Here is a 135,982-nt window from a genome sequence, read left to right as displayed (position 1 = left end):
GCTGTCTCCAGAAATTCACTCTGACTCCCCAGCTCTCCCTCTTCCCCAGCAAAACACTCCGGGCTGGCCAATGCCACGGGCAGTGGTGCCCTTGGTGCTGTGCCAGGCTGATGGGCATCTGTGCCACGTGCCATTCCATCCATTTCCACCTTATTAAAATGCTGATGAGCCCATGGGAAGAAAAAAGGGGCGAGAGGATGCCTGTGAAACACCCCCAAGGTGCTCCAAAGGTTTTGTGCTCAAGCACTCCTGCTTTAGGCAGGGTGGATAAATCCCTGCTCAGAGCCTCCCTGTGCCTGTGCACACCCAGGATGCTGAAGGATCAGGATGGAACACCCAACCTTCCCCTCCCAGGGTGGTTCCTGGGGGTGTGGGCGCCCAGGGAGCCACGGTGGGAGCTGTGCCAGTGCCAGGGGAGCAGTGACGCTGCGGCTCTATGGCCACGCAGAACTCGCTTCTTCCTTGCTCCCTAATGAGACAAAATAAATTTACGTGGTGCTGCATCCCCCCCCTCCCTCCCCTCGCTGAGGCAAAGGCATCTGATGGTGCTTTAGACAACCCTGGCTCTCGCCTGAGCCGCCACGCTCCGAGCTGCCTGCATTTTTATGAGCTGACTTGTTATATGGGGTGGAAGTATGCAAAATATGTCAAGCCCAAGCAGAGATTTGAATCAAAATGACTCTAATTACTTGTAATAATTTTTTGCATTCCAACAGAAAACAATGTTAAGAAAAAAAAAATCCATTACAATAGTTAAAAGACAAATCATTTAGTGAGTCCCTCACTTTATCGCTTTATTAGACAATTTCCTTTGCCACATTTGGAACATGTGGCTGGGTGATTGCCCAGGGCTATTCCAGTGCAGGCAGCACCGACAGAGAGTTCATCCTGTCATTAGTCAAACACCATCACTGCAGGACCAACGGCCTTGTCAAATTAGACACCATCTCCAGGCGTCAGCGTGGCACCAAATTGGGAGGAAAATTGGGTTCTGTCCCTTCTCTCCTTCCTTTCTTCATCTCTAAAATAAGCCAGTTTGATTCTTCCTTTGGGTGAGCCCCAGCGTGGGACGTGTGAGCAGGGATGGACCCAATTTGCTGTCGCTGGTGTGATCCCTGGGGATTCTGTGCAGCTGGGAGCTGACGTGGGCGAGAGGAAGAAATTCTCCTCTAAGAAGAAGAAGAAATTCTTCACCTTTCACTGGATCAATTTACTCCAAGCCTGGCTTTGGGCACTTCCAGGGATGGGGCAGCCACAGCCTCTCTGGGCACCCTGTGCCCTCACTGCCCTCTGAACTCCTTCCCAACACCAAATCTAAATCTCACCTCTTTTACTTTAAAACCATTCCCTCTTTTCCTATCACTACCTGCCCATGCCACTCTCCAGCTCTTCTAGAAGCTCCTGGAATGTCTGGAAAACCACAGGGACTCTGTGCCAGAGCCAGGCACCATGCCCCCACCCTGCCCACCCCACACCAGCAGCACTTTTTGGGGTCAGGCACCCACCCTGCGCCCCAGGGGCTGCTCAGGGGGTGCGACCCCGACCTGACTGAAAGAGGCACTTGTTTAGCATATTACCATGAAAATCAGTCAATTCGCACATTAACGATTGTCAGGGAAGCCGGCAGAGGGAAAGAAGGGAAATAACTGCGGATTAAAGCAGCAAGGATCCCCCAAGCAGCAGCGGGAGGGGGCGGCGGCTGCTGCCCTCCAGCCCAGCACACCCTGAGCATCACCTGCTGCTCTTCCTCCCCTCGTCCACCCCATGGCTCTTGTGACCAAATATCCGCTGGTGTCCCCATCCCTCTGCAGGGCTGGGGGTCTTCAAGCTGGATGTGATCCTGATTTTAAGGTTTTTTTCTGGAATTTGCAGCCCCTCCAGGCTATTCCTGCAAACAGGCAGGTCCTGCCCTCCTGCACAGCCTCAAGGTGCTCAAACCACCTTTGGATACAGGTCCTGTTGATAACTGGGGCCTCATTTCTGCATCAGGGTGTGCTGGGCTGGAGGGCAGCACCTGCTGCTGTTGTGCCCCTCATCCACCCCCTGGCTCCTGTGCCCAAATATCCCCTGGTGTCCCCATCCCTCTGCAGGGCTGGGGGTCCTCTAGCTGGATGTGATCCTGCTTTTAAGGGTTTTTTTCTGGAATCTGCAGCCCCTCCAGGCAGGTCCTGCCCTCCTGCACAGCCTCAAGGTGCTCAAAGCACCTCTGGATATGGGTCCTGCTGCGAACTGGGGCCTCATTTCTGCAGGTGTCAGGCTCCAGGAGAGCAGGTTTGGTGGAATTCAGCTCCCTCCAAGCTGGAGGAGGATCTGGAGCTGCCTCCCAGCTCCAGATGTGGCTGTGGAAGGTGCCGGGCAGGACGGCGGGGACAGAAGGGCTGTCCCGAGGTGACCGAGGGCGCCGGAGCGTGTCAGCGCTGCCACCCCGGCCGTGGCTTTGGGCAGATGAAGCCACTCGCTCATTGCCTGTGACATAATTTAGATGAATGGGGAGGGTAATCCATCAGGCAGCAGCCGAGGGGGGGGATCCCATTACCTTACACGTGTTAACAGCCCAACTCCTTTGTACCAACAACAAAGTGGCGCTCCTGAAAAGCCCCGGTTTGCCCTCATTGTGCGCGGGAGGAGCGGCGGCTCCGCCGGCCGTGATGGATGGCGGCGCTGGCGGGGCCGTGCCGCGGGGGAAGAGGGACACCGTGTGGGGACACGCCGCGACACCGGCGCCACACCTGGGCCAGGCGGAGCCCCGGGGGTGCCGAGGGCGGCCGCGACCCCGAGAGCGGGATGGAGCGTGTCGGCACGCTTCACGGAGAGAAGCAAGGCGCGATTTTTGCCAGGAACGCTTCTGGGTTTCACGTTCTCTGAACCTCAAAGAAAGGGAAGACACGATTCTTATCGCTCGCTGTGCCTGTCTTGTGCCAAAGCGGAGTGAATGCGGTATGGATATGGTTTATCCAAAGTCAGGATGTTTTGTTTCCTTGGCCTATCAGGGCCAAGAGTGCGTGTGTGTGTCAGGTGACAGTCACGAGATTTGGGCAGTGTGAGCAGGTGTGCGCAGAGTGAGTGCTTGGCAGACTCAGTTTTAGATGAAATGTATATAGTATAGTATAATAAAATATATTATAATTATAGTATATAATATATAGTATATAGTATATAGTATATATACTATATATACTATATATAGTATATATACTATATAATATATAATATATAAAGTATATATATAATTATAGTATATATATTTAAGTATATATTCTTTTACATTACGTTATATATTATATTATATTATATTATATTATATTATATTATATTATATTATATTATATTATATTATATTATTATTACATTATATTACATTATATTATATTACATTACATTTAAATTTTAATATATAATATAAATTTATAAATTTCTAATTTTATAAATTTGTAAATTTATACATTTCTAATTTTATAAATGTGTAAATTTAAATATATAATTATATAATTAAAGTATATATCATTATAGTACGATTAGCCTTCTGATATCCATGGAGTCCTCCTCACCATTCTCTGCCCTTGGTCAGAGTTGCCTTTGATTTACAGAGGAGCCAGGTGAGGATTGCTGGGAATAGGGAAAGAACAGGATGAGGCTGGGGAAAAGGGGGGACAGCACTCTCTGGGACAAACAGCCTTGCTCAGGCTCCTGGAGGTGAGCACAGGAGGAGGAATTGGGTTGAGAGGCAGCATGGACTCTAGGGGGGAGAACATTTTGCTCTCTACAACTCCCTGGGAAGAAGCTGGGGCCACGCTGGGGTCAGGCTCTTCTCCCAAGCAACAAACAGGAGAAGAGGAAAGAGCCTCAGGAAGAATTTCTTCATGGAAAAGGCGGTCAGGCATTGGAAGGGGGTGGTGGTGCCCCCATCCCTGGAGTGTTCAGAAAACGTGTTGGATGTGGTCACCTTGTTGAGTGGTGAGTCTGGGCTGATGGTTGGGTTTGATGATCTTAGTGACCTTTCCTGGGCACCCCAGTGTGGTGGTGCTCACAGGGGGCTCAGGAAGAGGGAAGAGATGAGAATCTTGACTCCGTGTTTCAGAAGGCTTGATTTATTATTTTATTATATATATTATATTATATTAAAACTATACTAATAGAATAGAAGAAAGGATTTCATCAGAAAGCTTGCAAGCAAAGGAAAGAGTGGAATGATAATAAAATCTTGTGACTGACCAGAGAGTCTGAGCCAGCTGGGCTGTGATTGGCCATTAATTAGAAACAACCAACATGGGCCAATCCCAGATGCACCTGTTGCATTCCACAGCAGCAGATAACCATTGTTTACTTTTTGTTCCTGAGGCCTCTCAGCTTCTCAGGAGAAAAAAATCCCAAGGAAAGGATTTTTCATAGTCTGTGACACCCCAGCTCACAGGGACCTCCAGAGTGGCAGCCCTGGGCACCTCTGCTCGTGGAAACACCCCCAGACATCCCATCTCCAACATCTCTCAGGCCTCCCTGGGGTCTTGGGGCAATGTGATGCTTCCCTGTGCCAAGCCTTCATCCTGTGAAAGGTCATCTCCATCAGGAGAGCCCTTAAAACCAGCCTAAAAAGCCATTTCTTGCACCTCAGCTCCCCACCAGGAGCATTATCCCTTAATTGCTGCATTTATCCAGACTTATTCTGTATATCTCCCAATAATGAGTATTTTAGAGATGTAATTATTGCTGTCATAAATGTAATAGTGACAAAACAAGAATTGAAATAGTGGCAATGAGAATAATTCACCATTGCAATTAATACTGCCCCGCTTAGTTAATATGTCACCGCTTCCAATAAATGCTGTCATTATCCCATTACTAATTCTGTGGTATAATAATTATTGAGGTCATAATTAAGTGTCTGCAGTCGTTGTGGGGTTGGGATGGGCACAAGGATGCAGGGAATTCACAGGATCTTTGCTTTCCTGGGATGCCCAGGGGGCAGCTGGGCATTCCAGGAAAACATGAACCATGGGATAAGAGTTTGGGAATTGCTGGGTCAGGCTGGATTAATTCTCAGCTTGACTGGTTCCTCCCAATGGATCTTTAAAGCACCTGGTGCTGCCAACATCATCAATTCTTCCATTTTTTAGACTTTTTTTGGTTGCTCCCAATGAATCTTTAAAGCACTTGGTGCTTCCAACATCATCAATTCTTCCATTTTTTAACTTATTTTGGTATGGAAACACCAATATGATCCCTGTTGCTGCTCTACCCCCTTTCCCACCCTTTTCTCCCATCCCTCAACCAAGTGCATTTCCTACCCAATGCAGGTACTTCACGTTAACTCAACTTTTACTGGAGTTCAACTCAATTTTCCTCAGATTAAATAAAATTTCCAAGTGTCACTCAGCAGCAAACGATCAGTGGGAAGGGGGTGGATTTTTCTAACCCTACCTCTGGTCCAATTACAATTTTTAATCTATATGTAGATAATGGTGAAGAAAACCCCTGTAGAAATGTCAGGAGTGAGGAGGTTATTAGCTGAGTTTTAATTACTGTCTATCATTCAGAGAAAACCACGGTGCCCTGAGAAACTGGGTGACAGCTCTGGCTGCAGGAATCCAGGTGGGTTTCAGAGGCAGGTGGGTTTCAGCAGAGGTGTTTGGGGGGGGGGTTGTCCTTCCAGGTGGGCAGCACCAATGGCAGCAGGTTTTTTTTTTAGGGTTTTTTAGGGTTTTTTAATGGGTTTTTTAGGGGTTTGTGGGGGGTTTTTTAGGGTTTTTTTAAGGTTTTTTTATGTTTTTTCACCTCTCCACCCCTGGGGCATGCACCAGTCCCACGCACAGCCCTCATGGCTGGGAAATCCTGCAATGGCCTGGGCTGGAAAGGCCCTTAAAGGAAAGGCCACTGTCATCCAGTGCCACCCCCTGCCATGGGCAGGGACACCTTCCACTGTTCCAGGTTGTTCCAAATCCCATCCAACCTGGCCTTGGGCACTTCCAGGGATCCAGGGGCAGCCCCAGCTGCTCTGGGCACCCTGTGCCAGGGCCTCACCCCCTTGCTCAAAGGGAATTTTTTCCTGATATCTGGAGCTGGAAGGGACCCACAAGGATCATCAATCCAGCTGCTGGCCCTGCTCAGGACACTCTCAGGAATCCCACTGGCAGCACAAACAGAGCAGGACTGACACAGAGCATTCACACACAGCACCAGAGGGGAAAACCCCAGCAGAGCCCAATGTCTTCCAGGTTTTATTTAACCAAATTAAGGGTTAATCCAGCTCTGGGGGTGCAGAGACCTGGCTGGGGCAGGAGCCCATTGCCAGGAGCACGTGGGAGCTGTGCCCAGACCTGTAACCATGAATTTTCACTCTCTGTACCCATCTCTGGGTGTCCCCTCAGAGCACTGGGTGAGTGTGGAGCCCCTGCTCCTCCCTCTCCCAGGAGCTCTGGTGTAAATAACCAAGGGTTCTGCCACCAGCTCTGCTCATCTGCCTCCTGCTGGGAATAATCCCTGTGTTAGAGCCAACCTCAGTGCCAGCAGAGGTAATTCTGCTCATTGGCTGAATGATGGGTACAGCCCTGCCAGGAAGGGTGATCCCCACAGTCCCTGCCTGGGGACAGGAGCTGGAGCATCCCCTGATACCCCTCAGCAGCATGGCAGAAGTGGAGTGAGAGGGGATCCAGGATCCCTTCCAGCCCAGAGCAGCCTGGGATTCCACAGTTGTGTGGTTTGTGAAAAGCATCCCAAGGCCCAGCGGCCACTGGCGCCTGGAGCAGCCAGCACAGGTGGCTCAGCTGGTGCTCAGGAAATCAAGAGCCCTCCAGGAATTCCCCAGCCACAGCCTTCAAGGCATTAAGTCCCATTTTTCTCCAAATCCACCACAAATGGCCGTGTGCACGCTGCCCTGCTGCTCCCTTCAGCCCCTGGGGACAGCAAGTGCCCAGAGGGGTCAGGGACCTGCTGCCACCTGGCCACCTGCCATTGTCATGGAAATCCTGGCGCCCTTCTGTGCTTCCTGAAATTAAAATGTGCCTCTGCTATAAGTTGTTATCAAAAATAGAAGCATTTTATCTATCTTTAGTGCAGAACACAGATTGCATGGAGACATTCAATTTGGAGTCAATTTAAATTTCAATTGTCTGTGAAATCTAAATCAATAGGCTATAGTTCAATGGTGCTTTAATAAAACAGGACATAACGGAGGAATCATTAGGGATTACATATGATAAGAGATGGAAAACAGAGTCTGTGTAATGGTGGAGGAGCCATTAGAGAATTACCTCAAGCATTTGCAAGTAAACCAACAGCCTCCCTCTCCTCCTGAGACTAACGAGAAGACTTAATTGTGCTGCAGCAGCTAAAAATACATCTCTGTCAGCCCTGGGATTGGTGGCTGGGTTACAGAGGAGTACAAACACCAGGATGTTCCATGGCTCCCTGGAGTGGGTCAGACACCTCCAGCCACTTTCTGTCCCCCTTGTCCCCCTGCCCACCTCTCTGAGCTGTCCCCAGGCTGTGACAGAGCTGTGGCCCCCCTGCACGTCCCCCAGGGTGCCACCACTGTCCCCATTAGCAGGGAGGTAACGAGGGTCTGGGTAGCTCTGGACACCTGAGCAGGAGTTCCAGTGATGTGTTTCCCCCTGATTGATGTGGATGGTCCATCACGGAGCAGCTCCCAAGCAGCTTTATTTCACTTTTATTCGCATTTAATAATAATAATTATTCCCTCTTGCTTAGCTCATGGTGAATTATCCTGATCAGACTGAAGAGGAGATTGGATTTCATCAGCATCATCTTCCTGATTGAGGGAATCACCTGCGCAGAAATGGCATTTAGAGGTGTGCAAGGAGTGAACCACCACGCAACATCCATCCCTGCAAACCCCATCCCTCCAATCCCCATCCCTGTAATCCCCATCCCTGCAATCCCCAACCCTCAATCCCCATCCCTCAATCCCCATCTCTGGAATCTACATCCCTGAAATTCCCATCCCTGTAATCCCCATCCCTCAATCCCCATCCCTCCAATCCCCATCCCTCAATCCCCATGCCTGCAATCCCCATCCCTCAATCCCCATCCCTCAATCTCCAGCCCTGCAATCCCCATCCCTGTAATTCCCATCCCTCAATCCCCATCCCTGAAATCTCCATCCCTGAAATTCCCATCCCTCAATCCCCATCCCTCAATCCCCATCCCTGCAATCCCCATCCCTGCAATCCCCATCCCTCAACCCCCATCCCTCAATCCCCATCCCTGGAATCTCCCTCCCTCCCAGACAATGTGGAGCAGCTCCACAGCCCCAGGAAGGATCCAAGCTCCAGGGTCAGAGCACTCTGCAAGGCAGGGAAGGGCCAGATTTCCCTGTTTTACCCCAACCTGATAAAGAAAAACCCCTCAATCCAAGATGAGCAATTTCAATAACAAACCACGCAAAGTTAAAGGATGTTTAAAAAGTGTTTTTACAACCCTTGGTTAACCTGCAGTAACAGCTGGTGGAGTGTGGATAAATAAAACTATTCTGTGGAGGAGACAGGAAAAATTGGTTTGATTTTAAAGGACAGTGCCTGGCTCCTGCAGAGCTGTGGCATCCCAGGAAATATTGCGTGGTGGTGGCTGCACGTCGTGTTTAATACTCAGGGATGCAGCCATGAGAGCAATACATCTGCTGGCTCCTGACAGCTGCAAAGCTGGGCTGGGTTTTAACAGCAGCTTTTCTCTTGGAAGGAAAATTCTGGGAGGGATGGTGGAAAAAACAACCCCTTTGGAATAGCCAGGATGTGTGCTGGTGGGCAGGGATGGAGGGGTTTGGGTTTTGAGGGCACAGAGGGAGCTCAGGGAGCTGCCACACTCGGCCCTTCCAGCCATCCCATCCTTCCTCCACCCTCTGGCACTGCCACCCACAACAGCCCCAGGAAATGCATCCGCTGGTAAAAACGCTGTAAAATGTAAATTAATCCCCATCACCTCTTTGGTAAGAAAAGCTCCTGGCCCCGGCTTGGAGCCAGAGGGATTCTTTTCTCCACCTGAAAAGAAAATCCAAGTGGCTTGGAGCCAGAGGAATTCTTTTCTCCACATGAAAATCCAAATGTCTCACTGCTCAGCACTTCCAGCCTGCTGGGGAGGAACCCAGGAGCCCACTAAAGAGGAGGCTTTAAGCCTCAACATTAAGAATTCCAAGAGATCCACTGGGCAGCATGGAAATGCAAGAAATACTACAATGCCAGTGCTAAAACCTAATGAGAAATGGAACAAGCTGAGACAGAAGCTTAACAAGAAATACTGGACAAGTCCCCTAAGAAAAACTACAGGCAGCAGCAGCAAGGAGCTGCCAGTTGGTTCTGCAGCTGTATTGATCCAGGCCAGAGAAATAGGGGGAGGCCTTTGGAAAGTAGATAAACAGGGAGATATACAGCAGGAGAGGGCCAGAACTGATGAAAACAGGAGAAAATGCAGCTTAAATCAAAGGGCAAATACACGGAAAGAGGAAAGGCAATAGGATTTGTGTTCATGGCTAAAGAGGAGAGTTGTGGGGCGGTGATCCGCCCTGGGTAATTGAAAAGAAATGGAAAATGGAGCTCAGGATAAATATTTTCTTCAGAGAAAGTGGGCTGAAAGCTTGAAATAAGCCAATATTAATATCAGCCTGAATCTGGGGAGAATATGCAGGGAGGGGGTAGTGGGAGAGGGATGTGGAGTGAAATTGAGGGACCAGGGTGTGGAATTCTGCCTTCCCAAGGTGCCCCAGCTCTGAGCTGGGCTGGAGCCAGCTGGGAAGGTCTCCTCTGGCTGGGCAGGAGGATGAGGATCTCCTTCCTCACCTGCTCAACTGGACTTGTACCCCTGCCCCAGCCTGTGTGCCCTGCAGCTCAGGGACAGGGATGGTGCAGGAAAGGGATAATGTGGGACAGGGATGGTGTGGGACAGGGATAATGTGGGACAGGGATGGTGTGGGACAGGGATGATGTGGGACCAGGATAATGTGGGTCAGAGATGGTGTAGGATGGGATGGTGTAGGGTTGGGACGTTGTAGGGCTGGGATGGTGCAGGACAAGGATGGTGTAGGGCTGGGATTTTGTGCAGCAGGGCCACAGGATCCTCTGCCCAGCCTGGGGCAGGAGATGGGCACACAGCCTGGTCCCTGACCCCTCTAACCATGCAGGGGGACACTGCTGGCTCTGGTGAGCACCCCAAGGTTGGGTTCCAGGGCTCAGGACCCGCTGGAGGATCCCTGTCCTTCACTCAGGGGCCAGGGGACGCAGTGCCAGCAGCTGCTCCTCCAGCCCCCAGCCCCTGGGGGCACCAAGCAGGAGCCTGTACACAAATTCTCCACCTCCTGCCTCCTAAATCTCCCTGTCTGTGCCCGCTGCAGGATGCTCTCTCCAGCAGGCAGGAAATACGGGCTGGATGTGGGAATTTGCAGCCACCCAGGTCTCTTCATCAGCGCCAGGCAGGGCAGGGGGTGAGGGGGCATGGCACAGGGGCTGGGGGGCTCAGCCTGGCGCCTGGCACAGAGGGGGATGCAGCCAGCCCTGCCTGCTGCCCCAAGGGTGATCTCCATCCCACCTGGCTGCACCCAGGGGCTTCTGAGCCCCAGGTGGGCTGGATCTGCCCATGGAGGCCCTCGACATCCCAGAGGGTGCAGCCAGAAGGGGTTTTGGGGGTGTCTCAGCAGCCGCCCCCGGTGGAGGTCTGTGCACCGGGAGGGATGCATCCCCCCAGGCCCCTCAGCTCTCCATCCCTGTGCACGGTTGCCATGGCAATGAGGGATGAAGGCTCCCTGGCGTTCCTCCACATGGCCGCTGCTGAAACACTCGGAGTTCATTGCCAGGGAGCCGCCCCCGTGCTCTGTGCCAGGCGTCATCCCCAGCCCGTGGCTTGTCCTCTGCACTGTCCCCAGCACTGTGGGTCCCCAAACCTGGCCCCGACCGGAGCCAGCATCACCAGGCCGGTCCCATCACTCCTAAACATCCCCAGAGCTCCACACACCCTCTGCCAGAGAGCCGAGGCATTTCCCACATCTTAAAAAAAAAAAAAAGTAATTAAATGGAAAGGTCGTTCTTATTTATTCTTTTGTTACACAACCCCCGAGCTACCAAATAGCGAAATTAAGTCTTGGAGTATTTAATGAAGGATCAGGGAAAACAGCTCATCATTTCAAAAAGCTGTTCCCGGTGCAAAGGCACCACACGGAGCGGGGCCGCTCCGCCGGGCACCGCGGGAGCTCCCGGGAAGCTGCCCCGGGGCACCGGGCAGGGCTGGGCACCGGCAGCGCCGCGGCCGCCGCCCGATGCGCTCCCTGCTATACTCACAGGGGAAGGATTTTTTTTAATAGGGCCCCATGGAGACATCAGAGCAATTTTCAAGGAGGTTTGAAGCCACCGGGAAGCTTATTAGATCCGTTCTGCAGAGTTAATTTGATGTTGGTAATCAGCGAGCAAGTTAAGCAGTTAAGGAGATGGTGGCTGCTGAAGGGTTGGGCTGTTTAGCCGCCTTGTAAGCAGTGGTTACTAATGAGAGGCTCATGAATATGGATGAGGGATGATTACAGCGTGGAAAGGGCAGTCGGCAAACCATAAACCTAATTTTAATCTTTTTATTATCAAAGTCACGTTATTAATAATAGACTTTACCTTGAGACCGAGCTGGATCCGGCAATTCCTGCGCTCAGCAATGCCCAGCACCAGGGAGGGGACAAGGATGGGACCCACCACGATGTGATGAACCCCCATGATTGGGGACCTCTTCCATCAGCACAGGATGGACCAGCAGGGACCCTCAGCCTCCCTCCTTCCCTGTGCTTGGACAGGGCCACAAGGAGCCAGACCCTGAGACCTCCTTGTCCTGCCCCAAGCACAGCAGCCCTGTCCCACTGCCACCATGGGAGTGCCACACCACAGCTGGGCACTGTCCCTCAGTCCCGGAAAAGGACAGTCCTAATTGTCTCCATGTCTAATTAATTGTAATTATTTTCCTATGGCACCGCTGATACTGGCACTGGTGTAACGAGGCAGCAGCTCCTGTGTGAAATGCTGAAGCAAGGGATGTAGAACATGTTAAGAGATATTAATCTACAAATGAAAATGATTTTAATTGGATTCTGCTTTTGGGGTCGGGTCACTGCTCCATTTTCAATCAGAGTTGTCCAGTCAGCAAAGCAGCAGCACAGCCCTTTCATAGGGAAACAGCGAGTGGCTCGCAGAGGTTAATAGGAATGTTGGAAAATAAATAGGTTATTGATTGATAATAACAATAAGCTGACTCCAGTCCTACCTTGGTGACCTTCCCTCACCCAACTTAGAGAAAACTCAGTTAGCATCTAATTATGGATCGCCTCACAATCCCACATATTAATGAGAGTGTGGCTGCTCGGGCCTGGAGCTGCTCCCGGTGGAGGGAAGAGCCCAAACAGGGTTCATCCCAGAGAAATCAGGATCTGGGACCCCCTGGCATGACATGGAATCACAGAATGATTTGGGTTGGAAAGGACCTTAAAGCCCATCCAGTGCCATCCCTGCCAGAGACACCTTCCACTACCCCAGGTTGCTCCAAACCCCATCCAACCCGGCCTTGGGCACTTCCAGCCACAGCCAGGGCTTCACCACCCTCAGAGGGAATAATTTTTCCCTGGTACTCAACCAAAAACCTGCTTTCTGACAGCTGAAAGCTTTATCCTGGTGCCCAACCAAGCCCCAGCCCCTGCCTTGTTCTGCAGTGTGGAAGAGGGAAGGACCAGAGGCGGCTCAGAGCTCTGTAAGTGATACTTTAATTGCTTCAAGATGGGCCAGGATGTCCTGCCTTCAGCTCCAGCCTCACTCAGTATTCCACATGTGGCTCTTGGCTCTGCTCGCTGCAAGATATGGGATGGACAGAGCTGGCTGGGGGAAAGGGGGCAGCAGACGGTGGGCAGGGGTGGAGTTAAGGAGGATTTTCCTTGCCCAGGGTGAGCAGGCACCCTGGGGCACTGCTCAGCAGCCCCAGGGGAGCTGCAGGCAGGGCGGATGCCCGCAGTTTGCGACTTTTCCCACTTAAGGTGGCTCAAAGCCCGGCTGTGTCCCTGTGAGGTGCTGGGGACAGCAAACACAGAATGCTTCCCGGGATAAAGCTCCAGGATCTGAGAAAATCCTGGATAAGGGTGTGACTGTGTGACAGCTGCTGCATCTGCCTGCCGGCCGAAAGGGAGGGGAAGATCTGTGGGGTTTTCGATGCCCTATTTGCAGAAGTGGGAACAGAGACGCTGATCCTGTGCAGTGCAGGGACTCGGGCAGAGCTGTGGACGTGGAGCTGCTGCCTGGGCTGAATCCCTGCCTGCTTCCCTGGCTCCCTCGGCAGCTGCACGGCCGGGAGCAGCGCTGGGGCATTTGGGAAAGGTGATTGGAGCATTTGGGAAAGGTGATCGGGGCATTTGGGAAAGGTGATCGGGGCATTTGGGAAAGGTGACTGGGGCATTTGGGAAAGGTGATTGGGGCATTTGGGAAAGGTGACTGGGGCATTTGGGAAAGGTGATTGAAGCATTTGGGAAAGGTAACTGGGGCATTTGGGAAAGGTAACTGGGGCATTTGGGAAAGGTGATCGGGGCATTTGGGAAAGGTGATTGAAGCATTTGGGAAAGGTAACTGGGGCATTTGGGAAAGGTGATTTGGGCATTTGGGAAAGGTAACTGGGGCATTTGGGAAAGGTGATTTGGGCATTTGGGAAAGGTAACTGGGGCATTTGGGAAAGGTGATTTGGGCATTTGGGAAAGGTGATCGGGGCATTTGGGAAAGGTAACTGGGGCATTTGGGAAAGGTGATCGGGGCATTTGGGAAAGGTAACTGGGGCATTTGGGAAAGGTGATCGGGGCATTTGGGAAAGGTGATTGGGGCATTTGGGAAAGGTGACTGGGGCATTTGGGAAAGGTGATCGGGGCATTTGGGAAAGGTGATTGGGGCATTTGGGAAAGGTGACTGGGGCATTTGGGAAAGGTGATTGGGGCATTTGGGAAAGGTGATTTCGGCATTTGGGAAAGGTGATCGGGGCATTCCCGATCCCTCCGGCAGAGCCCTTCCCGCAGGGCCCCTCTGTGGCAGAGCCTCGCGCTCGCAGCCGCTCCCCAAAACGCCCCGGATCCATTCCACAGAATCGCAATTTGATGCAAATGAGCAAATTTTTCCTGTCAACACGGGCTGGGGGCTCTCGCTGTGACACCACGAAACGCTGGGGAAATAAACGCGGCAGCTCGGCCGCTGCCCTCCCTCTCCCCGGGACGGGATGGAGCCGGGAGCCCTCCCCAGAGCCGGGGGTCTCCAGGCTCCCCCTCCGCAGCAAGGCAGGCGGGAGCCGCGTCCCGCTCTCTGTGTGCCAGGCTGGGACCGCAGAACCGTGGGATGGTTTGTGACGGAAGGCATTTAAATCTCATTCCTTCCATTTCCCGTGGGCAGCGACACCTTCCACTATCTCAGGTTGGCCGCTCCGAGCCCCATCCATCCATCCTGGCCTCGGGCACTTCCAGGGAGGCAGCGGGGCCGCCGGGCTTTGCTGGAGCACGAGCTCCACCTGCCGCCCCCTCCGAGCCCGGCCCGGCACCGCCGAGAGCCCCCGCAGCCCCCGCCGCGCTGCCCCCGCCGGCCCCCGGGGCTGCCCCGGCTCGGGGGCGCCGTGGGCTCCGTGCCCGCCCCGCTCCCCGCGCTGGGTGACGGCCCCGCGTCCCCAGAGCCACCAGCCGGGCTGCCCGGGGGTGCCCGGGGGTTCCCGGGGGTTCCCGGGGGTTCCCGGGGTCCCCATCCTCCTTCTCCTGCCCTCCTTCTCCCCTTCACCCACCCAGCGCCCCTCCGGTCCCGCCCGGTCCCCGGTGGCCCCGGTCCCCGAGGTGGCTGCGGTGAGAATGGCCTGTCCTGGCCCCCCGTGCCCCCCATGGGAGCTGGGGCACCCCCAGCCCAGCCTCACAGGGTCCCCCAGCCCCCCACGCTGCACAGAGACAGAAAACAAAGACAGCGAGGTGGTTGCACACTTGCCATGTTCACAGTAGACTTTACAGGCAGTGGGGACATCCTCGGGGCTGTGGGGACATCCTCGGGGCTGTGGGCACTTGTGGGACTCCTGGCCAGTGCCCAGCCAGCGTGGCTGTGCCCGCAGAGCAGGGGCAGCCCTGACCAGCCTGGGCAGGACAGTGTCCCCAGGGCTCAGCTCTGCCCGTGTCACTGCTGGGCTGCCCTGGCCACACGTCCACCACCACAGCTGGAAGGAAGGGGGGCTGCACATCCTGCCCCTCTCCACACAGCAGAGAGGGATGAACAGACAGACAGATCGACTCCTGCCAGCCACGGGGACTGGGGAGCAGGGACAGGGAGCCCTGAGGTGCAGGAGCAGGGCAAAGGAGTGACCTGGTTGTTTGGTGGAGCCTCTCTGCCCTCCTGCCCTGCTCTGAGGGGTGGAGCAGCCACCCACGGGCACTGGTGGCCTGTCCCCACTGTGCAGGCTGTGCAGGGTGACATCTGCCATCCTCTGCCATGGAGGTGACTCGTGGTCCCACAGCTCCCCTGGGTGACCAGCCTTGGGAGGTCCCCCTGTGCACAGGGGGCTGCTCTGGAGCAGAAAGGGGGGGTCTGTGGGGTGGGGTGGGGAGGAGAGTCCCTCACAGAGATGGGCTCTGACAACTCCAGCCCCGTGCTGGTGCTGCTCCTGTCCTGTGCAGGAGCCCTGAACCTGCTCACCCTGGGCCTGACCTGGCTCATCCTCCTGTCCCATTCCTGTCTCTGTGCTCCCTACTCTGCCCCTGTCTCCCCTTTCCATCGAACACAGGAGCACCAGCCCTAAAACCCATCCTGGTGGCACTGGGGGATCAGTGGGATGAGGTGGAGGCTGGACAGACACAGAGCTGGGTGGGGAGGGGACCCCCAACAGCCTGAATGAGACCCCCCCAACTGAAGGAGCAGGCTGGGCTCAGTGCCTAGCAAGGGAGGTGGCACTGTCATGGGACCACCCAGGAGACCCCTCTGGCTCTGCCTTCGGTGACAGTGACATCAGCCAGTGACACAGGTCTGGGGAAGCCCTGGCCATGAGAGCAGCGAGCACAGGGCAGAGCCAAGAAAGAGCAGCCAGAGCTGGGCCCTGTCTGGGTCTGCCCCCCTGAGAGAGCTGCCACAGTCTGGCATATCCGCCCAGCAGCACAGGGCCACCATCCTCTGCTGGCACACAGGGACAGCTTGGCTCTGTCCCCCTGGTCATGGCAGCCTGAATGCCATCAGTGCCTTGCCACGTGCCAAACCCCCAGCAGCAGGCCAGGGCCTGGATCCTTCACCCTGGCAGGGTCCCTGCAGAGGCTGGGGATGTTCATCTGGACAGAAAGCAAAGGCCAGGCTGTGCCCCCATCACCTGTGACACCCACTGCCCAGCCCTGTCCTTGGCTGGGGCCAGGGGAGCCTGCAGTGGGACAGTGACACAGAGCTGAGTTAGTCAGGGCCACGCTGCCAGCAGAGGCTTCCACATGCACCAGGCACAAGAGAAACTGTGGAGAGACACAGAGGGGGAAGAGAGGAGCCCAGGAGCGCCAATGCTGGGAGCAGCACGAGAACATTCCCCATGACAGGTGACCTGGGGCCTCAGGAGAGCCCCAAGCACAGGCTCATGGCAACAGCTTTGCTCTGTGGCTGAATCTCTCTGCAAACTGGGTTTGCTGGGCCTCTACAGCCATTAATGGCTTTGTACTGTCCTTTTGCCACTCAGCCTCTTCTCCTCATTGTGCCACGTGAAATTTCTTGGGAAAACAGGCCAAGAGGGAAATATTCAAAGCACCCCAGGCTGAGCATCTATCTTCTTTCCCATGGTACCAAACGGGAGCCAGGGATGCTCAGCAGCACGGAAAATCGAGTGCTGCAGGTGAGTAAGTCCAGGAGGAGCCACTGTCACTTGTCATGGCAAACAGCACCCGAGAGGCAAAGTGCAAAGAGAGTTGTTAGTAGCAAGAGAGAAAGAGTCAGGGAGGATTAGTACAGTGGGAACAGAAGAACAGGTTAGTAACAGAAGCAGGGCGCTGGTCTGCCTTACAGGACACACACACTGGAAGAGAAATGAAGAGAAAAGCAGCAATGGTTAGTTTGTTTAATTCAGTTCAGGAATGTGTTAGTAACAGAGATCCACTGGCTTAAAAAGGAACTGAAAAGCTTCTGCTGATAAAACCGTTTTAGGCTCCTAGTCAGCACCAGGCTCCACAGGCAGAGCTGGGCAGGGCGAGTGGGGAGAAACCCTCTCCTCATGCTGCCGAGGGCAGCCCGGGCCAGGGGCTGCTGGTTCCCTCTCCTGTCTGGGGCAAGGGCTGCTGCTCCCCTTTCCTGACCAGGGCAGGGGCTGCTGTCCCCTCTCCTGCTGGGGAAGGGGCTGCTGTCCCCTCTCTACCCAGGGACCAGCAGTCCCCTCTCCTGCCCAGGACTGGAGCTGCCCAGCCCCACTCCTGCCCAGTGCTCTCTCCAGGGCTGCCCCTGCCTGTCCCTGCCTGTGCAGCCTGGCACTGACACCTGGCACCTCCAAACCCTTTTCCCAGCTTTTCTGTTCCCCTTTAAAGGCAGCGCTGCTGCCGTGGTTAGTGGGCACGAGGCAGGGCTGCTGTGGGTTAGTAGGGCATGCGCTGGGCTGGTTAGTGGGTTAGTCCGTGTGCCAGGGGCTGTGGCAGCCCCAGGGAGGGCACAGGGGTCCCAGCAGGTTAGTAGGTTAATATTGGCAGCATGCAGAGCCAGGCCTGTCAGCAGCAGGGCTCTGGCTCACAAGAGCAGGAGGCGGTTGTGGGCTCTGGCGTTTGGGAAGGTGTTAGTGGAGGGTTTAGCTGGTGCAGCAGAACCTGTCCCTGAATGAAATGCTCAGCAGGCATCTGCCCCTCTGATCCCTGCCAGGGAGGTACCAGAGGCCCCTCACAACATGGGCTGCCCACCCCTGGTGCTGGGAAAGGTGGGAGACAGGATGCATGGAGGACACAGCCCCAGCAGTGCCCAAAGGACTCTGAAGGAGCTCAAGAAGCAGAAGAGGAGATGGGGAAAGAATCACTGGCAGTGTCTGGGGTAAGGGCTCCAGCAGAGACCATGACAGCTGCTCCAGGACTGCCCCAGCTCCCACTACACGTGCAGGGAGGAGAAGGTCCAGCAGGGAAAACCACCATGGAGCAGAGGAAAGGTGACCCACAGCTCACCCCCTCCCCATCAGAAGCTGCCTCTCCATGGGGCTGAGCACTGCTCCAAGAGCTGCAGGAGCACTGTGCCCCAGGAAACAGGGCTGGGATGGGGCACCCAGGAAAGCCTCTGCCCTGAGTCCCTCTGGGTCACCTCCTCCCACAGCATGAGCTCCTCTGGTCTCCAAGAGACACTTTTCCAGTTCAGCCTCCAAGGCTGTGACACCTGCCATGAGCTGTGTGTGCCCCCGGCCCACTGTACCCCTGTCCTTGTCCCTGTGTGGGGACATGGGCCCGAGTGGCTGCTTGGTGAGGACAGGGTCCCACCCTTACAGGGCCACTGCAGAGGCCATGGCAGGAGGATTCACTGCCCATGCTCCTCCCCAAGCTCCAGGATGCTCCAGAAAGCACCAGGACTTCACCAAGAGCCAGAGGGAAGGGCAGGATCAGTGGGGACAAACAGAGCCCCTGTGGGCTCTGCCCATCGTGTCACCATGAGGAGCTGGCACAGCTCTGCCCCCACTCCCTTTTCCTTCTCCCTCCTCCTACTCTGTGCTCAGAGCAGGGGACAGGCCTGGGGGCAGCAGTGGGAGGCAAGGACACCCCAGCACCTTGCAGGAGAACCGTGTGCATGCTCAGCCCCGTGTCCTCGGATGTCACCACCGCATCTCCTGGGCTGTGTCCCCTGCAGTGGCTGGGCTGGTGGCTCCACGCCATGGCAGAGGGTACCAGGGTGCTCTGCTGGGGCCAGCCTGGCTCTGGCATCGTGTCCTGGTGGTGATGGCAGCTCCTGAGCCTGGGTCCCCTCTGGACATGGTCAGTCTGGCCAGGCAGGAGCTGGGCCGTGCCCCTGGGGTGGTGGCACTGAGGAGCAGAGATGCTGTGAGACCCGGGGCTGTGGCAGCCACCCCCTCCCCACTGCTGGGCACACGTGGGGGACACATCCTCTCATGCAGGGGGCCCTGGGGATGGTGTGAACCCGTGCACCCTGATGGGGCCCAGAAAGAACCCTCCAGGAGATGGGGCCTTGAGGAGGAAGGATGATCCCAATTTCCCAGCACCTCCCTTCTAATGAAGGGGTGGAAGAGCATGGGGCTGGCACTACCTGTGTCCCCTCCCCAGAGTCCTACCTGTGGTCATCACTAGAGGAGTGCTGTGCAATGTCCCCTGTTCCACATGGCTCTGTGGGGCAGCGAGGGGACTGTGTGAACAGACCTCAGGTCAGTCATTAGCAGCTGCAAAAGAAACAACCAACGCAGCAAAGGGAGAGAAACAGGGCACCATCCTCGGGCACGGCCCAGCCAGGGGCCTGGCAGGAGGGTTGGGCACAGACCTTCCTGTCCCTGTCCCCTTGCAGAGTGAAGGAGCTGCACCAGGCACAGGAGGGGCATCGGAACCACCACACCAGAAATGGTGGCAATGCCCCAATCTGTCCCAACCCCACTGGAGGCAGGGACTGATTGCCACTGCCCCTGCCCCCTCTGTCCCTGCTGTGGGGTAAAGCTGAGCCACTGGGACCCTGCTGTTCACAGGCACTGCTTAAACTGGGGCAACTGGTGGTCACAGCCGTGCTGTGGTGAGCGCTGCTTCATCTCCTCGGGGACCTGGGGACACGTGGCCGGTGCCAGCAGCCAGGCCATGTCTGTGCCCTGCCCTGCCCTGCCCTGCCCTGCCCTGCCCGCCTGGGCAGACCAGGACAGCAGCAGGTCCCGGGGGAGCGGGGCTGTGGTGACTCTGCAGTTCAGCTGCTTCCCGCGGCTCATTGTCACCACACTCCGCAGCTCTGCCGGCAGGACAGCCCCTGCCGTGGGGACAGCACGTCCCAGCTGCGGTGGGAGCAGCGGGAATGAGCTGGGGAGACGGCACTGAGCATCTGGCACACGGATCCCCTGCTGGATCCGAGCGGGAGGTGCCTGTGCTGGGGCAGGATGGCCTCTGCGGCCTGGGAATGAAGCACATCCCTGGGGACAGGGAGGGAAAAGCAATTTTGTGCAGACAGGACTCTGCTAAACCCTCATCTTGGGCGTGAGCTTGAGCTGCCTCTGCCACACGTGTGGGTGGCACATACAGTGGCCCTGGGGGCTGGGCACCCGAATTAAATGGGGCTAAACCCCCTCCTCGAGTGAGGAGAGAGGGAGGAAGAGGAGCACAAGCTCCACTGGGGGCAGGAGGAGGGAGATGAAGGCACAACAGGCGAGAGATCCCAGAGAGAGGATCTCTGGGATGTGGCATCCGGGCATCCTGAGCCCCCAGATGCCACAGGGTGGGCAGACACCCCGGCCCTGTGCGCTGCCAGCTCTGCCCGACCCTCGCTGCCATCCAGCACAGCCCCGGCTCTGGCACAGCCCAGGCTCCGGTGCTGCTGCAGGGGTGCCGGGCACTGCTGCCTTTGTCCGCAGCCCTGGGGCTGGGCAGCCCGGCACAAAAGGGGTGTGAGGGTGTGAAAGGCTCCTTGCAAGCCCGCAACGCCTGAAAATCTGATTATTTCTGGGCTCCTCCTGGCTCCCAGGGCAGGACCTACCCGCACACACAAAAGGCTGCGAGACAATGAGGGAGAGAAAATGGCTCCGCAAGAAAAGCGTCTGCCAGGTTAACGCGGAGGGGAGGGAAGGGCTGGGCTGTGCCCTGGGGCTGCTGGCCCAGCCTCGCCTCTAACCCCCGCCTAGGATCGTCAGCCTTAGGAGAAAATGGGGACTTCGAGACAAAGCACTAAAACAGCATTTTGGCTACAAATCTTCCCAGGAGCATTGAAAATCAGGCAAGAATCCATTTACCTGGCAGGAGCCCTATTCTTGATGAGGATTCTGAAAAAAAAAAAAAAAAATAATATATATATATATATATATATATATAAGCAAGCAGTGCAGCAGTTAGTTCTGATTTGGGGGAGGGGGGACTGCAGTCAGTGTCCGATGGGGGGGCCAGGCTGCCCAGCGCTGCCTCAGGACCGGGACCACCGGGATCACCGGGCCGGGATGTGGCCGGGAATGCGCTGCGGGATGTGCGGCTGCTCCTGCCCTAACAAAGGGAGGGGACCCGGGCTGTCCCCCCCGGGGCAGGAGAGAGTCGTGCCGGGGTGGGGGGGGCCTCTCCTGGGGTTATTTATAACCAGGGAATAATCTATTGAGAATGGGGGTATTTTTGGGGCATGGAGAGGGCGGATCAGCCGCATCCGCCGGCCCCGCACCTCCCGGAGCGACGCCCGCAGGACCCCCCGAATCCCGGGGGTGACATCGCCCCTGCTCCCGCCCGGAGGTGGGGGCGGCCCCCGGGGCTCCCCGCGCCCCCAGAGCCCATCCCCGCCCGCAGGGAGCGGAGCCGTGTCCGCGGTGCGTTACCTGCTCCGGGGGGCCGCGCTGGGGCCGGGGGGCGCCGGTTCCGCTGGCTCCTGCCCGCCGCGCCTCTCCTTTGTGCTGGAGCTTTCCCAGAGCATCCCTGAGGAAGAGGCGGCCAAGCAAACTCCTCCTCCAGCAGCCCCCGGCCCCCCCGGCCCTACCTACGGCGCAGGAGGATGCTGCAACTCGCATTAAATTTTAATGCTGGAAATGCGGCCGAGTCACCTTTTCCCCGCACCGCTCCCGCATCGCTCCCGCTGCAGGAGACCCTGGGGACCGTTTTGCCACGACAGCCGCTGTAAATGCCACTGTCACCCCCTGCCAGGCATCGTTTGTCGTGATGGGCTCACCACAGCCATGGGTGTGACCCGGGGGACACAGGACAAGGGGGACAGGGGGTGTGGAACCCACCCCTGGGGACACGGGGGCAGGATGAGGTGGGGACGGATGGCAGACAGAGCAGCCCGGCTTGGGGACACCGCCCTGTCCAGGGACAGCCCCCCCATGCCGGGGACAGCTCCCCTCCCGCCCGGGGCTTGTGACAGCCCCTCCGCAGCGCTCTGCAGCTGCTGGGCTCCCGCATTGTTCTCCAAGTCCCCGCCGGCTCCCCAGGGACCCCTGGTCTCGCCGCCAGCTGCCCACCGTGCCTGGCCATGTGCTGGCCCCGCTCCCGGACCCCGCGTCCCCCCAGGGCTCTGGAGCTGAGCAGGGACAGGGCGGTACCCGGGACGGGGGGTGACAGGAAGCTCCGCTCCTCGGGTCTCCCTGGCCGGGCTTGCCCTGGGGTGCAGGAGGGTTTCATCCAGCCCATCCCACAACTTTTTGTTTCTTCTTCTATTTAGCCTTTTTAATTGTGATTTCCTGCGGAGAGAATCTCTTGCTGGGCAGCATTCCCTCCGCTGGTGGCCTTGCTGCTGCAAATGTCATGCATGGGACATTTTCACCACATCAAACGTTTCCTCCAGAGCTCTTCTGAAATGAGTTTTGTTTTTTTTTCCAGAGCAGCCTTTCCCGGCTGTATTTCCAGCTTTGGCTGCACACTGGGTGTGCGGGAGTGAGGGATGGGTGCTGGGATGGGTGCAGGGGTGTGTACAGGCGGGTGAGAGTGCTGGGATGGGTACAGGGTCTGCAAGGATTCAGGGATAGGTGCACATTTGCTTGATCCTGCAGCTCCTTTCAGCCCCTGGCAGGTGCTGGAAGAGCAGATGGTGTCTGTGGGGCCATGGGATGTGGGGGTCCTACAGAGCACCTGGGCAGAAAAATTCCCCTCCACCTCATCCCTGCCCCTGCAGAGCCCCGCTCTGCCCCTGGGAATGGCATCACTCCCGGCCATGCACCCCCATGGTCCTCATCGCCAATTGCCAGCGCCACTTCGGACAAGTGAGCCTTTATTGAGCTTTGTCCCCGCTCAGGGGACAGACGGGGCCCGGGGCGGGGGAGCTCCGGCACCGCGGTCACTGCTGGACCCTGCGGATGGACTGGACCTGGCCCGTCTGCGCGTGGGACCCCCACTCCCGCACGTGCTTGTACTCGCCCGCGGGGCTGTCGCTCTCCAGGAGGTACTGGAAGCCCCGGTAGCCCGGGTACTGCGAGCAGACCCACCTGCGACAGAGCAGAGAGCCGCCGTGACCCGGGGCTGCCGGCACCGCGGAGCCCCCGCAGCTGCCAGAGCATCCTCGGCCCTGCACCTGCCACAGCATCCTTGGCCCTGCTTCCAGAGAATCCTCGGCCCCGCTGCCACAGCATCCTCAGCCCTGCAGCTGCCACAGCATCCTCGGCCCCCCAGCCACAGCATCCTCGGCCCCACTGCCACAGCATCCTCAGCCCCTCTGCCACAGCATCCTCAGCCCCTCTGCCACAGCATCCTCGGCCCTGCAGTTGCCACAGCATCCTCAGCCCCGCTGCCACAGCATCCTCAGCCCCGCTGCCACAGCATCCTCAGTCCCTCTGCCAGAGCATCCTCGGCCCCTCTGCGCGCCCCGGCGGTCCCGGCAGGCTGCGAACCCCCGGTACTCACGCTCCGGAGCGGACAAGGAAGGAGCCCACGGTGCTGCTGCCCCAGCCCAGGGCGGGCAGCGAGGGGCAGTCGTCGCTCATCTCTGCCCGCTTGCCCTGGAAGTTCTCCTCCTCAAAGAGCATCAGCCTGCTCCGTCCGTGGTCCTGCGGCCGAGACGGGCACAGCTTTGGCACTGCCACCCTGGCCAGGTGTCGGCTCCGGGGGCCGCCCCGCGGGGGGAGCCGGGGCGGGGGCACTCACGGCGCAGGCGATGGGGCGGAAGGAGCACATCCTCTCCACGTGGTAGGCGTTGCTGCCGCTCCACGCCTCCCAGCACGGGTACTCGCCGCGCTCCAGCACGAACTGTTGCCCCTGGAAGCCGCAGTGCTCGAAGCCTGCCCACCTGCCGGGGCGGGAGGGGTGAGACCCCCGGCGTGCCCACCGCCCCTCTCACAGCCGGGCTGTGCTCGCTGCGCCCAGCGGTGCCCGCAGGAGGCAGCTCGGGCAGCAAAAGGCGCTGTGGAGGCCTCCACGCTCCAACCCCCCTGCTATCCGTGGGGTGGCAGTGCCCCGGGACCCCCACTCACGCCCCGCTCTCGATCTTGCAGGAGCGCACGGTGCTGAAGCCGTGCTCCGGGGTGCTGTAGCAGTCGGTGGTGAACTCGTGCCTCTTGCCCTGGAAGAAAGGCTCATCCCACACCACCATCTGGGGGAAATGGAGGGAGTCAGGAGGCTCTGGGGATGCAGATATCACAGCCCCATTCCCGGGTGTTCACAGGGCATGGTGCTGGTCCTGCCCGGGCTCCCATACCTTCCAGAGACCGGAGGATTTCTTGCAGCGGTGGCTCATGGTGGCTCTGCCAGAGCACAGGGGAAGGGCACAGTTCAAGCTGCCTCTGTGCCCAGATGGAAATGAACTCGGGAGCCCTTGTTGTCCCCCTTTCACAGCAATGTGGGGGACAACAAGGGAGTTGCTCCATGCTGGAGCAGATGAAGAGCTCTGCGGCTCTCCCTGCCCAGCTGGAGCTGCCACCAGGGCCATGTGGAGCAGTGGGCACCTGGCCCAGTGGGCACCTGGCCCTGGCAGACATCCCTGCCCGTGCCCAGGGAAACTCCTCCTCCCACTGGCAGCTCCCTGAGCCAAAGCCCTGGTGCTGGCAGGGCAGTGCTGAGCTGGGAGCACTGCAGAGTCAGCTGTGTGCCCGCACTGAGCATCAACACCTGCCACTGCCACAGCCAGGGACAGCCCCCAGTCCCCCAACCCCCACCACAGCTCCCAGTGCTGAGGAGAGGTCTGACCCCAGATCTTGGATGCTCCTCCACCTGTTCCCACAGCTGCTCACTCCCAGGCCCCTCCACGGGCACTGGGGCAGCTGCCCCAGGCTCCAGCGCTTACCTGGGGTGAGGCACTGGTGCCCAGGGAGGTGACATGTCCAGCAGCCTCCAGCTGGGTTTTTATAGCCTCCAGATAGAGACAGAGCCCAGGGGAGCATTACTGAAACCCCTAACTCAGCACATGGCGGGGAGGAGGGACTGGCCAGAACAAAGGCGCCGTGTCAGAGACGCTGATGAGCCGGGACATGGAGCTGGCCCACCGGGCACAGCCTCTGACCCCCACCCCACAGCTCCAGGGCTGGGCCATCGCCCCCAGGCCCTGCCAACACTCCTGCCACGTGCCCTCCCTGGTGTGGGGCTGGGCTGGGGCCGTGTCCCAGCCCTGGCAGGGCTCCCCCTGCCCGCAGGCAGTGCTGCCTGCTCTGGGGGCGTGGGGAGGTTTCCTCACCCCTTTCTGGGAAGTGGGAGGAAGGACACATCTCCACTTGCTCTCCCTGCAAGGGCAGAGTGGCTCTACCCTAAATCCGGGATGGCTCGTTGCAGTTGGGCACACAACAGCCATGGACACCCAAAGAAGTGGGGACCAGGAGCTTGGAAAGTGGTGGTGGGGGTATAAAAGGCACAGGAGGGACTGGAGGTGCAGGTCATGACTTGGGAAGAGCTGCAGCAGCCTTCTGCCTCTGTGTGCTAGAAACACTCTGCTGCCACCACATTTTGGGGACCTAAACACCTTGCAGTGACCCACATACCTCACAAACCATCCTGGGGTGCTGCCAGGGTTCCACAGTGGCTCGGCAGAGGCACCTACCCAGCCTTGCCCCTCAGAGCAGGCAGCAGGCAATGGAGGCTCTCAAGCCCAATGGGAAAACCCTGTCCACAGGGAGTGCTGTGTTTTGGGACAGAATTTGCTAGAAAACTGCCAGGAGGCTGAGCCAGAGTCTCCCTCATGCAGCTGCAGCAGCACTGTGAGCCCCGGGCAGCCTGGGGGACGCAGAGCAGGGCACATGGGGAGGCTCAGCACAACAGGCTGCCCCAGGGCACAGCAGGGCTGCACGGGCTGTCCCTGCCACCTGCAAGCCCAGCAAAAGCCCTCTTGGCACTGGCACAATTTGTCCCTGGCCTCTCGCTGTGGCCTGAGCTAAACCCAGCTTGTGCTGGCCACCAGCACCGTGACCACCACTCGCTCACTGTCCACGCCATGTCCTGGCAGTGTGACACGGTCACTGCAGCCTGTGCTGCCACAGTGGCACTCAGTGCCAGGCAGGGATGCAGCAGCAGGAGATCCACGGGCAGTGGGACTCACCAGGGCAGAGCAAACCCTTGTGCCCGTGCCCTCCACAGCCTCACAGTGCCCATCTGCTGCCAGGGCTGTGCTGGAGCTGTGCATCCCTGTGCCAGGGAGGGATGGCGCAGTGAGGGCACAGGGTCCATGGCAGGGCAGAGATTTTGTGTCTGGGGGGCTCAGGAATGGCCAAGGATCGATCCCTGCTGTCAGCCCTGGCTCAGGGAAGCCCACAGGGATGCTGAGTGCTCAGTAAGGAGCAAAGAGAACATCAGGAGCAGGGCTCAGCCTCTCTGAGCTGGTTTTCCAACATCCAGGTTCAAAGGTGCTGGGGACTGGGAGGGGAAGCAGAGTCAGGAGCAGGGAGTGGGTGAGACCTGGTGATTAATGCCCAGGAGGCACAGGGGAGGCAGCACAGGGAGAGCACCCATGCTGGCTCTGGGAGGAAGAGAGGGCAGGTTAAATTAGAAATCTGGATAAAAACCATGGAAAGGAGCACAAATTGAAATCACGAATCATAAAACACTGCTCAGTATCAAGGTGAGAACCAGACTGGGCCAGTGCCCAGGGCGATGGGGCAGCAGACCCCACACCCAGCCGTGTCACGGGCACAGCACACCTCCTGAAAAACCTCGGGAAAAGAAGGGATCAATACATTCTTTTTGTTGGGGATTTTGTGCAATGGCCCAGAGGGTGCAGCTGGATCCCACCACTGCTGGGTGACACATGAGAGGAACAAAAGAGGAGGGCAGCACACGGGGCTCTGAGCCCTGTGCCCACACACCCCCGGGTGAGACACTGCTGGTGCTGGATGCTGCAGGAAGCTGAGGGTGCTGGACAGGGGTGTGGAGGTGCAGAAAAGCTGATCAGAGGCTCAGAGGGGCTCAGGGGAAGGTCCCCCCGAGGTGCCATGGGGTGGGGGAGATGTGTCACCAGAGCTGCTGCAGGGACTGGTGCCAGTGCATCCCCAATCAGCCACCCCACAACCCTCCTGCACCAGTCGGACAGAGCTGATGCCCCAAAACCATGAATGTGATGGTGGCAGAACCAGGGGTCCTACAAGGTGACCACAGCATGAAGAGAATAGGCTAAAAAACAAAGGAAGAACCCTGCCAGCGAGCAGGGACGTTCCCAGGGGAGAACAAACACTGTTTTCAGGCACTCAGGTTGTTCAGAAAGTGTCAGCTTCCATTACACATCCTTTGGAAAAACCCTGACTCCTGAAGCATTTCAGAACATTTCAGGTCTCGCTTTCTGGCATCTCCAGAGCAGCGCTGCGGGCACGGGGCGATGCTCAAAGCACCTGAGAGGTTCAGTGTTTGGAGGGGGCACCGGGCACGGCGGGGCTGGGAGCGGGGTGTCCCCGCGGGCCCGGGGCCGGGGCGCTGGCCGGGGGAGGTGTTCCTGAGCCGGTGCCGGCGCCGGCCGGGCCGTGCCAGGGCTATATATGCCCTGCCGGGGCGGCCGCACGCGGGGCAGCGGGTGCCGGGCGCGCTGCAAAGTGGCACGGTCAGGTCTTCTGTTGTGCCGGGGGCACAAAGGAAAGTGCTGGGTTCAGCGGCTGGGCACGGGGCCGGGGAGAGGCTTCCAGCTCGCCCAGCGCTTTGCAGGATGTGATGACTGGGCGGCCGCGCAGACACTGATGAGCTGGCAGTTCCTTTGTGAGCCCGCCCGGGGGTCTGCCCTTGCCAGGCTATAAAGTGGGGGCCTCGCGGCGCCCCGAAACACAAGCCCGCTCACTCCAACAAGAAGCAGCAGCTGCCCAGGTAAGAGGACAAAGTCCCCGGACACCGGGCTGCAGAGGACCCGAGGTGGGGAGAGGGAAACTCAGGGTCTAAGCCGTGGCCACCGCTGTGGTGGTCGCGTCTGGGAGCACCTCTGTGCTCAGCATCCCACCGCCCTCCACTCCCCGGGGAGCTGCTGCTGACACTGACCTGCGGGGCCGCAGCAGGGTGCCAGCTGCAGGGCCCCAGCAGAACAGGGCTGTCCCCTTCCCACCCCTCACACGCTGCCCCGGCGCCCCCCGGGCTCCCAGTGCACCCCGTGCGGGATGGCCCCGGTGCCTGGCACAGCATCAGGCCCCATCCCTGGGCACTCCAGGACCATGCTCAGGGCTCTCCTGACCACAGGAGGAGAGTGTGGACTCCAAGACCTCCTGTGATCCCCTTGGTGAAGGCAGGATCCTTTCCTGTGCCTGCTGGAGAACCTTCCAGCAGCTCCTCTCCTGGCCCTGCCCACCCACCCCATGCAGATGTTACCCTTCCTGGGGTGGGTAGTGGGTGCCCACATCCATTCCTCCCTCTAACCTGCTGCTGGTGCCCTGTCACAGACTTGAGCCCACCACCGCGATGTCTGAGACCACAAAACCCGCTGCTCCCGGCCAGGCTGCGGATGACAAGGAGAAGGCAGCTCCTGCTCCAACCCCATCCCTCGACCCTGCTCCTGTCGCAAACAGCAAGGGCGAGGAGCCCTCCCCAGAAGCCTTCAGGGTAAGCCCTGTGGCTCCCCATGTGTGCAGGGACATGCTCCGGGCTGAGGGACAAGGGCAGGAGGAGATTGTTCCAGGGGGAAGGACTGTGGAAGTGTGGGCGATGCCATCCCTGCTCTGTCCCTCTGACAGCAGGCTCGGGATTTGGGCAGCTGCTGCAGGAGGAATGGTCTGAAGGTGCCTTGGCCAGGACAGCTTGTTGGGGACCACAGGCTTGGGAAATGCTCTCCCCTGGGTTGTGGTGTCAGGGCTGGCTGCTGTCACCCGTTCCCTCTGGTCACCGCCTGCATGCAGGGGTCCTGCGGGGAGGTGGAGGGGACACTAGGGGTGACAAGGCCAGCACTGAAATGCCACAGTGATGCCAGCATGCCACTGAGGCACTGCAGCAGGGCTGGCACGGGAGGGTGAGTAATGCAAGGGTTCCGGTGACACCGTGCCAGGCTGAGGAGGCCAAGGTGCAGACAGAGCACCTGGAGAAGCAGCTCCTTCCCACCAATGTGGGCACCAGCAGCAGCAAGGGCAGGATGAGGCCATCTTGGAGCAGGAACAGCTGTTGGGGCATGCCCATGCACAGAGCCCAGCTCAGCACGGGCGGGCACCAGATACAAGAAGCTGCAGGAAGGCTTGGAGAGCCGAGGGGGACACACGGAGCAGAAGGCTCGGGCACTGGTCACCCAGCACCAGCCTGCCCTCCCTGAGCGTGCCTGTCCTCACCCAACCCTTTCCTTGCATCCCCAGATTGTTGTCTTCGACCAGGAGAACTTCCAGGGCAGGCAGATGGAGTTCACCGCCGAGTGCCTGAACCTGGCTGACCGTGGCTTCGACCGGGTGCGCAGTGTCATTGTCACCTCTGGACCGTAAGTGACCCCAGCCACAGAGGGGGCTGTGACCTTGGGGATGTTCCTGGTGGGTGGGGACACAGCCCTGGGCACAATGTGATGTTCAGGATTTCCCTGCTGCCTGGGCAGAGCGCAGCAGGGCCAGCACAGGAGCAGAGCGGGCATCCCGGGTCTCCTTCGAGGAGGACAGGAGGGCCAGGATGGGTGGGAAGGATGCCAGGGCCACATGCAAAGCAAAGGGCACCACAAGCAAAGCCAAGGGCTGAGGAAACGTGTCCATCATTTCAGCCACCTGGAGCTGTCCATGGAACACAAGGGACCTGCAGATTTTAGAGAAGTCAAGGTGAAATGAGGTGGGATCCTTGGACCAGGATGGAGCAGGCAGGGATGGGCAGGGACAAGCACCCGCCTGCACCCAGGCAACTGAGCAGCAACAAGGGGGCTGGGCAGGTTGCAAAGCCGTGGGAACAGTTGACACAGGCAGGGACAAAAACGATCCCCAAAGCAGATAACTGAGCAGACAGATGATCTCCATGTTGAAAGAGCATCCCACCGTGCCGTGCCTGGCTGGAAACAGCATGCCCAGGAATGCAGGGGGGCTGGTAGAGCTGTGAGGAGGATGCACAGGACATGGCTTGTCCTGACAGCATCCATGAGGGACACCATGCAGCACCTATGACTTTTTTATTAGGAACCCAGAATATCCAACTCTTCTTGAAACAAATGGGGGATGGAGCAGTATGGAAGAAGCTCAGATATGATACCTGGGAAGCTGCACTAGACACAGAAAGGGTGAAATTGGGAGGAGAGAACTTGAGTGTCATTGGGGTCCTTAGAAGCTTCTTGAGAGTCACCAATGGAACTCTGCACCCAAAAATGTGCTCAGGGAAAGACAAAAGCAAAACAACCGAGCTGAGCTTTAGCAGGCAGCTTGAGGCTGTGCAGCCTGGGGTACCTGAACACATCTCCTGCTAGCAGGAAAACCCCTGCTGGCATCTGCAGGATGAGCTGTTCTGCAGGGAAAGGGGAAGCAGCAAATGCAGGACCATTGTGGTGCTGGGGGCTTCTGGAGCCCCACACCCATGGCATTCCCAGCACCTCGTGGCTCTGCTGAGGAGGTGACATTGCAGCTGAGTGAGCCCCACTCCCAGCAGTGGGATGGGTGCCAGTGCTGGCTGGCGCTGGAGCAGTGAGGCGTGCGGGCGTGCCAGGATTACACAGCCCAGGCAGGAGGGACAACAGAGTCCTGAGCTGACTCTGTGGGGTCACCAGCTGTGCAGGGGTCCTGCTGCTCCCCAGCTGAGGAAGAGGAGCACTGTGAGTGCTGGTGCCTGCTGCAGGTTTGGACACTCGCACACCAGTGAGCTTCCAGCTGGGAGCCCATGGATCAGCGCTGCCTCTGCACAGGCCACAGTGCCTGGGCTGGGAGAAAGGTGGGAGCAGAGTGGTGGGGCCTCAGCCTTTTTGGAAACCCTTCCACTGTCCTGCAAGCTGGCTGAGCAGGAGGGGAACTGCTGGGTGGCCCCTGACCCGCTCTTTGCCCACCTCTCTCCCCAGCTGGGTGGCCTACGAGCAGGCCAACATGCGTGGGGAGATGTTCATCCTGGAGAAGGGCGAGTACCCTCGCTGGGACACCTGGTCCAGCAGCTACCGGAGCGACTGCTTCATGTCCATGCGTCCCATCAAAATGGTGAGTGCTGGGGAGCAGAGGGCCTGGTGGGGTCTGCCCAGGGCTGTGTGCTCAATGCCTCGCTGCAGCAAAGCTCCAGGGCTTCGGCCACACTGCCCAGCACCCTCCCTCTGTCTTCCCCAGGAGGCTGAGGACCACAAAATCTCCCTCTACGAGTCTGCTGACTTCAAGGGCAACAAGATGGAAATCCAGGAGGACGACGTGCCCAGCCTCTGGGCTTATGGCTTCTGCGACCGCGTGGGCAGCGTGCAGGTGCCCAGTGGAACGTAAGCTGGGCTGCAGTGGCAGCTGCCTCGTGCCAGGCTCCCTGTCCTCCCTAACCAGCTGCTGTGGGCTCTCAGGCAGCCAGAAAGTGGTGACATGGCTGGTTTTGGTGGCATGGCTGGTTTTGGTGGCATGGCTGTTTCTGGTGGCGTGGTGGTTTTGGTTGGATGGCTGTTTTGGGTGGTGTGGCTGTTTCTAGCGGTGTGGCCCGTCCCCCAGAGGTTGGTGGGCAGCACAGGGAGGCCACGCCGGCCCCCTGAGCACCCACCAGCCATGTGGCTGCTGCCTGGAGTGGCCGACCCCGCTCAGGTGCCCTGTGTTTTCTTTCCCCGCAGCTGGGTCGGGTACCAGTACCCTGGCTACAGAGGCTACCAGTACCTCTTTGAGACCGGAGACTTCCGACACTGGAATGAGTGGTCTGCCTTCCAGCCCCAGATCCAGTCCATCCGCCGCATCCGGGACATGCAGTGGGACCAGAAGGGCACCTTTGTCACCCCCGACGCGCCCTCCGACTGAGCGTGCTGCCTGCTAGCTACGAGTCCCGGGCCCCGTGGGGCACCCCCGCCTCCCCTCGCGCTCGCCTGCCCAGCACTTTCCTTGTACATTGCACATTCCCTGGATGTACTCTACCTTGTGAGGCAAATTAAAAAAAAACCAGAAGATTAGAACTGCTCGGGGGTCGGTGTTGCATGAACCGCTCGCTCGGGATGTGCCAGCCTTGCGCTGGAGCCGGGTGGGACACGGTGGAGGGGGGGTTTGCCAGGGAATTGGTGTCATGCAGGAACTCCCCGTGCTGGGGCTGGGACACAGGAGACCCTCGGTGTGGGGAAAGGGGGTGGCAAAGGCTCTGCAGCCTGACCCCACCAGCCCCCGTGGGGACCCTCTCACTTGGGGGACTCGGGGTGCCCCGGGAGCCGCGGAATCAGGGCAGGTTCCTGCCTCTGTCCACAGAATGAGGACGGGTTCCCGGCTCTGTCCACGGAATCAGAGCGGGCTGTGGGCTCTGTCCACGGAATCAGGACAGGCTCCTGCCTCCGTCCGCACCTGCAGGATCGGGGGGCTGCGAAGGGTCCTGGGTCCCTGCCCGCAGGATCCATCTGGGCACTAATTAACAGCCGAAATTGCAGTTAATCAAAGACCGATTCACTTTCAAGGAGTTTTATTTTTCCCCCTCTCGGATGCTGTTCCTCCCCACCGGGCACTTCTTTGCGGCCTCATTCCCCCTTCCCATCCCGTTGCCTCCCGGTGGGGCACCTCGGGTGGCATTTCCCTGCGCTCCCACGCCGCTAATTAGCGACGGCGGTAATTAATTACAGCCATACCAGTGACGGCAGGGCGCTGCATACAGGCAGCACCGGGACAGGGGCGGGCACCGGGGATAACGGTGAGGCCGCGGGCAGCGCGGTGCGGAGCGCTCCCGGCGACTGGCGGGGAGGGCTGCGGAGCCACGGCCGGTACCGGCAGGGGGACGGGCAGGGACGGGGCTTGGGGCTCGGTGCCGCCCGGTGCCGCCCGGTGCCGCCCGGTGCCGCCCGGTGCCGCCCGGTGCCGCCCGGTGCCAGGCGCGCGCGGCGCACGCGCGGAGCGGCGGGCGGGGATCCCGGCCCCGCGTGCGCGTGACGTCGCCGCGTCTCGCGCCGCTCCGGGCCGGCGGCGGCCCCGGTGAGTGAGGGGGGGGGGGGAGCACGGGCACCGGGAGCAGCGGGGGGAGCGACCCGGCCCGGGAACAGCGTGTGCCCCCGCCGTTTGTGCCCCCAGCCCCGCCGGCTGGCAGGTGACAGCGGGCGGGCGGTGCCCGGTACCGGCGGGCGCTGCCTGGTAGCGGCTCGGGGCTCGGTGGGTGGCGCGGACGAAGCGAACGGGGCGCGGAGCGGCGGGGGATGCTCGGTGCGCAGTGCGGGGCGTGCGCGGTGCGCGGTGCTGGGGACACCGGGCGGTGATGCGTGATCGGAGCGGTGCGGGGTGTGCGGTGCTGGGGGACACGGAGCGGTGCGGGGTGTGCGGTGCTGGGTGTGCGGTGCTGGGTGTGCGATGCTGGGTGTGCGGTGCTGGGTGTGCGGTGCCGGGGACGCAGAGCGGTGCTCGGTGTTCGGTGCTGGGTGCTCAGAGCAGTGCTGGATGCCCAGGACAGGATGCTCGGTGCGGGGTGGTCAGTGCAGGATGCTCAGTGCTCAGTTCAGAGCGTGATGCTGGGTGCAGGGTGTGCTGAGGTGCCCACAGGGTGCTCAGTGCACAGAACACAGTGCAGAATGGGCACGGCAGGTGGCACAGAGTGCTCAGCGCAGGGTCCTCCTCCTACCTTTGTCCTCCCATTCTGCTCTTTGGCTCACGGTGCCCTCTCCCCCCTCCCGTGGCTCCCCTCTGGCAGCCCAGCATCAAGCTGTGCCCCCATAACCTGAGCACTGCCATACACAGAGCCGCCCATGGGCTGGGGCTGTCCATCTGTCCAGGTGTCCAGAGCTCAGCCAAGGTTGGGACTGCCCTTCTATACCAGGATGAGCCTGATGGCCTGGGCAGGGTCGGTGCCCAGTGAGAGGCTGCACCTGTGGGTCTCGGGCAGCATCAGCCTCTGCTGAGGCTTGAGAGGTATTGGCAGCACCTAGGTCGGGGTGGCTGTGGGATGTGGGTCCCTTGGCAGGGGGGCAGACGGGCTCCTGAGCAGCTGTGTTGGCACCTTGCAGCCCACACAAAGCACTGGCACTCTCCTGGCAGTGCCCATCTGTTACTGTGCCCTGTGTGGCAGGGATGCGACACCCACGCTTTGTCCAGCTCAGGTTCCTTGGGACTCGTGGCTGGAGTTGCTGGAAATGGAGCCAGCAAGCATGAGCTAGGCTGCCCTCCGGGGCAGGCAGGGGATGGTTTGCATGGTTTGCATCACAGAGGCCTTTGCTCTGTCCCTCTCTGTGTTTGTTTGCGTGCTCAGGCTCTGTCCAAAAGTCATCTCACAGCTTGAAACCCCTTCAGACACCTCCTTGTGCCAGGCCCCGCTGGCTGCTTGGACTCGGTTCGGGAGGGGAGTCCCCCCTCAGCACAGCCGTGCTGCTCCCTCCTGCTCAGGCACCGAGCAACGGTGAGTGGGGAGATCCCAATGATGGGTGCCAACAGGTTTCCAGATTTGCCCTGTGTTTTGTGGGGATGCTGTAGGCTGCTCGTGAGGAGCTGTCAAGTGCCAACACGGGCGCCTGCAAGCGGGGTTTGCCATCACATGCCGGTGGCAGCTGGTGCCCCGAGGCTGCTGCATGTGGCACCACAGGAGCAGCTGTGCTGCAGAGCCTGAAGGGAGCCCAGGGTCTGTGCGGAGTCACATGAGGGAGACAGCCTGGAATTTAGGGAACAGCAGCTGAATTGGGCACTGTGTGAGTCCTCCCCAGCATCGCCCACAGCAGCTGGCATTGGGGCTTCACTGTGGGGGGATGTGGCAGGCTGAGGCCTGGGGTCTCTGCAGGAGGCTGGTGGGCTCACCAGCATGGTCAGGCTCATGCCATGGCCATCCTCTGCCTGTAGGTTTTACAAACGGTATTAGTAATTTCTGCTGCTATTTTAAGGAGATTTTTCCAAAGACAGTTTGCATTCCGGGTACGCTGAGCCTTTGGGGATGTGTGGGATGGCAGGAGCGCTGTTAAAATGCGGGAACTGTCAAGAAGATTTTTGGAGAGAGAAAACAAACCCCCAGCAGGTGGTTTTATTTGGCACTGTGCAGATGTGCCTTGTGATGAATTTGTGATGCCTTGAGGAGCCTCAGGCTCATGCCTCAGCCGAGCACGTTTCCCTCCAGATTCCACAGGCAGCGGGCACACAGAGCCCAGGAGAAGCTTGCCCTGGTGTTGGCTGCCTGCTTTGGTTCACTCTGTTTTCCAAGCCCTGTCTGCCTCCAGAATTCCTGCAGGAATTCTCTCAAAGATTTTCCCTCTCAAGGTGAATGATGCCTTTTTTGCCCCCTTTTGGTCCCCAGTCCGTGCTGTGGTGCCTCACGGTGTGGGTTGCAGGCAGGAGGGTGGCCCTGCCACAGGAGCCCCTTGTCCCCTCCCAGGGACATCAAACAAGAGCAGCAGCGGGGGTTGCTCAACACACAGCATTCGGAAATGAAGCAAGCAGCTGCTTCCCACTCTGCACTCCCAGGCAGTGACCCGAGAGTGAGACTGAGGGCTCTGCAGGGGCTGAAGCATGCAGGTGCTTCTCCACGGAGGAACGGCCACGGGCATGTTGGTTCTGGAGCCACAGGCTGCTGTGCTGGGGCAGGGGAAGCTTTTCCTGCACTCCTGTTCCTGCTCGGTGCTGGGAGGGACCCTGTGGTGTGAGCAGCTGTTGCCAGCAGTGGCTGAGCTGCAAAGGGGGTGGGATAACAGCCACCCCCCCTCGGGCAGCTGTGCTCACAGCTGGCTGTGAGCCAGCGTGGCTGGGTGGCACTCAGGGCATGGGCACAGGCCTTGGTGGCCCAGTGTTTGCAGATGCAAGTGGCAGCAGAGGAGGAGCAGGGCTCCAGCTGGGCTGGTGCAGACAGGAAGGAGCTCGGATGTGCTGTTCTGGGTGCTTTGGCTGACGAGGCAGCAGCGGCGCAGGCTCGGAAGGAGCCGGTTCCGTTTCTTCCATCGGTGGTTTCACAAGGGCTTCACCCCTGCCAGGGCCTGGGAGTGGTCACTGCCCGTCCTGGCTGGGGCTGGGAGTGGGAGGCCGCAAACACACATGGCTGAAGTGGGTGCTGGTGTTTCCCAAAGTTTCTGGCTTTGTGGAGACACCAAATACTTGCCTTCATGGCATCCATTGTGCTGAGCATGGCTGGACATTGCTGGAGATCCTGGGGCTGGCCTGTGCTTGGGTCTGTGCTCCTGAGGGAGCTGCAGGAAACAGGACAAGAACGAGCAGAGGAGCTGGGGAAGATGGGGAGCAGTGTCCCCTCTCCCATCCCTGCCTACAGGGTGAGCAGTGGCACCTCCATCCTTGCTGCCCTGCCCTGCCCTCAGGCAGTGCTCCCAGGGCTGCTGCTGCTGCATGGGGAAATAAAACACTTTGATTTTGTTTCTTAAGCAAATTTGAGGTTTTGGGGTTTGTCTTGCAGAAACAATTTTTTATTTGCAGATCCTGATCTTTGTGCATGCAAGAATGGAGCTTGTTGAGACTTAGGGTTTGGCGTGTGGATTGGGAAAATATTTTTTGAAGATACTTGGTGTTTTTTCTAGCAGTTCCTCTGACTTCTCTTCCTCCCTGTTGTATGGCAGGCTCTGACCACCCACATTCCTGCAAGGGAATATTTGTGCAGTTTTGTGAGGGAAGAGCTGTGTTTGCATCAAGCATGGTGAGTGAACAGGGGGGCTGCAACCCTCAGCTGCCCAGTGCCCCTCTCCCGTGGGGATTCCCAAGACATACCCTGGACGAGGGCTGAGAGTTGGAGGGACCTGATCAAAGGCATGGAGAGGAATCATAGAATCATGGAATGGTTTGGGTTGGAAGGGATCTTAAAGATCTTCTAGTTCCACCCCCTTTTGCAGGCAGAGACACCTTCCACTAGACCAGGTTGCTCAGAGCTCCATCCAGCCTGGCCTTGGACACTTCCAGGGATGGGGCAGCCACAGCTTCCCTGGGCAAGAGGAGCTGGGGGAGAGCTCAGTGGTTTCCCAGAGCTCCTTCCTCCAGCAGAACAGTGGAGTCACTGGTCAGGGCACAAGGGGAGCCAATGTGGGAGTGTCACCATCAGTGGACCTGTGCTGGCTTTGCCTTTGTCCCCCTGAGGCAGCAACTACAGAGTAATTAAGGAAGGCTGAAGTTCTGTGGGTTAATTAAAAGTCAGGAGCTCTCTCTGAAGTGCAGAGCTCGTGTCCCATTTCAGCACAAGTGTGTCTGACGTGCCTGAGCCTTGCTGCGGTGCGGGCACACGGTGCCAGGTGCTGGGGAGTGGGTAGGTGCCTCCATCCCTGGGTCCTGCCAGCAGCTTCCTCCTTGGGCATTCCATAATTAATCTGCCACTCTGGGCTGAAGGCTGTGTCCCTGCCAGGCTGGCAGGGTGAATGCTGAGGTTTCCATCTCCTGATGATAAAATGCTGTCGCCATGCTTGGAACGAGGGATGGGTGGAGGGGAGTTACTGTAAATTGGTGGGATTTTTATTGTTTGAGGAACACTGTACCACTGAGCAGGATAATAAAATGTTTTGCTAATCGTAACAGCCTTGAGGCGATAAACCAACAGTCTGTTTGTGCTGTGAGATGTCTGTGGATCCTCTGCTGATGTGATTTAGAGCCTGTTGGAGCTGGCTGGCACACAGTGCCCCTATCCCTGGCTGGGCTCTTTGGGATACTCGGCTGGAATGATTGGTGTGGCTCAGGGCTCTCACCTCGCAGGCTTATCTGAGCCAGAAAGTGTTTGCAGCTGGCGCACGCTGCCTTAATCCTCAGGGCAGCAGGTTCTGCTGGTTTATTTTTATAGGTACTCAGCAGTGAGAAAAAATTCCCCTCTGCCCCCTGAGCTTGTTGGGTGTTAAGAGGCAGCTGGAGCAGCCTCTGTGTGCTTTGGGTGCTGAGGTGGCTGCTTGAACACTCATCCCTGAACTCTTTTGACTGTTATTTTTCCCTGGGGTGATGGCGGCGGTGCAAGTGTAAACCACAGGGCTGTCAGTGCTTTTTGGGGTTTTTTCCAAAGGACACAGAACTCCAAAGTGCTCCAGACCCAGGTGTTTTTGTTGGGATTGGTTGTGTTTTCACTGGAATTGGCCTCTGTTCCAGTGGATGCCCTGGGTTCATGACCTGCAGTGCAGCTTCAGTTTGAGTCACCAAACCCGTCCTACTCTCAGTGGTGCTGCTCTTGCCACGTGGAGGCTGACAGCAGCTTATTTTTTGTTGTGGAGTTTTTTTTTTGAGTGCTGCAGCTTAATTTTCATATCTTCTCTCCAAGGCTTAGGGCCATGGCACACCTGCAGCAGAGGTAGGTGCAGAGCCCCTGTCCCACCCCTGGGGTGGGTGGGTTGGACTCTGTTCCTACTGTCTCATGGGATCGATCCCAGTCTGGGCAGTGCTGGGGTGGAGGAGCACGAGCTGTGGGTTGTGCAACAGGGCTGACACTGCACTCAGTGACCACAGCCACCCCCGTGCTGCCTCTGTGTGCTCCTGGTGGAGATTGGGGCTGGCCCCATGCTCCATGCCCCATGCCCCATGCTCGCTGCATTCCTGTCCTGCTAAGAGAGATACTTGGGAAGTGTTTGGAAATTGCTAGCAGGAGCATCCAGGGGGAGCAGAGCTCTCATCAGCAGTGCCAGCGTTGGACTGAGCTCAGGTTGGGATGAGGCAGTGGCCCTCAGGCAAGCTGTGTTTACTTTTGTAAATGAACTGGAGACTATCTATCAATTCAGTAATTAAATATTGCTGATTTGTAAAGATGTGAGCTGGATATGTTGGGACATTTCTTGCTGACCACAGTTTCTGCTGCTGTTCCGCCACAGGGGCGTCTGCAGATCCTCATCCTTTTATTAAGCACCAACAAATTGACCTCAAATTTTCCAGGCCACACCTACATCTTTTGGGGAGGCTGCACTTAATGACACTCATTTCTGGGAATGGTTTAAAGAAAAATGCAGCTTTAGATCACATGGGGCTTCTCATAGAAACATAGAAACTGTTTCTGTGGTTGCTTGTAACACTTTTAACAAATGGTATTTCCTCACTTCTGAGAGTGCTGTGCCGGTTCCGCGGCTGTTCTGGGGGTGGTTTTTACCCGTTCCCAGCACAGGTGCCAAGGTCAGGGGTTTGACTCAGGGGTTTTGGTTGGGTTTCGGTCAGAGCTGCTGTTGGAGCCCAGCTGGTGGTGACGCCCTGCACAGCATCAGGAAGGAAGTCACAAACAAGTGCGTCTGTGTGTCCGTCCGTGTGTCTGGGCCTGGGCAGGATCTGGAGCCGTTTCCGGAGCAGGGTGAGTTGGGTGGGCTGTAGGACCACCTCTGTCCCTGCACCTCAGCACTCGGGGCACTGCAGAAGCACATCCAGGGATGCAACTGCTGCTGCGTGGAGCTGCAGCCTGGTCTGGAGCTGGAATCCTGTAGTCCATGGAGGCCAGGCTGAGCAGGAAGCCTCGCAGGGAAGCGCCTGCAATGCGGATAAGCCCTTGCAGAGTTCCTGCTGGGTGGAGTTTCCCTCTGGTTTCTCTTTAGTGCTGAGGCGGAGGGGCCGGTGACACTCGATGGCACGAGAGGAGACTGGAATAGCCATTAGTGTCACTACTGGAAATGTTCTCAGGAACTTCCTACAAGGCCAGGACCTGCTGCACAGCCAGGGGGAGCTGACTGGGAATGTCCCAGCAGCAGTGACCCCAAGATGGTCCCATGTCCATGCTGTGATCCTGGGAGCAGAGTGACATCTGGTGATCCGCCAGCTCCTGGCCCCTTGGGGTGCTCTGCTGCAGCTCCGTGACCCAGACTGTCCCCAGGATGCTCTGTGCTTGCAGGATGGCTCCAGCCAAGGCTGCTGTGCACCTTGGCTTGGAGCAGTCCTTGTGGGAAACCCAGTGTCCAGGGGTTTGATTCCCAGCCTGGAGGGATTTCCACGTTGTGCAGGGCTAGTGCTACTGCCTTGGCAGGTGGTGAGGCTGGAGAGAGCTTTGTTCTTGGGGCTGGAGCCAGGAGGTCCTGCCAGGCCTGCAGGTCCTCTGGGCTCTGTCTCCTTTCACTGTCACTGATTTGGGGCTCTGGTCATAGTCTGACGTGTGCCTGATTTCAGCATTTGCAGCAGGCGAGTCTGGAGCTGCTTCCTCTGGTCAAGGCTGTTGTGCTGGCCAGTGTGTGCTGGAATTGTGCCCAGCTGGATTGTCATCCCCTGGGCTTTCAACATCCAGGCTGCTAGGGTCCCCCTGAGGCCTCTCTCCTTTCCAGGAGGCTGCATTTCCTAAAAGAGCAGCTGCCCTGCTGCTTCCCTCTGTGTGTCCTGGCTTGGCTGTGCTCTGTGAACAGTGCTGGTGTCTCAGGGCAGGTGTGGCAAGTCCAGCTGCCAGTGCTGACCATGAGCTGGGGCCACCAGCTCCAGCAGGAACACCTTTCCCTGGGGCTCAGAGGAGGCTGTGGGGAGGAGGGGAAGGTGCTGAGGAGGGGAGTGGATGTGTGTGCTAAATGAACAAATCAACACTGTGGCTTCTCTTCCCCATCAGGTGTTTTGGTGGCCACGGGTTCAGCATGAAGCTCAACTAGAAGCACCATGACCGTACGGGGAAAAGGTAAGAGCAAGCTGCTGGATGTGTGATTCCCCTGGGAGGCTGGCTGGCTGCTGCACATCTGTCTCATGAGATTGCACATCTGTCCACACCACCACTGGTGCCCCATTGATCCTGTGTTGCTTTCACAAGCTGGCACGACACAGTGTCAGCCTTCTTCATGCTCAAGTCCCATCAGCATGGGAATATGGAGGACTTGCTGCCTGTAGGACCTCTTGTCACTCTGCTATCACGTCCCCACTGGTCCCCATCCTGCCCCACACTCTGGGTGCCAGCCTTACAAGGCTGATTTTAGTGCTCTGCCTAGGGGTAGGGTTAGGGTTACACCTAGGGGTAGGGTTAGGGTTACACCTAGGGTTAGGGTCTTAAAAACCACAGAGCCCAGAGCTCCTGGCACACTGCAGCTGCAAAAGGCATCCCAAGGGGAACACAAAACTGCCACAACATGCCTTCCTCCACAGCTTCTTCCTTGGAACCAGCCTTAGCCCCCTGATGCTGGCCAGGGACATAGCCCCTGCCCTTGTGTGACATCCCTGTACTGCCGTGTCCAAGCTGTACTCAGGGGTTTCAGCCCTGGATTGCTGCTGGTGCTTTGCTTTCTGCTCCCATGTCATCATTCCCTGCCAGAGTAGCCTCTGAGAGCTCCCTAATCCTGCTCAAGTGGGAAGCTCTCAGAACCAGCTTTTGGGCATTTGAAAGGGTGTTGTCTCTGGAACCTAATTACACCCTGATTCCAGCACAATGTCTGCTGGGGAGGAAATGACCATCCATCTTCCCTCACAGACTAATGAGACCCATAAATTTTAGGAAATTCTCAGTGGAGAATCTCACAAAAGAGCTGAGGACCAGCTCTGTCTCATTGTGCCATCTACACGTCCGTATCTGCCTTGAAGTTTCACCTTGTCTCAAATGAAGTCTTTCTCTTGGGAGTACATACCCTCTAACACTGCACTTTATTAGCTTTAAAAAGTGCTTCAAAAAGAAACCTCAGGACTTAAGAACTCATTGATGTTCTGTTGCAACATTTATTTAAACAGGCAATTTGGCTAAGATGGCCTAAACAGACAGGGAACAAATCTTATGGTTAAGTCTATGACAACAACAAAAACAAAATTCTGTCCCAGATCACAGCAAGAGCTCTGAGCAGCATTTCTCCCTTACATGGGAGTGTTTTAATTATGCAGCTGGAAATTAAAATTCTATAAACTGCTGGTTTTATTCAAACAGCAGCCCTTTATCACATCTGGGCACTGTTCACCGAAGAGCTTACTCTAAGAACAAGGGAACAAAAGCAGAGGAAAAGCAGAAAACTGAAGCCCAGCACAAGTCACTGACCCAAGAGTGCAGGCACGCCTGTGGCATGAGCAGCAGTGAACACAAACTCTCTGGGGCACTGCCTCAGACAGCAAAGAACTCCCCCAGGCACTAGGTAGATAGACAACAACTATCACACTCTGTATCCAAAAAAATCACAGAAACAAACAGAACCTTTTAATCACGTTTCCAGAAAGCTAACACTGCCCAGGCAGCAGCCAGAGCCCAGCCTGAACGGGCTCCGGCCTTCCCAGTTCTCAATGCCAATCATTCACAGTCTTTGTGAGGGGTGAGCGTGAGTGTGCGCGGGTGCGAGCAGGTGTGCGAGAGTGTGAGCAGGTGTGCGAGAGTGTGAACGAGTGTGCACAAGTGTGAGCGGGTGTGCAAGGGTGTGAGCGGGTGTGAGTGGGTGTGCGTGAGTGTGAACGAGTGTGAGCGGGTGTGCACGAGTGTGAGCGGGTGTGCAGGAGTGTGAGCGGGTGTGCAAGAGTGTGCACAAGTGTGAGCGGGTGTGCAAGAGTGTGAGCGGGTGTGCACGAGTGTGAGCAGGTGTGCACGGGTGTGAGTGGGTGTGCAAGGGTGTGAGCGGGTGTGAGTGGGTGTGCAAGAGTGTGCACGAGTGTGAGTGGGTGTGCGAGAGTGTGAGCGGGTGTGCAAGGGTGTGAGTGGGTGTGCGTGAGTGTGTGTGGGTGTGCACGGGTGTGCACGAGTGTGAGCGGGTGTGCGAGAGTGTGCACGAGTGTGAATGAGTGTGAGCAGGTGTGCGAGAGTGTGAGTGAGTGTGACCCAGCCACGCTCTGGGTGTTGCTCAGCCCTCCCAGCCCATTGGGCTGATCCCAGGTGATCCCATGGACAGGTCTGTCCCATTCCAGCCCTATGGGGCCCAGGGAGGCACTGCTGTGCACGGGGGTGATCCCAGGTGATCCTATGGACTGGTCTGTCCCATTCCGGCCCTAAGGGGCCCAGGCAATGCCGTGTAGGGGGTGATCCCAGGTGATCCCATGGACAGGTCTGTCCCATTCAGGCCCTCCCAGGCCCAGGCGCTGCCGTGCAGGGGCAGAGCCAGAGTTCAGAGCTCAGCAGTGGACACAGTCCCTGCTCCTGTGGGCCCCTGCCTTTCCCACTCCCCACACAGAGTGACAGCTTCCCATGTTGGTGGCGTTGGGTAGGAGCACTGAGGGTTCAGTCCCCAGGGACTTTCAGAATCCCAGGATCATTCAGGTTGGAAAAGCCCTCCCAGACCATCCAGCTGGAGTCCAACCTGTGCCCGGTCCCCACCTTGTCACCAGCTCAGAGCACTGAGTGCCACATCCAGGTGTTCCATGGACACCTCCACGCATGGGGACTCCACCACCTGCCTGGGCAGCCCCTCTCAAGGCCTGACCTCTGTCTCCATGAGGAAATTCCCCCTGATGCCCGACCTGAACCTCCCCTGGCACAGCTGGCAGCCCCATCGAACACAATATGAGAGTATGAGAGTCCCTTTGTTCCCGCCGGAGCTGCTGGAGCATCTCGGTGGGAACTGCTCCCTGTCAGCTGGTTCTCCTGGAGAACAGAGCACTTCTGTGCTCCAGCCTCCTTTCATGATTAGCCTTTGCTGCTAATTAGCCTGTCTTGGTCTGCATTGCCCTAATTATTCCACTTGGCCCTAAATCCTGCCTGCTCCTCTGCCATCCATTGAAATGGGTCTTGTGGCATTTGCAATTATTTTGGGGTGAATATTTGAATATATTTACATGACAGAAACAGATGAAGAGAGCAGGAAGGAGCAGCACTTGTCTTGTTAATGGCCCTGACTCTGCTTGGTGCTGCAAAAATGCCAGAGCTGTTGGATGTCCCTCTGATCTACATCCCAACAAATCCACCCCCTTTATCCATACTTGGGGATGCAGTTGAGGCTGTTTAGCTTCAGGTATGTTACCAAGCAGCTGGTCAGGGTGGACCAGGGAGTAAAGAGCCACAAAAATACTTTTGGTGGTGATGTTGCTGTGCTGTTGGGTTGTGGGAGAGCGTCCCTGGGCTGGCAGAGAGGCACTGCCTGGGCAGGAGTGGATACAAGCCAGTGGGTGGAGTCCAGGATGGTGGAGTGGGATGTCAGGGACTGGAAGGGGGGAGCAGAGCGAGTCCCTGAGTGCCTGGCAGGAGGAGCAGGAAAGCTGCCCAGCTCCAGGCTCTCTCCTGCCTGCTCCCTGCTCCGCATGGGCTGCTGCACAATGTATTCCTTCGCCGTGGGGGGAAACTCTTTTCTGGAGCAGCTCTTTGGCCTGTCAGCAAAACAGAATCCATGGACGGCCCGTTCCTTCCACTCCATTCAGCTCTTGCCCCAGCCACATAATCACAAAGAACTGGAAATCCTGGGGTGAGCCCAGGGGAAGATTGCAAAACCTGCACTCGCAACTGGGGCGGACGGGGGGGAGGGAGCGGGAAGCGGTGCCAGCATTCCCGGGAGTCCCTCCGGGCACGCAGCTGAGCTGGGCACTTGCAGAGGCTGCAGCCTTCCTGCTGGATGTCCTGCCGAGCCGTGGAAAACCCCAAAAAGTCTCGGTGCCAGATGAAGTTTCACGGATTTCTCTGTCAGGTCAGTTCCCGAGGCAGGGCAGGGTGGTGAACGCTGCGTGTGGCTGTTCACTCTCAGATGGTTGAATCTTTCAGTGTTTCATTCTAATGGTTTCTCCTTACTCAGACCCTTAAAGCTGGCATGAGAGGCTTTTGTTTTTCTCTTATTTTAGCTTCCCCTTCCCCTGTGACCTTAGGGTTAAACTAAACAAAATGTAGGGAGGATGCAGGTTGCTAGGAGGTGAGCAGTGCTGGAATGCTGACTTGGGTTTGGGAGGAATAACCACAGCTTGGGTCTGGGCTTCATCTGGGATGGAGCAGGCTCTCTGTAAAGATTTTAAGAAGTCTCTGAATATACAGTGCCCCTCCTCTCCAAAACATTCCTGGAGCTTTGCTCCAGCTGTAAACCTGTGTTTCTGGGAGCACAATGCAGAAATTCTCTCTTTGGGTGTGCACTGAGGCAGACTTTAATTACCTGCTGGGTGTAGGGCACCAAGCCTGGGAGGTGCTGATAAATGAAAGAGGTGCTGATAAGTGAAGGAGGTGATGAAATCTGGGATGGTGTCAGCATCTCATCGCTGCTGTGACAGTGCTGTTCTCTTGCAGATGCCCGTGGGGTTGGACACTCGCTAGCAGAGAGCTGAAGCCCCCAGCCTGTGCCCAGGAGAGCAGGATGCGGGTCACCACGCGCAGGGTGCTGCTGCTGCTGGGCTCGGTGGCAGCCCTGATGGTGACCCTGCACCTCGGGCAGCAGGTCCTGGAGTGCCAGCAGGTCCTGAGCGAGAGGAGGCACAGGCTGATGAGGCCGGAGAACGAGGAGCTGGTGATGGTGGATGCCAACCACGTGGAGTACCGGTACAGCAAGGACATGCCCCTGATCTTCATCGGCGGCGTCCCCCGCAGCGGCACCACGCTGATGAGGGCCATGCTGGACGCCCACCCCGAGGTGCGCTGCGGGGAGGAGACGCGCATCATCCCCCGCGTGCTGGCCATGCGCCAGGCCTGGTCCAAGTCCGGCCGCGAGAAGATGCGGCTGGACGAGGCGGGGGTGACGGACCAGGTGCTGGACGCGGCCATGCAGGCCTTCATCCTGGAGGTGATCGCCAAGCACGGCGAGCCAGCCAGGTACCTGTGCAACAAGGACCCCTTCACGCTCAAGTCCTCCGTGTACCTGTCCCGGCTGTTCCCCAACTCCAAGTTCCTGCTGATGGTGCGGGACGGGCGCGCCTCGGTGCACTCCATGATCACGCGCAAGGTGACCATCGCCGGCTTCGACCTGAACAGCTACCGGGACTGCCTGACCAAGTGGAACAAGGCCATCGAGGTGATGTATTCCCAGTGCCTGGAGATCGGCCGCGCCCGCTGCCTGCCCGTCTACTACGAGCAGCTGGTGCTGCACCCCGAGCAGTCCATGCACAACATCATGAGGTTCCTGGACATCTCCTGGAGCGACACGGTGCTGCACCACGAGGAGCTCATCGGGAAACCCGGTGGGGTGTCCCTTTCCAAGTGAGTCTCGGCTCTTTCCTCAGCTTTTCATTGCACAAAGCAGGCTACAATGGGACAGAGCCCCGTTGCTGGTGTTTGTGTGTGGTTTTAGGGGAGGAGGGACAGCACATGGTACTGCAGTGGGGTTTGTGTTCCTGAGTAAGAGATGGCTTTAATGCTCCCAATCTGTTGTACTCCACAGAACAGCTTGTCAAGCAAGGATTTCAGGAGCAGGTGACTGTTTAATCTCTCTTGACACTGCAGAAATTATTTCAGTCTCTAATTTGCAAAGAACTGCTTGCTCTGAAAAGTGAGCTCTTTAATGTCTCTTTCTCCACCCGTCCTCAGATGCCTCCTTGGTGTGATTAGTTGTGCTGCTAATGATGATGAGCTGCAGTTCTTGACAGGTTTGGGGTTGGTATTGCAGAATAAAAGTAATACCTACTAAGTGGAGGCACACCCAGCACTCCCTCCTGCCCTTTCCATGTGTAGGGGGTGTTTGCCTTCTCCCACTTTCTCTCCCTCTTTTAATGCTGTTTCTTTTCTAAATGGAGGCTTAAGTCAGGCTTAGCAAAATTTAATCAGCCATGTAAGGGAATTATCCAAGTCTCCATATCAGTTGATGGTGCCCTGGTGGTGAGGGCACAGGAGCTACGGGGGGATGTGCAGCTGCTCCAGTTTTCCAGGATGCCCTGGGAGTGCAGCCAGCTCTACTTCCCTGTTTGCTCAGAGTAAATTGGTCCAGGTTGCTTAGAGCAGGCTTTGAATATTCATAGGGGTCACCAGGTGGATCTGTGCTACAGCCCACACATCTTATATTGTTTTCCTCTGATAAGCAGAGGTGTCCTGGTGAAACCCTCTGTCCCAGTGCAGGATAGATCCCTGCTGTAAGAAAAGAGGAAGCAGTCTCAAGTTGTGCCAGAGGAAGTTTAGGTTGGATAAAAAGGAAAATTCCTTTCCTGAAAGGGTAATTAAGCATCGGAACAGAACGGTGGTAGAGTCATCATCTCTGAAGGAATTTGAAAGCTCTGTGGATGTGGCAGCTGGGGACATGGGTTAGTGGTGGCCTTAGGAGTGCTAGGGGAATGGTTGGACTCACTCATCTTGGAGGGTTTTTCCAGCCTTAATGATTCCATGATTGTAAACAGAAGGATCCAGCCTCTGGGGCTGTGGAACCCCTTGCCAGGATCTGCTTCCCCAGAGCAGAGCTGTGAGGGACAGAAACTGTGGCAACCCCATCCAAGGAAGTGCCCAAGGCTGGGTGGGACAGGATTTGGAGCAACTGGGATAGTGGAAGGTGTCCCTGCCCATGGCAGGGAGTGGGACAGGATGGGATTTAAGATGGATTTAAGATCCCATCCTGTGGTTCTCTGTGGAGGCGGCAGCGAGCTGTGTGTGAGCCCAGCACATGCGTGAAATCCAACCATTGTGTGTTTTTGTTTTTTATCTTTGTTCTCCCCAGGATAGAGAGGTCCACAGACCAGGTGATCAAGCCAGTGAACATGGAGGCGTTATCCAAGTGGATCGGGCACATCCCGGGGGATGTGCTGCAGGACATGGCCCACATCGCCCCCATGCTCGCCAGGCTGGGCTACGACCCCTACGCCAACCCCCCCAACTACGGCCACCCCGACCCCCTGGTTGTCAACAACACGCACAGAGTGAGTGGCACTGCCATGCAGGGGACAGGCCAGGGGCTCCCGAGCCCTCCGGAGCAAGGGAAGCTCCAGAGCCAGGTCGGGATGGAGCAGGGGGGGAAACAGATTCAGAGTGAGTGGCACTGCCATGCAGGGGACAGGCCGGGGGCTCCCGAGCCCTCCGGAGCAAGGGAAGCTCCTGAGCTGGGTCAGGATGGAGCAGGGGGGGAAACAGATTCACACAGGGAAAACAGAATGACAGAATGACTGACAGAATGACAGAATGACAGAATTCCAGAGGCATTCAGGTTCGGAAAGGCCTCTCAGAACCATCAAATCCAAGCTGTGCCCAATCCTCCCCACCAGAGCACTGAGTGCCACATGGAGCATGTTCTTGGACACCTCCAGGGATGGGGACTCCAAACCTCCCTGGGCAGCCCCTTCCAAAGCCTGAGCACCCTTTCCATGAGGAAATTCCTCCTGGTGTCCAACCTGACCCTCCCCTGGCACACTTTGATGCAGTTTCCTCTCTCCTGTCCCTGTTCCCTGGGAGCAGAGCCTGACCCCTCCGGCTGTCCCCTCCTGCCAGGAGCTGTGCAGAGCCACAAGGTCCACCCCTGAGCCTCCTTTTCCCCAGGCTGAGCCCCTTTCCCAGCTCCCTCAGCTGCTCCAGCCCCTTCCCCAGCTCTGTTCCCTTCCCTGGCCACACTCCAGCCCCTCCATGTCTGTTTTGGAGAGAAGGGCCCAGAGCAGGACAGAGCACTCAAGGTGCAGCTTTTTCCCTGGGAAGGCTGGGAATGGCTGACAGCAGTGACCCAAAGGTGATTCCACTGCGCCAGGGGGTCACTCCAGGTTCTCTTTCCCACAGGTTTTAAAGGGGGATTATAAAACACCGGCCAATCTCAAAGGTCACCTGCAGGTAAGAGCACCCTGAGGGTTTGGGAGTTTGGGACATACCAGGGTGTCTGGTTGCTGCTGCCTTCCCTGGGGAATGCTGGCTCAGAGCTGACCCTTCTCTTCTGGGGCTCTTCCAGGTGACTCAGAACACATCATCTTCTCACTAAGAAAATTAATGATTTCCAGGTAAGACCCTGTTGACTTAATTTTGGGATTTGGGCAAATCTGCCTGTGTTGCTCCAGGACTAGCACTTGGTTTGTGTGATTTCTGTGGATCTGCTGGGGTTCCAGGCACACTCCTGGTGCCAGGGATCCCTCACAGTCGCCTCAGATCTTCCCACACAATGCTGCTGTGTGGGACCAATTGTAAGGAATTCTTTTCCTGAGCTCTGGGAACAGGATTAAAGCTGCAAAATGAAACTCAGCCGCCTGGGAGGGTTATTGCAGCCCGTCCCCGCGGGCAGCAGGGACACATGGAATGTGTGGATGAGCTGAGCTGCTCCCCAGCTGCCTCCAAAGACGTGCCATGGACCTGAGGAAGGGGATAGAAAACAAAGGAAAACATGATGGAAAACAAAGCTGCTGCCTTGGGCTGCTGCTCCAGAGACAACTGTTGATGTGTTGGATGTTCTTCCTCCATGCTAAAGCATAAAATACCATTCTTGGTACTAAAACTGATCCTTTAAAAGCAACTTTCTGTGTACAAGCAGATGGCTGGGCTAGAAAAAGATCAGAAGCACTGAGGGAAGATCAGGAACTGTGTGTTCCCTTGTCCTGGGCTGAGAATTGGTTCCTTTCTGGCCATTTTTTCTGTCACAGGGGCTTTAAACCCTCAGTCAGGCCTTGCTGTGCTAGTCTGAGGGGATCCTGTTCTTGAGGGGATCCTGTTCTGAGGGGATTCTGAGGGATCCTGTTCCCGAGGGGATCCTGTTCTGAGCGGATCCTGTTCTGAGGGCATCCTGCCCCTGAAGGGATCCTGTTCCTAAGGGGATCCTGTTCCTAAGAGGGGATCCTGCCCCTGAGGGGACCCTGCTTCTGAAGGGCTCCTGCCCCTGAGGTGATCCTTCCCCTGAGGAGATCCTGCTCCTGACAGGATCCTCTTCCCGAGGAGATCCTTCCCTGAGGGGATCCTGCCCCTGAGGGGATCCTTCCCCTGAGGAAATCCTGCCCCTGAGGGGATCCTTCCCCTGAGGAAATCCTTCCCCTGAGGAAATCCTTCCCCTGAGGAAATCCTGCCCCTGAGGGGATCCTTCCCCTGAGGGGATCCTGCCCCTGAGGGGATCCTGCCCCTGAGGGGATCCTTCCCCTGAGGGGATCCTTCCCCTGAGGAAATCCTTCCCCTGAGGGGATCCTTCCCCTGAGGAAATCCTTCCCCTGAGGAAATCCTGCCCCTGAGGGGATCCTTCCCCTGAGGGGATCCTACCCCTGAGGTCCTGTGTTCTGTCTCTTCCAGAACGCTGCCAGTGGCCTGTTGTTGCCCGAGAAGGACGAGTGTGCAGTGGGCCCGTGGAAATCTGTTCTCCAAGCATATTGCTTGCTCCTACTGTTGCCAAATGACTGCGCTCCAGGAATGTATTTGCATTTATTTGCAAAGGCCAAACGTGCTCCACGGCGGGAACATCCCCGGCCGGTCCCAGTGCTCTGTGGGGAATGCAGCTGTGGAAACCCGGGCTCGGGGGGACGGCAGGAGATCACCTGTGCCGTGGCTGGAGAACTCCGTACATCGCGTTTGTGTCTCGTGATCCTGTTCCCCGTTCCCGGTGTGGGGAACAGCCCTCCCATCCCCGCTGTTCCGTATTCCTGGGATCGGGAAGAGCCACCCCGGTCCTGCTGTTCCCAACTCCCAGGGTCAGGAACAGCCCCCTGGCCCTGCAGAGCCTTTGTGGTGCGTGTGCCCTCCCCACAACCCCATCCCCGACCCTGCAGAGGCTATTGCAGAGTTAATATATGTCCCCCTCCCCCCCCACCACCCAAGGTGTCGGACACCATTAAAGTGTTGATTTGATATTTAATATTTTAATTATTAATCGCGCGGGCTCCGCCCCCTGTACCCCGCCGGGCCACAGGGCGGCGCTAACGGCGCGGCCGCTCCGTTCCTGACGACTCCATGGTTTGGGGGCGGGGCTTGTGCGCTGCTGGAGCGGACCGGAAGTGAATGGGGCGCATCCGCTGTGGCGGCGCGGCCGGGGCCGGTGCTGGGGTCGGAGAGGGGACCTGGGGGTCCCGCGTCGGGAATTCCTGAGGGGGCTTGGAGTCCCGGGTCGGGAATTCCTGAGAGGGCCGGGCGTCCCGGGTCAGGAGTTCCTGAGGGGGCTTGGGGTCCCTGAGCGGGCTGGGGCATCGCAGCGGAGCCACCATGTCGATGTCGCACCTGTACGGCACGGACGGAGACGATGGCGTGGAGATGGAGAGCTTCGAGGTGTCGGACTGGGATCTGCAGAACGAATTCAACCCGCACCGGCAGCGACACCGCCAGACCAAGGAGGAGGCGACCTACGGCGTGTGGGCCGAGCGCGACTCGGACGAGGAGCGGCCCAGCTTCGGAGGGAAGCGGTACGGCCGGGCTGGGACCCCCCGCCCGCTCAGGGACCCCAGGAGCTGCGCGGTTCCCTGGATCCTCCTCGTTCGCTGGAGCTTCCCCCGTTCCCTGGAGCCTCTCCCCATTCCCTGGATCCTCCTCGTTCCCTGGAGCTCATCCATTCCCTGGATCCTCTCCGTTTCCTGGAGCTCCCCCCGGTTTCCTGGATCTTCCCCTCCTTCCCTGAATCCTCCTCATTCCCTGGAGCTCCCCCGTTCCCTGGAGCTTCCCCCCGTTTTCTGTAGCTCCCTCCCATTCTCTGGATCGTCCTCGTTCCCTGGAGCTCCCCTGTTCCCTGGAACTCCCCCTTGTTCCCTGTGTCTTTCCCGACTGTGAACACCCACCCGAGCAGCCCGGGCTGCCCTCAGGACCCCCTCACCTGTAGAGATTTTCCCTGTGCTCGCTCCCTGCAGCGCAGGGGGGAGGATGGGGATTGCCTGGCAAAAGCAGGGTTAAGCAGCTCGACAGCCTTTAATATCGCATTTTTGGGGGGTGTAAGGCACAGCAGCCCCCGGGCTCCTGCAGGAATGAGCAGGATTCCCTCTCATTTTGCAGCTCCAGGGATTACTCGGCCCCCGTGAGCTTTGTGAGCGCTGGGCTGAGGAAGGCGGCGGCCGAGGAGCTCTCGAATGAGGACTCGGATGATGATGAGAAGCCTGTGAAGCAGGAGGAGATTCCCAAGGAGTTTGTGCCCAAGAAGTTAAAGACAGTGAGTTCTCCAGGAAATTTACTGTTCTCTGTTTTATGTTTGTGAAATTCAGGCTGCAGTCGAGGGCAGTGTAATAGAGCACTAAAAAAGGGAGGAATAATTAAACCAGAGACCCAAATGTGTCAGTAAGGGAAGTGTGTGCTCTGGATTTTGTATCATTGATAAAACAACAATCAGGATAATAAATCATTGGTACAACTGTGCATTGATATAATAACTGTGTGTCCTTGGGAATCAGTCCTTTCATTTTTCTCAATATTCCTTTTGGTCAATGAGGTTTAAAGCAGAGAATTCCTGTGGTTTCCTGCCTTTCAGAGACTTGATTTTTCTGCTTTCACAGAACAGACAAATCCAGGCATGTTATAGATTAAAACTCAAAGACCCTTATTTTCAATTAAAACCTGAAAGAATCAGGAATCAGCTTCAGCTAAATCTGGTGGTGAAACCTGAGAACTGTCAGGTTGTCAGCCAGAGTTTTTTCAGGATTTTCCTTTCCTATCTGAGGAATTTCAGGGATCTCCACAGGTCCTTCATGGATGCACAAGCGAGGTTCCAGTGAGCTGGGCAGTGTGGGAAGAACCTTCTGAGAGGAGTTTTGCACACTTTGGTTATTTGAAGCCTGTGTTTGTTTTTGACAGGGTGGAAATTTCAAGCCCAGCCAGAAAGGCTTCGTAGGAGGCTCCAAGTCCTTTGTGGATTTTGGCAGCTGGGAGAGACACACTAAAGGCATTGGGCAGAAGCTTCTCCAGAAGATGGGATATGTCCCTGGAAGGGGTCTGGGGAAGAATGCTCAAGGTATTGTCAGTGTGTTTGGTGGTTTATTATTGTTAACTGGGGATTTGGGGGAGAGGTTGGATTCCTTAAAGAACTGCCAGTCCCAGGCGGCTTAAACTTCCTTCTTGTTTTCCTGCCAGTGATCCGGGCCCTGTGGTGAGAGTCAGGGGTGTTCAAACTGACCTGTGGTCATTTGCAAGAGAAAAAGAGCAAGAAGAAAGGCAGTAAATTCCAAAGGTGGTCATCCCACAGGAAAGGAGATGCTGTTTTACGTGGCAGAATAAAAAGGCAGTGAAATGTGGCTGGGAGTAGGGCTGTGCTTTGGCAGTTTGGTGTGTGCTGAGATGAAGTGATTTTACAGGGAATTTTTACAGGGAATTGGTGATGTTGGAAGCACTACAGTGCTGGAGGCAGTGCCAGGGAGGGCGTTGGTGCTGATCTGGTAACTCACAGGGAAAGCCTAGCTGTTCAGCTCTCTCCCAGCACACAAAGTGCTCCTGCTGACCCCATTCCCATCCTGCCAGGAATCATCAACCCCATCGAGGCCAAGCAGAGGAAAGGCAAAGGTGCTGTGGGCGCTTATGGCTCCGAGAGGACCACGCAGTCCTTGCAGGACTTCCCTGTGGTGGACTCAGAAGAGGAAACTGAGGAGGTATTTCTGGGGTTCTTGCTGTTTCCCTGCTGTTCTGTGTGCAAAATTCAGTTTTCTTAATTTCTGTGTCAGAGAAAACTGTTTGGGCTCATTGTAGATAAGAATCCAAACACAGAGCATGTTGATTTCATTTAGGCAGATCTTCCTTGTCACTATAATGTTCTTTGTTGTTTCTGGCTCACTCTATTTCAGTAGCTTTGCTAGAATCCCTCCTTTGAGGAGTCCCCCACATAAATAGTCCTTGTCTTTTGTTTTAATAAAAAAAAAGACCAGGAACATCCTGTTCATTTAATCCATAGGGTGGGTGACTGGCCCACAGCATCCAAGCTGGCTTGGCATGAGCTTTTCCACTTCCCATTTATTTCCTGTACAAATTCCTCATTGATCTGATTATATCTGATTATTATCTGATCAGGTTATTTTCCTGTAAAAAGAGGCAGATTTAGGGTGTGACAAAGAGCAGGCACCTCAACTCTGCTGTTTTTGTCCAGGAGTTTCAGAAGGAGCTCAGCCAGTGGCGGAAGGACCCGAACGGAGGCAAGAAAAAGCCCAAGTACAGCTACAAAACAGTGGAAGAGCTGAAAGCCAAAGGCAGGATCAGCAAGCAGCTTGCAGCCCCTCAGAAGGAGCTGTCCCAGGTCAAGGTGAGGTTGATAAGCCTAGGGTGACCCCTGAGGAACAGTTTGGGCCCTTTGGTGTCACCAGCACATTTTAGGCACCGGTAACCTCAGTAAAGCCAATCCTAGGAACTGCCTGTGCAGCCTCATGGAACTCATCCCCGAGCCATATAACAGCTCTGTGTCACCTGGATGTGGTGACAAATTAGATTAAATGTCACTGTGTGTAGGGGGTTAATTGCAATTTAAGTTTAATTGTTTCACATTTGTCATAATCAACACTCACCCACTTCTGAAAGCACAGTTGTCCTTTTTGGGATTGTTTGAACCATCTTCTACCTCAAAGGGACAGTAAGGGAACTCAATAAAATGATGAATCTGATATTAAAGTATCTTTATAAAATTATAAAAGTTCTAAGTGCAGTAACCAATGGCAAGATCACTGCTTGTAGAATCATTCAGTGAAACTGGGATGAGGTGAGGAGATTCCTGTGGCTCTGATTCCAGATTGTCTCTTACTTGTTGTAACTCCTTGTGTGTGGAGAAGACCATTGTGAAAGCAATCCCCTTGTTCAAATACAGTGTATGTTAGCATACACTGTAGTAATTAATGTCCTGGAGTAATTAACGTCCTTGGAAATCTCCAGATTTCAATTTGGAGTCAGGGATTTTCTCCTTTTGTGAAGCTGAAAGTTTTTTGTTAGAGAATTTCTGTTCTGTGTGCTGGCAGGTGATCGACATGACGGGCCGGGAGCAGAAGGTTTATTACAGCTACAGCCAGATCAGCCACAAGCACAACATCCCAGATGACAGCCCCCAGCAGCCCCTGGGCAAGGACTCCAAGCCCCAGGGCTTTGCCCTGCCCGAGCTGGAGCACAACCTGCAGCTGCTCATCGACATCACGGAGCAGGAGATCATCCAGAGCGACCGGCAGCTGCAGTACGAGAGGGACATGGTGGTCAACCTCAGCCACGAGATCCAGAAGATGGCTGAGGTGCTGTCCCACGAGGAGAAGGCCATCAGCAACCTCAGCAAGGTGCTGGACATGGTGGAGGAGTGTGAGAGGCGGATGCAGCCGGGCTGTGAGAACCCTCTGACCCTGGATGAGTGTGCAAAGATCTTTGAGACCCTGCAGGACAAGTACTACGAGGAGTACAGGATGTCAGACAGGGTGGACCTGGCAGTGGCCATAGTTTATCCCCTCATGAAGGAATACTTCAAGAACTGGGATCCCCTCAAGGTGTGTGTTGGTTTGAGTTATCTGCAGCTCTCACTTGATGGCTCCAGTAATCTTTGTTACCTTGTCCCCACTGTGGTCTAGTGGGAGGTGACCCTGCCCGTGGCAGGTGGCTCATCTCATGATGAACTTTAAGGTCCCTTCAAATCCAAACCAATCTGGGGTTCTGGGATTCTAAATTCCTGATCAGTCTGGAGAAAAAGAAAAGAGACAAAATGAAACTCTACTGTCCCCACTCTCAGACATTTGCTGGGTAAAAATTTAGGAGTTTGTAAGGCTAAAACACCTAAATTTTAAAAACCTAACACCTAAATTTTTTAAAACCTAAAACACCTAAATTTTAAAACACCTAAAACACCAACACCCTTTTATGAGTGTTGGGATGAAAAAATTGGTGAAAAATCTCTAGCTGTTGTTTTCTAGCAAAAGCAGGAGAGATTTGTCTGTCAAGTATCAGAGATGCACAGTCTGTCCTCAGTGCAATTTAGGCTGGAATACAGTCTGGATCTCTCTGTACACCTGCTAAAGTTCAGACTGTCCTCTCCCTGGAGATGTGTTAATACTGTAAGGTGGGATTTTTCTCTGGCAGGACTTTACTAAAAGTTATTTAGGAAATAACAGATGTGGCACTCACTGCTCTGGGCTGGTGACAAGGTGGTAAGGGGCACAGGTTGGGCTCAGTGGTCTGGGAGTTCTTTTCCAACTTGAATGATTGTGGGATTCTGGAATTAAGACTGAAAGCTCCTGGTTTGCCCTGAGAGGAGGTGAAAAGGCTGGCTGTGCTCAGCATACCCTCAGCCTGCTCTGTGCAGATCCCAGCTGGAGTTAATGGAAAATGATATGGACCATTTGTGCCCTGTCATTCCCAGGACTGTACATACGGCACAGAGATCATAGCCAAGTGGAAGAGCCTTCTGGAAAACGATCAGCTGTTATCCCACAGTGGGCAGGACCTGTCAACAGATGCTTTTCACAGGTAAAGAACAAATGATTTCTACTTTGTGCAGCATCTTCCTCTGCTGCTTCCTCAGGGGCAGACACAAGGGAGCTTTTCCAGAGGATTCCCTTGCTGGGCCTGTTAAAATCCAGTTTGCAGCTATAGAAAAGAAGCAGCTTTAACTAACTGCTCCCATTTAGTTTATTTAGGCCCAGGCTGTAGCTTTGAGCTTCACTTTGATTTATTTGGGCTTTCTTGCCAGACTGATGTGGGAGATCTGGATGCCATATGTCAGGAACATCGTGGCGCGGTGGCAGCCGAGGAACTGTGGATCCATGGTGGATTTCTTGGATAGCTGGGTGAACGTTGTCCCTGTGTGGATACTGGATAACATTCTGGATCAGCTCATCTTCCCCAAGCTGCAGAAGGAGGTGAGAGAAGAGGGCAGGGGAAAGAAAAGCCATGCTCTGAACCGCTGTTTGAATTCCAGCTGGACCTCCCAAACACCATTGTGCAGCCTCTGCCGATGGATTGAGGAGTCGGGGGTTGCAGAGCTCTTTATGCTTCACAAGAACTCGCTGCTGGTGCCTGGATTGAGTTAATCTTTGCTGTTGTGCCCCAAGGTGGAGAGCTGGAACCCTCTGACAGACACGGTGCCCATCCACTCGTGGATCCACCCCTGGCTGCCGCTGATGCAGGCGCGCCTGGAGCCGCTGTACTCGCCCATCCGCAACAAGCTGGCCAACGCCCTGCAGAAGTGGCACCCCAGCGACTCCTCTGCCAAGCTCATCCTTCAGCCCTGGAAGGATGTGTTCACTCCTGGCTCCTGGGAGGCTTTCATGGTCAAGAACATCGTGCCTAAACTCGGTGAGACAGTAGACAGTGCTGGCATTGGCACCTTCCACCTTGCTAATATGTGGGTGCCAGTGTTACATCAGAGGTTGTTGTTAATGAGATTAGACCAAGCTTTCCTCTGATTTTCTGCTACCTGTCCTGTGCAGAGGCAGAAATATTAGAAAAATACAAGGAATTACTCTGCTTATTCTCTAGGTTTTCTGTCTTATTTTTTTATAAATCATCCATTTCCAGCTGGTAGGAATATCTGAGAGCTATCAGGTAGGACCAGGCTGTAAGAGGTCTCTCTGTTACTCCTGAATTCCTTGGTCTGTTCTAATGTTTCACCATGAGTTTTGTAATGCAAAGAGGCTCAAAGGTCAAAAAATAGTCAAGTTATTTTGGTTTCTCAGTTCTGGCTGCAAATTGTAATCATGGGAAGTGGACATGCACCATTTTGTGGCAGGATCAGCCAAAGATCCCCACTGTCCTTTAGGATAACAAAAAGATGCTGCTCAAGTTCTGTGTGTTGGTGGTGAAAGGGATCAGGGCACTGATAAAACTGAGTGAGGCTCTTTTCTAACTGTCCTCTCCTTTCCCAGGAATGTGCCTGAATGAGCTCATCATCAACCCTCACCAGCAGCACATGGATGCTTTTTACTGGGTGATTGACTGGGAGGGGATGATTTCTGTCTCCAGCCTTGTTGGGCTGCTGGAGAAACACTTCTTCCCAAAATGGCTGCAGGTGAGGCACTGAGGGCTGAGGAAAGAGGTTTGATTAACTGAGGAGTGTTATAGAGATTCCTGTGCAGGAATTGCTGCCCTGGTGCTGAGCTGGGCTGGTTCCCACTCACAGCTCAGTAGTCATTGGAACAGTTCCTCCTTTTACTGACAGTAATAAACCAAGTGGCAAATTATGCCAGGAGAGATTCAGGTTGGATGTCAGGAGGAATTTCCTCATGGAAGAAAAAGGTGTTCAGGCACTGGAAGGGACTGCCCAGGGAGGTGATTGAGTTCCCATCCCTGGAGGTGTCCAAGGAATGCTTGGATGTAGGACTCAGGGCTCTGGGCTGGTTGATAAGGGGATGATTGTTCATACATTGGACTCAATACTCTTGGAGTCTTTTCCATGTTAAATGACTCTGGGATTCTGTGGCAGAGGGGCCTCTCCTGCACAGACGTCCCTGTGCTCCCTTTGACCTGTCCCTTGCTCTGCAGGTGCTCTGCTCTTGGCTCAGTAACAGCCCCAACTACGAAGAGATCACCAAGTGGTACCTGGGCTGGAAGTCCATGTTCTCAGACCAGGTGCTGGCACATCCCTCCATCAAAGACAAGTTCAACGAAGCCCTTGACATCATGAACAGGGCTGTGTCCTCCAGCGTGGGTAGGTGGCTCATGGGGGTGGCTCTGCTGCTCTGGGCTGGCAGCACTGGGAGGCTGATTGGGGCAGCGTGGCAGGAACTCACATGAGTGAAAGTCAGTGGGCTCTGTCCTTAAAGAACACCTCTGAGGTGCTGCTCAATAGTTCTGGACTGCACTGAAGCAGAAACAGATTTTTGGTGGCTTCCTGAGCTGTTGAACAACTGATCCGCTTCCAGCCTTGCCCTGTCAGTCAGATATCATCCTTTAGGGCTTGACTTCTAAAGCTGCCATTCTTGGGTATTTTTTTCTTTATGGTGAGGTGAAGGGAACCAGCAGTTCCCTTCCACATGATTCTCCCTAGTACCTAAAAGTGATAGTTGGGAGTTACATGGCATAAAAGAGAAGGGCGTGCCTGAGGGAGCAGCACCTGAACTCTGCCCTCTTTCCAAAACTGAGAACTCCCTTTCTGAGCCCAAACTTGACCACCACACTCCAATTCATGTCCTGGATGGAGGTGAGCAGCTCAGGAGGGTTTTCTCCCCATTCTCTCCCCCAGGTGGGTACATGCAGCCGGGTGCCCGGGAGAACATCGCGTACCTGACGCACACGGAGCGGCGCAAGGACTTCCAGTACGAGGCCATGCAGGAGCGGCGCGAGGCCGAGAACATGGCCCAGCGCGGCATTGGCGCCGCCGCCGGCTCCGTGCCCATGAACTTCAAGGACCTCATCCAGACCAAGGCCGAGGAGCACAACATCGTCTTCATGCCCGTCATCGGGAAGAGGCACGAGGGCAAGCAGCTCTACACCTTCGGCAGGATCGTCATCTACATCGACAGGGGCGTGGTGTTCGTGCAAGGGGAGAAGACCTGGGTGCCCACCTCGCTGCAGAGCCTCATCGACATGGCCAAGTGAGGCCTCAGTGCAAGGGGAGACCACCCTGGGTGCCCACCTCGCTGCAGAGCCTCAGACATGGCCAAGTGAGGCCTCAGTGCAAGGAGAGACCACCCTGGGTGCCCACCTTGCTGCAGAGCCTCATGGACATGGCCAAGTGAGGCCTCTGTGCAAGGGGAGATCACTCTGGGTGCCCACCTCACTGCAGAACCTCAGACATGGCCAAGTGAGGCCTCAGTGCAAGGGGAGACCACCCTGGGTGCCCACCTTGCTGCAGAACCTCAGACATGGCCAAGTGAAGCCTCTGTGCAGAAGATCTGGGTGCCCACCTCGCTGCAGAGCCTCATTGAAATGGCGAAGGGAGGCCCCGCTAGGGACTGAGTCACCACCCAGGAACAGCCTCTGGGTAACCCTTAGAATAAAGTTCCAGGTTTGTAAATGGTGACACTGGAGCTGGATGCCAGGATGGTTTTATTGGAAGAGCTGTTCAGGCAGTGGTAAGAGGACGGAGGGCCAGACTTCCTGACCTAGGAAGCCAGGCTAAGGGAGAACAAGCAGTGCTGACACTTGTAATTGCCACCTGGGACAGGTTTACCAGCAGGTGAGGAGGGATCACGTTCTCTGCTCGGTGAGGGCTGGCCTAGCTGAGTCCCCTGAGTCTCTAGTGACAGATGTCACAGCTTGTGCTGGCAGTGAGTTACTGTCCCCACAACATCCCTCACACATTGGGCTCCTCTTTGCTGCACACAGCCAGGACCTGTCCCAGCTCTCTCTGCTGTGGGACTGCAGTGGTTAAGAGCACAGAGGTGAGGGAAGGAACACTAAAGTTTTCCTGGAGGGAGCCAACCTGATTGTTCTCAGGACTGATCAACAGCTGATCTCAGCAGCAATGAGAGCTGGGAGCTTTTTCCAAGTGTGCACTGGAAACCAGGCCCCAACACCTCCCACTACAAACCCCTCTGATAATTTCCCCTTTTTTGATGCTTTGCAATGTGTGTAGGACATGCAATGCCTCGAATTGTTATGGAAGGGGAGGGAATCAGAGCAGTCACTGCAGTGTGAATGGCTCCCAAGGCAGGTTTTGGTGGAATTAGTTTGGTGGAGTTCAGTGAGTGTAAATCAAAGCTCAGCTTTACTTTTTTATTAAATAAAATACAAAAATGTCCCATCACCTCAGCATTCAGGTGCTGCCACTTTGGACAGAGCCTGATGCCACAGTTGCTACTTGAGCTCCATCTTAGCTGCACAGAAGCTTCCATGGGAAGAGATGAGGATCCCAGCCCTGCCACCACAGGGATGGTCAGGACTTGGCAGTGGCTTCCTCCCCCTTCCTGATGATCTCCAGGTCCTCACAATCTTGGTACATTGGCTCCTCCACAAAGTCCCAGACCTCAGGGGAGAGCGCCTGCAGTTTATCCAAGGGAAACCAGTGCACAGAGGTGTCATTGAAGGTGTCCAGGTACCGGGGGTGACTGGGGAGTGCCACTTCCTCCACTCCTTTCAAAACCTAAAGATCATTTGGGGAAAAAGTTACAGACAGTGCAGCAGCCCCTTCCTGCAGAGCTGAGCCAGTGAGGATGAGAATGGTGTTACATTACCCTTAGCCCCTGTGTGCAGGATGTTCTGCAGATGTTCAACAATCCTAAAGTGATAAGCTTTTATATTATAGTGTCTAGGAAAAAGGTTTTGAAAATAACCCCCCCTTCTTTGCAATGGCAGTTCATTTCCTTCCATTCTCATTAAAAGGTGTGTTGTCAACATGGAACAATAATGTTAAATACTGTTACCTCATACCTTTGCTATGTAAGAATAATCTCTCTCCAAGATTCTGGACAGCAATCTACAAAAACAGAAGATGTCTGTGTTAGACACCACATTCCTGTGGATTTAGACAGGTTTTCTGCATGGGGGTGGGACAGAGGATGGAGGAGAGGGCTCACAACTGAAAACTTTATGGCAACAAAAATGCACGAAACAGGGAAATTGCTGTCAGAAGCAATAAAATCAAAGTGGGGGGACAGAGAAGAGGAAAGCATGGTGGGGAGCACTAGAGCCTGTCCAGGCTGGGCACAGACCTCTCCTCGATCCCTTGGAAGCTGTTCCCGATGATGACCAGCTTGGAGAGCGCCGCTGGGCTCCAGTTGCTCCACAGCAGGTTGTTGTACAGGGCCTTCCCGCAGTGCACCATGTAGAACAGCGTGGTCGCACCCTCGATCCCGTGTTTCCCCTCCTGCCCGGGAACCACCGAGCCCATCACGGCCGAGCCCCATCCGCGGGCCCCGCGGTGTGACCGGGGCTGTCCTCACCTCATTCTCCGGGAGCAGGCACAGCCCCAGCGCTCGCAGCGCCGCCGCCTCCCGCGCCGAGAAGGCCGGGTCGAACAGTGCGCAGTGTGCGGGTGGCACCTGCGGGGACAGCGGCAGAGATAACCAAAAACTGCACAACTTTGTGGAAGCTGTAAAGCCGGTACGTTTATTACAGCGCCGGACGCATGTGGGGATTACTCTCCTTAAAAGACATGCGTACCTCTGGGAACTTCAGGTCCCTTTTTACTCCCCTCTCAAATACATATGCATACAATTTCACAATAGGTCCATACATATTCATTTTTACGAATTTCACGTGACATTTGCCGCTAGTTCTTCTTTACCAGAAAGAATTCCTAGGTCAGGTTGACCTGCTCTCACAGCAGTGTCTCTGTCTCCTCCCCCTCATCTCTGTCCTTCACTGAAGCAGTTTCTCTGAGCCTAGGCCTTGCAGTCAGGCTACATCGCTATGTTTTCTAACCACAGACTCAAAGATGTACATTTCCCCTAAATCAAAAATGGATTTCTACTCTGGATTATTTCTACTCTGTCTCAGCGTGAGCACGGCCCGGTGCTGCCCCGCTGCTCCCCCCGGTGCCGGTGCTCACCCGCAGCTCGTCCAGCAGCAGCAGCAGGAAGGCGAGCTGGCAGCGGGCGATGGGGCAGCGCCCGAAGCGGCCCAGCCCGTAGCACACGCAGCGGGCGGGCGGCTCCGCGCCCAGCGGGGCCCGCACGGCTCCTGCGGGCGGCGGGGTCAGCGCGGCGGGGCCGGGGCTCGCAGTCCCCGCTGTCCCGCACCCCCCGCTCCCCGCACTCACCGGCGCTCGCCGCCCAGAAGCCGGAGCTCAGCATTTCGTCCCTGCGGGCAGAGCGCGGCGTTAGCGGGGCGCGGCGGCGAGAGGACACACGGGCCGGGGCCGGGCACTCACCGCGCCTCTCGCAGCCGCCGCAGCAACGCTTCTATTCCGGGGCCGCCTTCCCCTTCCTCCTCCTCATCATCATCATCCTCCTCCTCCTCGCCCCGGCCCCGCCGCCGCCGCCGGGCGCGCCCCGCTCGCCGCCCTCCCGCCAGCGCCGCCATGCGCGCGGTCACGTGCGCGGTCACGGGACCGGGGGCGCGCCCGGAACCGGCGGCGGGAGCGAGCGGGGGGATCCCGGAGCATCCCGGAACGGCGCGGAGCATCCCCGAGCCGCCGCAGCCTCCCGCAGCCATGGCCCGCCCAGCCGCGCCCGGCCCCGCGCCATGGTGAGCCCCTTCCCCGCTCGCCGCCCCCCGTGCCGGTGCCCCGGGAAGCACCTCCGGCCCTTCCCTCATTCTGTCCCCGGTTCTGGTGAGGTCTGGCAGCTCCCGGGGCTCAGCAGCTCGGTCCCGGGCCCTGGAGGGGAGGTACGGGAGCGGATCCAGCCTCCCGCTCCCGGCCCGGCAGCAGCGCGGCTTCCTCGGTGCCAGCTCTGAGCCAGCCTGGGCTCCAGATCCGGGCTGGTCCTGCGGGAAAACTCCCGCATGGAGCTCGTTCCGAGCTTGTGCTGGCTGACAGGGCAGGATGCAGAGTGTTACTGAATACGTGCGTTCAAGAAATTCTGAGCAGAACGATATCACATCGTCAGAGGGACCCTGCTGTCTCCTTCTTCTTGGGAGCTTTGAGTGCAGGCAGCACCCGGGAGCTGCTTGAGTTGCACGTGGATAATAATTCTCGATAACGATAATAATTATTGTATTCTCTTAATTATAATTATCCCGTGTGCTGAAGGTGCAATATCTCACAAATCCACTTTTTTCCAGATTTCCTTCCACGTGTCTGAGAGTTGGAGTTCTAGAACCTATTTGAAACTCACAGAAGTGGTCAAATTTAATAATGAGGGACCTTTTTGGTGCTGCTTTTGGGTTTAAACTCCGTGTGATTGTGCAAAGAATCAATCTCTCCATTTGCAATAACTTTTTGTTGCTCTTCTGTAGAAATAGACAGGAGAGGGAGAAGGGTAACAGTTTTCAAATACACAATCATTTCTGCCAATGTTTTTTAGGTGGAATTACTTTTTCCTTTATGATGGCTCAAAAGTGAAGGAGGAAGGGGATCCTACAAGTGCTGGCATCTGTTATTTTTACCCTCCCCAGGTAATGTCTGCTTTATTTCAGTACCTGTAAAGTACTGCTGATGGTTCTGGATCAGGAGGGGTTGAGCTTCCAGGTGGTTTGGATTAATCCTTACTTAGTAGTCACAAGAGTTTTAAGAAATTTTTAAAGAAATCCTAATTCTCAATTAGCTTCAGGTGGAGCAGGGCTGGGCTCTCAGGGCACAGCAGTGGGGTTAAACTCTGCTCCCTCCCTGAGGAATGGGCCAGCACAGCCCAGCTCTGTCCTGCTGATGTGAATAAACAAAAATGAGGGATGAAAGTTCCTCTCCATAAGCCCCAGGCCCTTGTGCTGCCTGGAGAAAGCAATCCAATTCTTTTTCTCCCAGAAATTTGCCTGTTCTACTGCAATTGATTTATAGAATCCTAGAGTTGTTAAGGTTGGAATAAAATCCAGCCATGAACCCAGCACCACTAAACCTTGTCCCCAAGTGTCACACCCACACATTTTCTTTCTCACACTTACAGGGATGGTGACTCCACCACTGCCCTGGGCAGCCTGTGCCAATTCCTAACAACCCTTTCTGCAAATTGAGTTGAAATGATAATTATTTTTTATTTATACCTGAAAACAGCAGTGATTTTTTTTTCCTGAGTTCTTTTAATGGGAAGTTAAAGCCTTTGCTCCCTGGCAGACCATCCCAGAGCAGCAGGAGCTGCTGTGTGGGCAGATGGCCGGGGTTGTTCGCTGCCTCACCGAGATCTCCGGGGCCCCTCCCAGCCTGGTCCGCCTCAGGAAGCTCAAGTTTGCCGTGGTGGTGGATGGAGACTTTCTGTGGGTGAGTTCAGGAGCTCCAGAGCAGTCACAGAGTGAAAACAGCCAGGGGCTGAAGGACGGGATCAGACCATGGGGGTTTATTATTCAGGGTGTGGGCTGCACCCAGGGAGAGCTGGGGAGGGTCCTTGCAGTGCACAAATTTCATTTCATTCATAACTTAAATTCTGTTTTCTGTGGCCTGGCAGTCACTTCAGCTTCCTGCAGAAAAATTTCAAGCACCTCATTTCTGTGCCCACACCCAAAGGGATTTCTTATGATGTTCCTGGCTGGAAACAGAATCCCAAAATCCCAGACTGGTTTGGGCTGGAAGGAACCTTAAAGCTCATCCAGTTCCACTCCCTGCCATAGGCAGGGACACCTTCCACTGTTCCCATCCAACCTGGCCTTGGACACTTCCAGGGATGGGGGATAATGGGATCCACATGCTGCAGTTTGTAAGGACACAGTCCAAGGCCAGGCTGGATGAGGTTTTCAGCAACCTAGGCCAGTGGAAAGTGTCCCTGCTCATGGCAGGGGGTGGAACAGGATGGGATTTAAGATCCCTTCCAATCCAAGCCATTCCATGATCCCATGATTCCACAAACCACTCGGTCTCAGTGAACACAGACAGCCAGGGACTGCCCTGCCTGAAGCTCTTGAACAACCAAGAGCAGCCCTTGCTCTGCTCCCTGGATGCACTCCAGGACCCAAGCCCTGGAAAGGGGTGGATTTAACCCTCCAGGGAACAAACACCTGGTTACTTACAAGCCTTTGTAGAGGATGCAGCCTGCCAGGACATGGGGAGCCCAGTCCAACCTGGCCCTGGACACTTCCAGGGATGGGGGAGTAACAGGATCCATGTGCTGCAGTTTGTAAGGACACAGTCACTGTTTGAAAGTCTGATTGTTCTTTCCTTCTAGCCCTCAGCATCCCCAGAGCTTTGTCAGTGCCCACAGACATTTCATATATAAAGAGCAGCGTGTGGCAGTTGTGACAAAAGTGCCCCAAACCATCCCTGGGAACTGGGCTGAGGCCAGTCAGCCCCATTTAACTGGCACTGCTGCCTCTGTTTCAGCAACTCAAAAACTAGATGGAACATCATCATAATATAAATAATGAGTTAATTAGAACATTTTGAAGTACTTGTTTTCAGGAAAATGTTCTTAGCTATTAAAGCACCAAGTTAGGTCATCTAACGTGGGAAGGGAGTGTGTCTGAAGCTCTGCATCTCTGATATATATTTATTTATCCTGTCTGTGCCAGGGCTCTTGTGTGGGTATGTTTGCATTTCCTTTTCCTGTGACTGTGATTCCGAGGGGTGTCTGCCTGCACAGAGCTGCCTGTCCTTGTGTGAAAGTGATGAGAGCTGTTCTCACTTGTCGTGCCCGAGTTCTGTCAGGCAACCTCCTGCATGCCCTGCTGTGTGTGCTGCAGGTTCTGGGCTGTGCTGTGGAGCTGCCTGACGTGAGCTGCCGGCGCCTCCTGGAGCAGCTCATCGGCCTCTTCATCTTCTACCACGGCCCCGTGCGCGGCGCATACACGGTAACCAGGGACTGGGGACAGGGGGACAAGGGACTGGGACATGGTGACCAGGGACTGGGACAGGGGGACAGGGGGACAAGGGACTGGGACATGGTAACCAGGGACTGGGGACAGGGGGACAAGGGACTGGGACACGGTAACCAGGGACTGGGGACAGGGGGACAAGAGATGGGGCATGGTAACCAGGGACTGGGGACAGGGGGACAAGGGACTGGGACACGGTAACCAGGGACTGGGGACAGGGGGACACAGGGACAAGGGACTGGGACATGGTAACCAGGGACTGGGGACAGGGGGACATGGGGACAAGGGACTGGGACATGGTAATCAGGGACTGGGGACAGGGGGACAGGGGGACAAGGGACACGGTAACCAGGGACTGGGACAGGGGACAGGGGGACAAGGGACACGGTAACCAGGGACTGGGACAGGGGGACAGGGGGACAAGGGACTGGGACAGGGGGACAAGGGACTGGGACACGGTAACCAGGGACTGGGGACAGGGGGACACGGGGACAAGGGACTGGGACATGGTAATCAGGGACTGGGGACAGGGGGACAAGGGACTGGGGCATGGTAACCAGGGACTGGGGACATGGGGACAAGAGACTGGGACATGGTGACCAGGGACTGGGACATAGTAACGAGGTTCTGGGGACATGGGGACACGGGGACAAGGGACTGGGACATGGTAACCAGGGACTGGGGACAGGGGACAGGGGGACAAGGGACACGGTAACCAGGGACTGGGACAGGGGGACAGGGGGACAAGGGACTGGGACAGGGGGACAAGGGACTGGGACACGGTAACCAGGGACTGGGGACAGGGGGACATGGGGACAAGGGACTGGGACATGGTAATCAGGGACTGGGGACAGAGGGACAAGGGACTGGGGCATGGTAACCAGGGACTGGGGACATGGGGACAAGAGACTGGGACATGGTGACCAGGGACTGGGACATAGTAACGAGGTTCTGGGGACATGGGGACATGGTAATGAGAGACTGGGACATGGTAACCAGGGCCTGGGGACAGGGTGACAAGAGATTGGGACATTGTAACAAGGGAACGGGGGCGTGGGGACACAGTAACAAGAGACTGGGGCACGGTAATGTGGGACTGGGACATGGTAAAAAGGGACTAGGGATGTAGGGACATGGTAAGGAGAGACTGGGACATGGTAATGAGGAGCTGGGATACAATAACAAGAGACTGGGACATTGTAGCAAGGGACTAGAGACATGGGGACACAGTAACAAGGGACTGGGACATGGTAACCAGGGACTGGGACATGGTAATGTGGGACTGGGGACATGGGGACACAGTAAGGAGAGACACAGTAATGATGAACACAGTAATGATAGACTGGGACATGGTAATGTGGGACTGAGGACGTGGGGACACAATAACAAGGGACTGGGACGTGGTAATTTGGGACTGGGGATGTGGGGACAAGGTAATGAGACTGGGACATGGTAACAAGGGACTGGGACATGGTGATTAGGGACATTGTAGCAAGGGACTGGGGACATGGGGACACCTTAACGAGAGACTGGGGACATGGTAAAAAGGGACTGGGACATGGTAAGGAGGGACTGGGGATGTGGGGACATGGTAACAAAAGATTGGGACCTTATAGCGAGGGACTGGGAACGTGCAGACACAGTAACAAGGGACTGAGACAAGGTAACGAGACTGAGACATGATAATGAGGGACTTGGGACACAGTGACTTTTGGGGCAATTGAAACACTTCCTGTGGTGTCCCAGCTCTGGTGCCCCAGTGTTCCCTTCCTCCTGCCAAGGGTCACACATCCAGGAAGTATGACCTGGCATCCCCACCATCGCTCCGAGGTCCTGTGGGGCTCTGCTGAACCTTCCCCAGATGTTCACCCTAAAGAGTTTCCCCTCAGTACCGTCTCCCACCTTTCCCTGACCTTATTTTGGCCCTGTGGATTGCATCTCCCATCCCAAGTGCATGGACACTTTGCTGTGACAGTGTTTGCACGGGTTTATCACCCACAGGCGTTTTCCCAGGAGGAGCTGAGCAGGGAGTGGGACAGGTACATTGAGCACATCCAAAAAAACACCAGTGACCTCCACAGGATTTTCAATTCTCTCTGGCATCTGGACAAAACCAAGGTAAGAGCCTGTCCTCTGCAGTGCCCCAGTGCCACTGTGTTTGTTCATTTGCTGTTTGGAGCTTTCCCAGGGTGCTGTGGCCTCACTGCCTTGGTTCTCCCTGCCCAGGTGGATCCCCTGCTTCTGCTGAAGGCAGCTCTCATCCTGCAGACGTGCCAGCGCTCTCCCCATGTCCTGGCAGGCTGCATCCTCTACAAGGGCTTGTAAGTAACCAGGTGTTTGTTCCCTGGAGGGTTAAATCCACCCTTTTCCAGGGCTTGGGTCCTGGAGTGCATCCAGGGAGCAGAGCAAGGGCTGCTCTTGGTTGTTCAAGAGCTTCAGGCCAGGCAGTCCCTGGCTGTCTGTGGTCACTGAGACCGAGTGGTTTGTGGAATTGTGGGATCATGGAATGGCTTGGATTGGAAGGGATCTTAAATCCCATCCTGTTCCACCCCACTTTCCACTATCCCATGTTGCTCCAAGCCCTGTCCAGCCTGGCCTTGGATGCTTCCAGGGATCCAAGGACAGCCACAGCTTCTCTGGGCAACCAGTGCCAAGGCCTCACCACCCTCATGGGAAGAATTCCTTCCCAATATCCCATCTAACCCTGCCCTGTGGCAGTTTGAATCCATTGCCCCCCTGTCCTGTCACTCCAGGCCCTTGGAGTCTCTCTGTGCTCGTCACCATGAAGGAGTTCAAGGCTTGGGGTTCAGTAGAAATTTGCTGCTTTTGATATTCAGCAGGATGTGAGGACTGAATTTCTGAGGCTTTTTAGGGAGAAGTCACCAAGGAAGAGGGGGGTGCGTGGATGTTGTGCTCTCCCAGCTGTGTTCCCTCTACAGCTGTGCAGCTCAGTGCAGGTGTGTCCGTCTGTCCCTGGTTTGTCTGACCTGCTGCCCAGGACCACTGTCTGTACTGACAGGAGGTGCACAGGGGGATGAGCCAGGATTCCCCATGAGAAATTCCAGCTTCCTTCAATCAAAGATGACTGAATGACTTCAAGGAAAGCCTCCAAGGTGGCCCTGAAAGACAGGAGGTGGGGAATTCCGAGAATTCCTTGGCAGCAGCGCTCAAGTGCCATTTTTCTTTGGCATGAACTGTTCCAGTGACACCTTTTACAAGCACTGGAAATGTGCCACAGGGGGAGCATCTGCCAGGGAGTGACCTCATAGCTGCAGGCAGGACACTGGAGTGAGTCACTGCAGCACCTGAGAGCAAAGGGACCTGGACATTTGACTCGAGGAGGGACTTGGGAGCCTTGTCCTGCACCAGGGTGTGTCACCCTGTGCCTCTGGTCTGTCTGGTAGAGACATTTTGCCACCAAATGTCATCAGAGTTGTCTGAGCTGATGATCTCTAAATGCCCTCTCAAGCCAAACCATTCTGTGCTTGTCTGCCTTTGCTTTGTCCTTTCAGGATTGTGAGCACCCAGCTGCCACCTCCACTCACTGCCAAGGTCCTCCTGCAGGGCAGAGAGTCCCCAGGCCAGGTATGGCACTGAACCCATTCCCTGCAAGCAGATTCCTGTAAGGATGTACTGTGGGAGCTCTTGTCACACAGATCTGGCATGTGTCACCATGGGGAAGGACAAATATTGGTGATGATGCTTAAAGCTTTTATTACTCATGATTTTAAATAGGTTCCAAGACTTCTGCACTAGGAATTAGCTTTTTTTTCAGTCTTTAACTTACTGAATTCATGAGTTCTCATTTATGTGGTGTTTTGACTGGCTTTTTACACAAGTTTTGGTATTTACTGGGAAATCCACCAAATGAGTCTCTGACAAACAGCAGTTTTCATTTGCTTTAAAACTTGTCAAAAATTAGTATGTATGTGATCAAGATGTTCTGTAAAAGCCATCAGTATGCAGATATAAAGGCAACCTTTGCTTTTCTTCTGCTTGAATGAAGGGAGTTTCTGTTCCCTGAGCAGGTGGTGATGATAAATCTGGGCTCTGTCCTGAATTTTAGGTGTATTTTGGTTCTTGGGAAGCTCCCCTTGACTTTGAGAGCTCCCTAAGGACCAAAACACTTCCCAGCACCAGATAATCCCAGTGTTTGCTGGGGGGGTGGTGTGGGGTCTGCTGCAGCCTTGGGGGACTGGGAGGGTGACACAGGTGTCCTGGTGTCCCTGATCCATGCACAGAGCTGATTTTTGGCTTTTGTTGCAGAAAGAGCCTGGAGCTGAGGAGCTGCAGGAGCCTGGTGAGCATCCAGCTGCATCCTTTGGGCTGCCTTCCCTGCATGGGAGCACGGGCTGGTTCTCTGGGATTCACAACCAAGCTGTGCTGGGTGCTGGAGTAGCTCCAAAATATCCCAGAGGGTGTTGCTGCCACCAGCCAGCCTGTGCTGTGTGATCAGAACCAGCTCCTTCTGCTGGGGTTTGCTCTTTTGGGTTTGATTCCAGTTCTGCAGATTCCCAACCATGCCTGCCTTAATTCCAGTTCCCCACGTGGCCACTTGGCCACTGCCAAGCCCTGACAACAGATGGCTGGTGCTTGCAGTCCAAACCTCCAGCCATCCCCTCTCAGCATCAGCGTGGGGATGATCTGCCAGGATAGAAACACTGAGGGGAAATTTAACTGTGGCAGGCATGGAGGGATGGGAAAATGCTGGGAGGCTGGGAACAGCTGCCCAGCTCAGTTGGGATGCAGGATCATGCAGCTCCTGCAGAAGCCTTTGGGCTGATGAGGTTTGGTGTGGTGGGGATTGCAGGGGTCCAGAACGAGGGAAGAGATGAGAATCTTGACTCCATGTTTCAGAAGGCTGATTTATTATTTTGTGATATATAATTAAGAGAAAATGGTATATTAAAACTATACTAAAAGAATAGAAGAAAGGATTTCATCAGAAGGCTAGCAAGGAATAGAAAAGAATGATAATAAAATCTTGTGACTGACCAGAGTCCCAACACAGCTGGACCTCTGTTTGGTCATCAAGTAGAAACAACTCACATGAGACCAATCAAAGATGCACCTGTTGCATTCCACAGCAGCAGATAACCATTGTTTGCATCTCGTTTCTGAGGTCTCTCAGCATCTCAGGAGAAAAATCCTGTCAAAAGGATTTTATGAAAAATATTTCATAATTCATATCTTATGAAAAGTCCTGTCAAAAGGATTTTTCATAAAACATGTCAGTGACAGTTCGGATTGTGGCTTTAAGCTGGGACAGGTTTGTTGAATCTTCCCCTGCTCCTGCAGAGCCTCTGCTGCCGCCGGGTGTCCGAGTCCTGCCCGTGTTCCTCACGGCAGAGGAGGTCTCTGCTCTCCAGCATTTCCCCGTGGAGTGGATGGCCAGGTAGGAGACCAGCCTGACCCAGAGGCAGGATGTGCAGCAGGAGCTCACACTGTGCCCCTGTTCCCATTGTCACTGTTTTCCCTGGAGCTAACTCAGGCTCTGTCACTGCCTTTGGAGCTGGGCAGAATTCCCCGTGTCCAAATCCCTGCTGGGAGCAGCCTGTAGCAGAGCTGCTTCCCCAGACCAGGTGGGAGCTCTTGTCCCTCAAGCACTGCTTTGTGGCCAAGGCAGGGACATTCCCAGGAGCCTGCAGATTCCCAGGCTTTTCACCTGTGTTAGACCTCGGCCCATCCTTTTCCCAGATCTCTTTGCAGCAGGGGGTGGATCAGCCATTGATCAGTGCCAGGAGCCAGTGGGGTTAGCAGCCATGGGATAACTGCACACGGATCCTGCTCAGCATTTCATTCACTTGTCATCTCCCTCTAGGTCACCCATGTCCCCAGCAGGCCCCAGAGGAGAGGAGAGTGCTCTCTGCTCCCAGGCAGTTCCAGAATCAACAGGAGCTCATGAAAACCAAGGCTTGGATGGAATCTCTGTGCAGGAGTCCCGTGAGGACACATCAGGCACGCCTGCCCCAGGAGATGCTGTGCAGCTGGGCAGCCCTGCAAGTCCTCTGATGGACTTTTCTGGAATGGGAGCTGGCACAAGGAATTCTTCAGCTGCAAACCTGAGCGGAACAGGCAGTGAAAGCTCAGAGCTCAGCAGGAAAACATCCTTCCCCTCAGAGAGTGACACAGAGCAGCTCCCGAGCCCTTCCTCACTCCAGACTGACTGTACTTGGACTACAGGTCCATACCTGGAAGGCTTTTCCTTTCCCAACCCTTACTCCTGGGAGCAGGAGAGCCAGGAAAAGGGGGAATCCCTTGCAGATTCTGATGTTGGTCACTGTGTTTCCCAAAATTCCCTTTCAGTCAGCCACAGTCCAGCTGTTCCCTCTCCTGCCCAGGAGCTGAGCAGAAGAAAATCCAGTGATCAGGACAAGCCGTGGACTGCGAGCCAGGACCGTGTGTCTGGGGGAAGTGACAGCACAGCTGGTGACCACGAGCGGGGCTTGGATTGTCCAGGCCCTGCTGGACACGCACAGCTCCACAACAGGAGGCAGCCACTGGTCCCAGAGCTCCAGGAGGCTCTGCCCAGTGCCCCTGCAGGGGACAGGCCATGTCCCAGCAGCAGGGAAGGCAGCTGGGACAGGCTGGGTGGCACAGGGGCTGAGCCAGCCCAGCTGAGCCTCTACGTTCACTGCATCCAGGGCTTGGTGCTGTCGCTGCTGGCTGAGGAGCAGCTGAGCCGTGACCGCGGCGCCGTGCAGGACGTGGTGAGTGGGAACGCTCTGCCCCACTGCGGCTGCACTGCTGGGGGGCACGGGGCTCCCAGCTGAGCAGGGAGAGTTGAATCGTGCTCCTGGTGCCTCCATCACCTGCTGGGAGCTGCGGCGGGCTCGGCAGGCTGCGTGGGAGCTGTCGGAGCCGAGCGGGGCCAGCCGCGTCTCACAGGCGGCTCCCGGTGCTGCTGCTGTTGTCTGGCACTGCCGGCTCCGGAGCAGAGCGTGGGGGTGTGACAGACACCCGCGGGCTGCCAGGGGCCCGTGCTGGAGCTGGGATTCGCTGGGGATCCCCGGCGGTCCCGTGGTTTTTGGGTGTGTTAAAGCCCCAGCCTGCGCGTCGCCGCCTGTCCCTCGGGGAGCACCGCAGACGTGGCTGGCAGCAGGACCCAGAGGGGTTCCCTTGGCTGTGGGAGCCTCCAGGCTGCTCCCTGGGGCTGGGGAGAGGGATGCCATGTGGGCACTGCACCTGGGTAACACCAGAGCAATCCCAAATCTCCCTGTGGTGGGATTTGGGTGCCCAGACTGCCCCCCACTCCCATCCTGCAGGGGCAGGATGTGCTGGTCCCCCGTCTTTCCTGTGAAACATCAGCTGCAGAGCTGCTGCCTGGCCTCTGCCTCCCTACCAGGAGCTGAGTCAAAGCTGCAGAGCCCTGTTTGATATGCCAGTTGCCATAGGAACAACCTAATTTCCTTCCCCAGCCAGACTGGAAGGTGGAGGGAAGCTCAGACTAATGCAGAGCCTCAAGGTTGCTCCTTCCCCTCGGAGCCCTGGGACACCTGGGGCCCTGGAAGCTGGGGAACGTCTGCTCTGCACAGCAGGGCTGATGTACCTGGCTTGGGATTGCTGCCAAATCAGCTGAGCCCTGAGGTGCAGCCAGGGCCCTGTGCACCAGACATGGCACTCTGTCCCCTTTCTGCTCGTCTGGAACGGCAGGGGGGACACAGGCAGGTGGGAATTGTCAGGCTGGAGAGTGGAATCCCTGCTGCACAGGGATTGCACAGCCCATCTCCCCTGATGTCTTGCCCTGGCGCTGACAAGCTCTCATTCCATCCAGGTTCCTCTTTTCCCAGACATCCTGTTTCCATCTCACGTGCCCTTGTTTTGGATCTCACCAAAACTGCACTGTCACACACAGCCTGGAATTCAGCTGTGCCTGGGCTCTTCTGCTGCACCCTCCCGTGGGTGCAGGTGTGTTATCCCTGAGAAGAGGGGCCCTGCATGTCCCACTGTCCCAGGAGGGGCTGCAGCTGGGCTCTGCTGCTGGTGGATTTCAGGCACAACCTCAGCTTGTCTGTCCCTTTGTTTATCTGTAGGTTAAAAATGACCCTCCACTCTCAGGGATGTCAAAGCTTAGTTACAATTAATGTTTTTTTGAATGCTTTGAGGCCCCCAAATGACACCAAAGAAGGGTAAAATATGCTACTTGTGCAGCTGTGAACCTCTGGGAGGGTGGATTCCATCCCAGACTTTCCCTGTGGAGTGGGAGGCTCTTGGCCTCGCCTCCTGCTGCTCTTTAGGTCTTATCCCTTCATTTCACTGCACAGAAAGGAAAATCTGTGCCATGACAGGGGTCAAGGATAGGCCAGGCACTGCCATCCTGCTGAACAAAGGCTTGATCCTCTCCCCAGTAGGGAAAAGCTCATTGGCAGGATGAGGATTATGGAGTTAATCTTCCCAGGGGTGGTGGGGGACCCCTGCCTGTGCCCAGGGAGGCTCAGCATGATCAGGGCCTCTGGGCTACTGAAAATCCATCCAGAATAGCAGCTTGGCATTCATTCAGTGTTTTGCTGTGTGTGTCTGTGCTGCCCGGTGTAAGCAAAGGAATGTCCCTTGCTGGGGCTGTAAATCATGTGAAATGAGCCCTGGAGAGTCATGGTTGATGGTAAATTAATGGGGCCTTGCATTTTCCTGTAATTAGTAGCATCAGGTGGCCTAATGGCTGATTGTCAGGTTGGAGGGCCCTTTTCTGAGTCGTAGAACCCCAGACTGGTTTGGGTTGGGAGGGACCTTAAAGCCCATCCTGTTCCAACCCCTGCCATGGGCAGGGACAGCTCCCACTGGACCAGGTTGCCCAGAGCCCCTTCCCTGCCTCGGGAGCTCTGTGATTTGTCTGTTCCCTCCATGCCAAAATTTCCCAGCCATTTTAGGTGGAGCCTGGACAGCAGAGTGAGGAAGGGTCCGGTCCTTCTGTCACCTGAACTCCTTCCAGAAACTCCTTGAAGCCCAGGTGAGGCACAGGTGAGGCTCTGAGCTTTGCCTTTCCCTCTGTCTGCAGTACCACAGCAGCCTGGCCTCCCTAAATGGCCTTGAGGTTCACCTGAGGGAGACTCTGCCCAAGGACTCTTCAGCCTCAGCCAGGACAAACTACAGCTTCACACACTATGACCGTGTCCAGAACGTCCTCACAGGTGAGCCTTCATCTTCTGGGCCTGAAGGAGGGAGCAATGAGGAGAATGGGGTTTATGGGAACCTTTTTTCACACCTCAGACACCATTTCTCAGCCAGATCAAGGGCTCTGTTGTGGGAGCTTTGTTGGGATTGAGGGTGTCCCCAGCCTGTTCTGCAGCTCTCCAGGGTGTGTGGTGAGCTCCAGAGCCTTTTCCTGCTCAGTGAACAGGGGCACACACTGCAGAGTGGCTTTTTAACACCCCCCTTTCCTGTTTTGCAGCCAATTTGCCCCACAGCCCTGGGCCTCTGGACCGGCACTTCCTGAGGGCGGCCACACTCATCCACTCTGACTTCAGCCAGCTCCCCACGGCCTCAGAAGTGATCATCAGGTAAGGGCTGCTCACAACCCTCCTGTCCCAGAAGGGCACAACCCCTTTCCAAGGCCGGCTGGGTTTTGTTACCACACCCAAGGGCCAGTCACGTTGCTTTATTCCCTAAATTTCCTTTGATTGTGGGTTCCTGGGTGTTGAGAGGCTGCAGTGGCACCGGGAGGGTGGGCTGAGAGCACAGCTGAGTGATGCCATGGCTTGGATTAAGATGCAACACTCACACAGTTGCCAGTTCCTGGCACTGTAAGGTTCTAAGACACAGTTTTAAATTTAGCTGTTCCTAATAAATTTGTGTCTCGGCAGGGAGCCAGAGGCACCCAGAATTGGCAACCTAGATATTGTTTTCTTGCACGGCTTGTTGAGTTGGAAACACACTGTGATGTGCATGGCAAACTCAATTGTGATGCACCAAGCGGGATGGTCTTATCCCAGCCAGAGCCCTTCCCAAAACCCAGAGCTTTTCCTGACATCCAGAGCCCTTTCCCAGGCCATGGCTGAAGTGGACACCCCTTTCCTCAGCTGAGCTGGGAGTGCACAGATTCCACCCACCTGTGTTTGTTTGTCCAAAACATGATGAAATAAAGATGCTCCTGGGAATTACACAGTAACTCTGGCACCGCTTGCCAAGGGAATGTGAATCACACACTTCAGTGCTGGAGAATTCCTTGTTTAGCATGAGCTTTGCTGGCTCCTTCAATCCAATCCTAAACTGACTGGCTAAGCTGGCATGTTCTCTGTTACCCCGAAAAAAGCAACTCCATGTGTGAATCAGCCTGAGTAACAAGATGACTAAAACTGCTTTCTTTTATGGAGAGTTGTCACAGAAGGGTGTCAGCAAACATAGCAGTTGCTGCTTTCCTCCTTCGAGGAGGAATCCAGGGTCCTTGGCTTTGCTCCCTGCCAGCCCTCCTGCAGGGAGTACTCTGGGAGGGGGGATTCTTAGTCTTAATTAATGTTTTTAATCACAGCTTTGGTGGTGACTGAGTCTGACTCTTGTCTGAGCCTCATCACACCTGTGAGTGAACACGTGGTTCCTGCTGCAAGGTGCTGTGCTGGGATTTGGCTGTGGCCAGCAGCAGTGGGACAGGAGGAATGTCAGGCTTGAGGAGTGTTCCGGGCTCGTGGTGTCCTGGGCTAGGCTGGCAAGGGGAATCTTTGGAGTGTGGCCACACACAGAATCCCAGAATCATTAAGTTTGGAAAAGCCCTCCCAGACCATCATGTCCAACCTGTGACCAATCCCCACCTTGTCACCCAGTCCAGAGCACTGAGCTGGACCCAGTCACAGGCTGGATTTGATGGTCTTGGGGGTCTTTCCCAAACTAAATGATTTTGTGCTATCTCACTTTCCCTTTTAAGGATGCCAGGACCCTTTAGAAGTTGGGTCTGGTTCCCTGTGGCCTTCAGGGGTTTGGTGCCTGTTCAGCTCCATATTCCCATGCTGAGACACCTGAAAGTCCCTCCCAAAACTTGGGATCCCAGTGCCCAGCTGTGCATCTTGCCCAAAGCTGTCAGTCTGACCCCTGCCCTTCCCTGCCCTTCCAGGAACGCCTCCACAGCCGTGTATGCCTGCAGGAATCCTGTCCAGGAGACCTACTTCCAGCAGCTGGGAGCTCCCCTCCGCAACTCAGGCGTCCCCAACCCTCATGACAGTGCCTTCAGCCTGCCCAGCAAGGCCAAGCAGAAGCTGCTGAAGCATGGGGTGAACCTGCTGTGAGCTGCTGTGCTCGGGACAACGGCTCAGCCCTGTGAATGTTCATCTCCAGTAAGAAAAATCTCAGCTGTTTGTGCCCACAGAGGCAGGAGACCCTGCCCTGCCTCTCTGGGGTCTCCAGCCTGCCTGGCCCTGAGGAAGGGACACTCCTTGCCCTGTCCTGCAGCACGTTTTGGGCCAGTGCAGGTGTCACCGACAGCATTTACCAAAGACTGAGGACAGAATGCAGCATCTTGGGGCTCTTGGTTTACATGGACTTTACAGGGACTCTCTTGTTGATCTGCAGACTCCCCACGTGCCTTGATCTGAGGTAAAACCTCACCTTGCTCTGAGTTACACAGCCCCCAGGCACTGCTGGCTTTCAGAGATGTCAGTCAGCCACTGTCTGTGCCTGCACTTGCCCTGGTCAGACTTTGGCTTTATTTCTGTCCCTTAATCCATGGGAATGATCCTTCCATGACGTCGTGCCTTGCCTTGGTTAGCAGTGTCTGCTGCCTGTTGTCACATGGGAGCAGAACAAGAGCTGCAGAGCTCACAATGCCCCTCTGGGTGCTCCCAGGAGGTTGTTATGCCACAGGTGACTCTGGAGGGATGTCCCCATCCCTCCACACTTCCCTGCTCAGTGATGGTCCAGCCCAGCCTTGCCCTCCTTGTGGATGTGCAGCCCCACAGGGGCTGGGTGATGGTGATGGTGATGGTGGTGTGAGTGTCCCTCAGCCTGTGCTCCCTCCCTCCTGCTGCAGGACCTCACTTCACTGCTCTTACTGCTCCATTTGCCCACACTGTGCAGACCCCAAAGTTGCCTCTTAGCTGATGGGACCAAAGAGGTTTTGTAACCTCTCAGCAGCTGTCCCCTTTCTGCTCTGACAGTGTCCCCAGTCACTGGTGGCTGGGGGGGCCCGTGGTGGTGGCTGCTTACACTGAGGGATGGATAGCTGTGTTTGGAACCTGCTGCTGGTGCAGACACACCCCTCAGTGTGACTGTGGAAATACAGGAGTCTCCAAGGCTCATCCCAGCAGCCTGAGTCACGTTGTTTTCGTGTTTGTGGTTCTTGGTGTGATGGGCTGGGTCGTGGGAGCTGTTCCCTGTTTACCTCCTCCAAGGGTGGTTCCTGCAGTGCTGGGGTGGAACAGGCAGAGCCTGTTGGTTCAATCAGTCCTGCAGGGCAGCTGCTTGGAAGGTTCCTGGTGGATAGATGTGTGACTGGTGTCACCAAGAGATGGTGAGCAGAGACACGAACGTGGGGAGGTGCTGAATCAGAGGTGGGCATGGGAAGGTCACCACTGCCACAGCTTCTGCTGCTCCCACTCCAGCACAGACAGTTCCCAAGGTTGCTCTGTCATCCCAGGGCTGCTCCTCAGACATTGCTGGGAATTTCAGAGGACTCCAGAGGACAACTCAGCTGCTTGCTCAGGGGTGGCTGGGCTCAGATGCCACCTGGCTGGCAGCCCTGGCAGCTGAGAAGGTGTTTCAGCAGGAGCAGAGTCGTATGGCACTGCTCCCATCCTGGGCATGGAAGGACTGTCAGGAGCCTGTTGGCAGTGTAGGAGTGAAAACTCCCTGGGAAGCCTGAGCTGGAGCCACCCTGGTGACCTCCTGTTTCAGTTCCACCCCTGTGGAAGATGGCACAAGGTAAGGTGCTGCTTCCCTGGTGACTTCCCTGCATGCTTCCACTGCTCTGGTTCTGGAGGGAGCACAGGGAACATCACAAGGAAGAATATCAGGGAGGTTTTGCAGGGTGAGAGAAGGCAGGAGGGATGGGGGTTGTGTGCTCCTGGGATCCCTGCTCAGCTGAGCCAAGTGACTCCTCTGGGAGATGCTGCTCTGCCTGTCCCTTCTGTGCCTTCAGCAGATCTGGATTCCCTCTGCAATTCCAAGGAGAGGAAGCCTTGGAGCACCAGGAGCAGCTCTAGCCTGCTCTGCTCCTCGGGGAGATCCACTTAGATCCTGCCTGGGTGCTTGGGAAGCGGTTGTGTGCTCTAGCAGGAAACACAGAGAAGTGGAAGGAGAAGCCTGAGAGGGACAGGAGGGAGATTTGGCACAGCAGCAAAGCACCAAGCGGATGGATGCTCCTGCCTGCTGCCGTCAGGGCTCCTGCTCTGCAATCTGCTGAGCCGTCTGCCAGCCAGGAACAGCTGGGCTGGCTCTGCTCCTTCAGCTGCTCAGGCTGAATCTGAGCCCACCCAGCCCCTGCCTGCCCACCCAGCCTGTGCTGGTCAGGAGGGAACAGCGCACAGAGAGCTCCTGGCCCGCAGGGCAATGGCTGTGCTGGAGAGAATGCCTAAAAATGGGACATTTTTAATCTGCTCCATCAGCTGGGCCTGTCTGAGTGCTGCCGGGGGGGGCTCATGGGGAGCAATTCCTGCCCTGCCAAGCTGGCTTTGTGCTTAAGGGGGTGAGGCATTGGTTTGCAGGCAGTTGGGTGGGATTTGAGCAGCACCCTCTGCTCTGGAGCTGCTCCTGGGAAGCTGCTGCCTTTGATGAATCAGTGCAGGCAGCTGGAAGGAATTCCTGAAATGGTTTGTGGATGCTCTGGCAAGGCTGATGGCTTCTGTGTGGAGCTTTGGGCCTGCAGCTGCTGCTGGGGATGGCTGGGAACAGTCTCTGCTGCTCTGGGCCAGGCAGCAGGGCTGGAACCCACAGCTGTCCCCCACCAGCAGGCTGTGGGAGATGCTCCCTGTGCTCCTTGGCAGCCTGGGCTCCACTGACATCACAGTCTGAGCCTTGAGTTGGAAAGGACCTCAAATATCCATTCCCAAGTCCCTGCCATGGGCAAGGATTCACCCAGGCTGCTCAGGGCCCCATCCAACCTGGCCAAATCCAGGCCTGGGGGGCTGTGACTGGTTAGGACAGAGTTTCCATGGGCTGGGTATTTTTGAGCCCTAGCTTTGCTCACTGTATCCCTGGCAAACAGGCCTGTGCCCCCTCCCACCCTGCAGCTCCTGCTCTTTCCAGGCCATTCTCCCCACCAGCAGCCAGACAAGCAGGACCCAAACCCTCGGTATTTGCTTTACCCTGGACTCGTTAGAGCAGCAGGCAAAGCCCATTCTGTTTTCAGCACAACTGTTTATTGATAATCTTTGCTTATCCACTGTATGAATGTTACCAACCTTTGGACAGAGCCAGCCTGCTTCCCCAGGGCCTGTGTCCAGGTAGCCAATGCGTGTAGAAATCATGCACTTCAGGTAGTCTGTAACAAGACGGGTGTAAAAAATATCTCAGATGTATTTGAAATCTCTGCCTCCTCTTGCAATCAACTCACTGAAAAGTCTGTAAAGAACTTGTTGGGGGACAGGGCTGGTCCCTCCCGGGCAGGGCACAGAGGCAAAGAGTCCCCAGCCAGAGCTGTGAGCATCCACCACACACTGTGCTTTGGGGGGGTGTTATAAACCAGCCCCCAGACCCCAAAATAGACGAGGGGACTTCAGGAAAAGTGTGGTGGTCCCTGGGTGGGCAGGACCTCATTGTTCAGGCTGCAGAATTAACCCCCCTTGGGAACCTGTCCTGTGGTGTCAGGTCCATGGGAGCTGCCGCTGTGTGTGCCTGCCCTGGCTTGAGGAAAGGAGAAGATGGAGCAGCAGAAGGAATGGTGACCTCCTTTCTTCCTACAGACAGACAAAACCCCCATTCTCTGTTTCCAAACAGCATCCCTGCCCCTGCAGGGCCTCCCAGCTGGGAGCTGGGAAAACTGAGGGTTGCAAATAGAGCAAGGAAGGGATTTGGGCAATTGCAAACACCCTTGGTCAGACTGAAGAGCACGACTGTGTGTGCTGTTCCCTCAGCAGGGTGGAGGTCGGGGCTCCTGCCTTGCTGGGCTGGCGATGGACTCTGCTCCCTGCCTGGGTGACAAAAGGGATTTCTGAGGGCAGGAGGGCTGGGGAGCTCCAGCTGGCACATGGAGGAGGAAGCAGGAGCCCCAAGAGGGTTCTCTGTGAGCAGAGCTGTGTCCTGCCCAGCCCATCAGACCCAACCTGAGGGGAGCACAGCACCCACGGCAGCTCCCAGTGTCCATCAGTCCATCCATCCTGGGCAGGGCAGGCTGGTTGGCTTGCATGGTGTGTGTGTGTGTGTGTGTTGTTCCTTTGATGACCACGAGAAAAATTTTTACATTACATTCAAACGAGCACCCTTGGGTTTGTTACTCTACTTCTGAACACCGCAAAACACAGTTAGCAACAGAACGCGACGGAGCAGGGGGGCAGCGAGCCCCGGCGGGGCCGAGGCGCCGGCGCTTGCAAAAGAATCCCTGAAGCCAACGATGGAGGAAGAGGATGGGCGCGGATACACGTCACAGTTTCCATTTACAACACCCCCGGGAGGGAGCACCGAGGCCGTGTGCCGGGAGAGGGCCCCGGCCGAGCTGCCCTGAAGCCACCAGGCCGGGCAGCGCCGTCATCGTCCCGGCGCGAAGATGAAATCGAGGGCTTGGCGCTCGGCCGCCGCCACGTTGGGGTGCCACAGGTCCACCATGAACACCACGCGGGGACCTTCCTCCGGGGCACCTGAGGGGGTGGAAACACACAGTGAGGGCAGGGAGGCACCCACCTCCCCAGTGCAACCCCAGTAAACCTTCCTCCGGGGCAGGTTGATGTCATGGCTTGCCTCAGTTTCCCCAGTGTGACCGTGTTCACAGGGGTCTTAGGATGAGGGAAGAGACGAGGATCTGACTCCATGTTTCAGAAGGCTTGATTTATTATTTTATGATATATATTATATTAAAACTATACTAAAAGAATAGAAGAAAGGATTTCACCAGAAGGCTGGCTAAGCTAAGAATAGAAAAAGAAAGAATCATAACAAAGGCTTGTGACTTGGACTCTCTGTCCGAGCCAGCTGGGCTGTGATTGGCCATTAATTAGAAACAATCAACATGGGCCAATCAAAGATCTACCTGTTGTATTCTACAGCAGCAGAAAACCATTGTTTACATTTTGTTCCTGAGGCCTCTCAGCTTCTCAGGAGGAAAAATCCTAAGGAAAAGATTTTTCATAGAAGATGTCTGTGACACCCCAGTCCTTCCCCAGGTGTGCCAATCACCTCTCCCTTCCCCACCCTGACCCCTGCTGAGTGCTGTCTGTCAGTCCTGGCATTCCAGAAGGGCATCGAGTGATTGGCAGAGCTCAAAAGATGCCTTCCATCCCTGGGGACATTGGGCCATCCAGGTGTCATTTATCCCTTAGGACTTCCCTCCCCTACTTGGTTGGTAGCCCTCTGTGCCCCTTCCCTGCCCCTCTCCCCGGGGTTAAAAGGAACAGCAACCATGCGGTTTGGGGAGTTCTGTTGGAGCTGGTGCTGCATTCAGAGGCCTGTGGGCCAGGAATAAAGCTCTGGATCAAAACCTTCATCAGAACCGACTCCTTTCCTTCACCTCGCCTTAAAGCTCCTCCATCAGAGGTAAACCTGAGCTCCTGCATGCCTGGGACATGTCCCAAGCGCCCAGCTGCAGCATCCAGCTAGCCAAAGGTGTCTCTGAGGTGAAAACACCACAGTTGCTGCCTTTTGGTCAAGCAGCAAGGGCCAGATGAGCCAGGCATGTCCCATCAAGCTATATTGGTATAATTCCAATATGAGGGGATGGAAACACACAGTGAGGGCAGGGAGGCACCTCCCCAGCGCAACCCCAGTAAACAGCTGCTTACTGGGAACTCAGGGACACGGGGCATGCTCCTCCCTGCCAGGCCTGCTTTGGGATTTGAGGATTCCTGAGGCAAGGCCTCCTTGCAGCTCCGTCCTGGATATGTGCAGGGAGCGGCTGCTGCGCCACTCCGGCCTTCCTGGCCCTGCACAGAGCTGTGCTTCCCAATCCCACAGCAGGTTTGATGTGGAAGCAACAGCTTTTGTTCTCCCACTCTCTCCACACGCTCCCCTGTGTAGAACAGCTCTGCCTGATGCTTTCATGCCACGGGCGACTAATGCCGGGTAATCCGGGAGAGCTGGAGCGGAACAGGCCCTGTCAGGAGGGAGGAGGAACCATCCAGCAATCCAGTGAGGCTGCTCCCCTGCTGGCCTGCCTTGCCGAGCTGCAGCAGGGCTGCAGACAGAGCAAGGAAGGGATTTGGGCAATTGCTAACACCCTTGGTCAGACTGAAGAGCACGACTGTGTGTGCTGTTCCCTCAGCAGGGTGGAGGTCGGGGCTCCTGCCTTGCCGGGCTGGCGATGGACTCTGCTCCCTGCCTGGGTGACAAAAGGGGTTTCTGAGGGCAGGAGGAGGAGGAGGCCGTGGCACCTACAGCCAGAGCTGCCCTGCAGAGCTTGGTGGTGAAGGAAGCTGAGCAGCCATGACAACGGGAGAGGGTCAGCAGGCCCTGTGCTGGGCCCACGAGCAAGTCGGGATGGGAGTGAGCCATGGGCTGGCTGAGGGGCTCCAGGGCTGTGCCAGGAAAGGGTGTCAGGATGTCCCAGCACCCTGAGGCAGAGGGAGTGAGTTCATGGGGAGCCCTGCCATGCCAGGGACAGGGCTGCTCCCACCCGGGGCAGGCCAGAGCCCTGAGCCCCTCAGAACACAGGGACCCAGCCATGCTGGGGCAGCAGAAGGGACTGGGCATGGCTGTCACCCTGATTCATCCCCAGTCCCCAACACCAGAGGGGACACCACAAGGCCCCACACCCTGAACTCACCTTCGTGGAACGCCGTGTGCAGGAAGGAGTCGTCAAAAAGCAGGCACCGGCCCTCAGCCCAGCACTGGGGCTCGCCCCCCACCACCAGTTCACAGTTGCTGGGCGTCTTGAGACCTTCAGGCACAAAGAGAGAGGACAGAGAGGGTCAGCTCGTGCTGAGTTCCCTGTGGTGGGGCAGCAGGGAGCAAAGTGAGCTCTGTGTGAGCCCCACGCTGCTGCTGAGGGGCTGCTCCCCTGCAGGGAGTGACCTGAACCCCAAGCCTGGAGCAGCTCAGCCCCTGCCCCATTCCCTGTCTGCTCCCTCCTGCCTTTTCACTGTCCCCAGCAAGCTCAGCACTGCAAGCAGTACTTTCATATCTGGAACAGCTTCCCAGTCCCCAGAGCCCATGGCCCTGAGGTGTGCACAGGGAGCCAGGCTCCTGGGATATTTTCCAACTTCAGGACCAAAGGTAGATCCTGCCTGCTCCTTCCTCCAGCCCTGCAGTGATGACCCTGCCCCAGGCAAGGCTGGGGGAGCAGTGCTGGGGCTGGAAAATGGGGCTCAGTTGTGGCTCTGCCACAAGCTCCCCAGGGACCTGCCCCATCCCTCAGTCTCCACGCAAGGTGCTGCTTCAGGGTGACCCATAGGGCTGCAAGGACAGAAATCTAGGGAAATCACAAAATGCTCATAGTGAAGCAGCTCTGTGAGGGCCACATGAAGGACAATCATAGAAATAAAATGGGTCTTTTCCTAAAATACCAGCACAAACCAAGGCAGTTTGACAGGGGTTGATCCCACCACCTCCCGCACCAGGACTGTCACCCCTGCAGTGCTGGGGACAGTGGAGCTGCTGCAGAGCCATCCTGCCCCGAAGATGTGGCCGTGGTGGAGAAAGGGGTCAGGGCTCACGTGGCTCCCGAATGGTAACGATGCAGCAAACGAGCAGGACGGATCCAAGAGCGATGCCAAACCCAGCAGGGACTCCCAGCTGCCCGGCAAAGCTGGGACTACAAAGCTGCTGTTTCAAAGGCTGCAAAACCCAAAGCCATTTCCCTGCACAACAGCCTCAGCTGGAGATGCTGGAACAGGGAAGCTGAGCTGCTGGGGGATGGAGGGAGGGAGCAGCCTGCAGCCCTTCATTCCCACCCTCGGGATGCTGCCCTGGCCCATGGAAGCTGCCTGTGCCTGGAGTAAATCCTCAGGAGTGTTTGCCCCACTGATGGCTGTGCTGGCTTTGCAGATCCAGCTGCCTGAAAGGGCAGGTTGTGTCTGAAACACATCCATGCCCTGGGCACAGCGAGAGCTGTGTTCCCAGCACCAAGGTGGAGGTGCCAGTGTGCCCCTGGCCCAGTGCAGAGTCCAAGCAGAAGGACAAGCAAATGATCCATGTCATTTCTCTGCCCAGGGCGTGTGTGCTCCGGGTGTGCTCACCTGAGCCCACTGGCTCCTCCCAGGAACCTCTCCCAGCCCCTCACAAGGGGAGAACATTCCCCAGTGCCCCAGAGAGAGGAGTGAGTGACAAGCTTCCTCCTGGCACCAGGAGGGGCAGCTCCTGGGATCAGCTCTGAAAACAATTCCCAACAAATGGCCAGCAGTGCCTGGGTGTGTTTACCCGAGCTGTTGGCTGAACAGGCGTGGTTGGTGTTTGCCAGCCGGGCCCGTGCGGTGCCTCCCCCGGCACGGCCGGTGCTGTGCCAGCCCAGCCATCTGTGCCATGTGGGCTCTCCCCGTGCCTGCAGGGAGCACTGTGCCACCAGCCCAGCGCCTGACCCACCACAGGGGACACCCCAGGACCTCCCCCGGCCCTCACTTGCAGCTTTGCAAACCCCAGAACAGCATCTCTGCTCCAATCTACCCAGGTCCCGTGCAGAGCACACGAGATTCCAGGAAAGGGGAGCTGCCAGTGGCACAACACAGTCCTGGAGCAGCGCCCCGGGCTGCCCCACATCCCGGGATGGGAGGGGGACCTGCCTGAGAGGGGGATGTTCAGAGACCCCTATGTAAAATCAGCCCTGGATCACACACCAGCAAGAGTCCACAGTCCTGGGTCAGCAGGAGGAGGAGGTGAAACCCTCCTGCTGCTGATCTGGAGACGCTGGGGATGTCAGATACCCAGGGACTGAGTACCACCAAAGCCCCCAAAACCTTCCTCAGGCCAAAGGTGTCTGAGCCCCAAGCGCACAGAGTGCCAGAGACTTTTTTGGGGCTCCTGTACTCTGCCACCCTCAGCACCCTCCCGACACGTGACCCACGGCACCAGACACTCACCGAGGTGGCAGCGGATGCGGATGTTGGTGGGCCCATAGTGCTCAGCGATGACAGTGCCCGGGCTCAGCACCGAGATGCAGGCGTTCCCAAAGACATTGTTGCCAATGCAGGTACGGAGGCTCCCGAGCAAGCGGTACGTCCGTGGGCATCTCCGGCAGTTCCTGGGCACGCACATGCCCTGGTTCACCAGGTAGAAGGTGAACCACTCCCCGCTGGGCGTGCTGTTCATTTTCCATCCTTGCGGGAGGCTGCAGTTTGAGAACGCCTTGTACAGGGTCTCAAACTCGCACAGGATGGTCTGGAAGTTGCGCTCCAGCAACTCCACGTCGTGCTTTTGAGCGTCCCGAGAGAAGTAGGGCGTGGTGGGCAAGTCGGGCAGGAAGAAGACTTCTGGCTTCTGGATGGAGGGCCGGCTGTTGAGGTAGCGGCCCTGCTCGCGGATGCCCTTGTGGATCCTGCCCATGCCGGACCAGGAGTAGCGCTTGGCGTACTCCTGCAGGTTGTGGTAGAGTTTCTGGTTGAGGCCGTCGTGGTGCGAGCAGCGCACGCACTCGGGCGACTGGCAGTACACGAAGCCGTTCTGCACCCCGTTGGCCTCGGCGCTCTGCATCAGCGCGTTCACCGTGGCGTAGGCGCGGGGCTGCTCCCTCCCCACGTGGTAGCAGTACCACACGAAGAGGACCAGCAGGCAGGCGACGGCCACCAGGGCCGTGGCGTCGCAGTCGCGGAAAGACTGGATGCCCGTGGCAATGAAATCCCGGAGTCCGTCCAGGGACCAGCTCCAGTCCGTCAGCCACTCCAAAGACATGGTGGCGGTGCTGGGAGCGCGCAGCGGGGCCCGGCGGTCACTGCTCGTGGGGCTCAGGGGCACCCACACCATGCAGCCGGGCCGGGGCGCGGCGGGAAGGGGCTGCCATGGGCGAGCGGAGCGGCGGCTCTGCCCTGCACTGCCCTGAGCTCTGCATTGGCAGCGGTGCCCGGCAGCACCCCTGGGTCAGCAGCCACGTGGCTGGAGGGTCCCCGCCGGTGTTCCTGGGCTCATCATGCTGAAAGGCAGTGCTGGAGGGAGGTTCTGGGGAGAGAAACCCAGAGGTGTTAGGGAGAGGGCTGCCCTGTGGGGTCCCTGCTGGGGTCAGTGCACAGGAAACAGCTGGAGCTGTGAGCTGGGACTGGCTCCTCAGGGAGGGGATGGTGGATAAGGAGCCCAAGGATGCTGAGTAAACCCCCCAGTGCTCTCAACAGCATCTTCCACAAATACCCAAATAAAAGGCCCAGACCCAGACTCCATCTCCCACTGCCCCAGTGACCACGTCCCCTCCTGCTCGTCCTCCAGTTTCTCTCCTAAGCTGCTGCCTTATCATGTCTGAAATCTGGCTGCTAAGTGAATATACACTGAGAGTACACACTTCACTGCCCTATCTGGCAGCACATCAGCTTATCCTCTCCATCTGATGGCTCTGAAGTGACTCTCCCTCCACAGACTGAGCTGTGGGAGAGCCCAGAGCTCAGCCAGCACATGGCCACAGGGCCAGCACATGGCAACAGGAGCAGGTCAGGGTGGTGGCAGCAGGGGCAGCTCAGGTTGGCTTGTTTGATTTCACCAGCTCACTGGTAAGAGCACTGACTCTAAGTAGCAGGATGGGTTTATGAGCCAGGAAAGCCATCCAAACCCTCCACAGCCCTTCCTGCCAAGGTCCTGCAGCCTCTCAACGTGCATTTCCTTATCAGTGGCGATGGAGACGGGCTGCAGATGGGATCTGACCCTACAGCAGGGACGTGCTGCAGGGCTGGAGACCTGGGATTCAGGCAGTGTTACACCCCAGGGAGGAACATCCACACGCCCGGCCTCCCTCCACCCTACTTCCTTGTAGCATGCTGCCTGCGTGCCCCATCCCGGGATCTGCAGTCCACGTGGCATGGCACAGCCTCCCGGGAATCTCAAGATAACTTTCCTCCATCTCCACAGCTGGCATCCCTCCAGACACTCCCGCTTCTCCCACCCAGGCCTCCATTCCCAGGCTGCAACCACAGAGTCAGAGCCAGGGATGTCCCCTGAGGCCAGCACAACGCCCGTGCTACCTGCAGGACTGGAGCGTGTCAGGGAAGGAGCAGAGCCCTGGGTGATGTGTATTGAGGGTGGCTCCTGCCCTACAAAGGGAACTGCTCAGGCACAGCAGCCACGCTCAGTCGGAGCTGGTGGTAGCACAAAGGGGAACAGAGCTGGGCAGTTCGACAGCCCCGGGGTCCCCAGGTCAGAGTCACACCCTGCAAGAGTGGCACAGCACAAACACGGCCCCAGTGCTGCCCCAGAGATGCAGGCAACACCTCAGATCAGGGGGAACCATCAGAGCAGCAAGAAATCCAAGCCCCCGTGCCCACACACTGCCTGCCTGACCCCAGAGAGCCCAGGAGCCTCGGGCTGCAGAGCCCTGGGGTTCTCTGGGCACAGTCTCCGTGGGACCAGCCCAGAAGCTGCCTCCTGTTCCAGCACAGCCACCCCACTGCAAACCTGACCAAACCCAGCCCCAGAGGGGCTGTGCCAGTGCTGGGGCAGGGCCCCAAACATCAGCACTGCTCCCAACACACACCCTGAGGCTGGGGCTGCACGGGGCACCCAGTGGGTACTGTCACCTCCTAGCCACAGCCCTGCACCCACACAGGTCACATCCAGCACCCCCAGCCTGAGAGGACAGAAAAGGCTCCTCAGCTAATGATGATGGCAGAGCCATTCCAGGGAGAGGAGATCAATTCCACGTTGCACCGAAGTTGTGCAGGACGTGGAGGCGAGCACCGTGCCAGCAGCAGCCGTGTTACATAAGGAAGGCAGAGGCTTCGATGCAGCACAAAGTTGCATCTCGGTGACTCCGTGCTGGCCACGGCATCTCCTGGAGGCAGCGGGTTCGGCTCAGCCCAGCCAGGGTCCCCGGGCCGCGGGCCTGCAGTGACGGGGACGCGTGGCGGGGATGTCCTCGGCTCGGCACGGCTGGTGTCGCCTCTGGGAGCAGCATGAGGAGCAGGAGCCTTGGGATGAGGCGGGATGCCCGCTGCCACTCCGGAACGGGAGCCGCGGGTGCTCCCTTCACCCTCTCCTGAGCACGCCACCCCGCCGGTGCCACCAGAGTAAGTGTCACCCAGTGTGACAGTGTCACCCGGCGTGGCGGCGTCAGCGTTAGTCACCGCTGTGGCCGCATCACCCGGCGTGGCAATGGCACGGCCGTGCCGCTGTCCCATCAGCCGGCGGCACCTGCCGCCGCGCTGCCACCCGGCCCGCCCGACGCCGAGCCCCTGCCCCGGCCGGGGATGGGGAGGTTCGGTCCGCGCCCCCGCCTCGGGCCCCGCTGCCGCCCCGCGCCCCCGCGCCCCCCCCGCGATGCGCTGCGGAGCGCTGCGGTACCGACCTGCCGCCCGCGCCGGGCCGTGCGGGGCCGCGCGGGGCCGCGCTCCCTCCGCGCCGCTCCGCCGCCGCCGCGGACCACAACTCCCAGCAGCCCGGGCAGGAGGGGCCGCACCGCCCCCGCCGGGACCGCGCCGGGCGGCAGCTGCGGCCCCGGCCCCGCACAGCCCGCCCGCCCCCGCGCCCGCCCCGCGCCGCGCCCGCCCCCGCCCCGCGCTCCCGCCCCGCGCTGCCGGGAGGGGCCCGCAGGGGCGGGGGAGCCGCGGGGTTGCGGCACTCGGGAGGGGTCCCGGGGATGGAGCAGCGGGAGGAGGCGGAGATGGTCCCCGAGGGAGCGCCCATCCCGGCCGCGGGCACCCCGGGACGCGGGGGCGCGGGAGGTGCGGGGGCACCGGGGGTGCAGCGGGACGCGCAGGGACAGCGGCTCCAGCGATTCAGGCGCCGGGGGCTGCAGCAGTCTGGGGATGCTGGTCCCAGGGGTGGGAGCACGCAGGGATGCAGCCACCAAGGGAATGGGGACTGGCTCCAGGGACACGGGCTATTAGGGATGCAGCAGTCGGGATGTGCACGGTTCTGGCTCCAGGGATGTGGGAGCACACGCATTCAGGGAGCAGGGAGCACTGGCTCCGGGAATTCCGGCCCCTTGTGCTGCAGCCCTCAGGTTGCAGGGGTTGCTTGTGTCCAAGAATAAATGCATCTGGCATGCAGGGGACAGGAGCTCCCAGAGAGGCAATGCCCAAGATGCAGGCAGCCAGGGAATGCCTCAGCGAGGATGTGAGGGTGTGCTGCAGCACCAGGGATGGGGGGAGACTGTTCCCAGATTGGAGCGTCCTTTACAACTCTTTAGTGCTAGTGGAGAAACTGTCGTGAGTCCTCCTGCTTGCCTTCTTCCTCCCCAACCCATTTCCTGTTCCCCTAAGCCAGTGCGGCCAGTTCTGGGAGCCCCAGGGGACCCAGAGCTCCCGTCCTTCCTCCTCCATTGCCCAGGTTCCGGGTGAGCGGCTGAGCTGAGCTGCCCGCGGGCAGATCCCGGGTCCAGGCAGATCCCGGGTCCAGGCAGAGCCCTGGTAGTGCTGCCCTGCCCTGCCCTGCCCTGCCCTGCCCTGCCCTGCCCTGCCCTGCCCTGTGGCGGTGCCACGTGGAGCCGTGTGGGACACGTGTCACCGCCACAGGGCACAAGGAAAGCCCTGCCTTGTTTTGCAGATTTTTGCCATCCGGTGCCCACGCATCCTCCCCTGGCACTGCTCAGGGCTCTGGGAGTGGAAGCAGAGCTGTCCTGCACAGCCCCTCAGGTGTTCATGTGCTTCCTCTGAGCAGCTTCATCCCTGGCAGTCCTAACACGCACCTTGTTTTCCATCCTGGCACATTTTCTGCCTGCTGCTTGCTCCTGCTGCTTCCCCATGCCCCCACCAGCACATTCCCCAGCCCGGTGTGCTGCTGCAGGGCCCTGGCAGCGTTGTGTGCTGCAGGGTGAAAGGAATGAGTGGTTTTTTTCTCCCTGCTCCTTCCCAGATCCCCCAGGCTCAGGCACAGCTCCTGCTCCTGGCAGACAGCGCTTCCCTCTGTTGGTACTCGCAGGCTCCACGGCCCTGGGCTCTCCCCTCCTTTCTCCCCTGCCTCTGCCTCCTGAGTTCTCTGCTGCCTCTGGACCAGCCCCTGGTCCCCAGCTCCACCACTCATCTCTTCCCTGCAGATCAGCCTGGCTTTCCTGCAGGCTGCAGGAGAGCTGGAGAGGGTGTGGGGTGGCAGGACGAGGACTGGCTTGAAACTGAGAATAGGTTTAGATAGAATATTGAAAATAAGTTCTTCCCTGGGAGTGGTGAGGCCCTGGCACAGGCTGCCCAGGGAGCTGCTCCATCCCTGGAATTGTTCAAGGCCAGGTTGGATGGGGCTTGGAGCAACCTGGTGTGGTGGAAGGTGTCCCTGCCTGTGGCAAGGGGCTGGAACAAGATGCACTTTAAAAGTTCTTTCTAACCCAAACCAATGATTCCATGATTCTGTGATCCCTCAGCACAGGGGAGGCCCCTCCAGGAGCACTGCCCCAGCTCCAGCCTAAACATTCCAGGAAATCCCAGCCCTGGCAGAACACGAGCAGAGTTTTGGCAACAGCTGAGGGGAGGACACTGGCAGTGTCTGCCCCAGGAGGACAGCTCAGGAAAAGGGAGAAGGAACCACTGGAGCCAGGAGGCTGCCCACAGACTGGGCTCCTGCCAGGGTGTCGCTGGCAGAGCTGTGCCAAGTGCATCCCAGGGCTTTTCCCAGCCTTCTGGGCTGGGCAGGGATCCTGTGCCTGACCTGGAGTGAGCAGGGATGCTGTGCCTGACATGGAATGGGCAGGGATGCTGTGCCTGGGCTGAGCAGGGATGCTGTGCCCGATTTGGGCAGGGATGCTGTGCCTGACACAGGCTGGGCAGGGATGCTGTTGCCTCACCAAGCTCCAATGCAGCTTGCAAGGAATCAAGGGGGTCCCTGCTGCTCCATCCCTGGCCTCGGGGGTCCCTCAGCCGTGTGACTGCTGTGACACGGCCCCGCTGAGCCCCTGCCTTGCCCCAGGCAGGGGGAGGCCGTTGTGGCCGAGGCTGCTGGGCCCAGACAAAGCTCCATCCGCAGCACATCGCCTGAGGCCAGAGATTGGCTCCGGCTTTACGTCACCGAGGAGGAACGGCAGCATGAAGGGCTTTTTTTTTTTTTTTTCCCCTTCATTTTAATTCTCTTGCAATCTCTGTCCAAAAATAACCCAATCTCCCTCCCCCAGGAATGCTCTGCATCAGAGCCTTGGCTCCCTCGCCCCCTGTGCATTAGCCTGGCAGCTGCTGAGCAAAGCCATTATCGATGTCACAGCGTAACCTTGGTTAAAAGCACGCCCGGGGAGGGCAGCACTGTTGCATTGTTTTGGGTGCGGGGGGGGCAGGGACAGATGGGAGCCCCGGGTTTCCTCGGCCGGGCATTCCCCGGGGTATGGGCTGAGCATCCCCCTCCCTCCCGGCTGCCAGGGACACTTGGGGCTGCTGGCACCAGGGATCGCTGCTCCAGCTGGGGTGTCCCTGTGCCGCTGCTCCGTGGTGAGGTGACAGTCACCGCGCTGCCACCACCACCACGCTCTCTGAGCAGGCAGGGCCGTGCTCAGGCTCCCCTGGGCAGGACCTTGCCCTGCCCACACCTGATGCTGGAGGAAAACCTCACAGGGGCTCCTTTCTTCCCCCACCGGGGCAGCTCAGCCCGGAGAGGTTCCCAGGGAGCAGGGGGGGGTTCCCCACTTAGGCCCAGGATTCTCCCAAGCCATGCCTGGCTGCTCCATGTGGGATGCAGCCCCGTGCACACCAGGGGCAGGTGAGGCAGCCCCCTCCTGGCCCCTGTAGTTCTGGGGAGCTGCCAGGTGACAGCCACAGGTTGTTGGGTGAGCAGGGCACAGGCAAGATGGGTCCCCACAGACCCCTTGCCCAATGGGGTTGGGCTATCAGGGCTTCCCAAAACTTTCTGCATGGCCTCTGTGACAGGGCCAAGGGTCTCTAGTGGGGTCCCAGTGCCTCGGGGCAGCACCCAGCCCCTCCACCCACTCTGTGAGACATCATTGGGCTGGGCTGGCATGGGAAGGGGCAATGCTGACTTCAGGGGGTACAGGGGGAGCCAGCACTGGCTCCTGTGGGGTGACCCAGAGAGCAGAGATGTCCCCAGGGCCATGCCAGGTCACCTCATGTCCCAGCAGGGCTCAGATGCCTCCATCCCACAGGAGCAGGGGGCACTGTGAGGCTGCACCAGGGCAGGACCTGGCACTCAGAGCCAAGCCAGTGGCTTTGGGCCACCATCCCACAGCAGGGCATGCAGTGTACCCAGCCCTCACCCTGCCCTGCCTGCAGCCAGAGCGTCTGCAAACTGATTCCAGACATTTAAAAATACAGAACAATTGTTATCAAGGTTATACTGAACGCTAGAGCTTCCCACGGAACTACTTTATCATGTTCAAAAATATTTAATCCCAGCAATTTTCACATTGTTCTTATAAAAACAGACATGTATGAAGGGAAATGAAATGCTTCGTACATTTTTTTTTTGGCACAATTTTTTTTTTCCTCTTTTTTTTTGTTTTTTTTTTTTCTTTTTTAACCGTTACAAATTACAAACACACATTCGTTGTTTTGAAAGGAAAACCCCTAAAGCCCAGCTGTACACTGCAGAGCTGCACCAACCACCCCGAGGAGCTCCCCCAGCCTCCCGCACTCGCCATTGTTCTACAAGGACAAAAGAAGGACACCAGCAGCCAAGGACGTGGTGGTGGCTTCACTGCCCTCCTCCCCAGGGGCTGGCTGGGACACAGCAGGGACAGTGGTGGCCCTTTGGGGTCTGTGTCCCCGCTGCTGTGTGGCTCTGGCAGGGGTGATGCAGTGAAGGAGTGCAGGGGATAGCGAGGGTGGGACTGAGGGCGATTTCTGCCTGCTCTGCTCCCCACGGAGCTCCTGTGCTGAAGCCTCCACACATCCCAGCTGCCTCTCCTTCCCAACAGCTCCACCTTCATCCCCTGCACAGCACAGCCCGCCAGGGCCCCTCCTGCAGCAGGAGCCAGGGAGCCCAGCCCCTCCTGCTTACCCTGAGATGCTGCCAGGGGCACAGAGCCACCCTCGGCCATGCCGGGCCGGGGTGATCCTGGCAGGGTGATGGGAAGTGCTGCTGGAGAGGAACAACGGGCACAGAGCAGAGGGGCACCAACTGGGAGCTCTGCTTGCTCCAGGGAGGCTTCCAGGGTGACTTCCAGGGCTCCCAGTGGCAGGGTGGCACTCTCCACAGGTTGGTGCTTCTCCACAGAGCATCACCCCAGATCCTGGCTGGCTGCCTCTCCACGTCCAAAGCGAAGTGGGAAAAGAAAGCAGCACGTACCTCATGTGTGCCAGGCTGTCCCTGAGCCCTGCAGCGAGGACAGTCCCTGGGCCAGTGCCCCCTGAGCCCCCCGGGGGCTGCGGGGTGGGACCCTGCGGGGGACCCTGCGCTACCTCAGCTCCCAGCAATCAACCGCAGGCTCTTGCAATGGAGACATCTTTAATTTTTAACAACATCAGAACCGCAAAAAAATCCCCCTGCGTCTGTGTGGGCAGTGCCGAGGGACGCTCCGCCATGGAGGGGGACATTCTGCCACGGAGGGGGACACAGCAGTGCCCCCGTGCCCCCCTGGCCTCACCAGGACCCAGCTCTGCCCCGGCTCCAGCTGCTGCCTGTGCCCAGGGCTGGGCAGCACACCTATCGCAGTTTAAATAGAATAAATACAGTGAAGAAAACAGTAAAATCTTCAATAGAGAGGCAAAAGGAAAGACAACAGCAGGTCCGGGGGTCCAACCAAACTCCACGTGGTCTCTGGATTAGTTACTGAGGAAGTTCTATGAGAGCACATTAAGTTCACTGCTGGAGACTCTCTTACCACTGTCCTTATATTGAAACCTCGTATTCTCGTGTTTCCTGCAAGCAAGGAAAAGCCAGTTGAGGGCAGCAGCTGCATTTCAGGATCGTCTACCCATTCCCAGGCAGCAAGAGAGATCCTGGGTGTTGTTTTGTTCACAGAGGAGTGATGTCCTGGCAGCCAGGACCCCTCAGCCCCCTGGGCCTCCCATCCCATTATTCCCACAGAGCCTGGCTGGACTCATCCCAGCCACCCCTCAAAAATATCCCTAGGGAAAACAGGCACGGCAGGACTCACCCCTGTCTCATAAATCGGGTTGTCAAACTCCGTTTCTACCGTGATCTGGCTGTAGGGGTGGGAGTACATGAGGGGCAGGCGGAGGCTGGAGTAGTACCGACACCTGCGGCGAGAGGCGGAGTCACCGGGGATTCCAGAGCCACATCCCTCCATGCCAGCTCCTCCCAGCGCCCCGGGGAGTGTGGCTGGCGAGCGCGATGCTGGCCCCCGCTCTGTGCCAGCCCCTGCAGCCCCACCTGGTGAGATAGATGTACGCTCCTCCCAGCAGCAGGGAGATGATCAGCACCGGGATGAAGATGGCCAAGGCCATATTTCCCCCCTCGAGCGACGTCTCTGCAGCAGCTTCTGCTACTGAAAGGACAAGATCTATTGTGGTGGCATTTGCAGGCACCGGGTGATCCCCTCTCTGCCTCTCTCCCTCCTCCCAGGCTCCACCAGGATGCTGTGCCTCCAGGAAACCCACGTCACTCACCTTCCAGAGCGTGTTCAAAGCTGTCTTGGTTCACTGGAAGAGAGATGGAGAGTTACTGGTCTGTAGCTGGCTTTGGCTGGGTGCTGGCAGCTGTTGCCTGCTGGGAAACCCAAACCTGGGATCTCCTGCCCCGTTTGGTCCCAAACCATGCTGTGAACTCCCAGTGATGTAAACATGTGGCCAGGACTCAGCAGGCTGGGCTGAGCAGAGCCCAGATCCAGAGAAGCTCCAGCTCCCAGCTGAGTTCAGCTCCCAGCTAGGGCTGCAGCCAGACCAAGGGCTGTCCCAGGCTGGGGACAGAGGTGTTGACTGTCCCCTTGCCCCCCTCCCCTTCCCTGTTACCTTTGCAGATGGGCAGGGGGCCACTCCAGTGGGATGGCTGGCCCAGGATGCATTTGATGGTCACCTCCCCCATCAGTTCAAAGCCCTCATAGCACATGAAGGTCAGGGACTCTCCTGGCAGGTAGAGGCGCTTGTAAAGAATTTGGTACCCATTTTCTGGCAGCCCTGGGTTATCACAGGCCAGTGACTCCTCAGCTGAAAGGGAATTAAACACATCCAGGGTGAGCCCAAGGGAGAGAAGGAGCCTGGGGGCAGTGAGGAAGCACCCAAGCTCTCACTTCTCTCTGCTTTCAGGTAGGAAGGATCTGCACCACCCCCACAGCTGGGCAGGGTGCTGGCTGCAGGAAAGTGCCACCCAGAGCCCCCAGAGAGGAGCTGGGCTGCAGGGGAGCAGGAGAGAGCACCCAGACTTACAGACACAGTGCGGGAGCCGCGAGGTCCAGATGGGGGTGCCGGTCTCGCGGCTGTAGCAGGTGAGCAGGGAGCTGCCCTCCAGCACGAAGCCAGGGTTGCAGGTGTACTGGATGGTGGTGCCCACCAGCAGCACTGGGTCCGAGATGAGGCGGGTGGAGTGCTCCACCTCCCCTGGGTCCGTGCAGTACATGACTGGGGAGAGAGGAGGGCTGAGGGGAGCCCCTTGAAGTTGGGAGCACCTCAGAGCTCGGGGACCCTCTGAGCTGGGGGACCCTCGGAGCTGGGGCCACCCTCGGAGCTGGGAGCCCCTTGGAGCTGGGGGACCCTCGGAGCTGGGGGCACCCTCGGAGCTGGGGGCACCCTCGGAGCTGGGAGCCCCTTGGAGCTGGGGGACCCTCGGAGCTGGGGGCACCCTCGGAGCTGGGGGCACCCTCGGAGCTGGGGGCACCCTCGGAGCTGGGAGCCCCTTGGAGCTGGGGGACCCTCGGAGCTGGGGGCACCCTCGGAGCAGGAGCCCCTCAGGGCAGGACCAGCGCTGTCACAGGGTGTGGGACAGGGACAGCAGCAGCTTCCTGTGGGCACACTTACTCTTTTCACAGAAGGGGGGGTCGCTGCTCCAGCTGAGGTCCCACTGGCAGGTGAGGGTGTCACTGCCCACGATGTCATAGCCTGGGTCACACTGGTAGGTGATCTTGGCCCCTCTCACCAGCTCTGTGTGTGACGTGGTCTTCCAGCCGTTCTGGATCTCGGGCAGGTCAGAGCAGGAGTCGTTGCGGGACACCTCTGCAGCCAAGAGGGATTCTGGCTGTCACCCACCGAGCAGGAGCCCCGGCACAGCCCTCCCCAGAGCCACCCCAGCTGGACACAGGGCTTTCCCCAAGGGCCTGTCCCTCCCCACAGCTCCAAAAACGGCACAGCTGCTCTGCAGGCAGCATCCCCTGGGCACAGGGAAGGGCAGCAGTGGGGACAGGGGCTCTTTGAAGCCTCCCCAGCCCTGACCCTACAGGCAGAGAGAGGGCTGGGCTGGTGAAAACGGGGTCAGGATAAGCTGGAAGCAGCAGGCTCAGCTCCAGCTGTGGGTACAGGAGAGGTGCCAGCACAGCACAGCTGGTTTGCTCACGGGAGGATTTGTTCCCTGCTTCCCCCAGGCTGGTTTGCTCAGGTGAGGGGTTGTGCCCTGCCCTCCCCAGCCCCGTGTGCTGCAGAGGAGGGTCCTGCAGCCTCCCAGGTGCTCTGCATTGCAGCTCGCTCTGTTTGTCGTAGCCAGGAATGTCAGCAGTGCAAGGAAAACGTGCCTTGAGGAGCCTGGCACGGGAAGCAGGGGGGGGGACAGGCAGCCATGGGGATGGAATGCCCCTCACAGTCCTTGTCCCTGCCGTGGGCACCCACAGGCCCAGCCTGGCAGGCACAGGGCACAGCTGCCCCACAGGACAATGGGACAGATGTCTCCAGGAGCTGCTCTGGAGCACAGAGATGGGGACATCCACCTCAGGAGCGCACCCAGGGACTGGCTTCAGTGACCATCCCTGCCTGACAGGGTGTCTGTGGGGATCCTGCATCCCTGTTTCCAGCAATTTCTTCCCCCCAGGGCTGAGAGGGACCAAACCTGCCTTGTTGCCAACCTGGAGGAGGGGACACACACAGGGACACCCCAGAAGTGACTGACACAGAGACCTGGGGGTCCTGCAGGAGGTTCAGGGTGGGATGAGAAGGGGGTGCTGGTGCCACAGGGGCTCTCCCTGCTTCCAGCCCCTGCACCTGGACATCCTGGGCTGGCTGTGTGTCACATCCTCACACCAGCACCCTGCTCCCCATACCTATGTAGTTCATGATGAATCCTTGCCCCTTCCCAAAGATGAGCCCAGCAGGGTCTGAGTGGAACTGGATGGTGAGGTCGGGGCTGGAGGAGTAGAGCTTCTGGGGGCCGCTGCTGCCCACGTACTGCCCCAGGATGCGGGAGGAGAGCTCGTCCCCGTCGTAGATGGTGAGGATGTCGCTGTTGGTGATGTTCAGGCTGAGAGGAGAGTTTGGTTAGAGGCCAGGGAGCCCAGGCAGGACACAGCAGTGCGGGGCTCAAGGGGCAGCCAGGTGACGTCCGTCCGGGTCACATCCCTCCGGTCACATCCCTCCGGGACACGGGACCCCGCACTTGGAAGTGCCGGTCTACAAGAGCCGCGCTTGTCCCCGCGGCCACCAGAGCGCAGTGGCGGCCCGCGGATGGCGGGGATGGCCGGGGACGCCGGGCAGGGACGGCTGCCAGCCTCCATCCACCCCGGGAATGCGGCTGCTCTGGAGCAGAAGGGGATGGGTGGGCTAGCAGCTCTCCCCCCACTCCAAGGCCAAGGCAGGGGATGGATGCACACGCCAGGGGACACAGCTCTGGTGTCGGGAGGGTTTTCTGGGTGCCCGGGGGTGGCAGAGTGGGTGAACGATCACACTGACCCCAAGGTGGGCAGTGACACCCCTTCCCCTCTTGCTGCCCTGCCCTGTCTGCCCCAGTGAGGCTCCCCAGGGCTGGGAGCGGTGGCACGGGAGGGACCAGGACAAGGAGAACCCTCCTGCCCTTCCCGGGGAGAGGAGAGCACCAGGATGCTCCCAGCCACACAGGAGACGCCTGAGCTGATCCCTGAACGTTTTATTAGGAATGTTCTTGGAGGGAGCCCAGCTAATCCCCATGGCAAGCTGACATTTGTAGTAAATCTCTGCTTTCTGTCAAACACGATTTTCTCAGTGACATTTATGCCTGATGACTTCAAATCACTTGGCCTGCAGTTCTGCTCAGCCCCAGCACCCACAGAGCTGGGAGAGGTGTGCTGGGATCTCTGACTTGGGATTTTATAGGGAGCTTTAAAATCTTTATGACTCTAAGCCTCTACTTGAAACACGTCCTCCTCTTGCAAACCCAAAATAGCATCAAAGGAGGCTCCTGCTGCAGCAGCAGCATTACCATGCCAAGAACTCTCAGCCTGGCGTTGGATCCCATTCCCCTCTGACCCCAGCACGTTCAGCCTGGGCTTGCTGAGTGGCTCCACTCCCTTAGTGCCTGTATTTCACATTCAGCCCAAAGATTGAGCTGTTTCCATCCCATGGATGCCTCCAGGCCCTCCTAACCCTGCATCACCCAGCTCCTGACGTGCTGGCTATCACTCCAGAAGCACATGGCCACGTGCTGCTGTGGCACTGCTCCCTGTGGAGAATTCCAAAGCTGTTGGAACAGCAATTCACCGCTGCTATGGACTGTGTAATGGTGCTTTGAACTCAGGGAGCACACTCAGTCCTGCCCAGGGTGCCAAGTGCATCAAAGGGGATTATGGAAGCTCTGAGGGGGAGAACAGGGCATATCCCTGTGAGGGTGGTGAGGCTATGGCACAGCTTGTCTGGATATGCTGTGGTTGCCCCATCACTGGAAGTGTCCAAGGCCAGGTTGGAAGGGGCTTGGGGGAACCTGGGATAGTGGGATCTGTCCCTGCCCATGGGAGATCAGCTTTAAGGTCCCTCCCACCCAAACTGTTCTGGGATTCTGTGGCTCCACAGTGCAGGCAAGGGGAGCAGGACACTGCAGCAAAATGAGACGAGCACATCTGGGGCAGAGCCAGACACTGAGCCCCTGGGCTACTCACAGCTGGATGTCCAGGAAGAGCCTCTTCTCCTCGCCCACATGGATCCTCCAGATGCAATCCTCTCCCTCTGTGTAGGGCTCCGGCCAGTTGGGGGACAGGATCACCCCGGCCACAGCAGTCAGCTCCCCTCCACACGTGGCTGTGGGGGCAAAGGGGTGGGCAGGGCTCAGCGGGGACCCAGGGGTGTCACCCCACACCCAGCAGTGTCCAGGGGCAGGGCTGACCTCGGCACAGCGGTTCTGTGTCGTTCCAGTAGGGGTCCCGCATGTTGACGCACTCGATGACAGCAGGGCCCTGCTCCAGGGAGTGCCCGGGGTCACAGGTGAACTCCACGGTGGTGCCCAGGTTGTAGGTGGGGTCAGAGGTGGTGAAGTTCCCGTTCTGGATGTAGGGCTCGTAGCAGTGGCCCCGTTCAAAGGCTGGAAGAGATCTCTGTTAGCTGTAGGGACATGGAGCTCGTCCCTTCTCGCTGAGCTTCCCCAGGTCCCGCTGCTGTCCCCATGAGAACCTGAGCCCTGCATTCCCCCTGCATGGATGGCCTCTTCCAGGCCATTAGGATTAACAATTTATCCATTCTGAGCCACACAGGCCTCACCAAACCCCATTCCCATGGTGGCTCAGCACTAGGGATGAGCTCAGGGGCCCTGTTGCTGTCTCCCTATGAGAACCTGACCCCTGCATCCCCACCTGCATGGCCAGCCCCTTCCAGGGAGTGTTTTACAGGCAATTAGGATGAACAATTTATCCATTCTAAACCACGCAGGCCTCACCAAACCCCACTGCCATGGTGGTTCAGCACTAGGGACGTGTTCAGGGCACTGCCAGGCACTTGTTTCCCAAGCTGGGGATGCCAAGCCATCCACCCTGGGATTGCTCAGGGCCACAGAGCTCCCGTGGGAACAATCCTGCTGCAGGACCCACTTAAATGACAGCAGGAGCTACAGAGGGGCACCAGGCCTGCCCATGCTGGGGACAGCCAGCACCCATCCTGCAGCCACATGTCTGGGTGCAGGATGTCCTGCTGTAGCAGGCACAGGGCCTGCAAGGCCTCCCTGGTGTTCAGCAGCCTAAGATAGGAAATGCCTGGTCATGATGACTGGACCTAAGCCCCTTTTTCCACCTTCAGACCCTTGCTTATATCTCTCTGTACGACCATAGGTCACTTTCCTTTTGACCCTTACTATTGGACAATTCCTAAAACTCCTGTACCCTATATAAAGAGCTACTTTTGCCAAGTTCAACAGAAGAGCTGACCCTGATACCTCCACAGAAAGCATCAATAAAGACTTCACTGTGGAACTTCACACAGGGCTTCTCAAGAGCTGAAATCACAAAATGAGCTGATAATCACCGAGAGCTGATCTCACTAAGAGCTGAGCTTGCTAAGGTAGCCTGCAGCTCTTGAACCTGCCTGAGGGGCTCAGACAGGTCATGCTTTATTGGACTTCTCTGTCTTGGGCACCCACTGTAGCCATGATATTTTCTGAAAAATCCTTTCCTTAGGATTTTTTCCCTCCTGAGAAGCTAAGAGGCCTCAGGAACAAAATGTGAACAATGGTTATCTGCTGCTGTGGAATGCAACAGGTGCATCTGGGATTGGTCTCAAGTGGTTGTTTCTAATTAATGGCCAATCACAGCCCAGCTGGCTTGGACAGAGTCCAAGCCACAAACCTTTGTTATCATTCTTTTTCTATTCTTAGCTAGTCTTCTGATGAAATCCTTTCTTCTATTCTTTTACTATAGTTTTAATATAATATATATTATATAATATATATATATAGTTTTAATATAATATATAATATCTATAAAACGATATATATAGTTTTAATATAATATATATAAGCCTTCTGATTTATTATACTATTATATATATTATTATATATCTATTTCATTATATATTATATATAATATATTTATAATAAATATATAAAAATATATAATAGAAATATATTTTTATATATTTATTATATATAATAAATATATATTATGTATTATATATTATATTATACATTATATATCATACATATTGTATATAATATATATAAATATATATATTAATTATAATAAATCAGCCTTCTGAAACATGGAGTCAACATTCTCATCTCTTCCCTCATCCTAAGACCCCTGTGAACACCACCACAACCCACAGCAGCTGGGTGTCAGGGAGACCCCGAAACACCAGAGCTGCCCCATCCTGGCTGAGCCAGGCACTGCCCTGGCAGCCCAGCACAGGGACACAGCACCTTCGAAGCGGATGTTGAAGGCAGTGGCAGCTGCAGGCTCCTCGGCGAGGAAGTCGATCCTGATGGAGGAGCCGTCGCTGATGACGCCCTCGAAGGGGACGCTGTCGGCGCGCAGCGAGTCGTAGAGCACGGCCGAGCGGTTGGTGTCCCCGCTGTACACCACCATCCTGCGGGGACACGGGGCATGGCACACGGGACAGCGCCCCTGGGTCCCCCCCGGCACGAGGGGAGGAGCTGGAGCAGCTGGGATAAGCTGGGGGCTTCCAGGTTTTGGTGTATTTTGGGGTTTTCTCTCCGAGAGAGGCTGTCCCCATGAGAACCTGGCCGTGGAGAGGCTGGAGTGTGTCCAGGGATGGGAATGGAGCTGGAGCACCAGGAAAGGGGCTCAGCCTGGGGAAAAGGAGGCTCGGGGGGACCTTGTGGCTCTGCACAACTCCCTGATAGGAGGGGACAGCCTGAGGGGTCTGGCTCTGCTCCCAGGGAACAGGGACAGGATAAGAGGAAATGGCTTGTCAGGGAAGGTTTAGACTGGATATCAAGGATATCAGGGAAAATTTCTTTCCCAAAAGGGCTGATAAGCATTGAAACAGGCAGCCAGGGGCAGTGGTGGAGTTCCCATCCCTGGAGGGGTTTAACAGCCATGTAAATGTGGAGACATGGTTTAGTGGTGGCCTTGGCAGTGCTGGGGGACAGTTGAACTCAATGATCTCAGAGGGCTTTCCCAACCCAAATAATTCCATTTTTTCTATATTTAGTGCCCAGCAACAGGCCCTGCTCCTCACCCTGTGAAGAAGAACCCCCTGGGATCTCTCTGCAGTCCCAGGGCTGTGAGGAAACAGCTCCTGGAGCCTCACCTGTCCTTCTCAGTCAGCAGGAGCTTCTCAAAGTGCAGGTGCAGCTTCTGTCCCGGGGGGGCCCCGATGGCCCAGACGCAGTACATGCTGCCAGACTGGTTCCCGCTGTAGCTGGGGGACAGCACGCGGCCGATGGTGGCATTGTGCACCGTCCCTCCACAGGGAGCTGCAACACACAGCACAGCCCCGCTGGCATGTGGCATTTGTGCTCCCCTCAGAGTGCCCAGGGCACGAACCTCTTGCCTGGCTCTGCTTTGCTCTGTCTGTACGTATTTATACTCACACACAGATATAGAATCTTAATTTCCCTTCCCTTTGCTGCCCAATGAGGGGACAGATTCTGCTGTCACTGCCTGACCACCTGAGGCACTGCTCTCACCCCGTCCCTGTCGCCACATTTCTCTTCACAGAGAAAAGCAAGGCACAATCCTACCCAAGAATATTTCTGGCTTTCACATTCTCTGAACCTCAGAGAAAGAAAAAACAATTCTTATCTCATTTCCTGCTCCTGTGTTGTTCACAGGTGGAATGCATCGTGGAAGACTGTTTACCTGAAGGGAATTGATAACTGGATTCTGGTGTGAGTGTTTTGATTCACTGACCAATTGGATCCAGGTGTGTGTGTTGGGACTGTGGGCTGACAGTCACGAGATGCTGTGCAGGGGAGTGCAGTTGAGTACCTGGCAGATTCAGTTTAGATGTAATGTAATATAGTATATAATAATATAGTATAATAAAGGAATTGATTATCCTCCTGATAAGATGGAGTCCTCCTCATCATTTCTCTGGGACATCAGGCAAAAATTTCACCGATACCTCCCAGGACTGCATTCATCTCACGAGATAAAGACAGGCACTCATGTTTCCCTCAGTGGGGCCCAGTTTGCCAGCACGGGGCTGGGATGTGCAGGTACCTGAGCAGATGGGCTCGGGGCTGCTCCAGTGTGGCCGGGATGCATTGATGCAGGTCAGCATGCGGGGCCCCTGCAGCTCGTAGCCCAGGTGGCAGTGGAAGTGAGCGATGCCGCCCGAGTGCAGATCCATCACCATCACATCCCCGAAGTCAGGCCTCCGTGGGAAGTTGCAGCTCAGCATAAACACTGGAACAGGCACACGTTGGGAGCTCAGGGCTCAGCTGCTCCCAGCCACCCCGTGGGGACGTGCTGGATGTGCCCACGTGTCACACAGAGCAGTGGCAGAGCACCACCAACCCCCCACTGCCGCTGCTTCCCCACCTGTTACTGCTCCTGCCCAGACCCAGTTTCTATTTTAAAAATAATTTGCTGGAACTCATTTATTTTTTAAAGCTCTTCGAGGTAAAAAATAGACTGGCAGTGTGAGTATGTGCAGGAGGAGCTGCTGCACGGGGACAGAAACGGGGCAAGGTGGGTGTGAGAGGCACAGCCAGCACTGGGGTTGGGGACATCAGGGCACACTGAACCCTCTGCCCTGGCCACAACACCTTGCCCATGCTCTGAGCAAGGGCAGGGGGTGAAACAGGAGCGTGGCTGGTCTGTGGGGGCACAGCCCGCTGGTTTGAGCCTGCAGCCAAGTGGGACTGACCCCAAACCCCCCCTAACCCACGCTGGGGACACACCCACCCTGGTAGTGGAGCTGGAAGGTCCCCACCACGTCGTCCTGGAAGGTGCGGAAGTAGACAGAGATGGTGTTGGTGGGGCTGCGGATCACCTGCCCTTCCACCAGAAGGGTCTGGTTGGCCAGGACCACCAGGGCATCACCGTCCACACCACGGATGGACAGCACCTCCCCATCTGACAGGTTCACGCTCTTCACCTGTGGGAACAGAGTGGGGACCCCAGGGTCACATCCCAGCCCATCACACACACACAGAGCATCCCACCAGCACAGTGCTGCAACAAAACCAGAGCACTCCTCAGGCTTTGGTGCTCACCACCCACCCCGTGCACCAGGAAACCTCCCCAGGATCCCTCACCCCACTGAGGAGTGCTTGGGGAGCCACACAGCAAGTGCATCTAATGAGCAGTTCCAAAAGGCTTTAATTATTATTTGGAAATAGCTGAGCAGTAACCTCACATTTACATTTCACGTCCATTTAGCTTAATAAATGGGCTCATATTTCAGCAGAAAGATGCTCATCAGACCGTTTGTTTCCCTGAGTGTGTGAGGCCCGGGGCTCTATATTTAGCACCAGCCCAGCCGTGATTGGGAGCGCTCCCGACGATGTTGTGACTGCAGGGATTTGTGGCTGTTGTCACCGCCGTGCCCACCTCCCCCTGGCACACGGGGCTGGGATGTGCCCTGCTCCAAGGGCACTGCATGGAGCCACCCCCAGCCCTCAGCATCCTCAGCCTGCTCCTGAAGGAAATGCCTGGAAAAGCTTGTTCCTGGCTGCAAAGCTGGATTAACATCGCCATCCGGGTTCAGAGCATGCCTGGGTTCACCCCAGCCCATGTTTCAATCCAATAAGAGCTGATTTTGCCTTATTTCTCCAACTGGGTCCTGGCAGGGAAAAGCATTGTCTGGAGCACGGGCCACGTGCAGCTCTGACCCCCAGCCTGCCCTGGGTCATTTCTTCTTTTCTAGATATTATCCCAAAAATGTGCCCTCCCTCCAGCGTGACCAGCACACACTGTGGCTGGTGGGATGGCTCAGATCTGATTATTAATAAATGGGATTAATTAAGTGTTATTTGGGTGAATTATTTGGAGTCCAGGGATCCAAGTGGGCTCCATATGATGCCAGCAATTTCCCCAGCTCCCACTGAGACAGAGCTTTGCTTCTCCAGCTGGGTCTGGATCCCTGCAAAGATTTTTCCAAGGTGTTTCCAACAGATTTTGTTCTGCTTGAAGCCAAACCTGTTCCCCAGCTGGGTCCCTCCAGAGCTGGTGGCACCACGCACATGACACAGAGCCAAATCACTCTGGGAAATTGGGAAGGGGATTCGGGGGAGCAGCTGGAGCAGGCAGAGCCCTGCAGAAGGGAGGAAGCTGGGGATCAGTGCTGGGTGTCACAGGGGGAGCAGCTGGAGCAGGCAGAGCCCTGCAGAAGGGAGGAAGCTGGGGATCAGTGCCGGGTGTCACACACACACACACTCAGTTCCGCCATCAGCCTCCCCTCGGTGGAGCCAGGGGAGCAGGGTGTCACAACAAGAGCCATTCCCTGTGCCAGCACCAGGCTGGCATTCCCAGAGGAGCCTGGAGTGAGCAGGGAGTGCAGACGCTGCCGTGGCCCCGTGCCAGGGACCGTCAGCCCTGCGAGAGGGACCATATGTGCGAGCTCCTGCCAGGGGCTGGGAGCACGGGCTCTGACTTCAATCACTGCCTGCACCCACAGCAGCTCCTCCAGAGCCTTGGGAAGGCAGGAGGGATCCTCTAGTCAGGCTGCCAGCCTCGCTCACCCACTGGAAAAAAAACCTCTTTAGGGAAATTCTATCTCCTGCCAAGAAGATTCAAGAATTTTAAAAATAAATATCATTTCATAGAGCAGTCGGAGAGCTGGCTGCTCCCAGCTCCCAGGGCTGCCGTGGCACAGGCAGGGACACAGCTCTCCCTGGAATGTTTTGAAGGGTGCAGGGAGGGGCAGTGAGCTGAGCAGGGACCCCGAGCTCTCACACAGCCCAGGGCAGCTCCCAGCCTTTCCCAGGACCATGCCTGACATCCAGGCTTTGTGTCCTCCCTGCAGTGAGTGAGGGTCTGGCTTCAAAAGAAGTGGAGTGTCCCTGTGTCCTCCTGCATGGCTCCCAGTGCCTGCAGGAGAAGTTTTGGGCAGGATTTTTTGCCACAGGCATTCCTGCCACCACCAGGCTGTCCCACAGCCCCATGCAGGGGCTCCTGTCCCAGGGGCTTCTCTCTGCTCCTGCAGATGCCTTTAATGAGATCCCCAGGGTAAGAGGCAGCACCTCCCTGCTACAGGGGCTGGGAATCCAATCCAAACCCCTCTGATGGGACCCCATACCCCACACCCCGGGTAATGCAGAGCTTTCCCTTTGGAATTCACCCCCGAGCCCCGAGCCTGTGGTGCTGCAGCACAGGGCACTGCCAGCTGCAGATGAGGCCATGCTCCACCAGCCCCGACCTGCTGTTGTGATTTAATTTGTCTGCAACGCTCCAAAGCATCAGCAAAGCAAAATGCAAAGCTTGGGGGGGGGGTGTGGAGAGGCCAATTTTATGCTCCATTAAAACCTCAGCTCGCAACAGAGCGAGGTCAGGAGTGGTGTCACCTGATGGATTATGGACAGAGGCGAATTTACAGCAGAGCAGCCTCTCTTTAGCACCCTGTGGATCTGAGGAGACAGTTGCTGTGTCCAGTTACTTTTCCACTGCCATGGAGAAGTGGCTGAGCTGCTCAGACTCTCCAGGGCTCAGCCTGCACCTCTGCTGCTCCCAGGGCAACCTCCCCACCAGGGCTGGCAGCCACGGTGGCCTCGTGGCCTGGGGACCAGCCCCTGCCTGTGCCCAACAGGGGGACAGCAGGGACAACCCCACTGGGGCTCCAGCTCCTTTTAATGCACACCTTTAATTACACAAATTCAAAGTGCAGTGGTTTAAACTGGATGCAAATGGTGACATGGGCAAATCACGAGAAGAAATGATTGCAGGCAGCAATGAGACCTGGGGCTGGCTTCACCTGGAGAGGGTTTGGAATAGGCAGAGGCCCCTGCCCTGCTTGCAGCCTCACCAGGCTGAGGGATGCTCATTTTGGGGGGAGCTGATGGTGCACATCAGCTTGGTGAGACCCCCAGCTCTGATGGGTGGGCATTTGCTGGGTACCTGCCCCAGCCAAAGAAGGAACCTGGGCTGCCCTCCTGGGCTTCCTGCACCCTCAGAGCCACCCAAACCCCTCCCAGACAATGGGGGGTGCAGAGGGCAGGGAGCTGGTGCCCCCATTCCACCCAGTGCCTTTTTAACAACCTGCTGCCAGCGCCTCTTGGTTAAATTAATTGCGTGACATTTACAGAGTTTGATCATCGCTGACATTCAGGATGTTCCAGCTCCCTCATTGAGTTCATTTATTGCAAAGCCTCAGAAAACAAAATCTATTTTTTCCCCAGAAAGGGCTGTTTTATCAAGCTAAGGTGCCCAGGGCAGAAGGTGCCCAGGGCAAGGCTTGGCATCATTTGCTGCAGTGACCAGTTGTGGTATTCCTATTCTCTGGAAAACTCCCTTTGCCCAGGATTTTTCTCCTTTTCTTCCTCTAAAGCCTCAGAGGAAAAGGAAAACAACATCATCTCATTTGCTTCTCCTGTGTTTTGCTGCTTTGGAATTTGGTTGGAGATTGTTTATCTGTGGTGATGCTCATGGGGTCCCAGGATGAGGGAAGAGATGAGAATCTTGACTCCACGTTTCAGAAGGGTGATTTATTATTTTATTATATATATTATATTAAAAGAAAATGATACACTAAAACTATACTAAAAGAATAGAAGAAAGGATTTCACCAGAAGGCTTGAAAGGAATAGAAAGGAATGGAATGATAATAAAACCTTGTGACTGCTCACAGCCTCGACACAGGTGGCTGTCATTGGTCATCAAGTAAAAACAATTTCACAAGCTGGGTAAACACTTCTCCTAATCACATTCCAAAGCAGCAAAACATGGGGAAGCTGAAGAATCCCAGCTTCTCAGGAGAAAAGATCCTACCAAAGGATTTTTCATAAAATATGTCTGTAACATTTATCTAACAGGTGGTTGTTTCATTGGGTTTCTGATGTGAATTGTTTTAACTTATTGGCCAATTGGGGCCAAGCTGTGTTGAGACTCTGGAAAGAGTCACGAGTTTTCATTATTATCTTTTTAGCATTGTGTAAGTATCCCCTCTGTATTCTTTGGTATAGTATAGTTGAAAATTTTTAATATAGTACACATATTAATAGCATTAATTGATATTCACTATTAATTAATATAATAGCATTAATTTATATTAATTATTTGTTGTTATTCTTATTATTACTATTAATTATTACTAATTAATAGCATCATAAAATAATAAATTTGCCTTCTGAGAACGTGGAGTCAGATTTATCCTTCCTTCCTTCATCTGGGGGCAACAAATACAATAACCAGAGGGCCTGGCTGTGGGGACAGCCCAGGGCAGGGCTCACCTGGAGCTCGACGCCGTAGCCGGTGTAGACGGTGACGTTGTAGGTACACTGCAGGTACCCGTGCAGGGGCAGGGGGGGATAATCCGTGGAGTCAATGTAGCCCTCAGGCTCGTGGAAGCTCATGCTGCAGAGCACTGAGGGGACAGGAACGGGGTCACAGCCAGGGCACTTCACTCCCACACCCCCAAAACCCAGCAATCCCTGCCCCATCAGTGATCCCATGGAATTACAGAATCACAGAGTGGTTTGGGGTGGAAGGGATATTAAAGCCCAACCCTTGCCATGGGCAGGGACTCCTTCCATGAGACCAGGTTGCTTCAAGCTCCAGCCTGGCCTGGGACACTTCCAGGGATCCAAGGGCAGCCACAGCTTCTCTGGGCACCCCGTGCCAGGGCCTCCCCACCCTTATAGGGAAGAATTTCTCCCCAGTATCCCATCTAACCCTTCCCTCTGGCAGTGGGAAGCCATTCCCCCTTTCCTGACACTCCATGCCTCGTCTAAATTCCTTGTCTAAATTCTCCAGCCCTCTTGAAGCCCCTTTAGGAACTGGAAGGAAGTCTAAGCTTTTCCTGAAGCCTTCTCCCAGCTCTCCCAGCCACAACAAGTGTCTCATCCCTCCAATCACAAAGTGCATGAGGAACAGAAGACTTTAGGCAGCCCCCAAACTCAAGCAGTGGCCTGATTTTGGGAAGGGCTGCCTAAACACAGGCATGCTGTGCTCCCCACCAGTGCCACAGCCCCGTGTCTGTGCTCAGCTCACCTGGGGTGGGCTCTGTGGTGGTGACAGTGGTGGTGACAATGGTGGATGTGGTGGTCTCCAGGCTCTCCTCCAGCGCAGAGCCGTGCATGTCCCTCTCCACGCCCTTGGTTGGGATAACGCCAGCTGGAGCCACGGTGGGAGCCCCTCCAGCATCCCCTGTGCTGTCAGGGAGGGCTGGGGACAGGCTGGAAGGGGAGATCTGCAGCGTGGGCTGGCTGGTGGTGGCCTGCTCCGCCCAGGGCAGCTCAGGGGGGCTGCGCTCCGTGTCCTCCGCTGGCACCCGCAGCCCTGGGGCGGCCGTGGGGAGCCTGGAGCTCCGTGGGCTGGCAGGGGAGGCAGTCCCAGGGGGCCCTGCTGGGGTGGGCTTCAGCCTTGGGTGCTTCCTTCCTGTGTTTACTTGCTTTAGAGTCGGTGGCTTTTTCTTAACAGGGGAAGTTTGTTTGGCATCGGGTCTGGGGGCAGCGGTGGCCGTAGGTGGGAGCGTTGTGGTCTCCTCCGGGGCCGGCAGGAGGTTGAGGGCAGTGCCCTGCCCCTGCTCCCCAGCTCCAGGGTCTGGACCCATGGCATGCCCAAAATCCTCAGCTCCACCAGTCAAACCCATGCTGTGCCCCAGCTCTGCAGCTCCACCACCCATCTTCTCCAGGGGTTCATCCACAGCCAGAGGGTCCAGGCTGGCCGGCACCAGCACTGCCCCCGATCCGCTGTCTGCAAGAAACAGGGAGAAGTGGGACTTGGGCAAAGCTGGGCATGAAATTAAACATTTTGTGTGCTGCTGGTGTGAAATCAGCCCCCTGGGAAGCTGCAGGAACACCCACCACTTCCCAAAGAAGGAACAACCTGCCCCCACAGCACAACACACCCGCCTCGGCAGAGCCCCACTGTGCTGGGCAAACCCAATCCAACATTTATGGGAACAGGGGTGGGCAGGAAAGAGGGAGTGACCAAAGCCACCCAGCACCACTCTGGCCAGGGGGTAATTGCACAAATACAGATTTATCCCCAGCTGTGGGGTGACCGGGCTGTGATCCATGGGCTGGAATTTGCCGTGAGCTCTGTGAGACGCCGCAAAGAGCTCCGAGAGTCAACGCTTTCCATGGAAACAGCAGTTGCCAGGGAAAGCACTTAATGCACGCTACTTAAAGACCATCATTCCAGCCCCCTCGTGTCCCCTGGGAGGCTTTGGAGCCCGTGGAACGCAGGGTCGCTGTCCCTCTGTGGGCATAGAGTGCCTGCAATCCCCCAGCCCCACTGCTGGCCTGGGGCTGCCCAGGCACCAGCTGAGCCCTAAAGCAGCTCCAGCTGCTGTGACATGGCTGTGGTGGCAGCCAGGACGTGTGGCCACCACAGCACCAGCTCTCCATGGGATGGGGGCTGGAGCAGCGGTCAGGGTTTCCTTCCCAAGCAGACTCCAGGTAAACCTGGGCTCACCTTGGTAATACAGGTGCTTTAAACATAGGAACAGCTCTTGGGTTGCATTTAACTTGATGTTTTCTGTTTCAAATTCTGCTAACTTGAATGAAAAGGGGGAGCAGGGAGGGAGAAATGGAGCTTTTGAGTGTGAATCCTGAAACACAGGGACCCTGTGGGTGCCACTGCCCAGGGGGCCCGAGGGAGGGCACAAGCAGCCTGTGCAGAGGGACTGAGCCGCGCTGAAAACTGACTTTGCTCCATCTCCTGGAAAATAGAAGCAGTTTCTGGCAAGAACCAAAGATAAGGAACGCAACAGGGAAAGGCAAAAGCTGAATTAGCCTGAAGGATGGAGCTGCCAAAACTCGGGCAGTCCCTACACTGCTCCTCGGTCCAGGAGAGTCCTTGGACGCTCTGCTGGTGCCTGGGCTGGTCCTTTGCCCCTGGGACAGAGCCTGCCCCAAGCCACTTCACCTTGCTGCCAGCACCCTGCTGCAGCCACCAGCAAACCTGTCCTGGCCCCTGAGGGCTCCCTGGACTCTCCTGCTGTTTGTCACAAGTTAAAGCATTAATTCCTTAATTACCAAGTGGTTCAGCAAATCCATCACCATTCCCTGAGCGCATTAGGAGACATTTCACACACATCATCTGCAACCATCAGCTTGTGCCAGCTATGAATAATCTCCCTCCAGGAAGGATGAGTGCCTCAGTGTCCCCACACTTCTGAAGGGGACCAGAAGCTTCCACACCAGGAGCTTCCACACCTTCTGGTTGTTTCTTGGTGTCTCTGCTTCCCTCTCCATCCCACCCTGAGCTCCATGGGCACCCTGCCATGGGCTGATGGAGGGGAATGTCCCCAAGGCTGTGCCAGTGGCAGCTCTCCTTCCCTGAGAAGTTTTGCAGGGCTCTCCAGGGCTCTTCTCTTCCACAAAATCATCTGGATGTTTCTAATTAATGGCCAATCACAGTCCAGCTGGCTCGGACTCTCTGTCCAAGACACAAGCCTTTGTTATCATTTTTTCTTTTTCTATTCTTAGCTAGTCTTCTGATGAAATCCTTTCTTCTATTATTTTAGTACAGTTTTATCCCATCCCAAGCCCAGGAGGAGCAGTCGGTGGTTGCTCTCCCATGGCCCAGGTGACAATTTTAGGGCTCTGCAGCAAAAGGTTTTGTCCATGATGGGGAGAGGATGAAGCTCTCAGACAGAGGGGAGGAAGCACAGGGAGGGGAGGGGGCTCGCTGGCTGGTAGGACACAGTGGGACATTCTGGGACATTCTGGGACATTCTGGGACATTCTGGGACACAGAACAGGACAGTCAAGGATCCCGAGTCCTTAAAGCCGACACATTCCCAAAAACACCAACCCTGCATCCCCGGGTTATTTGTCATGTGAACCCTGATTCTTAATGGATTGTGCCTTTAAACCATATTTTATGCTTTTGGAAAGCTGACTAATTCCTTATTAGATCCTTTGCCAGGATGCATTTACTCGATTCTGTCCTTAACAAAGCATGAAATAAAACACTCTGTAAAGCGACTCCTTAATGAGCCACTAAACATGCCGCAGTTTGTAAAGGGCAAACGCATTCCAGGGAAGGGGAGAGGGCGGAACGCAGCCGGGCTGGAGTAGGGGAGGGGCAGGCGCAGGGCATCGGGGATCAATAAGGGCTGATTCCACATTATCAGAAAGAGAATTGATTGTGGATTTCAGCTTCTGATTGATCACCACCCCCAAAGCCGAGCTGTGCTCCAGCACCTCCCTGGGCTGCCGGGATCTCCATCCCCATGGAGCTCGGTGCTGCCCCACAGTCCCCAGAGCCCCCAGAGCCCCCTGATTCCTGCCTGGAGCCCGTTTGGGAAGGAGAACTGAGTGTCCCCATCCTTAAGGAGGGATTGCAGCGGATTTCCATGTTTGCAGGGCCGGAATGGGATTTGGTAAAATCCCTTCCACTGTTCTGAATTCCAACAGCCATCCCACCACCTCCAAGGCCCATGGGGTGATCATGGCCACACAGGAGCCTCCCCAGCTGCCAAAACCCATCCTGCTCTGCACAAGTGATCAGTCCAGAGCTGCTGGAAGAGAAATGGTCACCTTGAATGGTTTGGCCTTGATCTAATCTGGAAATAGGAAATAAACACTATTGAGATGCACAAGGGATTTATCTTGTACCCCAATCAGGAGCTCTCCAAGGGCAGTTTGGCGCTGGGAAGCCTTCTCCAAACCCATGTGTGAGAAATGCATATTTTATGATTGGATTTTCACAAATATTAAAAAGAATATTATATGTGTTATGTTAGAAAGTTATGCTGTATTAATTTTCTTAAGCAGTGTATTAAATATAGTTTTAACATAACATAAGGTTATAACATAATGTGAAAATAAAAACTATGCTATGTAAGATACTTTTTTTAAAGAAAGAACTCGCACCAAGATAGCAGCCACAGGACACCTAAATCTTTCAGAGAAAGAGAATTTTTTGCTCTCTTATCAGAAGTAATGAACTTCTTCCCGCCTTGCTCAGCCCTGAAGATTAAGATTAAAAAGAAGTTGACACTGACCAGACAGAATCCTGTGTTTGAATGGAATTTATGCATCATGTATGAGGTGTATGAATATGCAACAGGCTATTGCTTTTAAGGGTTAATCCTCTGTTAACACGGGTCCTTTTTCAGGCTTATTTTGCCCAGAAAAAGGTACCCAGACATCCTATTGTCCCAATCCAAATGGTCCAAATTATTATTACTCTAATTATATCGCTATTTTTATAACCATTTTATCATCATTAAAATTTTAAATTTTTTTTTTTTTAAAAAGTGATTGGCATTTTTCACACATGGAACCCTCGGCGGTGGCCCTGCAGCCCTCGCTACCCCCGAGGGTGGCACGGGGGGCTCTGTGCCCTGCCCGGCAGCGTGGGCACAGCAGCTGCTCCTGCAGGATGGGCCAGGCAGGGCCGGCACAGTTTGGAGCACAAAGTGACCTTATCAGAGAAGCACAGCTGCTCTCCAGGTCTATTCTGGGCCGTGCCTGGGTGTGTGCAAACCCTGCAGGAAGCTGGGCTCCGGGGAGGGAGGATGTCTCCATCCAGCCTCAGCCCCCACAGTTTATACTTAGCCGAGGAGGAAGCGCCGGTGCTGAGCCTGGGCTGTGTGTGGGAGCTGCCAGAGGGGCACAGCCCTGTCCCAGGGCTGGGCTGGTGGCACCAGGCTCTGGAGAAGCAGCAGGACAGGAGGGGTGGCAGGGAAGAGGCTCCCAGAGCATCTCCTCTCATTCAGACACGGCGCTGGGTGTTGGCAGGGCACCAACACACACCCACCCCAGCAGCAACAGCACAGAGGCACCAAAATCCTCCTCCCCAGCCCCAAAATCTCCTCCCCAGCCCCAAAATCTCCCCCCCAGCCCCAAAGCTGCCTCCCCATGCGAGAGGGTCCCCAGGACCCTCAGCCAGGCCCGCGTCCGGTGGGCAACACGCGGCTGCTGCTCCAGTGGCAGCAGGAGAATCTGCCAAGATCCCTCAGCCAGAAGGGTTTAGAGGAATTAGAGAGCTGCAAATGCCTGATAAAAAGGCTGCTGGAATAATCACAAAGGCCTTGTCTCGCTGCTGTGCTCCCGAAAGAGCCGAAGCAGGAGTAGCCCTATCAGGGCTCCCATTACTAATGCCGATGGTATCGCCCTGAGCACTCGCTCCAGGGAGGGCAGCGGGATTGCTCCAGCTCAGGAATCACTGTCCAGAAGGGTTTAGGATCTGATTGCAGCAGAAATGAATAAAGCTCATCCAGACACTATTAGTGGTGGCGTTCAGCTCTGCCTGTGTGATGGGCTCAGGTGCATTCAGGGGTGCTGGGCTGGGATAATCCTGCCCAGAGATGCTGCTGGCATCGTATCCAAGGCCTCGTGGGGAGCTGGGATTTATCCTGCACTGCCCAGCACCCTCTGCCCACAGGCTGAGCCCCTGGAATTCCCCATTCCCACATGGTTGGTGCAGGAGGGTTGGCAGGAGCTGCCGTGCCCCTCTGTGGAGGAATGGGATCACTCCTGCTGGGATGAGTTCATCCAGGTCTTGGATAAAGCAGGGAGGTCAAGGCCAGGTCCTGGTGTGTCACAGACACATCTTTTATGAAAAAGCCTTTCCTTAGGACTTTTCCTCCTGAGAAGCTGAGAGGCCTCAGGAACAAAATGCAAACAATGGTTATCTGCTGCTGTGGAATGCAACAGGTGCATCTGGGATTGGCCTCATGTGGATGTTTCTAATTAATGGCCAATCACAGCCCAGCTGGCTTGGACAGAGAGTCCAAGCCACAAGCCTTTGTTATCATTCTTTCTTTTTCTATTCTTAGCCAGCCTTCTGATGAAATCCTTTCTTCTATTCTTTTAGTATAGTTTTAATGTAATATAGATCATAAAATAATAAACCAAGCCTTCTGAAACATGGAGTCAAATCCTCATCTCTTCCCTCATCCTAAGACCCCTGTGAACACGGTCACACTGGTGTAATCTTACATCACCAGGGGGCTGGGGGGTGAGAAGGGGCACCCTGGGCACCTTCTGCTCTCCCACCTCTTCCTATGCCAACCTCCAGTGTGTACAACACACATTTCATTGGGTGAGAAGGGACTGCTGAGACAAAGCAGGCTGCGTCCATCAAAACACTCGGCTGTGATCAGTTTGGTTTCAGATTTTAAAAGCTTTTGCCCTTGAATCTTGAAGAGCAGAAAACCCTTAATTGAAACAATCCTTCATTCCCCAAACGTCCCCGCAGGCGGATGCAGCCTCTCCCTCCAAGCAGCGAATCCCAGCTTTTCCTGCAGTTACAGCTCCAGCAGATCGAGTTTTTCCAACGGGAAAGAAAAAAAAAAAAAAACAACAAAAAAACCAAACCACATTTTCCTCAAGAGCATCCTGCCAGCTCCCCCTCTAAGCAAATAAAAGCGTAGCAACGCCATGTGGGTGAGTCATGCCCGTGGGAGCTCCGGGGAGCGCAGCCGGGCCGGGGCTGCCCGCGGCACTTTGGGAGCCGCTCTGCCGGCAAAGGTGAGACGGGGACGGGAGCGTTAAAAACAGGTTAGAAACTGTCGGGAAATAGCTGATAGATCGCTAAGCACGCGCTGTTAGTTGGGTTATTGTATTGTAAAAAAGGGGGTTTAAAAGGGCAGCTGGCACGATGGTATTTTATGAAAAATCCCATCACCAGGATTTTTTTTTCTCCTGGGAAGCTGGGAAGATTCAGCTTCTCCCCGTTTTGCTGTTTGGAATGTGATTTGGAGAATTGTTTACTCAGAATGTGAATTGTTTTTAATTAATGGCCAATCCCAGTCCAGCTGTGTCAGACTCTCTGGTCAGTCACAGGTTTTTATGATCATTCTTATCTAACCTTCTGATGAATCCTTTCTCTTTCTTTAGTATAGTTTTAACATTAATATAATATAATATAATATAATAATAAATCAGCCTTCTTAGAACTTGGACTCAAATTCTTATCTCTCACCTCATCCTGGGGACCCATTGTTAGGAAAATTAATCCACAAACATCAGAGGTTTATGTACAAAAAGGACACAGAAGAGTCCTTCGGCTTTATTCCAATAAAGGGAGAGGACATGGGGCATTCCCCTGGGATCTCGCAGATTTTTGGAGGATGCAGCCTCCCTTTTTATCCCAATTTCCTGGCCCATTTCCCTTCTCTCTTTGAGAGGTTCAGACTTCCCAGAATGCCTGATACCAAAGATTTCCCTCTTATGTGTAACTCTCCGTTTTAATTGTTAATTCTTATGGAATTTAGGGATTTTTCTTCCCCACTGTTTCTTTCATCTTTCAATGCCCAACTTCATTTATCAGCAAACCTAAAGTTTATTTGTAAAAGCAAATATCCTTTTCCATTCATCAGTCAGTGGAATCCTCCCCATTGTTTCTTTCATCTCCCAGTTCTGGTTTTATCTACCAGCTGACCCACAGCTTGTTTATAAAGACAAATGCACTCTTCCTCTCACCATCAACACCACAACAGGTAGTTGTAAGAAATAGGGAACTCAACAGTACCATAACACTCAGTAAAGTGCACCACGAGCCAGCCTGGACAGAGCTGTAATGGGCCAACCAGGGCCTAAAACCTTCATGCAAATGAGGGATCCAAAAAGAAACCAATCCAAAGGGACAAAAAACAGGATAAAAAGGGGCTTCTGAGCCGCTGAATCTGTGAATCAAGAAGCCCCAGCTCAAGAAGCCCCAGCACTGCAGCATCCTCAATGGGAACGCTCCTGCTCGGGCCCCCTTGCTTTAGGCCTTTCTTTTTATAATAAATGCTGAAATCACTTCAGTACCAGGAGCCTGCTCTCATTTTTAGCAGGAGGGCTGTGGATGGATTGCAGCTGAACATTGCCCTTGCTGTTGGAGGAAACAGAGAGCTGCTCTCCTCTCTGGCATGAGGATGAAGGAGAGGTGCCTGTCCCAGTGCAGGTGACAGCCTGGAAATGCTGGGAGCCCCCAGACTCCAATGGGAAAACCCGGACTGTTCCATGGAGTAATTAATGGGAGATAATCCAGAAGGAAAAAGAGATGCCCAGGTTTTGCTCAGGAAGACAGTGCAGCAGAGGCCAAGAAAGTTTGGAGCTGCTTTCCTCCCATCCCAGGGGACACCTGGCTGTCCCTCCTGGGCTGTCCCTCAGTGCCACGTCCTCTGCAGGGCAGGTGTGACCAACACCTCTTTGATTTGCTGATGCTCTGGACTCAGGCTGGCATGCAGCTGGGATTCCTGGGGCAGAAAGAGGTCAGGACGCTTTTCTTTCTATTCCCATTAATTTCCCAATGCCACAGAGACTCCTCTGGCCCTGGGGAGTTGTGGATCTGCTTTAAAATGCTGTTAAATTGCCCATGTGCAGGGGTTTATTTATGCTCACAGGACTGTGGTCTGAATATTTCATTTTAAAATTTACATCTGTGTCACTCGAGATGCTCAAATAAGGTTGCCATGGAAACCCCTCATTACTGGGTGAGTGAGGATGCTGGCAGTGGTGCCCAGCCCGAGGAGCTGTGGCCAGGAAGGACCAGGCTCTGCTCCCACTGCCCACCCAGCTCCTGCTCCCAGCAGCAAACCCATCTCTGCTGGGCAGGACAGAGAGGAGAGAATCATGGAATCGCCGAATCTTGGAATGGTTTGAGCTGGAAGGGACCTCAAACATCGCTTCATCCACCCCCTGTGCCGTGGCAGGGATGCCAACCGTGAGACTGAGTCGCTCCAAGCCCTGTCCAGCCTGGCCCTGGGCACTTCCAGGGATGTGAGGGAGGATTTTCACCAGCTCCAGCTGCCCTGAGGGGATCAGGGACCTGCTGTGCTGGCAGGGGACACAGAGCTGGGACATGGTCTGCGGGACACCAGACACCCACACCCACACTTGGTCCCCAGCCCTGGGGTGAGACAGGGGAAAAGGGTCCTGGTCCAGGTGGGAGCAGAGGGTTTGGGCTCCACATGGGGACTGCTGCAGCTGGGGGCAATATTCCAACAGCAAAACCCTCCTGGAAAGCTGCTTTAGTGGCAAGTCCATCCTGTTTGTGCCTGACTGGAGAACCCACACTGCCTGTGCCTGGCTGGCTGGGCTGGGGAGCAAGGACACCACAAGGAATTGGGGAATTAAACTCACAGACCTCCACCCCCTCTGCCGGTGCTCCCGAGGAGCTGTAACTGCTCCAAGGATCCTCACAGCCCTGACAGATGCTGGGAAATCACACACTCCTCCGAGCTAGGAGGAAAATGGATTTTCCTCTCCACTGCTGCTCCATGGAGCTGGAATCAATGAGATTTTGACTCCCAGGTGTCTGTTCTGGCCATGCCAGCTCCTCACCTGTAGCTTTGGGGCATGTGATGGTGTTCACAGGGGTCTTAGGATGAGGGAAGAGATGAGAATGTTGACTCCATGTTTCAGAAGGATTGATTTATTATTTTATGATGTATATTACATTAAAACTATACTAAAAGAATAGAAGAAAGGATTTCATCAGAAGGCTAGCTAAGAATAGAAAAAGGAAGAATGATAACAAAGGCTTGTGTTATCACAACTCGGACTCTCTGTCCAAGCCAGCTGGACTGTGATTGGCCATTAATTAGAAACAACCACATGGGCCAATCCCAGATGCACCTGTTGCATTCCACAGCAGCAGATAACCATTGTTTACATTTTGTTCCTGAGGCCTCTCAGCTTCTCAGGAGGAAAAATCCTAAGGAAAGGATTTTTCATAAAAGATGTCTCTGTGACAGGGGCACCTGCCCGTGGTGCCCTGGCTCCACAGAACCTGTGTGTCCCCAGCCCTGGCACCTTTCACTGCAGCATCTCCCCCAGCATGGCCCAAATCGCCAGGGATGAGCCCAGCTCAGCTGGGAATTGCCCAGCTCCTTCCCGAGGGAATGTGGGAGGAGCAGCAGCAGAGGAAGAGGAATTGAAGAGGTTCTCCAACTATGCAGGAATCAGGAGATTTGCAGCATCTCTGTCCCACTGTGTCCTCACGGGGGCAGGAATTATCCTGATATTCCTGGCCAGTAGGGAGCAGGGCAGCAAAGCCATTAGGAAGGGAGGAACTCTGATGCAGGTGATAATTTGGGTTTATCACAGGTTTTTATGATGCCAAGTGTAAGAAAGGCACATCTGCAGACAGACCCAGCTGAAAGGAATTAGCAGGCTGGGTTCAAGGGGGAATTCATTTTTCTGGGAATTCATTGGGAAAGAACTTTAGAGATCATCCAGTCCCACCCCTGCCCTGGGCAGGGGCACCTTCCACTGTCCCAGGTGGCTCCAAGCCCTGTCCAACCTGGCCTGGGACATTTCCAGGCATCCAGGGGCAGCCAGAGGGATGAGGGAGCAGAAGAAGAGCCCTCCTGTGCCTCTCCTAGGATCCCCAGCTGGAACGTTCACTCCTCAGGGCCCACCTGGGGAGAGGAAATTGAGTGTTTTGGCAGCTTTTCAGGCTCAAAATTGAAGAGGGGGAAGAGAAGCTCCTTCTTCCTTCACCAATCATCCAGCCCAGCCGTCTACATCAGGGCATAAAATTAAATGGGTTCCTAAAGAGAGAGTATATTTAGCTACAAAACCCCGTTCTAGTCAGCTCTCTGCAGCTAAAATAATTAATCTCCCATCACTGTTAAGATGCAGCGGAGCAGATCTGGAGAAGTGAGTGCTGGGATTAACTCTTTGGGAGCAGGTCAGCCCTGGGAGAGCAGCTCCTGCTGCCATGCCAGGGGAAATCCTGGGAAATCCTGGGGGTCCTGCCTGCCTGGCTCTCCTCAGCTCTGTCCCCTGTTATTGTATTTGCAGGGATCCCCATGGCAGGGGAAGGAATGATGAATCTGACTTCATGGTCCCAGAAAGATAATTTATTATTTTATGATACTATATGATATTATATTAAAGAATACTATACTATACTAAAGAATACAGAAAGGATACTTACAGAATGCTAAAAAGATAATAATGAAAATTCTTGACTCTCTCCAGAGTCCTGACACTGATTGGCCAATGAGTGAAAACAACTCACACCAGAAACAATCACCTGTGGGTAAACAATCTCCAACACATTCCACACGAGCACAACACAGGAGAAGCAAATGAGATCAGAATTGTTTCCCTTTTCTCTGAGGCCTCTCAGCTTCCCAGGAGGACAATCCTGAGCAAAGGGATTTTTCCAGAGACCGTGAATGCCAAGGGCTTGGCAGGGCTGCTGTGCCCTGGCACTGCCCCTGGGGTGATGGAGGGGACCCAGGAGGGATGCAGGAGCCCTGGCAGGGATGCAGCAGTGGGTTCAGCCAAACTCCCTGCTCCTGGGGGCACTGGGAAGCACTTTCTGGGCACACAGCCCTGAAACATCTGCAGAGACAAAGTTTAGCCTGGTTACAATCACTGACTGTTCCTGTGTCTGGCCACAACACATTCCCACTCCCAGGCAGTCACATCCATGGAATATGTGATAATTCCCAACCTCCCCTGCTGTCCCAGCTCTCTGCAGAGCTGGGTTGGATTGGATTTGCACTCCAGCACTGGAAATACGAGGTGACAATGTGACATTCCAGGTGACAACGTGACATTCCAGGTGACAATGTGACATTGGAGGTGCAGGTGAGCAGGGGCCAGGACAGGCACTGGGATTGGTGTGTCCCAGCTTGCAGGGGGAATCTTCTTTCCAGGCAATGATGTGCTTGCATTTCCTCCCTTCAGATTCACATTTGCTCACCTGTGTCTGGCCACAACACATCCCCACTCCCAGGCAGTCACATCCATGGAATATGTGACTATTCCCAACCTCCCCTGCTGTCCCAGCTCTCTGCAGAGCTGGGTTGGATTGGATTTGCACTCCAGCACTGGAAATACGAGGTGACAATGTGACATTCCAGGTGACAATGTGACATTGGAGGTGCAGGTGAGCAGAGCAGCATCACAGCCCGGCTCTCCCTGCCTGGGGCAGCTGCAGGATTCAGCTCCTGCCTGAGCTCCCCCTGCAGCAGCTGGGGGAGAGCTGAGCTGCCTCTGCTAAATCTGTTTGGCAGCTCTTTATATTTCTTTCACAGGATGTAACAGGAATCACAGCGTGGCTCCAGTCCAGACTCTGAGAGAGGAGCAGGGACTGGCAGCACCTCAGGGCTGTCACTTGTCCCCCATGCTGCCCATGGCTGCTCTCCTCTGTGGGTTTATCCAGAGATACCCAAAAGATTTTTTTTCTTTGTCTTTGAGTGCCCTAAAAGCTGCCCTGGGGCATCTCAAGGTAAGATTTGAAGCCCATCAGGTCCTGGCCACTTTGCCAAGGTGCAGAGGTGCCTCAGAGCAGCGAGGGTGGCACAGGTGACATCTGGCACAGGGCACACAGGGAGTTTTCTGCTCTCCCCAGGAACTCCTCTGGGCTGTTCCCAGCTGCTGGGATCACACAGAGGCAGCAGAGCTGGAGCTGCTCAGGATGAGGGAATGGAGCAGCCTGAGGGTTCCCCTGGCTGTGCCTCACCCCCTGCACCTCCCTGCCCGTGTGCTGGGCCCCTTCATCCCTCCTGGGGACCAAGAGGGGTCAGGACAGGCACTGGGATCAGTGTGTCCCAGCTTGCAGGGGGAATCTCCTTCCTTGATTTTCTTTGCATTTTCTCCCTTCAGATTTCCCATTTGCTCACTGCTGATTGCGTGATGTCAGTCACTCCCTTTCTTATTACTGCATTTTCTAGGTGTTCTAGAAGATTTTCAGTGTTTTCATGTTCCCTCTGGGCTGGCTCCTGAAGGATCAGGGATGAGAGTACAACCTGGCTTGCTGCTGTGACACCCCATCCACTTTCTGTGATCCCAGCCTCAAGGAGCTTAATTAGTTTGTGGTCTGCTCGGTCATTATTTGGGGTGAACTCTGACAAATCAACCTCTTTTTGTGGAATTACTGCAAGAATTCCTTTTTCTGCAATCCCTTCTGCTGCTTTATCAGCAAAGCCCTTTCCCAATTTTCCCTTTTTGGCCACGTAGGAACCATGCGGGACCTGGGGCTGCCTGGTGCCCTTGAAAGGACCCTGCTGCCTGCTCTGAAACGCTGCAGCTCCGGTGCCTAATGACTCCTGACAGCTGGGGAGGGGCCCTGCTGCTGGCAATGGGGAAGGCAGGGCCAGGGAGGGTTACTGATGCCTCTGCCTATCACAGTTATTGGGCTCCATCGATCACCGGGGCTGGCAGGAACTGGGGCACAGCCCAGCATTCCCCATTCCTGTTTCTGCTGCCATCCCCACGGGCCCTGGCACAGCTCAGAACTGCCCGGGATGGGGCACACTGGGCTCCCAAATGCTCCTCCACGGCCTGGAGTGGTGCCAGATGTGATCAGAGAGCTGCAGAATCCAGAATGGTTTGGGTTGGATGGATCCTAAATCCATCCAGCTCCTCCCCTTGCACCTTGCGCAGACCAGGCTGCTCCGAGCCCCATCCAGGCTGTCACCCCCTCCTTTCCTTGGTTTTTCCTTCTAAAAAAGCAACATCCTGCATTTCATTGCTGGATCCTTTTTAAGTCAGGCCAGTCTGGGGGGTGGCAGCAGAGCAGCTCCTCTGGCACATCCTCCCAGCAGCTCCAAGTGGGAACTGCAACCCCCAGCACATCCAGCCCTCAGATGTGCCCTGCACTGGCTCACTGCTTAAGAAACAAACCCCTTTCCAGACAAAACATGGCTGAAATTCCATTTTTAACTGTTTAAAATTGTTCTCACTCAAACCAGAGCTGTTCTGGGGGCAGAGCAGCACTTTGGGGCTGGCACAGGCTTTGCCCCCTCCCTGTCCCAGACCCTGAGCCCATCCCTGGGCTGCTGCTGGTGCTGCTCAGCCCTCCCCTCATTCCCAGTGACACTGGTTTTTATAGAATTAATTGTCAGCTGTATCAGCCATCAGTGATTTGTGTTTTAAAGATGGTCTGGCAGAACTAATTCCATCACTGCACGATGCTGTGCTGGATGATGATAACCCATGTACAGCTTCTCCCACAGAGCCCCATGACGAGCTGCTGCACTTTATTTTAATTAATACAGATAGCAAATGTGTTTTCATTAGCCATCAGAATGTCAGGAGAGAAGCAGGGTCCTGCTGCATGGTGAGGAGCAGCTTTGGTCCTGGGTGCAGTGCTCAGCCCTGCTGGGTCTGCTGCTCCAGACACCTTTACATCCATCTGCACCCCTCCTCATCCTCCTGCATCCCTCTGCATCCTTCTCCATCCCTCCACATCCATCTGCATCCCTCCTCATCCTCCTGCATCCTTCCTCATCCTCCTGCATCCTTCCTCATCCTCCTCATCCCTCCACATCCATCTGCATCCCTCCTCATCCCTCTTCATCCATCTGCATCCCTACACATCCTCCTGCATCCCTCTTCATCCTTCTCCATCCCTCCTCATCCTCCTGCATCCTTCCACATCTTCCTGCATCCCTCCTCATCCTCCTCCATCCCTTCTAATCTTCCTGCATCCATCTTCATCCATCTGCATTCCTCCTTGTCCTCCTGCATCCCTCCTCATCCTCCTCCATCTTTCTTCATCCATCTGCACCCCTCCTCATCCTCCTGCACCCCTCCACATCCTCCTGCACCCCTCCTCATCCTCCTGCATCCTTCCTCCTCCATGTGCTCCCACCCAGGCACAGTGCAGAGTTTCCTCCCGGTCCAGTATGGGTGGCACCATCAACCCTTGAAAACCAGGGTTTTTTGGGGGGGATTCAAAGCTGATTTAGCCCTGCTGCTCCATCTCCCATCCAAAGCTCTCCTCCCTCTCCAGCACAGGAGGACACACAATTATCAGGCACGTTCATAATTTCTCAGATTCAGAACAATTAAGCTGGCTCCCTGGCTCTTCTGATGAAAGCAGCTCCTTGTTCCCCGGGGAAGGAACAGCCTTCCTTGACCTCTGCTCCATTATTCTGTTTGATTGATCTGAATTCCATCAGAAAGGATAATGACAGGCTGTGCTGGGGGACGCAGGAGCACTGGGAACAGAGAGGACAATGCTTTGCCGAGGGCTGCTGTGCCCAGCTGATGATCCCAGACCCCTCTCTGTGCCCACTGCAGCACCCACAAAATCCCTGGGTTCCCCAAAACTGAGGAATAGAAGGCTGACAGGATATCATCAACAAGCAAAGAGGACTTGGTGACTGGTCTGCAGGGAATGTCCCTCCTGTGTCACCTTCCCCTGTGCCCATGGGGCATTGCTGCCACCACCTTCACCCTGGGAACAGCTCCAAAGATGCTGATTGAAAGGCATCTCCCTTGTAAGGCAATGTCACCGTCCTCTACCCCCCAAAACTCCCTAAACATCAACATCAGAAAGCCATGGAAGGGATGGGCTGGCTGATCCTGAAGCACAGCTGGGCTGAGTTACGAATCTCACCCCTGGAGGGTGTTTTGTACCCCCAGCTCTGCCTCAGGGGAGAGGCTGGACCTGCTGCAGAGCACTCATGGGCAGCTCTTTGCTCTCCTGCCGCTGCTGGCTGGGCAGATTTCCTCCAGATGTTATTTCTGACCCAGCCTGGTGATGGGGAAATGTGGTGAGGAAGGACCTGGCTCTTCTCCCCAGCAGGTAATGAATTGGCCAATTATAGAAACGCTTGTGCCACCCGCCTGGGACGAGGGGTTTGTCACTGCTGCCATTGTTTATGCTCCTGGAGGGTAATCATAATTTTTAATGTCCTTTTGATAGCAGTGTAGTGTGATTAAAACAGGCACATCTGAGACATAAATCTGGGTTTAAGCACTGCCTTTTTGACACACGATGCTGAGCACTCAGGGATGGGGCTGAAGGGTTCCTGGGCTGTGCCACCAAACCATGGTCACATCCTGCCCTGGGTGCTGGGCAGGAGCCCTGAAGGGCAGCAGAGCCAGGGGCAGCAGCTGGATGGAGGCAGGAGGCCCCAGGCTGGGGCTGTTGGCTCTGGATAAACACAACACCCGATTTCCTATGAGGAGCAAGAGGTCAACATAAACCTGTAACATGGATTTTCCATGAGAGAAAGCTCTGGGCTGTAGCTGGGGGACTGAGGAAGGAATTTTCAGAGCTGACCCCCTGTTTGAGGTGAGTGGCTCTGGGCAGGCTCCTGCCCCTGCTGCTTGCTCAGGTTTCTGGTTTGGAGCAGAGATGCAGCACTGTATAATTTAAGAAAGATTTTGCTCCTGAGGCTGGTTGGGTGCATGTGGAGTGGAAATGTGGAGAAATCCAGCCCGCCCCCATGGAAGCTTGAGCGGATACCTGAGCCACTGAAGGAGATGATGAATGTGTGACTCAGTTCAGGTTGTGCCCTTGTGGGACAATGTGCCCATGGGGACAATGAGTCACAGTCCCTGTGGGTGCAGGGCTGGAGCCCCTCTGCCATGGAGTCAGGATGGGGGAGATGGGAATGTTCACCTGGAGAGGAGAAGGCTCCAGGGAGAGCTCAGAGCCCCTTTCAGTGCCTAAAGGGGATCCAGGAGAGCTGGAGAGGGACTGGGGACAAGACATAGAGTGACAGGACAGAGGGAATGGTTTCCCACTGCCAGAGGGCAGGGATGGATGGGATATTGGGAAGAATTCTTCCCTGTGAGGGTGGTGAGGCCCTGGCAGAGGTTGGCTAAAGAAGCTGTGACTGTCCCATCCCTGGAAGTGCCCAAGGTCAGGTTGGACAGGGCTTGGAGCCACCTGGGATAGTGAAAGGTGTGGAATGAAAGGAGCCCATGGCAGGGGATGGAGTGGATGGGTTTTGGGATCCTTTCCAACCCAAACCATTCCATGATTCCAAGCTGAGTTCTAGCAGAGCTGCCCAGGATACATGGGATGGGTCCAAGGGGGACCAGAACCCGGTGATGCTGGGAGACAACTGCAGGGAGGGCCCTTCCCCTTCCCCTTCCCCTTCCCCTTCCCCTTCCCCTTCCCCTTCCCCTTCCCCTTCCCCACTGGCTGCAGATGAGCCCCGCTGGAGGATCAGAACCACCTTCGAATTCAGACCTTGCCAAAGACGTTTTGCAGTGGAAAAAATGAAAATCCCTTCCCCTGGGGAGCAGCAAGGACTCTTGCTTTGCTGCACCCTTCCCTCCCTACCTTTCCTAATGAATTCCAAGAAAGCCTCAATGCATTCCTAAATGGGAACACAGCCTGTGTCCTTCACAGCCATCTCCACAACAAAGCCATCTCTGCCGCTGGCAGCCACGGGAGCTGGAAACAAAAGCTGAAAAGGAGCCTTTCTACTTGCGATTAGAAAGCTTGAGAAGTTTGGCTTTTACTGCTTATTGCCTCACTGATTTCATCTCCGCGGCAGCTCGGAGCCCCTCGGGGGACAGCAGAGCATCCCCATCCTGCTGGGGGATGCAGGAATTGGGGGTTTCTGTGCCTTTAGGGTGCTGTGCTGGGTTTGGACACGGTTTGTGCTGGGTCCCTAAGGGAGGAGCAGCACCAGCAGGTGCCAGGGCTCGGCTTCCTCTGGAAGGGAGCGCAGCACCAGCAGCATCCCCCTGTGCCTGAGCACATCCCTGACCCCTGCGCCCAAACAGCCCCAAAAGTGCCAGTTCTTGTCCCAAATCCATCCCCCAGCCACATCCACCCCTTGGGGATGCTCATCCCCCCCCAGGACACGCAGCCTTCCGGGGCTTCTCCAGCAGGGAGGGGTGCAGAGGAACGAAATGAAATTATTATTTTTCTTTTTTTATTTTTTTTTTTTTTCTCTAAAAAGGACTAGATGAGGAAGAGCAATTATCGGGGAGATTTTCTTCGGGGGAAATTCTGGCACAAAGACAAACTGCAATATCTCAGCGCAGGCTGGGCGCTGAGTCTTGGATAAAAATAAAGCAGGAGGCGGCAGCACCTTCCCGATGACATTAACTCCATTCATCTCCCGCTGCCGCCGCCGCCAGCGTGCTCAGGCATTAGGAGTTACGTTTTCCTCCACTATTTCTCAAATATATTTATGCTGGGAGATGTTTGTGGAGGTACATCCTGTGCCTGGGGCAGAGGATTAATTCCAAACTGTCACCTCGCTTTTTGATGGGTTTGTAAATTCTGTTCTGTTGATTTGCACTCGCAGTAAATTGATAAAATCCTCTTTCCGAAAAAAACCTAATTCTCCATTTAGGGCTCACCAGGGTTTTAGACCTCATTGGCTCACATATTTATGTAAATATAGTGTCCAGCAGCAATTTAAAAACTGCTGCGTGGATAATGGGGATGGATAAGGAGTGAAGGGAGACACATTGGCTGGTGTGGGCTGTGTGCCCTGGAAAAGAGCCTTTCCTTGCCTTGGGGCTCCAGATTTTGGGGTGGCTTTGCTGTGGGTCGCTGCTTTGGGCAGCCTTGCTCCAGAATCTGGTCCCTGCACCAGAACAAATTAACCCTGACGATGCTGGGAATAATCTGAGCTCTCCAAGGATGGCATTGGATGTGTCCAAGAGGACTTTGCCAAGAAAAAAGGAGTTTGCTGCTTCTCCTGCAGTGGGCAGGGATGTGCTGGGAGCACTGGGAGCTCTTAGGGGTCATGCCAGAGCGGTCTGTCAGTTTAGGGACTTGGTATCTTTGCAAATGGAAGTTCAGGACTGTCAGGAAAAGCCTGTTTGTTTGGTTTTTTTTACTGAAATTGCATTTAAATCAGCATCAGGAGATGCAAGCCCCGTTCCTGTGCAGCCCCATCATCATGGAAGAGATGCAGGGTGGCAGAGGGGACATCAGCAGCGATGTCCTCAGCACTGTCCCCCAGCCACCACTCTACCCGAGATGAAGCATCTCATCCACAAAATGTTGCCATGCTCCATTAATCCACCCAAAAACGTCAGATGGAGATTCTCTCTTGAATTTTAAATATTTCCAGCCGTTCTGACTGGCTCTGAGGCTGCCCCGAAATGACCGCTTTCCAGAACATTCCCTCACTCCCCCGTGCTGCTCCTGAGCCCGCTCCCTCCTCCCTGCTGTCCCCCATCCCCCTGTGGCAGGGCCAGCTCTTCCCTCGCCCTTGGGCTGCAGAACATCCCCGAGTGACCCCTGGGGACCCCGTCTGGTGTGGTCCCCACCCTCCCTGGGGTGCTCCTGGCCCCTCAGCTGCTGCTTCTGGCACATCCCAGCCCAGTGTGCAAGACAGAGAGACGGGGCCGAGTGTGAGGATCCTCCTTGCCGAGCAGATGACGCCGCTCTGGGATCCATCCCACTGCTATCCCTTCTGTCGTGCTCGAGTTTTTTGGATGCCTTTGCATTTGGCACCAAATCTCCTTCCTAGACTAAAGCTTTGCACTTGGAATGGTGCCTTGGGAGCCGGGCTGAGTGGCCAGGCTGCTCATCCCATCCCTCTGCACCGCCAGAAGCTTGCGTTGAGCTTCCATGAAGGCTCCTTGCACCTTCCTGCTGCAGCCATCTGTCCTGGGGTGCCAATGCCTTGTTCTCACCCCCATGGAGCAGGCACAGAGCCAGGCTCCTGCCCAGCCTCCTGGGCTCCCTGGGCGTTGAAAATTTACTGCAGTCCATGGGCTTCTGGGGCCAGGAAAAGGGAGAAAGTTCTGGACAAATCCGTGCTTGCCCCTGCTGGAGGCAGAGCTGGGAATCCAGAGCCTCCTCTCTGTGCATCAGGAGAGCTCCAGGCTCAGCCAGTGCTCAGGGCTGGTCAGCTGCTGCTTTGGCCTCTTCCCAGAGAAAGGAAAAGGAGGAAAAAGGAATAAAAGAGATGTCTGAGTCGGGGCTGTGCCCTGGGAGCGGGGCCAGCTGCAGCTGCACCACTGGTGGGAGCTCCAGCAAGCAAAAAGATGGAAGAGAGGGGAAATCATCTCCTCAGCACCCTGGGAACCCAATCCTCCCCTGACTGGGGACAGCCCTGAGCCACCACGGGACAGAGCACTGCAGCACAGGGTCCCCAGCCCAGGGGGCTGGATCCAGGTGCCCCTGCTCACTCCCCTGGGCTGGATCCCTGATTTGGAGCCCAGTGCAGTGTGACACTCGCTCCCTGCAGCACCCTTCAAAGGGCTCCTCGTTATCCCACAGCACTGACACCCAACAGTGGCACCGGGGCAGGGGTGGTGACTCCTCCACAGTGCCAGAGGAATGCTCCCCACCAGCCACAGCCTCCACTTCTACAGCTCCTGGCAGATCCTCCCTGACACCCCCTGGTTTTTGGGGAGTCCTGGGGCTGTCCCAGGTCACATGCACTGATTGTGGCTGCTCGAGAATCCCCTAAACTCAGAGACCAGGGGTGGAGCTCCAAGGCAGAGATAACCAACACTTGCACTTGGTCCTGAGCCAGTGCCAGGGCTCTGCAGGGCACCCACAGCACGTCCCTCTCTGGGATGGAAGATGAGCCTGCCCTGCTCCCAGCTTTCCCCTTCAGTCCCAGATGCCTGTTGGCTCTTCCAGCAACCCAGCTCATGGTTCTCCTCTGATTCTGGAAATCCTTATGGATGAAATCTTTATGGATGAAATTCAAGATGCAACACAGCTGAGCAGCAGAGGTTCATTTGTGTCCCCTTTTTGCCTTCCCAGCAGCACAGCTGACCCTGTGGATGTGCTGGGTTGACACTGGATGGATCCTGGGTGCCCACCAAAGACACATTCCTCCATGAACTTCCCACCCTGAGTCCTTCCCACAGGCTGCAGTCCTCCATTAACTTCTCCAGTGTGGGTCCTTCCCACAGGGTCAGTCCTTCAGGAACAGGATGCTCCAGCCTGGATCTCTTCCACAGGATCATGAGGCCTGCCAGCAAACACGCTCCAGTGTGGGTTCCTCTCTGCATGGACACACAAATCCTGCCAGGATCCTGCTCCAGTGTGGGTTCCTCTCTGCATGGACACACAAATCCTGCCAGGATCCTGCTCCAGTGTGGGTTCCCCTCTGCATGGACACACAAATCCTGCCAGGATCCTGCTCCAGTGTGGGTTCCCCTCTGCATGGACACACAAATCCTGCCAGGATCCTGCTCCAGCATGGGCTCCTCCACACTGCAGGTGGAGCTCAGCTTCCCTGTGGATCCCCATGGGCTGCAGGGGCACAGCTGCCTCACCCTGGGCTGCACCACGGGCACCTGCAGCACCTCCTCCTCCTTCACTGACCTTGGTGTCTGCAGGGCTGCTCCTCTGGCAGGTTCTCCCTCCTCTCTCTGGCTGCATTGTGCAGGTATTTTTATCCGTGGGTAGAGCAGGATGTGGATGGAGCAGGATGTGGATAGAGCGGGGCCGGCCCCGTGGGACAGAGCGAGAACATCCTTAACAACTTGTCGGTTAACAAGCTGTGAAAGGAGACAGACAGCCAGGAGCTGGCAGGAATGAAGGACACCTTCCCCCCCTGAGCACCTCGGCAGGAAGGGCTCCTGCTGCAGAGCCCTTCTCCTTCCCTGGCTCCTGCAGGCTGAGCTCCCTGCCACTGCAGGGACGGCAGCTGAGGCACCTGCACCAGGCAGAGCTGCTCCCTGCATCCCACCAATCCAGCAGCACTCACTCGTGCAGCAGCAGGAAAAGCCATCTCGTGGAGCAGCTCCTTTTGGGAAGGGCTCTGGGAAGATGTGGAGCACAGCTCTGAGCAGCAGCTGAAGGGCAGCAGCCTGAGCCAGAGTGGTGCCAAGCCTTCTCTCACCCCACCAGCCTTCCTCACTCTGCCTTTGCCCCCTGCTTTGGGGTGCACCAGCTGGGGGTGCCAGCCCCTTCCCCACTGCCAGGGCCTGGCTCCAGCTGCACCCGAGGTTTCTGCTGACAGAATTGGCTTTGGCCCCACATTCTGCCTTGCCAGAAGGGGCCTGCCCAGGTGCTGCCCTTGGTCCCCAGTGTGGCTCATCCTGGTGCTCATCCTGCTGAATCCCTGACAAGGGCAGAGGGCTGGGTGCTGTTGGGGTGCTGATGACAGGGAGCAGAGCAGGGACAGGCACATCCCCACCTCACAGAGCACCCTGGCAAGCCAAGTGGTTAAAGACACACAACTCTCACCACCACATCCAGCAATTTCATAGCCCTGACAAGAGCGTAAATCCATCCTGATGGACTGGAAAATTGGAAAGCCGGTGCTCACGCCGTGTTTCCTACAGACATCTCCGAGCTCCTGAAAGATGCACTCGGTGGCAGCCCCGGCTCCAGCCGTGTCGCTCACGTCATGCTAATTAAAATAGAGCCTGTGTTTTGTAACAGGATTTCCTTGGAGCCTATTTTACTGCTCAGTAACCACTTTCAAATATTTGAGAAATAAAATCGCATCAAGTAAATAACTTTCGGATTGCTCACAGAAGGTTACTCTGGTGTGGGTTCTTTTTGTTCCCAAAGCCCACTGGAAGCAGCTGTGCTCATCGCAGTGACAGAGGATGGAAAATACACAGATTTCTGAGGCTGCTTGTAGTCTACATCAAAAACTGTGTGTTATTTAATCAGACAAAGCCTATTTCATTAAAAAAACACAACTGTCTGTACAAAATGGGATAACAAAGCACCCCAGCACTCGGCACTGACCTGGAATACCCAGGGAACATCCCTGCCTGCTGGCAGGATGGGCCACGCTCACACCAGCCCGTTTTGATGCCCACATTGCCTTTCCAGAAATGCCCTGGCACTCCTCTGCCTCATCCATCACTTATTACCCATTAACTTCCGAACCCAGCACCACCTGACTTGCAAGGGATGGATCACACACTTCCCTTTTCCCATGGTTTGCTATTCCAAGATCTCTGCTGCCGTTCTGGATGCCAAGGGAGCACATTCAGCTGACTCGGCGCAGCCTGGCTCCTCAGCCCTAAATCCTGCTCCCAGATTCCTCAGTGAAGGAGAAGTTAAAAATGTACAGAAGGAAATGTCTGTGACACTGTGACATCCACAAAGCTGCGCTTGAAATGGCATCTTTGTATATTCATAACGGCAAAAAATACCGGAGAAGCAGAGGGCTGAGAGAGACTAATTTCATTTACTCCTGATCCAGGCTCTCCTCGTCCTTTGTGCCAAGGAGGAGAGAAGGAAGAGGAGCCATTTGCCATGGCCTTTGATAGCTCTCCATCAGACAATCCCCATCGCTGTTATCTGTGCTGGCAGCCTGGCTCTGTGCTGTTATCTCGTTGCCCGGGGTGCTGCCGCGAGAGCTCACCGCGCACTTGTTGCAGCCCTCGCCGAGTTCACGCTCGGTTTTCCTTCCTGCTGGACACACCTGATCCTCTGGAAACACCCCCCCGTGGTGCTGTGCTCACCACAGAGCCAGTGGCATCTCTGTCCTTGCTCCTGGGCTGTGACAGCCACCCCAGGAGTGTCCCCATGCCTCGAAGAAGAGAAGAGAGGGTGCAGATTTTGGGGGTGTGGGGGAGCCTGAAGTTCAGCACCCCCAGCTGCATTTCTGCTCCCAGCACTGCAGCCTCAGGCTGGTCTCTTCACAGCCTGCATTGGACACCCCAAATATATTTAGAAACCAAAATATTTATATTTTGGATCTCCCAGGGGTTCAGCCGTGCCCCTGCCATCCCCAGTGCCTGCAAGGGCAGCGCTGCCCTGTCTGCTCTCAGCTGCCCACAAACCCCCTGCATCATCCCAGGGTACAAATAGTTTGCCCACTGCATCATTCCAGGGTACAAATAGATGCCCCTGTGGGTGCCCATGTTCTCAGGGTGCCACTGCTCCAGCACAGGCTGCCCGGAGCCTCCTGGCACCAGTCCCTGTGCAGGGACGTGCCTCTGCTGCCTGCTCTGCGCCCGTGGGTGGGTGTGAGCGGATGCTGAGAGCAGAGGAGAGGCTTTCACACCTCCTCTCTGGTGATCTAAATGGCTTCACCAGTGCAGAGCACCCAAAGCCACCAGCCAAGCGCCCGAGGGGTGCAAGTCATGTGAAGGTGGTTTTTTCTTGGACGCATGAACAGAAAGAGCAGCAGATGGAGCAGAGCAATCTGTCTCAGCGGGGTCTGATCCTGCTTCTCCCCAGCTGGAGAACAGCAGGATTCTCTGCTCTGGGCCCTTGGCTGTCTGTCCCCCTCCACACAGATGGACAAGGCTCCCCCCAGGCACGGGCAGAGCTGCCACGTCGCCACGGGCTCCAGGCTGTGTAGGCAGGAGTTGGGATTTTACTGCAATAATTCACCAAACCTTGTAAAGGGTCAACAATTTATCAGCTCCCTCTCTCTGCCAAGGAAAGAGGAGTTCAGCACGCTGTGTTCTTCCACCATGAGATTTATGGCAGATTGTGCCAAATCCTGTTCCCGGGAGCTGGACTGCCTGCTGATGCTCCCAGTGGCACTGGGGCAGCCCTCCTGGCTCAGCACACGAGACAGTGAGGGAGCTGAGAGCCCTCGCTGGGCCTGTGCTTGCTGGCTTTGCTTCCCAGCTCCCCCGGGAGCCTGGGATGGTCACACAGAGCAGCCTGGACCAGAGCTGGGTTTGTGTAACAGCCCAGAGGAACGTGCCTCCCTGTGTGTCCCCAGGCTGGAACAGGATGCCAGAACTGGCAGGGACTTCACATCTGATTCCTCCACACGTTTGTGCACGTACACAGAGCACAAACCCATGCAGGTGAGTGAGAAATGCCACCCTCTACATCCATTGCTGTTCTGCTGCCCAGAAAGGAAGGATTCTGTACTACAGTCCCTGTCTGGAGAGCCGGGTTTCAGCCAGAAAAGTCAAAGTCATTTAACGCAATCTGACCACGAGAGCAGGGACTGGAGAGGGCAGACAGCACCGCACAGCACTTCTGACACCAGGAGCTGCTTGCGTTTGCTACAAACACCCGGCCAGCCCCGGAGAGCAGCCTCAGGCCCCAGCACTGCAGCGCCGGCACACACCGACCGGCCTCTCCCTTCTCCCACCGAACAATCCCCACTGGGAACCCCACCCAGACCCGGCTGCCTCCTCCTCGCACCCCAGCGGTGCCGAGGGACTGGGCACAGGCGCCGCTTCAGCCGTCCCCGAGCCCCAGGTGAGTTTGCGGTGACTTTGCCAAGTCACCCGCGAGCGCATCCCGGAGCCTATTCTTGGGTCTGGCATCGTGGCAGTGGGAGGAGGGAGCGGGTCTGCGTGGGGACGGGGGACACGTGGAACGAACAGACAGCCCCTGGCTAAACACTCACCCCCCACGGCCACCCCTGACCGAGACGGTGGGGCAGGAACAGCAGCGGGGACATGCAAGTGGGGGCTGGAGGGACACCGGGGGCTGGGGACTCACACACGGAGGGCTGGGGACACACGGAGGGCTGGGGACACATGGGGCTGCTCTCCCTGCGGGAGGGAGGGGAAGGGTCCGGCGCGGCTCCCGGGAGGCCGCGGCCCCGTTGGCGCTCGGTTCCCGGCGAGGACGCGGCTCCCGGAGCGCTCCGGGCGGCGGGAGCTGTCCGCCCCGCGGTGCTGAGCCCCGCGCTCCGCCGGGCCCCGCTCCCGGTGCCGCTGCGCTTCTCCGCAATGCCAGAAGTTTCATCCCGGCCCGGGGAGCAGCGGGAGCGGGGGGTCTCCCATCGGGGATGGCACGGCCGCTTCCAGCAGCCCTTCCCGCTCCCGCCGCCCCCTCCCCGGTCCCGGCTGCATCCCCCCGCGCCGGGCGGTGCCCCCTCCCCGGGCCGGGAGTCGTTGGGCCCCGGGGAGCCCCGGGGAGCCCCGCAGCCCCGCTCCGCCCCGCTCCGCCCCGCTTACCTGGGCGCGGGGCCGCGGGGGTGCCCAGCAGCAGCAGCAGCAGCAGCAGGGCGAGCAGGCAGAGCCCGCGGGGCCCCGGCATCCTGCGGCGGGCGCGGCGGCGGAGCCTCCGAGCCGAGCCGAGCCGAGCCGATGCGATCTGATCCGATCCGAGCCTCGCCGAGCCGAGCGGGGCCGGGCCGGGCGGGGGCGGGCGCTGCCGGCGGAGCGGAGCCGAGCGGAGCGAGCGGGGGCGCGGCGGAGGGCGGACCGGAGCGGAGAGCGCGGGGAGCGCGGAGCGAGCGGCGGGGGAGGGCGCCGGCGGCCGCTCCGGCCCCCGCGCAGCGCCGAGAGCTCCGGCCCCGCCCGCAGCTCCCCCCCGCTCGCCCCGGCCCCGCCGAGCAGCCCGGGTACGGCTCCCGCAGCAGCCCCGTGCCCGCCGTTTCCTCCGTCCTTCTCGGCTTCTTCTCCCTCCGGGAGTCCCGGTCCTCCCCCAGCCCGGTCAGTGCTCCCGCTGCAGGCCCCCCATCAGCCTGTCTCTTGTCCCATCTCACTGCCCCTTGTCACCAAGCCCCCTACAGCATCCAAACCCCCCGCAGCACCCCAAGCCCTTCTCACTCCCTCCTCAAGCCCAGATGTACCCTCCTTCCCTCCCCTCCAGCTCCTCCAAAGCAGGCTGTGAATAGGGCAGAGGCGCTGAGGGGAGGCTCCCATGGCTCCCTTGGGATCAGGGATGCTCTGGGGCTTCTGGCCCTGCTGCTGGAGGGAGCTGCAGCTGGGACCTGCCTGACCTCACTGGGGTGGGGGCACTGAGCATACAGAAGCCCGCAGTTTGTGGGTGCTGCTTAGGGCCCCCCATAATGTTGG

The 135,982-nt window shown here is 56.3% G+C and overlaps 8 protein-coding genes and 1 long non-coding RNA gene across 14 annotated transcripts; 4 read left to right on the top strand and 5 right to left on the bottom strand.

The window, feature by feature from the left end:
* Nucleotides 1–14,939: 14,939 nt before the first annotated feature.
* On the bottom strand, nt 14,940–21,675 carry LOC139598642 (uncharacterized). The gene is made up of 3 exons (XR_011681969.1): nt 21,436–21,675; nt 19,228–20,901; nt 14,940–18,961 (listed from the first exon to the last, which is right to left on the bottom strand). It is a non-coding gene; the product is annotated as an uncharacterized lncRNA (long non-coding RNA).
* A 1,128-nt stretch (nt 21,676–22,803) lies between these two features.
* Nucleotides 22,804–24,278, bottom strand: CRYBA4 (crystallin beta A4). Its single transcript, XM_071445266.1, has 5 exons — nt 24,240–24,278; nt 24,016–24,134; nt 23,690–23,831; nt 23,450–23,592; nt 22,804–23,034 (listed from the first exon to the last, which is right to left on the bottom strand). The coding sequence occupies exons 1-5, from the start codon at nt 24,276–24,278 to the stop codon at nt 22,887–22,889; spliced, it is 591 nt and encodes a 196-aa protein (XP_071301367.1). The 3' UTR covers nt 22,804–22,886.
* Nucleotides 24,279–28,304: 4,026 nt separating this feature from the next.
* Nucleotides 28,305–31,842, top strand: CRYBB1 (crystallin beta B1). Its single transcript, XM_071444902.1, has 5 exons — nt 28,305–28,534; nt 29,272–29,390; nt 30,930–31,062; nt 31,186–31,328; nt 31,662–31,842. Exons 1-5 carry the CDS (start codon nt 28,394–28,396, stop codon nt 31,840–31,842), a joined length of 717 nt encoding a protein of 238 aa, XP_071301003.1. The 5' UTR covers nt 28,305–28,393.
* Nucleotides 31,843–32,868: 1,026 nt separating this feature from the next.
* TPST2 (tyrosylprotein sulfotransferase 2) lies at nt 32,869–50,407 on the top strand. 6 transcript variants are annotated; one of them, XM_071445270.1, is made up of 8 exons: nt 32,921–32,988; nt 36,543–36,619; nt 40,448–40,513; nt 44,987–45,889; nt 47,331–47,529; nt 48,374–48,424; nt 48,540–48,588; nt 49,856–50,407. In XM_071445270.1, exons 4-7 carry the CDS (start codon nt 45,054–45,056, stop codon nt 48,567–48,569), a joined length of 1,116 nt encoding a protein of 371 aa, XP_071301371.1. In that variant the 5' UTR covers nt 32,921–32,988; nt 36,543–36,619; nt 40,448–40,513; nt 44,987–45,053; the 3' UTR covers nt 48,570–48,588; nt 49,856–50,407. The 6 variants fall into 6 exon arrangements, with proteins under 6 accessions (XP_071301370.1, XP_071301371.1, XP_071301376.1 ...); XM_071445271.1 differs by lacking the exon at nt 32,921–32,988 and adding an exon at nt 34,342–34,396; XM_071445269.1 differs by lacking the exon at nt 36,543–36,619 and having other exon boundaries at nt 32,869–32,988.
* A 129-nt stretch (nt 50,408–50,536) lies between these two features.
* TFIP11 (tuftelin interacting protein 11) lies at nt 50,537–60,869 on the top strand. The gene is made up of 12 exons (XM_071445267.1): nt 50,537–50,955; nt 51,536–51,689; nt 52,328–52,484; nt 52,988–53,115; nt 53,607–53,759; nt 54,463–54,972; nt 55,839–55,945; nt 56,169–56,337; nt 56,530–56,773; nt 57,343–57,485; nt 57,959–58,124; nt 58,659–60,869. Exons 1-12 carry the CDS (start codon nt 50,759–50,761, stop codon nt 59,012–59,014), a joined length of 2,484 nt encoding a protein of 827 aa, XP_071301368.1. The 5' UTR covers nt 50,537–50,758; the 3' UTR covers nt 59,015–60,869.
* Nucleotides 60,120–62,408, bottom strand: SRRD (SRR1 domain containing). Its single transcript, XM_071445277.1, has 7 exons — nt 62,229–62,408; nt 62,118–62,158; nt 61,908–62,038; nt 61,300–61,398; nt 61,069–61,223; nt 60,788–60,833; nt 60,120–60,500 (listed from the first exon to the last, which is right to left on the bottom strand). The coding sequence occupies exons 1-7, from the start codon at nt 62,378–62,380 to the stop codon at nt 60,294–60,296; spliced, it is 831 nt and encodes a 276-aa protein (XP_071301378.1). The 5' UTR covers nt 62,381–62,408; the 3' UTR covers nt 60,120–60,293.
* HPS4 (HPS4 biogenesis of lysosomal organelles complex 3 subunit 2) lies at nt 62,255–80,019 on the top strand. The gene is made up of 13 exons (XM_071445268.1): nt 62,255–62,545; nt 63,325–63,415; nt 64,068–64,211; nt 65,624–65,731; nt 67,757–67,873; nt 67,982–68,076; nt 69,268–69,340; nt 70,022–70,055; nt 71,054–71,150; nt 71,577–72,465; nt 74,751–74,883; nt 75,144–75,252; nt 76,797–80,019. The coding sequence occupies exons 1-13, from the start codon at nt 62,379–62,381 to the stop codon at nt 76,966–76,968; spliced, it is 2,229 nt and encodes a 742-aa protein (XP_071301369.1). The 5' UTR covers nt 62,255–62,378; the 3' UTR covers nt 76,969–80,019.
* On the bottom strand, nt 80,013–89,396 carry ASPHD2 (aspartate beta-hydroxylase domain containing 2). Its single transcript, XM_071445276.1, has 4 exons — nt 89,232–89,396; nt 85,834–86,905; nt 83,586–83,699; nt 80,013–81,468 (listed from the first exon to the last, which is right to left on the bottom strand). Exons 2-4 carry the CDS (start codon nt 86,711–86,713, stop codon nt 81,359–81,361), a joined length of 1,104 nt encoding a protein of 367 aa, XP_071301377.1. The 5' UTR covers nt 86,714–86,905; nt 89,232–89,396; the 3' UTR covers nt 80,013–81,358.
* A 4,843-nt stretch (nt 89,397–94,239) lies between these two features.
* On the bottom strand, nt 94,240–135,387 carry SEZ6L (seizure related 6 homolog like). The gene is made up of 17 exons (XM_071445265.1): nt 135,137–135,387; nt 109,698–110,402; nt 108,938–109,071; nt 104,457–104,649; nt 103,770–103,955; nt 102,856–103,021; nt 102,002–102,168; nt 99,983–100,177; nt 99,759–99,897; nt 97,956–98,152; nt 96,727–96,921; nt 96,139–96,330; nt 95,725–95,919; nt 95,383–95,415; nt 95,147–95,261; nt 94,911–95,013; nt 94,240–94,672 (listed from the first exon to the last, which is right to left on the bottom strand). Exons 1-17 carry the CDS (start codon nt 135,216–135,218, stop codon nt 94,643–94,645), a joined length of 3,027 nt encoding a protein of 1,008 aa, XP_071301366.1. The 5' UTR covers nt 135,219–135,387; the 3' UTR covers nt 94,240–94,642.
* Nucleotides 135,388–135,982: the final 595 nt, after the last annotated feature.

This window comes from Agelaius tricolor, unplaced genomic scaffold (genome assembly GCF_023055355.1).
Source record: "Agelaius tricolor isolate 1412-34295 unplaced genomic scaffold, bAgeTri1.0.p SCAF_20, whole genome shotgun sequence".
NCBI classification, from domain to species: Eukaryota; Metazoa; Chordata; class Aves; order Passeriformes; family Icteridae; genus Agelaius; species Agelaius tricolor.
The sequence above is the reverse complement of the archived record's forward strand: the minus strand, read 5'-3'. Positions and strand labels throughout refer to the sequence as shown.

Bases quoted from the DNA above. Each gene is read 5' to 3' on its own strand.
- CRYBA4 (XM_071445266.1), bottom strand. From the start codon at position 24,278: ATGAGCCACCGCTGCAAGAAATCCTCCGGTCTCTGGAAG. The intron at 24,135-24,239 runs GTATGGGAGCCC...CATTTCCCCCAG, and splicing joins AATCCTCCGGTCTCTGGAAG to ATGGTGGTGTGGGATGAGCC. The intron at 23,035-23,449 runs GTGAGTACCGGG...GCTCTGTCGCAG, and splicing joins TTCCTTGTCCGCTCCGGAGC to GTGGGTCTGCTCGCAGTACC.
- CRYBB1 (XM_071444902.1), top strand. From the start codon at position 28,394: ATGTCTGAGACCACAAAACCCGCTGCTCCCGGCCAGGCTGCGGATGAC. The intron at 31,063-31,185 runs GTGAGTGCTGGG...TGTCTTCCCCAG, and splicing joins CCATGCGTCCCATCAAAATG to GAGGCTGAGGACCACAAAAT. The intron at 31,329-31,661 runs GTAAGCTGGGCT...CTTTCCCCGCAG, and splicing joins GTGCAGGTGCCCAGTGGAAC to CTGGGTCGGGTACCAGTACC.
- TPST2 (XM_071445269.1), top strand. From the start codon at position 45,054: ATGCGGGTCACCACGCGCAGGGTGCTGCTGCTGCTGGGCTCGGTGGCA. The intron at 47,530-48,373 runs GTGAGTGGCACT...TCTTTCCCACAG, and splicing joins TTGTCAACAACACGCACAGA to GTTTTAAAGGGGGATTATAA. The intron at 48,425-48,539 runs GTAAGAGCACCC...GGGCTCTTCCAG, and splicing joins ATCTCAAAGGTCACCTGCAG to GTGACTCAGAACACATCATC.
- TFIP11 (XM_071445267.1), top strand. From the start codon at position 50,759: ATGTCGATGTCGCACCTGTACGGCACGGACGGAGACGATGGCGTGGAG. The intron at 52,485-52,987 runs GTATTGTCAGTG...CCATCCTGCCAG, and splicing joins TCTGGGGAAGAATGCTCAAG to GAATCATCAACCCCATCGAG. The intron at 54,973-55,838 runs GTGTGTGTTGGT...TGTCATTCCCAG, and splicing joins AGAACTGGGATCCCCTCAAG to GACTGTACATACGGCACAGA.
- HPS4 (XM_071445268.1), top strand. From the start codon at position 62,379: ATGCGCGCGGTCACGTGCGCGGTCACGGGACCGGGGGCGCGCCCGGAA. The intron at 72,466-74,750 runs GTGAGTGGGAAC...CTCTGTCTGCAG, and splicing joins GCGGCGCCGTGCAGGACGTG to TACCACAGCAGCCTGGCCTC. The intron at 74,884-75,143 runs GTGAGCCTTCAT...CCTGTTTTGCAG, and splicing joins TGTCCAGAACGTCCTCACAG to CCAATTTGCCCCACAGCCCT.
- SRRD (XM_071445277.1), bottom strand. From the start codon at position 62,380: ATGGCGGCGCTGGCGGGAGGGCGGCGAGCGGGGCGCGCCCGGCGGCGG. The intron at 62,159-62,228 runs GTGAGTGCCCGG...CTCTGCCCGCAG, and splicing joins CGGCGGCTGCGAGAGGCGCG to GGACGAAATGCTGAGCTCCG. The intron at 60,501-60,787 runs GTATGAGGTAAC...AATGATCTTTAG, and splicing joins ATTATTCTTACATAGCAAAG to GTTTTGAAAGGAGTGGAGGA.
- ASPHD2 (XM_071445276.1), bottom strand. From the start codon at position 86,713: ATGGTGTGGGTGCCCCTGAGCCCCACGAGCAGTGACCGCCGGGCCCCG. The intron at 83,700-85,833 runs GTGAGTGTCTGG...TTGTGCCTGAAG, and splicing joins CCGCATCCGCTGCCACCTCG to GTCTCAAGACGCCCAGCAAC. The intron at 81,469-83,585 runs GTGAGTTCAGGG...CCACCCCCTCAG, and splicing joins GCACACGGCGTTCCACGAAG to GTGCCCCGGAGGAAGGTCCC.
- SEZ6L (XM_071445265.1), bottom strand. From the start codon at position 135,218: ATGCCGGGGCCCCGCGGGCTCTGCCTGCTCGCCCTGCTGCTGCTGCTG. The intron at 99,898-99,982 runs GTCAGCCCTGCC...TTGCCCCCACAG, and splicing joins CACAGAACCGCTGTGCCGAG to CCACGTGTGGAGGGGAGCTG. The intron at 96,331-96,726 runs GTAAGTGTGCCC...CTCTCTCCCCAG, and splicing joins CCCCCCCTTCTGTGAAAAGA to TCATGTACTGCACGGACCCA.